Genomic DNA, 136357 nt, shown 5'->3' with positions numbered 1-136357 from the left:
GGAGACGGGTTAAAGAAGGATTTCTAAGCCTTGAAGCGACTTGAAGACGTGGATTGTGTATGTGTTCCATTCAGAAGGTGAATGGATAAGACAACATATTTTTCGCCATAAAATAATGATGAAATAATGAATATATGAATAACATTCCGCCCATGAGGCCACTGGGTCATTTGACTGCAGGAAAGGGCTACCTGTGAGTTACTTTGAAAAAGTGCTTCACTTACATCCAAACTACTTTGTGATAAACTATCAGATGTAAATCTGAAATGTCATAGACTGCAAATTGCAGGGTCACTTTGGAGTCGTGTGGGCGTAGGATCTCAATCTGAGCCAGTTTGCGACAGCGGGAAAAGAATCACGCAGCAACAGGAAGTGTGAATTACTATGTCAAATTAACAGAATGTATCATTTTGCATATTAAACTTGAAAACCATGTTTCAGGTGAGAATTAGATAGCAACAACAAAAAAGAAAGGAAATGTTTGCCTAATGTTTGCCTAATGTTTGCCTAATGTTTGCCTAATGTTTGCCTACTGTGTAGTTCCAGTAGTTAGCTACACCTCTACACTGCGAAAAAACACAACCGACATTTGAATTGAGTTCACCTACCACCAAGCTCCTGCAAAACGCAGTTCAATTACTTGCTGAACTACATCTAGTTCACTACTCCCCAACACTGTTGAGCACTTTAAGTGCTCTAAATAAATGCGTTACAAGTCAATCTCAACCAGTAGATGTCAGTCAAGTAACACGTGTGAATGTGGGCTTCATTCATGTTTCTTCTATCATTCTATCATTGCATTGATCAAAAATGAACTAAAGACATTTCATGAACACTTCAGGGGAAAAAAATGCATGTCTGGTCTTAGATACCTAAAGACCACATATGGTTGTCCACCAGAGAAGTTCTACAGGGACTCCTAGGATATAGGACCCACCGCACCGACCACCACAGATCTCTCCAACCCCTGTTGAACCCCAGAGAGGTTCAGTTTCCATGTTTTCCCCCAATCTGTCATAGTACATTTCATTAACCCCCGAGGAGCACCGGGCCCTTTCAGGGGGGTCATCTAACACCCGCAGCTCAAACAGAACCACTCTGACCTTCAACCTACTTCCCCAGCCTGCAACAAAATGAAACAGGCTCCCTGTTGTGCTGAATCCCTCATCCTCCATTTGGGGTCTCTGAACTCTCTGCCTGAGGGATGGGGAGAAGTGTGTGTGTGTGTGTGTGTGTGTGTGTGTGTGTGTGTGTGTGCTTGTGTGTGTGTGTGTGTGTGTGTGTGTGTGTGTGTGTGTGTGTGTGTGTGTGTGTGTGTGTGTGTGTGTGTGTGTGTGTGTGTGTGTGTGTGTGTGTGTGTGTGTGTGTGTGTGTGTGTGTGTGTGTGTGTGTGTGTGTGTGTGTGTGTGTGTGTGTGTGTGTGCCCGCCAACATGCTTGCAGACATGCGTATGTGAACATGTTTAACTATACTTGTGGGGACAAGAAGTGCCCATGAGAAAATTCTTGACCAACTGGGAACATTTTGTTAGTCCCCACAAGGAAAAAAAAGCTATTTCTAAGAGGTTTAGGGTTAAGGTTAGAATTTGAGGGACAGAGCTGGTCATGAGGGACAGAGTTGATCATGAGGGACAGAGCTGGTCCTGGACCAAGGTAAGGTTGCTGTCTCTCTGGGCACATGTGCATCCAACACAATCCTTAAATGCTGATTTCTCGCATAGATGAACACATTCGTTCAGGTTATAGACCATGTAACTAGGCCTAGGACCGTGTAGGCTACAGTAGTTATGGGTTTTGTGTGTGTGTGTGTGTGTGTGTGTGTGACAGATTGCGCAATCGTCCCAAATCCTCCCTGACTCTCTTGGCTTCGTTTCACAGTGAGCATACGGTGAACTGTTCCAAGTCCTATTCTCCCAGCAATTGTAATGGGAGCGTTTGCAGGCACAATAACACTAATAACATCCACATGTGACGTAAACCTGTCATTTCTATATTTATATTCCATCGTAAACGATACCTATTGTAATTTTTCAGCCGTAATGAGACGATGTTTCCCCCCCTCAGAGTTGCAGATGAGTCTGTACCCTGAGATTGCATTACTCATACGCCATGACTCACTTATTGTGAAAACACTTTTTTTGTGCCAAATAGTATGGCGTAAACATAATAGTTCCCAGTATTAGGCATCCATGTCCATGTTTGTGTCTTTGATTGCCAAGAACTTTGTTTTACATGGTATTATGCTAAACACATTTCTAAGAACGGCAGCTCTAAAAAGAGGAAGGAGGATGAAAGGTATTTTCCTGGTGACATTTTAAGCTTAAACTCAATGCTTTCTATGGCAGGAAGTGGTATCCATATCAGGAGCATGAGATGCTTTCCTGTTACAGTTTTGTTCAATCATGGCTAATGTTTCAAAAGTCTAAGCACACTTTGAAATTGACCGAGTACAACAAACAAATTCACAGTCACTTGCACCAAATGACTCTTTCTATTTGCTAAATATTCTGTCTAAGTATCTGCTTTTCAAAATGCACTTTACTTGATATGATTTTCTTGTCATTTTCTAATGATACCATTTAAAAAATATATATCGCTTTGGTGCAATTTTCACAGGTATGTGGTACATTTTCACAGGTATGTGGTACATTTTCACGGGTATGTGGTACATTTTCACAGGTATGTGGTACATTTTCACAGGTATGTGGTACATTTTCACAGGTATGTGGTACATTTTCACAGGTATGTGGTACATTTTCACAGGTATGTGGTACATTTTCACAGGTATGTGGTACATTTTCACAACTCAAAACAGATCATCAAAAAGGCAGCTTGTTTCAAAACTCTCTCAAAAGCACATTTTAAATTGACTAAAGTGCAACACACACAATCATACAGTCACCTTTTCACCAGACTTAATCAATGTTTCAGCTAGAAATACATGTTTCATATTGCAATACATCTTCATTTAAAGTAATTCCATTTTACAACGCAATGCTCACAGTACTTTTGATATGATTCTCTTCTCTTTTGTTAAAATATTGAATCTGACTGCTCTTAATTGATGACCACTTAAATGGGTTTGTTTGCTACAGATTTTGTGAACTACATAATGAAAAAGTCTGTAAAGTAGAAACCCCCCCCAAAAAGTAGGATTTATACTCAAATGTACTACTATGATGATGACTATTCTGACCTCACAGTAAAGAAATAAAACATCTGATACTGACGAGATCAGATATATGAAACGAATCAATTCAAATCCAAGTTTATTGGTTGCGTAAACAGAATAGCAGATGTTACAGCAAATGCTTGTGTTATGTGTTTCTAGCTCCTACGGAGCAATACCAATATGGAAATAATCCAGAAAGTCCAAAACAAGAAAGAACACAAAATATATAACTTGTGGATGGAAATACCCTCAAATTAAAGCTGACTGTCTGCACTTCAACCTCATAGTCACTGTATATAGTTTGATAACTGCTGAACACTGTACATTTCTATATTTTTTTTTATACCTCAAATGTATCAATTTGACATCCGTTTATGTTGGAAGATGAAACCAAATCATATATGGACGCGGCTGTAAATACTACATTATCATTCTCCATCAGCCAGTCTGCTTCAATTGGACAAAGTGGAACGAGTCACTCTCCTGTGCCACCATTTTGGAATTCTAGTGTAGTGTACAATGTGCTGATGAAATACCTGGGTTGTGTATAACAATATATTCCAAAATCATTTTTTTTGGGGGGGGGGGGCACACGGGGAGTGTGACAGAGTCAGGTTGGAGACCTGAGCCAACTCCCCGTGCTTACCGTGGCGGGCGTCGTACTGGTCAGGCACCGTGTTATGCGGTGGAGCGGGGATACCATTAAGGTATCTTTACTTTTACTCAAGTATGACAATTGGGTACTTTTTCCACCACTGTATACCACTTACTGTACATCTGAAAAATGTGTCAAGGTGATTGAATGAAACAGAAACTGGATGGCCTATAACACAGTATTCTGCACCACAATGTGGGTGTGTGGTTTAGTTTAGTTTGGTTTCATTTATTAGGATCCCCATTAGCTACTGCACACGCAGCAGCTACACTTCCTGGGGTCCACATAAAACCTACAAATACGTATCAGAGTTATACACTGTGTATACAAAATAGTAAGAACACCTGCTCTTTCCATGACAGACTGACCAGGTGAATCCAGGTGAAAGCTATGATCCCTTATTGATGTCACTTGTTAAATCCACATCAATAACTACAAATAAAGGGGAGGAGATAGGTTCAAGAAGGATTTTTAAGCCTTGAGACGATTGAGACATGCATTGTGCCTGTGTGCCATTCAGAGGGTGAATGGATAAGACAACATGGTAAGTGCCTTTGAACACGGTAGTAGGTGCCAGGCGCACCGGTTTGTGTCAAGAACTGCAACGCTGCTGGGTTTTTCCTGGCTCCACAGTTTCCCGTGTATACATGGTCCAGCACCCAAAGGACATCCAGCCAACTTGACACGACTGTGGGAAGCATTGGAGTCAACCATGGGCCAGCATCCCTGTGGAACGCTTTTGACAGCTTGTGGAGTCCATGCCCCGACATATTCTGTTCTGAGGGCAAAAGGGGGTACAACTCAATATTAGGAAGGTGCTCTTAATATTTTGTACACTCAGTGAAAGACACCAAGAGACAACAAAAATACTAATAACACACTATTCATATAGACATACTAACATTCTTATAGACAGTACAGTTACATTTCATCTTTAGAAAGAGGAGCTGTGATACAATATCAGTTTTGTAAAAGCTGCACTCGCTTTCCGCCTGAGTAACCTCTGGCGGAAGTGCATTCCACGATGACACGGCTCTATGCATAACTGAGTGGCGCATGAAATGTGTTTTTGGTTTGGGTACCGTGAAGAAACCTATGGTGGCGTCTCTGGCGGGGTATGCATGTCTGTTCGAAGCGTACACAAATAGATGATACTATTGGTTAGGCATTTTGTCAACACACAAATGTTTCTTGAGAAGAGTAAAAGAGAAGTAGTCCATTTCTCCTCAACCCTCAGCCACGAAAGACTATCGTGGATGTTGTTGATGTGTGGTGATGCCTGTGTGGGATTTTCCAAGCATTTCTCAGCATTCTATTTGAAGGGCTCACAACCACAGAACTGGGTCAGTGCAGTCCCATATCCTAACCGATAGACTGAGAAGCCTAAAAAGCCCAAAATCCCTACGTACTGTAGAACATCAATGCCATGGCACTACTTCTTCATATATGGGTCAGTGAATTAATGAGATCGATGGATGAATAGTTGGCAAACGATCAATATGTGCACGTAAATGGCCTGTAGATATTTCAATGTGTCTTGCTATACCTGAGAACAGAGTAACAGTCAAACTCAAAGAGCTGTTGGTGGATAGACGTTTTTGTTTAACTACCAATAAATAAGCAGGATTTAACTACTAAGTATAAAAACCTACTTTCTTCATTGAACCTTTCACTTGCTTGGGCACATTAGTAGAGGCTGCTTTGTAACCTGATCTGACCGTGAAACCGTAATACTGGCTGCAGAGGAAACGAGGAGGGAATCTGATGCCGTAAGAGCCTCTGAGTAGCTCTGTCCTAAATGGATTTGGGCCGGGCTGGCTGCTATAGTCCTCCTAAAGGAGAAACGCACAGACCACCACAATCTGTAGTCTATATGGATGGTAATAAAGACACGTTGAAGAATAACAGACATTTGTATACACCGGTGATGCATTTCAAACTTTGTTACATGTCTGTTTAGTGTGCTATTGCATAGTTGAGCGCTACGACAATGACACATTCTTCTTTCTTCATTTTCTTTATTTTTAATGGTTTAATGACGGCTGGCCCTCATGTGCTCAAGTAAATTGAGTTAAATTTGACTTATTTCCTCCTACTGACGTTTGTTCCCTGACCACACTATCATCTTTTAGTTTCTCTTACGAGGTCCTTGAGTTTGTTACATGGACTGGTCTGTTCCCTTTGTCCTGGTCAAAAGCTCTTATACTGTGAATAAAATGCTCCTTTGTCTCTGGTAGGTCTCCAACCGGATGTGGCATTTCCTTAGCTGTGTTCTCTGTGGTGAGTGTTGTGTAATAGCCATGTCCTCTATGGTATGTGAGTAATGCAAACTCCCCTCTTTCCTGCAGCAGGAATGCTGGCTATGCCAGACGCCAGACCCACCACCGTCTCCACACCCCACCAGGCCCCCAGCCCACCCAGCCCTGCCTACACACCATGATCATACACAACAGATGTAGCAGTGGGTAAACCCAGAGTGTCGTGGGTAAATAGGTAGGTAAAATCCTTGTGCAAAAACACTTCTCTGACTTAATATGTGGGTTTGCGCTTATCACCAAATTAAAAGGTGGTTGTTTACTTCTGTTGACTTGAGCATAGCCCCCCCCCCCTCCTCTATATCACTGATTCACAGCCACAGATCAAAGGTCAAATGCCAGCAAAGCCCTTCTCAAACAGAACATGGGGAAATAGTGAATGTGTGTTCTAGTGTTGCTTTTGAAGTAACCTTCTCCTTTTGTACGATTCTAATACTGTAATAACATTGTAAGAACACACATGCATGGACTTAGTTGCGGTATTGTTAGGTAAGTCTAGGGGGAACTGGGAATTGGGAAGTCAGAACATAGGGAAGAGAGTTTGCTTTGCTTTGCTTTGCTTTGCTGATTGAGGAATGGACAGACCAAATCTACAGATCACATTTCAGAGGTCCTGGGCCAACTATCTCAGGAATTATAATTGTCAACAAAAACAAGATAGGAAGGAAGTTATTCCTCGATACATCCAAACTAATTTTGACCAGGAATATGTATCGGAGATGGTTTGATTTTTAAAATATTAGGCGTTATGGAACATAGCTAAACTCCTTCTCCCCTCTCCCTGGTGTACAATGACTGACTACTTGCCCTACAGTACAGAAACATAATTTACTTTAAGTTAACTAAATAGAAATGACTCAAGTTAACTTAGTGAATTGAATTTAGCTGCTGAGGCCTAGAAAAGAGAACATCATGTGCCAATCAGAATTCTATTCACACCAAAAAGGCAGAGGTTTATAGAAATACTACTGTTGTGTAGTGGGGATTTACATTGTATACTACGTAGGTTCTAAATTGTATGTTCTATCAGAATCTTTCACTATGCCAGCTCTATTGTGGATCTAGTATTCTGATACAAGGAACGTTGCTACCAACACAAAGTAGGAAACACAGATTGAGTGAGTGGCTGGTTCCTATCAGAAGACAGCTGCTAATGGAATCTAAGCGGCACATGATAGTGTTGTTGTTATCTTTAAAAGGGGTGGACTAGGAGAGGAGGGGGTTTTCCACTGGCAGGGCCTTACAAGGTCAACTGTACATGTACAGTCCATGAATAACACACACACACACATATATATATATATATATACAGGAAATATATTTACATAAACATATATGGGTGATTGGATATGATGCAGACAATTACATTGATAGAAGCCACAATCTATCTGCAAGAGTAAAGATGATCTACAGGTGTCACATATATATATATATATATATATATGTCAGGTGGATGGATTATCTTGGCAAAGGAGAAATGCTCACTAACAGGGGTGTTTCAGGTTATTGTCCTGCTGGAAGGTGAATTCACCACCCAGTGTCTGGTGGAAAACAGACTGAACCAGGTTTTCCTCTAGGATTTTGCCTTTGCTTAGCTCCATTCCGTGTCTTTTTTATCCTGAAAAACTCCCCAGTCCTTAACAATTACAAGCATACCCATAACATGATGCAGCCAACACTATGCTTGAAAAGATGGAGAGTGATACTTAGTAACGTGTTGTATTGGATTTGCCCCAAACATAACACTTTGTATTCAGGACAAAAAGTGAATTGCTTTGCCACTTTTTTTGCAGTATGACTTTAGTGCCTTGTTGCAAACAAGATGCATGTTTTAGAATATTTGTATTCTGTACTGGCTTCCTTCTTTTCATGTTCATTGTAGTAACTACAATGTTGTTGATCCATCAGTTTTCTCCTATCACAGCCATTAATTAAACTCTGTGACTGTTTTAAAGTTCCCATTGGCCTCATGGTGAAATCTCTGAGCGGTTTCCTTTCTCTCCGGCAACTGAGTTAGGAAGGACGCATGTATCTTTGTAGTGACTGGGTCTATTGCTGCACCATTCAAAGTGTAATTAAGGCCAGGCACCACAGACTAATAGGGATTTTTTTTCTTCTTTACTCTCATCAGGTTGAAACTTTACCAGTTGAAAGTATACATAAATACAATATATTATTGTATTACAAGTTGTATTTATTTTAAAATAAAAATATGAAAATTAGGCAAAAAAATATGCGCTAATTTGCTTATTACAAGAATTCGTTTTTCAACACATTGCTTCAAGGCAGAATGTTTTTATTTTATTATTGTGATAAGACACTCAATGGTCAGACTTTTACAGATCAGTTGATCAAAATATTGTAATTTCAAAAACATTATTCACATGTATGACGGATGCATATTTTGCACATAAAATGACACTTAAAATCAAAACGACACAAGATATTTAAAAAAAAGCCTCTGTAAAAGTCTGACTACTAAGACCTAAGAAACTGTGTGTGGAATAATGGGAATGTACGTCCTTTGAAGACTAAGAAAAATGAATTGGCCACCGAGAACATGTCATTTTGAGAAAATGGCCAATAAAGATAGGCTAATGCAATTAAAATGTACTTTCCATAAATATGACAATTTATGTCACATTAATTAATCTCTTATTCATATATCACTTCTAAACTGACAAATAAACATAAAATATACCTTTTACAAATACATTATCACGTTTAATAAATTTGTTTCAAGCAATAGAGCACATGCTTTGAATACTGGTCTGTTGGGCAAATATGCAGTTTTGGGCAGATTCTCGTATCACTTTGCTCAATTTGTCACATACAAGGATTTTGTATGGCTGTTGAAATGTGCAGAACATTAACCAGCTATGCCTGTCCCATTGGTAAGGTCCTCTTTGAGTTGTTGCTGGTGACACTTTACTTTCTTGACTGTGTCATGGGACCTGCACCTACGCTTGGCACACTCCATTGAAGCAGCATCAGCTCTCACAACTCCTCTCTGATTGATCCAGTGTCACCAAAGTGCTATCAAGCCACAATTTGTTCATCACATTTGCTATAGCAGTGGCTCTCATTGAACGTGGCTATTGCCATACTGGCTGCTCCGTCAATGCGGCTTTTGCCCACAGAGACAGTTCTGGGGCATCGCGACCATATTACAGAGTTCAGACATTCATTTGCATTCTGGGTTTCCTCCGTGCTACATTCTTTTGAGGACGTTATCATTTGAAATCCTATGATATACAGGTGCCATTTTCGGTGCAACCTCTCTATTAAAAAAAGTATGGCCTCCAAGGTTTTTGTGACAGGGTGGATCTTCGCCATTTTCTATGGCTCGCTGGTACCAGCACCAATGCAGACGCCTATCCCGTAGTCGGAAGTGAATCCTCTCTTGTGCCAAGTGCCATCGAAGGATACATTAATGTCTATGACGGCATCCTCGTCCTCCTTCAGCAACTCTGCTATGTCTCGCTCTACATCTGCGTATGCTCTTCTAATTAGCTTTACAGCAGTCTCCATTGACTGTAGCCCTCTCTGAATCTCTGCAACTAAATTGGGGAGAAAAGTACTTATTATGTCTGTCGACATTACAGACATAACTGCAGGACTAAATATCAGCATGTTACCTGATGTAAATATTAGCATATCAGCATGTTACCCTATGTAAATATTAGCATATCAGCATGTTACCTGATGTAAATATTAGCATATCAGCATGTTCCCTATATAAATATTAGCATATCAGCATGTTACCTGATGTAAATATTAGCATATCAGCATGTATTTACTTTATGTAAAGCTAATTTCTCACTAATCACATTAGGCTACAGCCCTATGACACTGTAGGCTTACATGACTGTCCCATTGTAAAGTTATGTTTTCCTATCACTCTGTTTTGTTAACTTTGAATACATTCGCTGGGGAAAGGAAATACGTATTATTTATACACAACAAGTCACCTGACAATAATGGGACCCTCGCCCTTTTTATTTACCTGTCATGTCTCTGGTATGAGCCGAGAAGCAAGGAAGGAATCCCGAGGACTTTGCATATTTTCTTTAGAGGTGCATAACCAAGTCCAAGTTCGTGGGCTAGAAGAACCATCCTCACATTTATATCAAATGCCACATCTCCCCCGGGGCACTCCTGCAGCTTGGAGGAGGTGTAAACAGTCCTCCTAAATGCATCACCATCACCTTCATAGTCTGCACATTCTATCATGACATAATTAAAGAATCACTGGTTGGTGAAGTCTATGGTGATTGTCAGTCCAGTGTTTAGACACTTAGGGTAAATCAAATCATGTACAAGTTGGTTTATTTGAGACATATGGAATAAAAGCCACTGTTGGCTGTTTGCTTTCTGGTTGATCGCTTCTAATCGTCATCTTCGTCTCAACGGGCTGCCGCGGGCTACCTCCTTTTCCTCATCTATCTGTACTGCCACTGACTCGATCGGCGGATCAGGCACATTTATTTCTTTCATTCACTGGTTTTCTCGCATTGGCTAACTGAGATCGCCTATTTTTATTCACATACTGTAGGTATATTCTTCGAGATTTTCTCATTTTGTCTCTTGTTACGTGTATTGTTCGCGGGAGATATTTTCAAACAAGGAAGTGCTGCGTGAGGCCTTTTAACTAATCAGGTTGTCGGAAAGGGCCTTTAAATGCCAGTAACCAATCGGATGTCAGGAAATAACTCATCTTTCAACACGAAGCACTACGTCTACAAACGAAATAGCCATGTATGGACTAGTTAACGATATGCTCCGGAAAACAATCTTTTGAATGATATATGATTCAACATGGAAAGTTGTAAAAAATAGCAGTTGAGTTTTACATGAAACATGCTATCAAGAACGACATTTATGGTAGGTGTAGTTGACGGAGTTGGGATAAAATGATACAAAGATACAAATAAAGTATTTATATACATTATTGTCGATTTCTTTGTACATTTTATGAAAGTATGGAAGTTATAGTTGCAAAATATCCCAAAATCTGAAAATTGACAGGGGGAAGCAAAATCCAATTTTTTTGCCTGTGGTGCCTGGCCTTAATAACTTCACCAAAGGGATATTCCTTGTCTGCTTTTATTTATTTTTACCCATCTCCCTGGTCTTTGTGGTTGAATCTGTTTGAAATGCACTGCTCGACTGAGGGACCTTACAGATGATTGTATTTGTGGGTACACAGATAATGTAGTCATTCACAAATCATGTTAAACTCTATTATCGCACACAGAGTGAGTCCATGAACTGAGCTGCAACTTATTATATTACTTGTTAAGCAAATGTTTAGTCCTGAACTTATTTTGGCTTGCCATAACAAAGGTGTTGAAAATTTATATTGACTGATTACATCTCAGCTTTTCGTTTTTAATTCATTTGTCATAATTTCAACAAATGTAATTCCACTTTGTCATTATGGTGTATTGTGTGTAGACCTGTGACAAAAACATATCTTTTTAAATTCAGCCTGTAACACAACAAAATGTGGAAAAAGTAAAAGGGTATGAATACTTTTTGAAGGCAATGTATGTGTTAAAATGTGTATATACAGTATATATATTTGTATATATATATATATATATGTATATATATATATATATATATATATATATATATATATATATATATATATATATATATATATATATATGTGTGTTAAAATGTGTATATACACATTTTAACATACATGAATGAGACTGTCTTCAACAAAATACCACTGAATGGTACAGATAGTGTTGAATATTCAAAGATGCAGTGGTGTAAAGTAACTAAAGTAACATTGAAGTACTACTTAAGTAGTGTTTGGGGGTATCTGTACTTTACTGTATTATTTATATTTTGGACAACTTTTACTTTTACTGCACTTCATTCCTATAGAAAATATGTATTTTTTTCCTCCCATACTTTTTCCCCGAGTCGTTACATTTCAGATGCTTAGGACAGGAAAATTGTCCAATTCACGCACTCATCAAGAGAACACATGGTCATCCCTACTGCCTCTTATCTGGTGGACTCACTAAACAAATTATTTTTTGTAAATTATGTCTGTGTGTTGAAGTGTTGGAGTGTGCCCCTGGCTATTTGTGAATAAACAATTACAAGACAATTGTGCCTTCTGATTTATAGTGTTTACTTTTAATTTGATACTTAAGTATATTTAAAACCAGATACTTTTATACATTTACTCAAGTAGTATTTTACTGAGTGACTTTTACTTGAGTCTATTAAGGTACTGTAACTTTACCTTTACTCAAGTATGATAATTGGGTACTTTTTCCGCCACTGCAAAGATGCTTATTGTTGATAAATATCAGGTGAATTAGTAATGGTTTCCTCTAGCCTAGTAAATCATTCAAGGTGGTCTGAGTGCAGTGAGATCTGACATGAATATACCCTCCCATTACAGATTGGACTTTTAGAGTGCACTTTTTAGTGATCATAGATCAGTCTATATTTGGTTTCTACTCCCACCGTCCTTAGGTCTACATCATCACAGGAGCTGGAGGAAATATCCTACAATAGATCACAATTTCTAACCTATATCCTTCCTATCTCTATCCCTGTCCCTTTTTAAAAACACCCTAGACACGGCATTGTCTTGACTATTCATGTTAGTGAGGCACAAACCAATGACATGTTACAGTATTTTGCTTATCTAACAGAACTGCCTATCCTTTACATCCTGACCTGTCAATTCTCATCTCTCGCTTTAACCATTGGACTCCGGGAGGGGGAGGGAGTCAATGGGGGAGGGGGTAAAGAATGTATGGTATGTGTGGGCGTCAACAAAACGCGGGGTATGGGGAACGACACATTGATACAATGTATTCATTTGCGTATTACATGTATCTTTCATGGTAGTGACTAGTTATATGTTGATTGTCAAACATTTAAACGCGTTTTGTGTTCAGAATATTAATACTAACCGTACTCAATAAGAAGGTTATTTGATTATATCTTGAAACGCACCTCTATAGTATGCGCAATGGTTTGGTCTGTAGTAGGTGGGACTCATGAGTGGTCAGCAGGACGTCGTAGATCAATGAACTGAACTGAGTTTTGATGCCTGGGTTGGACGACACTTTGGTGGGATTAAACCATATAACCTACGCAGTGTAGCCTATGTTAGGTAGCCTACGGATGTGACAACGCGACAAGGACATTTGAATCAGGATCGAAAACGGAGTTTATTTCAAACCCGGTCGATATGCGGATTTTTTCCAAATAAACCCACTGGCTTTTAATAAACGGGTCTGCATGTAGCTGAATTTTTGTGGGGAAACAAGCTTTTTTAAAATCTCGGAATAACTGGAATAGGCTATCCAGGATGATCTTTGCAAACACTGCCAACCCGTTGAAGAGCACATATCGGAAGCAGGTAGGCCAAAAAAGCCCTGGCTGGGATGGTCCAAAACGGTGCCATAAGTCCCTTGAACGCATCCAATTCGAATGTGCGTACGGCCCAGCTGTCTTATCACCTCAGTTAACACGGTCACGAGAAGCGACAGTCGTTATTATAGTGTTATAACACCGCTCACCGACAGTCAGGTTGCAAAGTGATGTAGTGTGACTGTCCGTAGCTAGCTACACTACATTTTGGTCAAGTATGTTCTGTGCATTAGTGTCCATTTTATATTATCGGCTTTGTCCTTGAATTAGCATTACAGAATAGCCTATCTAGCAACTTTTATTGTATTAGGCCCTAATGGCTTATAACAACTATCATCCAAATAGATTCATTCCCTAAATAGGATAATATTTTTTAACATTCAGATACGAATTGCTCATTCAGAAGGTAACTGATGAAGGAACATGCCTATATGATGTATGATATAATTACGCATTAACTTACTGGAGGACAGAGGGAGAGAGAGACCCTCCGCATGGTCCAGGTAACCCAGGTTTAGATGCTGAACATTTGTTAGGCCTACTGCTATAATAACACATTGCTATAATGTTCACAAGAAGAATCACCTATACTCTGAACATACACCGTTTTATTCCCCCGGCTATTCAAATGTAGGCCTACGTTATTCTATCTCTACCTCCCCAAGTCTTGAAGGAGAAATCCATGATTTCTCCAGCATGTTTTTAATGAAAATAGGCCACGCAGCTCACACACAAATGTATGGCATTTAAATTGTAGTTCATATGTCCCATTTGTTCGATTCCTTGTAGGTTTGAATAGAATAGCAATAGAATAGAACAGAGTAATATAGAATAGAATAGTTATGATGATGCATAGCTACAGAAGGCACTGCAGGCCTACTACAGCTTAGATTCCTGGTTGGTATTGTTAGAATAGAACATGCTTTGTATAGACCGAGTACTGATACAGTAGGCCCTGCTCACCTGTGTTTTGGTTCGCCCCAGTAGGCCTTCTATGAGCGGCATACTCAGCTTCTGCCTAATGTGGGTCAGTGTGCTGGAGTGAACATGGGTGTTCATGCATCTATAATGAGCCTTTTCAGGTGTAGCTACCTATGCAGTGGTTCTGTACCACTACTCTGTAGTTCACCACTGATTCAGCCATCTAGTCCACAAGATGGAGGTGATTGCGATTTGTAGCTATATCCGCCCTGAATGATTCCAATAGGCCTAATAATCAGGTAGTCATCTAAATGAGTTGGTACTTTAGTCCTTCTTTACCACTCCACATTGTAGTTCACCACTGATTCCAACCTGGACTCAGGGGAAGAGGTAACATAGTACATGTAACTCCGGGACACCCCAATTAGTATGATATGTTACGTTTCGTATGGTATGTATTCATTTGTGGATGTCCGTCATCCATTTCATATGATATGTTCAGAATTTCCAAAACTTATGCTATGTTATGAATTCCAACTTGTGGCTAACGTTAGCTAGGTGGCTAATGTTAGCTAGGCTAAGAGTTAGGGTTAGGAGTTAGGTTAAAGAGTTATGGTTAGCTAACACCCTAACTAGTTGCAAAGTAGCAAAACATTTGTAAGTAGTTGCAAAGTTTCTAATTAGCTACAATGCACAAGTTGTCACGCAACCTTTGGGATGCTAGACGTACACGTTATACGCCCGATGCAGAAATTGCTGTGCCATTTCCTGATTGCTAAAAATCTAATAGTTAGCCTAATTTCAGTTTGTGACCAAATAAACTAGTATAGTGTAGAGAATCATTGTACCATCTAAACCTCTGTGAAGTATTTTCCATAAGCAAATATATTGTTGTTTCAGCTGTTTGAAGCTGGTGTACAAAACCGAAAGTAAAAGACACAACAACAAAACTTAAGAACGGGAAGCATAGAAAACAGATCTACTGCTTCTTAGACTTGCGTTCAAGTAGAATGATAGCTCTAGGTGAATTTGGTTGTGTTGCCCAAAAAGTGACATATTGCCACTTTAAGTAACCTTCTGTCTTATGTAACCATACCAAACGTAGCCTATACTAATTTCCGTGCTCCCGAATTTACGTTTACTAAATCAAATCACATTTTATTTGTCACATGCGCCGAATACAAAAAGTGTAGACATTACCGTGAAGTGCTTACTTACACGCCCTTAACCAACAATGCAGTTCAAGAAATAGAGTTAAGAAAATATGTACTAAATAAACTAAAGTAAAAAATAAAATAAAAAATAAAATAACAATAATGAGGCTGTATACAGGAGGTACCGGTACCAAGTCAATGTGTGGGGGTGCAGGTTAGTCGAGGTAATTTGTACATGTAGGTAGGGGTAAAGTCACTGCATAGATAATAAACAGCGAGTAGCAGCAGTGTAGAAACAAAGGGGGGGGGGTCAATGTAAATAGTCCAGGTGGCCATTTGATTAATTTTTCAGCAGTCTTACAGTATGGCTTGGGGGTAGAAGCTCTTAAGGAGCCTTTTGGATGTAGACTTTGCACTTCGGTACCGCTTGCCGTGCAGTAGCAGAGAGAACATTATGACTTATGGGTTGACTGGAGTCTTTGACAATTTTTGGGGTCTTCCTCTGACACCGTCTAGTATATAGGTCCTGGATAGCAGGAAGCTTAGCCCCAGTGATGTACTATGTTACGTCTAGTCTATGAGACCGGGCTGCTGATTCAACCATCTAGTCCACAAGATGGAGGTGATTGTGTGTCGATTCTGTCGGTAGGCTTAGTATATCTCCACCCATAAAGATATCCATAGGCATAATCATCTGTTGTTTATCTGAATTAGTTATGCAATGGCTCTTCATTCTTTGCTTTGTCAAAGATTCTAGTCCACAAGATGGAGGTGATTATGTGTGCATTCTGTGGGTAGGCTTAGGATATCGCCATCCTAAACTATATAAGTAGTCCCAGCCCTAATTCAATGTGGTGGCCATCTTAATGTAATTTAGCTCACCATTTTGTTTTGGTAAATATGTTTTCAAATGGTGGAAGGCAGAACATGTTTTTTCTTAATCCACAGATGAATTGGTCTGCCGCATGCCATTGTAGATTTTCCTGGAGTGGCTTCTGCGGGGTTGGAGCTATTTTAATGAGTAAGAGGAAGGAAATGCCTTGCAGAGGAGGGCTCTGGTTTGCCTCAGAGAATGTGTGGTAGTTTCCCACTGACACACCAGACCAGACTGTAGTACTAGGAAGGAACCGTGATGGGAGGAGTGTAGACAGCACCCCACGCAAGAATGTCACCAGGGAAATAGCCTAGTGGCAGGTAGGCTAGCGGTTAGAGCATTGGGCTAGTAACCAAAAGGTTGCTAGTTTGAATCCCTGACCTGAAAGTGTGACAAGTCTGTTATTGTTGCCTTGAGCAAGGCACTTAACCCTAGGGTAGAACCAGGGTGACGATTTGTTCCTGACCATGTGACTAGGAAAAACTCCTACCCCTATTCATCTCATTATATTTCACTGCCGACATTCTGGAGCTTGGTGAAATGGAAAAACTCCATGCTAGAAAATTCTAGAAAGAACAGTAGTGCTGAATGTCTTTTCACCAGGCATAATGGGACCCATGTCATCTAAAAAATGTAGACTTTTAAATCATCTGTCCATAGGACATTCTTCCGAGAGTCTTGATGATCATCCAGGTGCTTTTTGGCAAACTTGAATCAACTTTGGATGAGATGGGTCCAATTATCTCTGGTGAAAACCAAACACTGCATTCCACAGTAAGAACCTTATACCAACGGTCAAGCATGGTGGTTGTAGTGTGATGGTTTGGGGATGCTTTGCTGCCTCGGGACCTGGACAACTTGCCTTAATAGAAGGAACCATGAATTCTGCTCTGTATCAGAGAATTCTACAGGAGAATGTCAGCCCATCGGTCTGTGAGCTGAAGCTGAAGTGCAGCTGGGTCACGCAGCAAGACAATGATCCAAAACACACAATCAAGTCTACATGAAAATGGTTAAAAAGCAACACATATGAAGTTCAGGAATGGCCTAGTCAAAGTCCAAACCTTATCCCAAATTGAGATGTTCTAGCAGGACTTGAAACGAGCAGTTCATGCTTGAAAAACCACATATCCTTGAGTTAAAGCAGTTCCGCATGCAAGAGTGGGCCAAAATTCCTCCACATCGATGTGAGAGACAGATCGACAACTATAGGAAGTATTTGGTTGCAGTCATTGCATCTAAAGGTGGCACAACCAGTTATTGAGTGTAAGGGGCAATTACTTTTTCACACAGGGTAATTATTGGGTGTTGCACACTGCAACTTTGTTAATTAAATAAATAAAATAAATATATATATTTCTAATATTAGGTTTTTGTTGAAGATCTGATAACATTTAGTATAAAAAATGTACAAAAATAGAGAAAATCAGAAAGGGGGCACATACTTTTTCACAGCACTGTGTGTGTATATAACACGGAACAAAAAATATAAACGCAACATGTCAAGTTTTGGTCCCATATATCATGAGCTGAAATAAATGATCCCAGATATTTTCCATACGCACAAAAATCAAATTTCTCAAAAATGTTGTGCACAAATGTGTTTACATCACCACTAGTGAGCATTTCTCCTTTGCAAAGATAATCCATCGATCTGACAGCTGTGGCATATCAAGAAGCTAATTAAACAGCATGATCATTAGACCTTGTGCACCTTGTGCTGGGGACTATAAAAGGCCACTCTAAAATGTGCAATTTCGTCACACAACAACATGTTAAAAATGGCTCAAGTTCTGAGGGAGCGTGCAGTTGTCATGCTGACTGTAAGAATGTCCACCAGAGTTGTTGCCAGAGAATTGAATGTTCATTTCTCTACTATATGCCGCCTCCAACGTCGTTTTCGAGAATTTGGCAGTACGTCCAACTGGCCTCATAACCGCAGACCACGTGTAACCACGCCAGCCCAGGGCCTCCATATCCAACTTCTTCACCTACGGGATCGACTGAGACCAGCCACCCAGGCAGCTGATGAAACGGTGTGTTTTCACAATTGAAGACTTTCTGCACAAACTGTCAGAAACCGTTTCAGGGAAGCTCATCTGCATGCTCATCGTCCTCACCAGGGTCTTGACCTAAATGCAGTTTAGCGTCGTAACCGATGGCCACTGGCCCGCTGGAGAAGTGTGCTCTTCACAGATGAATAGCTGATGCACTAGCTCAACAGATTACACAATCTCACCACTACGGTCAGTTGTAGCAGGGTGCTGTCAACTACTATATATACTACTATATTTAGCTATAGACTAGCTGGGGGGTGGGGGGCACTGTTTTGCCTTGCGTGTCAGGAAGCGGAAGCTAGGTATATAGCTGAGCCTTGTTGACAGTCTGTGCTCAGTGCCGTGGGTCTTATCAGCTACCTGCGTCTCACCTTGAGTAAAAGCATGAAAAACATCATGATACTGTGTACGTTTCCTGCCAGGAATTGACTTGACTGTAGACAGTTGTGTCTTCAGGAATCTGCTGAGGCTGTTGTTTATGTGTTTTCTGGGTGTGGCACAAAGGCCACAGGAGGCCATGTTTCATATTTCCGTAGGCAAGGGACACCAGTTTGTCTCTGTGTGTGTTTGTGTGTCTGTGTACGTGAGGGGTGTGTGTGTCTGTGTGTCTGTACACGTGAGGGTGTGTGTGTGTGTCTGTGTGTGGGTGTGTCTTTGTCTGCGTGCATATATGTGTGTGTATTTGCCTGCTTACCGGTGTGTGTGTTAAGTCAGTGGCATTGTGTGTACCTGATGTCCTCTCTTGTCTCTCTCCTGTGTAAATACCATGTAACTTACAAATCTGTCTGAGTTTAAACTCGTCTCTAGTCTTTCCAGGAATTTCCATTTCTTTCCTGGTTGAGACACAAACACCCACGTTAAAGGAGGGCAACGGAGTGACCGTGTGTTTACTGTGTACCTGACCGTGTTTCTTCCTTGCAGTCGTACCCCATGGCTCCAGCCAGCCCCAGCACGGTGAGCACCAGCAGCAACAGCAGCACCACAGGATGGGACCAGCTCAGCAAAACGAACCTGTACATCCGCGGCCTGCCTCCAGCAACCACTGACCTGGACCTGGTCAAGCTCTGCCAGCCGTGAGTACTGCTCAGCACACACACACACACACACACACACACACACACACACACACACACACACACACACACACACACACACACACACACACACACACACACACACACACACACACACACACACACACAAGCACTGACTGACTTACACACATTATTATGATGAATTAGAACAGCTTGTTCCAACTATATATGCCAATAGCATATTCATGTGGCCCATGCATGAACCAAGCATAGAGGCCACTAGCTAGCATCCCTCCAACCAACTAAACCATGGGAACTGTGATACATGATACAGATACATGATACTGTATCTGTAGAGACGAGAGATTAGGGAACGTGACTGTTTTCTACAGTATTGGGATTGGTGAATGCAGCAATTGTCATGTTTTGTTGGGTTTGTCTCTGTGCGCCTCTGGCCTCTGGACCAAAAAGCATATGGAGCGAAGCATTCAACCATGTTACCCGGGGCAACAGCCGCTGTTGCTGTGTTGTTTGCTTGTGTTTTGCTCCCAACGGTGTTCAGCCTGCTCGCCGGGCACCAAGCAGAAATGAAAGAGCCTTTCATTGCAACCAGGCCTAATGTTAGCCGAGCGTTTAGTTCAACCAAAGCATGATGCACGTCCTTAAAATACCAGTTCCGCAAAACGGCTTGGCATCATTTCAACTCGGGTATTTCTGTCTGAGTTTGAGCGCAGTTTATGACGCAGGCTGTTTTTCAAGTACGGTAACACGGGCGTGTTGACATGAACAAATAGTTAGGCTATGCTAGGCATCTAGCGTTTTCTCTTTGGTCTAGCGTTAGGCTGCTCTTTGACATAATGTCGGCTGTTGTAGCAATGTTTGTTATCTCTTTATATACCTACATCCCACCACACATATTTTCCATATTATGGATGTTTGTAGCTAAGTCCCTGTGTGGGGAGTCAATTTGTTATTTTTACAGTGCCCAAAGCTTTCAGAGTTTCATACATACATTTGTATGCCACTGTGTAAATACTGCAGTGTGTGTTCGCATGGATTGCATTAACCTCTTGTCTTTAGCCTGTTGTAAGTATTGACGTCATTCAGTGACTCGGCAGAAGTGCCTTTTAGTATGCCCGTTAGTACGAGGTTTTCATTCGGGTTAAAGACACAATGTGGTTAAAAGATACAATAATGAATTGATTCTCTTAAATGAGTCCACTGAAATAACATGGTGTGCTGTGTGGTCATTAAGGCTCAATATGTTCCCTCCAAGCCTCACAACCCGGTTGCCTCACCCGGCTTACATGGCTGCCTTTTTCTCAGCGATGATGTCATGCATTCTTGTGCAAGCCTAGCGTTCTGACTCCCGGCCCTTGTTGTAGAAGTTTAGCAGTAGAGCAACACTCTGTCATATAGGGCATACAGTATTTTTTTAAACAAATTCATATATTTGAAGCTAAAATGAACCCCCCCCCCCCAGCAAGTGGTTGAAATGACGTAACTGCAACCATATCTGGTTTATTAACTGATTGTATTGTCATCATTTCAACCAGCTTTAACCACTGAGCCTTCATAACACATACTGTACCAAATAAAGAGGATGGGGTAGATTGAGATATAGTTTGACCTTTAAAACAATAATGTATGCATATTGTAGTGATAATCAATACAATTAAAGGATAAGAGAGCAACATCCTGTTATTAACATTTGATTCTTCTTGTGTTCATAGATACGGCAAGATCGTGTCGGCAAAGGCCATCCTCGATAAAACAACTAACAAATGTAAAGGTCAGTATCATGTATTCTAATATTGATCTCCTTTTCTCCAATTTATCGAAACAACTGATACATTTTACGGTTGTCAGATAGTATCACACATTGGTATGCTACTCAGCAAATGCATTTGCAATGTAATGTAAAGCAAACTAATGTCAAGTTGTACTACTGTATATGACGGTTGTTTCTTTGCTCCTCCTCCTCCTCCAGGGTATGGATTTGTGGACTTTGACAGCCCTGCAGCAGCCCAGAAGACGGTCCATGCCCTAAAGACCAGTGGGATACAAGCCCAGATGGCTAAGGTGAGAGGAACTCTGTGTTCTTCTGTTAGCAGAACAACAGACTGTCTGTCTCGTAGCACAGCAACTACTAAGTCATGTGCTCTGGTTAGGATACTCCTGGTTAGCATGTTGTGCTGTGTTATGAGTTAGCATGTTATGCTAATGTTCCATTCCACGTCTCTGTTTTGTAAATTACAACGACAGCTTATTTGCAGCAGTAGACTGTGTGTGTATGCATTTAACTGTGTGTGTGTGTGTGTGCATTTAACTGTGTGTGTGTGTGTGTGTGTGTGCATTTAACTGTGTGTGTGTGTGTGTGTGTGTGCATATGTTTGTGTGTGTGTATGTGTGTGTGTAAAGCAGAGCAGCAGAGTTAGTCACATGACCCCAGCTGACTGGCTGGCTGTTCAGGCGGTGACCCCATTCACGTTCTCAAATGAAGCCAGATGTCCTCCCTTCCCTCTCCCGCTCGCTGCCAAAAAACAGTCGGTCCACACGCACGCACAGAACAGGACGGACAGCTTTCTGCTGCTATGCAAATATTATGACTGTCTGTCTCGTAGCACAGCAACCACTAATTCATGTGCTCTGGTTAGGATACTCCCAGGTAGCATTTTATGCTGTGTTATGAGTTAGTATGTTATGCTAACGTTCCATGTCCAGTTACTGATGTTATGCTTATTAGTTTGAATACTTCTTTGGTGAAATAGGGTGGTCTTTTTTTCAGCCTCAACCTATGATTTGAACAACTCCACTTCTCCAGTGGTGGAAAAAGTGCCCAATTGTCATACTTGAGTAAAAAAATAAAGATACCTTAATAGAAAATGACTGAAGTAAAAGTGAATGTCGCCCGGTAAAATTCTACTTGAGTAAAAGTCTAAACGTATTTGGTTTAAAATATACGTAAGTGTCAAAAATAAATGGAATTGCTCAAATATACTTAAGTATTAAAAGTAAAAGCGCAAGTATAAGTCATTTCAAATTCCTTATATTAAGCATACCTGACAGCACCATTTTCTTGTTTTTTTAAATTTACAGATAGTCAGGGGCACACTCCAACATTCAGACATAATTTACAAACAAAGTTTGTCCACCAGGTTCAGAGGCAGAAAGGATGACCAGGGATGTTTTGTTGATAAGTGCGTGAATTTGACCATTTCCTGCTAAGCATTCAAAATGTACTTTTGGGTGTCAAGGAAAATGTATGGAGTAAAAAGTACAATATTTTCTTAAGGAATGTATTTTTTATATAAGTACTTTAACACCACTACTCTCCTCCCTCTCCCAGTTTCACTGGTTTCACTTTTCCAAATACATTTCTCTCTGTCAGCACATTTCTGCTATCTCTCTCTCTCTCTCTCTCAGGGACCTGTGTCTAGCTAGCTCCTGTATTTCTGCCGAGGCCAGCAGAACACAGTGTGCCTGTATGGTAGCTGCATAACTGTACTGCTTAGCTGTTGAGTTCGTAATGGTAAAGATGGGAGAACTGAACCAGGTGTTAAATCTAAAAAGGAGAGAGAGATGCGTAGAAAATAGAAAAAGAGACCAGTCGCCATTATGAGCGAATCAAGGGCCATTGAAACTCAAGTCCTTGATAACGCATTTACAGAGTTGTTGACTGAAGGCCCCACATGACCTGGACGTGACCGTCACTACGGCAACACACAACCCTAGCTAACTCATGTTCAGTTGTGGTTTTTGTTGTTGTTATGGCTTGGATATCCTGGCTTGGATATCATCACGTGTCAACGCATAATTTTGATCCGAGTGAAATGTTCATGTAATTGTCCTTCGAGTGCTATTGTGGTTTAAGTTGGTGTTGCCGTCCAAATCACCATAGATTCTTTGGAGGAAAATGATCCTGATACCCCTCTATTCATTTCTCTGTCCTTCTCTCTAAGCAGCAACAGGAGCAGGACCCCACCAACCTGTACATCTCCAACCTGCCAGTGTCTGTAGACGAGCAGGAGCTGGAGGGGCTGCTGAGGCCTTTTGGACAGGTCATCTCCACCCGCGTCCTCAGAGACTACAGCGGGGCCAGCAGAGGGGTCGGCTTCGCCAGGTGAGAACATCTCAATGCTCCGTAACAGTTTGACGGAGGGCCATGTTGGTAACTCGAAGGGTTGTGGGTTCAAATCCTGCTACTTTTTCTAATTTAGGTCCCATTGATTCATGTGTGACTTATGTCTACTATTCTCAGGATGGAGTCCAAGGAGATGTGTAACTCAGCCATAGCCCACTTCAATGGGAAGTTTATCAAGACGGCGCCTGGAACTATGGGTAAGGTCTATTTTCTCTTATTCTCTTTCATGCTTTGGCCTGCGATGCTCACTTTTTGGTTTCGCTAACGGTGAGGATGATGTGTTTTTTTCTCTCCAGCTCCCTCTGAGCCCCTGCTGTGTAAGTTTGCCGATGGTCAGAGGAAGAGGCACAGCCACAGTCCATACATCCCCAGCGGTCGCACTTGGCCCCGAGAGGGAGAGCTCAGACTTGTAAGTGCCTCTCTGTCCGTCTCATCTGTCTGGATGTCTCTGTGGGTGGACCCACAACTGCAAGTTTTCTCTCCCTGCCAGACTAATAAAGGCCATTTTAAGAATAAATGCAATGACCTCATTTCTAGTGTTGACTGACTTGCCCAGGGCCCAGTGTTAATCCTATCCTGAGAGACCAGTTCATTATAGCAGGGGTTTATTAACTTTTTCACTCGGGTCCCCCTTCCAACATTCACCCCCCTCGGCAGTTGAACACACGCACCTTGTCTATTTCTATGGGCACAAGAACTGTTCATGACTAGTGGTGTAAAGTACTTAAGTAAAAAATACTTTAAAGTACTACTTAAGTCGTTTTTTGGGGTATCTGTAGTTTACTATTATTATTTTTGACTACTTTTACTTTTACTTCACTACATTCCTAAAGAAAATAATGTACTTATTTCTCCATACATTTTCCCTGACACCCAAAAGTCCTCGTTACATTTTGAATGCTTAGCATGACAGTAAAATGGTCAAATTTGCGCACGTATCAAGAGAACATCCCTGGTCATCCCTACTGCCTCTGATCTGGCAGACTCAATAAACACACATGCTTCGTTTGAGTGTTGGAGTGTGCCCCTAGCTATCCAAAAACTATGAAAGGGTGCTGTCCGGGTTTGCTCATATAAGGAATTTGAAATGATTTATACTTTTACTTTTACTTTTGTACTTAAGTATATTTGAGCAATTACATTTACTATTGATACTAGTATATTTAAAACCAAATACTTTTGGACTTTTACTCAAGTAGTATTTTACTGGATGACTTTTACTTTTACTTGAGTCATGTTCTATGAAGGAATCTTTACTTTTACTCAAATATGACTATTGGGCATTTTTTTCCACCTCTTGTTGGCGGACTGAATTTTGCAGGTTTAAAGCTTATGTCCTGCAGTTCTACACAATTCTACTGGTGCCCCCCCTGCTGACCCCAGGGGGGGGGGGCACGCCCCACAGTTTAGGAACCACTGCATTAGTGCATAGTGCCATTACAGATCATGGTACTGATTTAATGGTTGGTATTGGGATGCTAATGTGACGGTTAGATGATAAGGATCTGGCTTTGTGTGACGGTTCTGTTTTGTCCTACCAGGGCGGGATGACTCTCACCTACGACCCCACCTCAGCTGCTATGCAGAACGGCTATTATGCCTCTCCCTACACCCTAACGGCCAATAGAATGATGGCTCAGCAAGCCATGTCTCCCTACATGTCTCCTGTCACCTCCTACCAGGTAGGCACTTCATTATCCTGGAGTTAATTCAATATAAATGATCAAAAGATGATAGTCGCTTTGGATGAGAGCGCCTGCTGAATGACTCAAATGTAAATGTTATGTAAATATGAAGAATGTGGCATGAGGTTAACCCTACCCTTTCATGTGGCAGGTACAGAATCCTTCCTGGATGGCCCACCAGCCTTACATCATGCAACACCCAGTAAGAGAAATGAAATGATGTCTTTCTTACTCCACACACACAGAGCTAGAAAATATGTGTCAGACTTCATTTTTTTTGTACCCTGGTACAAAAACACAGTGATAGAAGCTAATTCTTACTCAATTCATAGAGCTATACATGTAGACACTACAGACATACTGCCAGTAAACATTTAATTGGACGATGTATACCATGCGTGTCTCATACATACGACTAATAATATAGTTAGTCGACTATTTCCCATATACAAAATCATAGTGAAGAAAATGGTTAAATAAATATCCAGGGGCGCAACTTTGGTTTTAGAAGTGTGTGGGGGGGGGGACATATACACTACCGGTCAAATGTTTTTAGAACACCTACTCATTCAAGGGTTTTTCATTATGTTTACTTTTTTCTACATTCTAGAATAATAGTGAAGACATCAAAACTATGAAGTAACACATATGGAATCATGTAGTAACCAAAAAAGTGTTAAACAAATCAAAATATATTTTATTTTTGAAATGCTTCAAATAGCCACCCTTTGCCTTGATGACAGCTTTGCACACTCTTGGCATTCTCTCAACCAGCTTCATGAGGTAGTCACCTGGAATGCATTTCAATTAACAGGTGTGCCTTGTTAAAAGTCAGTTTCGCCCCTGTATATATCTTATTCCACTGATAGTATATGTTGAGAGGCTGACATATGACATGTTACCTCAGTTAAAAATACCCTGATTCAAAAACGGAGTGTGTTACTTTAATCAGCAAGTTCTGCTGATGCTGCAGAATAAACACCCCCAAAATCTGTGTGGGAAGAGAACAGAACAGAACAAAACAGAGCCGAGCCCAGTTCTGGGAACCGGAACATTCCCTCATATTTCAGTGAGTGCGGAACAAATCAATTGTTTTGATTATGATTTAAAGGGGAACCTCCCCTGGTGAGTTTAAGCTCTTGAGCTCTTTTCCTTTTATCATCTGGATGTGACACGGTGGATTAAGGTTGCGTCTGAATTTGCACCCTATTCCCTATATAGTGCACTATTTTTGACCAGAGCCTGAGACAAAAGCAGAGAGCTCTCTTTTCCTGTAGCTAACTGACTCTGGGGCTCTGGTCAAAAGTTGTGCACTATGTAGGAAACAGGGCAGGGGTATTCAACTCTTACCCTACTAGGTCCAGAGCCTGCTGGTTTTATGTTCTGCCTAATAATGAATTGTACCCACCTGGTCTCCCAGGTCTAGATCAGTCCCTGATTAGAGGTTGAACAATGAAAAATGGTCCAAAGTTGAGTTTGAGGGAAAAGGGTGTAATTTGGGACCGAGATACATCTGTGCCTCTCTGGCCTCTAGTTCTCTGCTCCCACTGCTGTATGGAGCCAACAGGAAATGCCTGCAGCAGATACGGTCTTATGACTGAACGATTTTCATCCTCTCAGCAGATGGTTTCAAGTAGAACAAGTGTCTGTGTCTGTTTCCCCCCATTTTGACAAGGAAATGGTACATTCCCTCAAGGCCTTTTGGCTTATACGGATGGCCTTGAGGCCTAAAAAATATGTATTTTTGGGGGGTGCTGAGCTTGTCTGATTAATCTAACCAACTTGAAGTCACAAGTTACACTTGGTTAGTGCAGAGCTGTTAGTGCTTTGTGAGATTGTTTCAGTTTCTGTTAGATTATTACAAAATAATCACGGTTTTATTTTTATTTATTTTTTATTTATTTTTACATTAAATGCACTATGCAGTATGTGGGTTGAATGCTGTAACAACACAGAATAAAACTATTATTGATGGTAGTGACTGACCATTACTGCTTATCACTTATTAACCATCATTTATTCACATTAATATAGTTTCATCAAATATTTTATTTGATGACTTTATTATTTTATTCCAAGTCATTATCTCATCTCTATAGCTGCTGCCACTGCTGTCTGACAAAATCACTATTTTAGTAGTTCTTCAAATTAAATAAGGCATACTTTTATGACTGCTGAAAACCAACTATCAAACACTTAGATCCTGCATTTTCAAGCTCACGAAGCAACTCTGTTCTATCCCTCTCGTTCTCTGTTCTCTGTCTCCATGTCTGCCCCGCACAGATCGGACAAGTTTAAACCGGGCACACAATGGATTATGGTCATTGTAGTTAATTACCATGTTTCCCTCGCTAAACTATATAGAATATTGGCCTGTTTGAAACTACAACTCCCTACTATATCGCACAATTCAGGCTTGATCTGATTTATGTCTACAGAAAATCTGCACATCAAAGTCACCAAAAATAAATGAACAAAATGGAATTAAAATAATTTAACAGATGTCGGTCAATTAGTTGTTTAAATAAAAAAATAAAAAATAATCAACATTTGTTAGACTTGTTAATGTAATTAAGTGTAACCAGTCCCTGTTCAGCTCTGTCCTGAAGCAGTGTTATGAATTAGTTATTACAGTTAAACCTAACCACAAATTCCAATCATTTTAAAGACAGATATTTTTGCCTGCAGACCTTCCATTGATCCTCAATGGATTTGAGTATGAGGATGACCTTGTATTGATTCTAGAATTATAATATTTCTCTCTCTCTCTTTCTCTCTTTCTCTCTCTCTCTCTCTCTCTCTCTCTCTCTCTCTCTCACTCTCTCTCTCTCATTCTCTTTCTCTCTCTCTGCTACAGCAGGCTGTAATGTCGCCCTCTGTGGACCACACCATGACAATGCAGCCCACCGCCGTCATGACACAGCAGATGGGCCATCTCTCATTGGGCAGCAGTGGAGCGGTGAGGGGGATTCTGGGAAGTGGGAGGTGCAATTTAGTTAGTCTCATTTTACCTGATGCAAACTCAGATCTAAAGTGCACAGAGGCTAAGGAATATTGATTTGAGATTGGGTGATTTGAGATTGGGTGAAAATGAGTTGGCTACCTTCCGAGGGGTACAGTATCCCTTAAATCCCGATTTGAGCTAATCTAATATATTGTTGTTTTTCTTGTGACAGCAGTATATTTCAGCCAACGCTGCAGTCCAGGCAGCCTATATTCCTCAGTACGCCCACATGCAGCAGACAGCCGTAAGTTCCGAGGTTCGTCCTTGCCATCTCATTGTGTTGATCTCCTCTCATTCATCCATGTCTCATCATGAGTACAGCCATTTTACATAAATTTTGACATCCCATACCATTACTTACTTGATGGTGCTAATACCAGATATTAAGATGTGAAGTTACACAGTTTTTCCCTCTTCAGGAAAATGGTTCACAGCAACAAGTGGATTCGTCCAATAATTCGTCTCCCTACAGTCAACAGAGCAAGTAACGATAAGGTATGAGTCCCTATATGAGATGGAAGTGATAGTTTTAATTGTACTGTAGCACTGCTCATAGTAGGAGTAGTGATCCCGATCCTGATTGTGTTGTGTATTGTCAGGTGACTTCTGTGAGCAGTAATGGATGCTGTGGGCGCTGACTCATGATGTCACAGTCACAGCCTCTCCTGATTGGACCAGACCAGACTTCAGTAAGAACTCTTTTGCACAGCTTCAACCAAACAACTGTGTATGATGGAACCAACAGCAATGATACTATGGTGTGTAAAACGAAGACAGAGGTGTAAAAATGGACAAAACCAACAATTATTCCCCCCCCCCCCTTCAAAACAGGAAGAAATGTTTTATTTTGATAAACGAAAAGACGTGTATTTTTTACCACGGATTCTCCAAGTGGATGCAATGGGGCAAGTAGCCTACAGCGTGATGTTAAAAGATGCATGAGATTGATTCTTTTTTTTGTGGAATCTGTTGACTTAAGGAAAAAGAGATTTCCAATGGGTTTTATAGGTAGTTTATGAGCCAAGATATATAATGAAAAAAATGTTGCTTGCAAAAAGTGTTCATTTGGTGAGGTGTTACTGGTTTTTATTTTTGGTCTTTATAAGATATTATCATTCAATTAGGCTTCTAGGGTTAATGTCTGACATGATTTTCTGTATCAGATTAAATATGTAGAATTGGCCGTTTGGCAGCTGTCAATCAATCTATGAATAGAGAACTGATAGAGAAGCTAAAGAAGCAAATGTTTTGCCAAATAGATGATGGGTTGGATAATGTGCCTTCCGCTAACATCATAACAGTCATTTTTCATAGCCTGGCAGAATCTGAACTGATTCCCTGACGTTTCACTGTTTCACTTCATGGTGATCACAGTATTCAGTCTGGTCTAACCAGGCTACATTTAAAAGAACAGCCACTCTTAATTAGAACTCCTGTCAGTCCATAGTAAGGTCTCTTTGGACTTTGACAGCGTAGGTGTCTTGTTTTGTCATATTTCACACACAGCCAAGGATGTTGACCTCCATCAAATGCTACACCTACTGATCTCATCTCCCTAATTAAGACAATATAGCCTACAATTCAAATAAAAAACACAAATAGATTTAAAAGAAATGCAAGCTTGAAATTGTGAGGTAACGTCAAGGCGGCTGGATTTTTTTCTCTGCTATTTTTTACTTCAACAGACACAGTAATATTAATAGAAAATGCCTAACTTTAATGATGAAATTACAATCTGTTTTTACTTTACGCTAAATTGACGTGGTTGTCTTTAAAGAAAATGACATTTTTTGCTCTAATGGTCATCTTGACCATGCGTGGTCATGTGTGACTGGTTTTATCTACCTCAGAGTTCTGTCTGGGCTGGTATGGCTGGGTTTGCAGGTCCAGCCCGCCTCACCAGAGAAGAACACAAAAGCGACGGACCAAATTGCACCATTTTCCTTATGTAGTGCATTACTTTTGACCCATATGCTTTTCACATAGGGCTATGTTCAAAACATAGACTTAGATAGACATCACATCATTGTATTTATCCCATTATGGCGTCTGTGAGAGCACGGGCAGCTCCATTGAAGCCATCTCCATTTTGAAGTGCATTTCTTCTACTACTTCTGAGTTGGTAAACAAACTGAAAGGGTGCCCACTGGCATCTGTGTTGTTTGAACAGGTTTCAAGATAAGGTTGGTGATATACTGTCACCTGTAGTTATGGAATATTTACTCACAATTATAATTCATTGGCTGATACCTCGTGGTGACCTGGATGGAATTATGTGATCCTTCCTTAAAGGGATACTTCGGGATTTTGGCAGTGATGCCCTTTATCTACTAGCATGCTAGCAGATACCCATAGACTTCCAGTCATTGCGCTAACACTAGTTAGCATTGGCTCGCGAAACTACCTCTAACTTCAATGATACTGGACACAGAAACATAAAAATGGTATCCACAAATTCATTTGACTCTGGAGAAGTAGATAAAGGGCCTCATTGCCAATCCTGAAGTATCCCTTTAACCCATTGGAAGTCCCACCCAGTTGACTACTTCAAAATGGGGAAAGTCCTCGATGGCGCTGCCAAGCCAATAGGCTTCTGGGCACTAGAGTCCTCTATGTATCTCTATGGGTCAAAAGCGTTGCACTCTAAAGGAAATAGGATGCGATTTGGAATGCACCCAAAGCCAAGCTCAGGAGCTGGCCAATAGCAATTTTTACAATTCTTCCTCCTACTACTCTGTCCTCAAATAAAGAAACATTCTGTTTTGTTTAGTATAGTATCATGCTGAATCTTGTTTTTGTTGTGTTTTTCCGATATGAACATTATTACAGGTAGAATATGGTTTTAGCTCCGCCTTAGTTTTGGAGTCTCTTAAAAGAAAAACCAAGTGCTGCTTGTCGAACAGATGTTCCAATAGGCTGGGGAATGAGGTGATTTTTTTATTTTTTTATATTAGAGGAATGCAAACCCACCACGTGGTAGTGTAGGCGGCTAGACTTGATCTATTCTTCCCTTGAAACACACACACACACCTTCGTTGTATGGGACTTTGTGTTGGCAGTTAATGTGGTGAGGGGGCGGGTTGCAGAAGTCTGAAAGATGGAAGTTTAAATTGCAACCATACTATTTGTAGTCTTGCATAGCTAGCGATGTCTGAACCAAGTGCAATTCTGTGTCTGGATCAATAGGCTAGTTGTACAGCAAATTCCACCAACACTTGTGTGATAATAGACTGGCTGATGACGATAAATAAAATGAAATAGTAGTAATTTATGCAGTATGATAGATTTGTTTGTTTTACATGTCCGGGTGATGATGCTGCTGTGTATCATCAGTTAGAAAAAGAAAAATACGCTAATTTTGTATTTTTGTTTCTTTGTGTATGTTACAGCCATTGTTTCACCAGATTGTTCTACCAATCTTATCCTTGTGCTTTCCTTTATAAAAACATTTGAATAAAAACCCACCATGAATCAGCCCTATGAGGTGAGTTTGTTTAGTCATTTATGTCTTACATTTCATTTTTCGATGTAGTTGCTTACTAAATCTTAACTTGAACCCCTTTCAGTTACAGCTATTGTGGCTATTGTTTTGGTTAGAACGGGATATGACAAGAAGCATGTAATTTTACATAGTACCCTCCAAGCTCATCATTTAGCTCAGGGCCCTGGGTCTGAAGCCCGCCCCGTGCAACTGGGTCCTGGACTTCCTGATGGGCCGTCCCCAGGTGGAGAAGGTAGGAAACAACACCTCCACTACGCAGATCCTCAACACAGGTGCCCCACAAGGGTGCATGCTCAGCCCCCTCCCGCACTCCCTGTTCACCCATGACTGCGTCAATTATCGAGTTTGCAGACGACACAACACGCCTGATTACCAAGAACGACAAGACAGCCTACAGTGGGGAGGCGTCGGCCCTGGCGGAGTGGTACCAGGAAAATAACCTCTCCCTCAACGTCAACAAAATGAAGGAGCTGATCGTGGACTTCAGGAGACAGCAGAGGGAGCACCCCCCTATCCACATCGACGGGACCGCAGTGGAGAAGGTGAAAAGCTTCAAATTCCTTGGGGGAAAACATCACTGACAATCTGAAATGGTCCACCCACACAGACAGGAGACTGAAGAAATTCGACTTGGCCCCTAAGAACCTCACGAATTTCTACAGATGCACTATAGAGAGCATCCTGTCGGGCTTTATCACCGTCTGGTATGGCAACTGCACCGCCCGCAACCTCGTGGCTATCCAGAGGAAGGTGCCGTTCTGCCCAACACATCACCGGGGGCACACTGCCTGCACTGCAGGACGTATACAGCACCCAATGTCACAGAAAGTCCCAAAAAATCATCAAGGACATCAATCACCTGAGCCACAGCCTGCTGACCCCGCTATCATCCAGAAGGCGAGGTCAGTACAGGTGCATTAAAGCTTGGACCGAGAGACTGAAAAACAGGTTATATCTCAAGGCCATCAGACTGTTAAATATTCATCACTCGCTGGCCTCTGCCCAGTACCCTGCCCTGAACTTAGTCACTGTCACCAGCCGGCTACCAACCGGTTACTCAACCCTGCAGCTTAGAGGCTGCTGCCCTATGTACATAGACATGGAATCACTGGTCACTTTAATAATGGAACACTGGCCACTTTAATAATGTTTACATAATGTTTTACTCATTTAATATGTAAACTCAGCAAAAAAGAAACGTCCCTTTTTCAGGACCCTGTCTTTCAAAGATAATTCGTAAAAATCCAAATAACTTCACAGATCTTCATTGTAAAGGGTTTAAACACGGTTTCCCATTCCTGTTCAATGAACCATAAACAATTAATGAACATGCACCTGTGGGGCAGTCGTTAAGACACTAACAGCTTACAGACGGTAGGCAATTAAGGTCACAGTTATGAAAACTTAGGACACTAAAGAGGCCTTTCTACTGACTCTGAAAAACACAAAAAGAAAGATGCCCATGGTCCCTGCTCATCTGCGTGAACATGCCTTAGACATGCTGCAAGGAGGCATGAGGACTGCAGATGTGGCCAGGGCAATAAATTGCAATGTCCGTACTGTGAAACGCCTAAGACAGCGCTACAGGGAGATAGGACGGACAGCTGACTGTCCTCGAAGTGACAGACCACGTGTAACACCACCTACACAGGATCGGTAAGTTCTAACATCACAGCTGCGGGACAGGTACAGGATGGCAACAAAACTGCAGTGTTACACCAGGAACGCACAATCACTCCATCAGTGCTCAGACTGTCCGCAATAGTCTGAGAGAGGCTGGACTGAGGGCTTGTAGGCCTGTTGTAATGCCGGTCCTCACCAGACATCACCGGCAACATCGTCGCCTATGGGCACAAACCCACCGTCGCTGGACCAAGACAGGACTGGCAAAAAGTGCTCTTCACTGACGAGTCGCGGTTTTGTCTCACCAGGGGTGATGGTCGGATTCACGTTTATCGTCGAAGGAATGAGCGTTACACCGAGGCCTGTACTCTGGAGCGGGATCGATTTGGAGGTGGAGGGTCCGTCATGGTCTGGGGCGGTGTGTCACAGCATCATCGGACTGAGCTTGTTGTCATTGCAGGCAATCTCAATGCTGTGCGTTACAGGGAGGAAAACCTCCTCCCTCGTGGTACCCTTCCTGCAGGCTCATACTGACATGACCCCCCAGCAAGACAATGCCACCAGCCATACTGCTCGTTCTGTGCATGATTTCCTGCAAGACAGGAATGTCAGTGTTCTGCCATGGCCAGCGAAGAGCCCGGATCTCAATCCCATTGAGCACGTCTGGGACCTGTTGGATCTGAGGGCTAGGGCATTCCCCAAAAAATGTCTTCCAAGGTGTCTTGAAGAGAAGCACTGCAGTACTTAATGCAGCTGGTGGCCAAACCAGATACTGACTGTTATTTTTGATTTTGACCCCCCCCCCTTTGTTCAGGGACACATTATTAAATTTCTGTTAGTCACATGTCTGTGGAACTTGTTCAGTTTATGTCTCAGTTGTTGAATCTTGTCATGTTCATACAAATATTTACGCATGTTAAGTTTGCTGAAAATAAACGCAGTTGACAGTGAGAGGGCGTTTCTTTTTTCGTTGAGTTTATATACTGTATTCTAGTCAATGCCACCAACATTGCTTGTCCTAATATTTCTATATTTCTATATATATATTTCTATAATTCCATTATTTTACTTTGAGATTTGTGTGTACTGTTGTGAATTGTTAGATACTACTGCACTGCATTTCGCTACACCCGCAATAATATCTGCTAAATATGTGACCAATAAAATGTTATTTGATTTACCTTAAGTACCTTCAATCAACAGCAGAGGGGGCTATGCATTCAGATCAATAAGTAGACCTAGTAGATGTCCAAAATCCTATAAATAGAATAATATTTATTTTCAGATTCCACTTTAAGTCATCGTTAGCACTGTCTTGATAAGAACTTGATGTATCAATGTACTTGCTAACCAGTGATGTATATAAACGTGAGTATACAGTATATATCCATGACGCTAACCTTGCTCTTTGTCACACTGTTTCTAGCATCCAGGGGGTTTGTTGTAATGTATCAGTGTCTTTTATGGGGCTTCTCTGTTAAAGCCTGCAGCTTACTTGAGCTGATGCCATAGACACAAAGGCACCATGTCCCATATATCTTACCAGTAAAGGGATGAAAAAAAACTGGGGTGCAAGAAACCCCCCCCATTACCACACACACATACGCCCGGACACCACCCAGCCAGACTGTAATGCCAGGCATACACCCCGCCCGGACACCACCCAGCCAGACTGTAATGCCAGGCATATGCCCCCCACGCCACGCAAGAAAATCGACCCTATGAACATAAGGAGCAAATGATGGAGGATTAGCACTCTCTCTCTCTGTCTCACCCCCCACCCCCTTCTCGCTCGCTCTCTTGCTCTCCTTTATCTCGCTCTTTCTGATGTCTAATTCTCCACAGCTGAAGGGACACATGGCGCTATTCCCTAAAGTAGGGCCAAGGTCAGATTGGGGGTGCCTGTGCAGACATCGGGGGTGCAGACATTGAGAGAGTCTGTGGCCTCTCGTGTCTTGATTCATTCACTCATTTCTGTTCAATAGGAAATGGGCTGATTGACCTTTAAAGAAATCTTTCTGGCACATATCTTTATGGGGTTACAGTATGGCCTATGGATACATTTTACAGTGGCAATGTAAAAAGTGACTAATGTGTTTTACTCTACAGTAGTAGAGGGTAACTGTACCACATGGCAAAGAGTCAGCCTGATTAGCCTGGTAGCCATTTTGAACCAGAATCGTTACCACATTGACTTCTGGGAATGATGCCTTGCCTGAATGTGCAGTTTGACTCTCATTCCTACGATGTACGCCTTGTCCACCTCCTTTCTCTCTCTCTCTCTCTCTCTCTCTCTCTCTCTCTCTCTCTCTCTCTCTTTCTCTCTCTCTCTCTCTCTCTTTCTCTCTCTCTCTCTCTCTCTCTCTCTCTCTTTCTCTCTCTCTCTCTCTCTCTCTCTCTCTCTCTCTCTCTCTCTTTCTCTCTCTCTTTCTCTCTCTCTCTCTCTCTCTTTCTCTCTCTCTCTCTCTCTCTCTCTCTCTCTCTCTCTCTCTCTCTCTCTCTCTCTCTCTCTCTCTCTTTCTCTCTCTCTCTCTCTCTCTTTCTCTCTCTCTCTCTCTCTCTCTCTCTCTCTCTCTCTCTCTCTCTCTTTCTCTCTCTCTCTCTCTCTCTCTCTCTCTCTCTCTCTCTCTCTCTCTCTCTTTCTCTCTCTCTCTCTCTCTCTTTCTCTCTCTCTCTCTCTCTCTCTTTCTCTCTCTCTCTCTCTCTCTTTCCCTCTCTCTCTCTCTCTCTCTCTCTCTCTCTCTCTCTTTCTCTCTCTCTCTCTCTCTCTTTCTCTCTCTCTCTCTCTCTCTCTCTCTCTCTCTCTCTCTCTCTCTCTCTCTCTCTCTCTCTCTCTTCTCTCTCTCTCTCTCTCTCTCTTTCTCTCTCTCTCTCTCTGTATCTTTTTTATGCACACATGCACGCACACACACACACACACACACACACACACACACACACACACACACACACACACACACACATTCCAATCATACCACCATAGGGAGAGACAACATTAATACAGTGTCACTCCTTTCATCTCTGACCTTCCTCTGCACTTGATTCAATTAACTCACTGGGCTTGATGTTCACTTCCAAACACAGGACAGCGACATAAACAACACACACGCACAGATGCCCTAAATATTTGTGCTTTACATCTTGACACAAGTTCCTCACAGGGAGCTGTAACCTACTGCCTCAACCAAGAGAGGGCAACACTGGCACATTTGGCCTGTCAGTCAATCTGCATCTCTGCTACTCTGCTACCATCCCTCTCTAATGAAGACGGCTGTTATTTGTATGTCTCAGACCCACCAGCAGTTGCTGCCATCACTCATCAGCACCCCTCCACCCTCATCAGCCTGGGAGCATGGGCAGTGGGGAGGGTGAGAGGGACAGGCAGCGTCATGCTTCATAAAGCTGTCTGTTACTGTAGGTTTATAGTTACTCCTGCCCAGGGCTGCAGTTGCAACTGGACGTTTTGAGGGCCGGCGGCAGTGGCGGCGTCTCCCTGATTCCTCTCCCCTCATTTTTCAGGCGGTGACAAGGACACAGCGCCCCTTTGACAGGACAGCATGGTACTAGAGGAGGCCCCTGTAGGTGAGTTGGTCTCATTGCAGTGCCGACCATTGTAATGTATTGTGTATTAACACGGCCTGCCCGGCACACACACACACACACACACACACACACTGATATATCTGTGATATCATATCACCCAGTACTGCGTTCAATCCGGAACAGGCATCTCATTGTAAGGAATGACTAGGAGTAATGACTAGGATTCAGTTTCTTGGGAATTCCTAAACTTGACAAAGCCAATATCATGTTCATGTCTCAACAACGGGAGTAGAGGTTGGAGTCTCGTTAGGAATGCTGGCAGGTTTTGTGTGGGAGAATCTTCCTCCCTTACAATGGGACGGATGGTGGTAATGAAACCTTGGAAAAGCAACATTGAATATGAAAATAAGCTTTTTCTATTTCTCACTGTATGGTTAGACATGACCATCTGACCCAAACATTGGCTAAGGGTTTATTGACATGCTGGTGTACACTTTTTTGGGACACAGGGCTGGTTTGGTAGGACAATTTAGTGAAATAATTCATATCTAGGCTGGTTTGGTAGGACACTTTGAATGAAATAATGATTATCTGGGCTGGTTTGGTAGGACTATTTAATGAAATAATGATTATTTGGGCTGGTTTGGTAGGACAATTTAATTAAATAATGATTATCTGGGCTGATTTGGTAGGACAATTTATTGAAATAATGAATATCTAGGCTGGTGTGGTAGGATCATTTAATGAAATAATGAATATCTAGGATGGTTACGTAGGATAATTGAATGAAAGAATGATTATCTATGTTGCTTTGGTAGGACAATTGAATTAAATAATGATTACCTAGGCTGGTTAGGTAGGACAATTTAATGAAATAATGAATATCGAGGCTGGTTTGGTAGGATAGTTGAATGAAATAATGATTATCTGGGCTGGTTAGGTAGGATCATTTCATGGAAGAATGATTATCTGGGCTGGTTAGGTAGGATAATTTAATGGAATAATGATTATCTGGGCTGGTTAGGTAGGATCATTTAATGGAATAATGTTTATCTGGGCTGGTTAGGTAGGATCATTTAATGGAAGAATGGACATCTAAGATGATAAGGTAGGACAATTAAGTAGGACAATTTAATGAATGACCTGAGTGGATTAGGTAGTACAATTAGGTTAGACAATTTAATGAATGAATGGATGTCTTAGTTGTCAGATAGCAACAGATCATATTTTAAAAGGTCACACTTGTATATGTTTTAAAGATTTTTATGGGTGGCCTGTGTACTTTCTCAGAACAGCGGTGGTAAAACAGTACAAATGTTTGTCCTCTAGTCAGATAAAGAATGGAGGGAGCTGCAAAGTGGCAGAGGACAAGTACTGTCATTCCACTGTCACTCCATCCATCAGCTGAGATGGGATGACAGTGGGAATGACTGAAGGCTGAGCGCCTCTAGGGGTGGAGGAGGACAGGATAAAGGATGAAGGTGGCAGAAGACTGGAGAGAAGAGGAGTAGACTATAGGAGAGAATATAATGGAAGAATCATTTGGAGAGTTGAGTAAATATGAGAGGAGAAGTGGAGAAGGGAGCAGAGGAGAGGGGAGAGTAACAGAGAAGGAGAGGAGGGGGTTTGGAGTAACAGATGAGGGGCTTACTGCGATTCGGAGGGGTGTGATGCTGCTTTAGTAGGATATTCCGTCTGGAACGGACAAGCTGAGAAATCCACACTGCAGCTGTCAATTGTTTACCACCTACACACACCGCCTGTTAAGACACACAATCCATGTGCTACGCACACACACATTCACACACATGCACACACCTATTCACTCACAGTTTACATACGCACACGCACGCACGCACACACACACACACATCAGTTTATGAAGATTTTTGTATTGAGCAATAGACTACTTTTCAAAAGAGCCCGAGATGTAGTTTTTCGTCCCTACTGTTAATCATTAAATCAAAATGAACCCTTGAGATATGTACATTTCTGAGGGGTTTGTTATGTTAAATATTAACATATTTGTTTTCAGTTGCAGTATCTCATCTGAGTAATTCAGGGATATTGACTTACGGTGTGGCACGTCTGGACAGTTGGTTGTCCCTATAAACAATGGTTATCACGTTGCCCTACACCCCCCTTTTATGCACACCTCCAGAATGGATCAGGTCAGATCGCTATATAGGTCAATACAACATATGAGAATGATGTTAAAGCCAATGCATGGCGCTCGCAATGCTAAAGGTTGTGAGTACGATTCCCGCTGGAGTCGCCCACATGTCAAATGTATGCACGCATGACTATAAGGAGCTTTGTATAAAAGTGTATGCTGCATGGAAAATATTATATTTATATTGTGATCACTAGGGAATCGGCCTACTGCCCTAGGGAGGGAGCTGCAAAGTGGCAGAGGACAAGTACGGTGCAACAATGGTAGAAACAAGACAATGTGTGCCACGATATAATACATCTCAAGGACAGGGCAGTGAAGACCTGATTAAACATATACTGCAACACATTGACAGACAGGCAGTCATGACCCACTGAACTATGGGTAAGTGAACTATGGGCATATTCTGGAAGTTCGAAAGTATGATGTTTTACAACCACTGGGATTTGACTTGATCAAGTGTATTCGGTCCTGTATGGCTCAGTCGGTAGAGCATGGCGCTCGCAATGCTAAAGGTTGTGAGTACGATTCCCGCTGGAGTCGCCCACATGTCAAATGTATGCACGCATGACTGCTGAATATATTTATATTGTGATATATTTTATATTTATATTGTGATCACTAGGGAATCGGCCTACTGCCCTAGGTATGTATCAGGTTGCCATTATAGGTCATAAGGCATTAATACAAGTGAATTACCCATGTATAATACGTCAATGTACACACCTTACAAATACTATGGCCTTCGTAACTGCATCAATACTCATATTCTAAGTTTCAACACTGGCCTATATATTTTGCAGTGAATCCGAGGTCCTGTCATGGCAGATTTAAAATGAAGAATGATCAGTCCTCGGGCACATTACAGGCTTCTTTAGAGAGGCAGAATGAAACATGCTATTTCCCCATTTTTGAAATATTGGTGAACGTTTGAAACACTATTTCAAAGATATTCAATTTGTGTGTACAAATAGTTATACATGGATTTGATCATTTATCCCATAACCTTCACTTCAATATTTGTTATAACAATTTAAGATTGCAGGCTAACAAATTATATTGATTTAAAAATATATATATAAATATATGTAAAAATACAAGTTCATTTCTGTTATATTTCGATTATCATATAATCTTCCATTGAAATAAAACCCAGTTCAATGTAGCTGTTGTCTCTGGCTTCTCACAGCTCACGTCCGTACACTCACTTCTCACTCACTCTCTGTAGTCCCGTTCCGTTTATGTTCTCACCTGTACGGAAGTGAACATAAAAGGCTGGGCAGGTAAGAATGTCTGAACCACGCAGGCACTCAACGTCTTTCCTGCCAGGTAAGAAAGACGGCGCATTCTCTTGTCGTTTAGCCTAGACAGTGATACCAAGAGAAGCTTACTAAGGCTGGAAATACCTGTTTGTTTTGTCAATTTTACTGTACATATGAGAGTACCAGAGAATGTTTGGTTGTTCTTTCATATGCCTATAGTAGTAACCGCGAGGACCAATGGGAACTGCTGTACTTCTGCTCCTGATTCTTCGGCATTGGATCAACAACGTGGAGGGTAAGACCAGAGACCGGATCAAATGGCTTTGATTAATTAAATAACTTCTCATTTCAAGCTTACATGTAACTGCAGCATATCCAGATTTTCCCCAAGATTATAGCAGCTTTATTTTACTTTTATAGAGGTAAATATTCCACGTCATACATGAATGCAATGTATTGATTGCATTTCAATTAGTTTATTTGATCCAGTGGTTTATATATACAAATATTTATTTTTACCCCCCCACCCACAATTATTATTGTGATTTATCATGATAACATAATCTAGCATTTGCTCTGGTTATTCATGCGCAAATTAACCAGGCGCATCACAAAGACAGAGGCACTAAACAATCACTCATATACTGATAGACAAAAGTATAACACGCCAGACAAGCAGTGCCGTGAGAAGATGTAACCCGTGCTAGACAGGGACAACCACGCTGACCACTTCTATATTCTATATTCCCCGTGTGGTGTCCATGTAGGAACATGTTCGGTTGGCAGTGCAGTGACTTGTGACGAGTGTCTCCAGCTTGGTCCCCACTGTGCATGGTGCACACAAGAGGTAGGCTATGCATCTAGGGCAGGGGAACCCAATTACATTCAGCCGTGGGCCGATTTTTACTTGAGCGGATGGTCGGGGGGCCGCATTATAGTTATAAATAATTTGTGCCCTACAAATTGACCGCAAGAATTCCAAACAGATGCAATATTTGACAAAAACAGAAGGATTTTAAACTTGAATTACATTGGGATACGATCACATATGCCTCTCTATTTATGCGTGGGAATACTAGGGAACAGAGTTCCTGAATAAAAATAACGTTGACGCCATTTTCTGCTGATTGTACAGTCTTTTATGTCCAAGAACGAAATGTATATATGTATAAAAATATATATCTATATTTTGCACAGAACTAAAATAAAATCACTGCCTATTGAGGAACGCTGATCTAGGGGATAACATTGATGCAAGTCCAGCAGGAAAACGTGTCATGAATTCATAAATGTGCAACTAGCCTAACTTGATATGGAATTCTGATGCAACATGTTGTTGATGGAGCAAACTGCAGTGCAGAGTAAAAAAATATATTGTTAAATGATTTAATGGTGGCAATATTTGCAAATGATCTTCAGAAGTTCTACCTTTCAGGTAGTACTATAGTATGAATATGACTACTGACTGACGAAACACCTCTGTGTCAGATTGGTTGTAATGTGGGAGTTAAAACCTTGTGGTGTTTTTAACCTCTCAGAATTTCACGGACTCGTTTTTAATCAGTGAGCGATGTGACACACCGTACCTCCTCCAAGAGAGAGGCTGTCCCCAGGACCAGGTGGAATTCCCAGTGACCACTTCCGAGGTCCTCCGGGACCAGCCACTCGGGAAGAAGACAGGAAATACCAACAGCACAGAGATATCACCACAGAAGATGGCCCTCAAACTCAGAACTGGTAAACCCCTATTTATACAGTTACTGATGGAGACCTGGGGGCAGTCGCTGTGTCCATTATTTATACAGCTATTGGGCACACTGCTCACACTGTGGGTACACGCTGGCGGTGATTTGAAGTTGATTTAGAAACTCTTTTTTGATGAATGAAGGATGTTTAATTTATATTTTCACACCATTTTTCACATCAAGATAATAATATCAATAGAATTTCTCACTAGCATGGTCAGACCTTGAACTGAATGGAGCCCGGAGAGAGAGAGACAGAAAACAGTTTCTTATTTTTTCTTTCAGGCAGTGAGGTGACCTTCCAGGTCAGTGTGCAGCAGACAGAAGACTACCCTGTAGACATCTACTACCTGATGGACCTCTCAGCCTCCATGATTGACGACCTGGAGATGATTAAAGACTTGGGCTCCACCCTGTCCAAGGAGATGGCAAAGCTCACCAGTAAATTCAGACTTGGATTTGGGTCCTTCGTTGAGAAACCAGTCCTCCCGTTCATTAAGATCACTCCTGGAGAGCTGGATAACCCTTGTAGGTAGGGTACAGTGTGCTTGTGAGAACTGAATTGAAAACCACATCCTCTATGGTTGAAGTACAAATGAAGAGCACTTTCTTTATATAATAATATAATATATGCCATTTAGCGGACACTTTTATCCAAAGCGACTTACGGTCATGTGTGAATATGTATGGGTGTCCCCGGGAATCAAAACCCACTACCCTGGGGTTACAAGTGCCAACTCTACCAACAAAGGACCATCTTTCTGTGGAAGAGACAGATTTTCTCACTAAAAGAGCTTAGTAAACGACACAGTGTTTTTGAGTATGTCTATAACAAGCTTACTTGTTGTTAGTAATAGTAATATCTAGTAATAATTCATTAGTTAAACGGTGATGGAAATATTTGGCCCCCAATGTCTTATCTGTAGACATGGGAAGTCATGGAAAGTTCTGTTATTTTGAATTTGTCTTAGAGGGGGAACCCCGGTCATAGATGTAATACGCTATGTTTCTCCATGGTATTCCCATGCAGGAGTGTGGATGAGAGCTGTCTGCCAACGTTTGGATACAAACACGTCCTACCCCTCACCAGCAGCACAGAGAAGTTCAACAATATCATCACCAACCAGCGTGTGTCTGCCAACATCGACCTGCCGGAGTGTGGCTTCGATGCCATTATGCAGGCTGCTGTCTGTGGGGTAAGTGAGAGGGTCTGTGGTTCAGGTTTGATTTGATTTGTCCCCAAAGATGGTAGCCATTTTTAACAGAATAGAATAGAGCCGAATAGAAAATAATACTGCAGAATAGAATCTAAAGGGAGGGAATAGAATATCTTTATTTTTCAAGGGAACTTCGGGCGTGCTTTGACAACGGACTATAGTATTATTGCGGTATAATAATCTCTCATCTCTCCCTGTTAGGACAAGATAGGCTGGAGGAACGACTCCATGCGTCTGCTGGTGTTTGTGAGCGACGCCGACTCTCACTTTGGGATGGACAGCAAGATGTCAGGCATCGTCGTCCCTAACGACGGGGAGTGCCATCTGGACAGCAACAATGAATACTCTATGGCTGCCCATCTGGTAAGGGGACAGTCACATCAGATTCATTTATTACTTCTATGACTGGGGTTGTAGTACAAGGATTCACTGTTTATGATACTATAACATGGCTTTCATTCCTGTCCATGGTAAAGGAGTGTCCCTTTACTGTAAAGACTACTGGCTCTTTGGGGCCTAGGCCGGGTCACTAAATCACTTTTTATTACTGTTGATGTGAAAAGGGCTTTAGAAATACATGTAATTGTTTCATTCATTGGGATGAAATACTATAGTCTGAGGTTTTTAAATACTGACTTTGTCCGTCCAGGAATACCCAACTCTGGGACAGCTGATGGATAAACTGGTGGACAATAATATCCTGCTGATATTCGCTGTGACGGAAAATCAGAAACACAACTACGAGGTGAGAACTTCTCCTTCTCCCTCCATTGTCCTTTTCCCAACAGCTATGTGACGTTTACCTGTCAGAAAACACCGGGTGGAAACGAGGTATGCGGCAAGCCGGTTATGGAATGGAGAAGGAAAATGTATCTCTGTGTATCGTTGGGGTTTGCATATTTGATTCGCTACCTGCTCTCAGTAGACGTGTTGGAACAAGCCCTCTCTTCTTCCTGTTTTCGGTAGAACTTTACTTCCTTATGATGTTGCTGTGACTGGTCGGCCAACCTACATGAACAGTGACAGTGTGTCTGTTGTGTGTTTTATCACAGAACTATGCAAGTTTCATACCTGGCGCCACGGTGGGGGTTCTGGAGTCAGATTCAAGGAACATCCTGGAACTGATTGTGACGGCGTATAAAGTGAGAATACGATTCTGTCACTGTGGGAGTACAGTGTGTTTGTTAGTTAGCAGGACTATTGAGACTTGCGGAGTACATGGACACAGTGACCTCTGACCTTCTCCCTCGGGTTAGATCCTTCCTTTCTGTTTATCTCTTCTCTCTCCCTCCTCTCCCCACCACCCCTCTCCCTCCTCTCTCTCATCCCCGTTCCTTCCCCCTCTCTTCCCCCTCTCTTCCCCCTCTCTTCCTCTCCTCTCTGCACCTCGGTATGCTGTCAGCAGGTCTGCACTCGCCCCTGCTGTTTGATCCTCTATCGTGGCTCGCTGTTCCTCCCTACAGTCTAATCCCTATTGGCTTCAGGCCTACAGGCAGCGTGTGTGTGTGTGTGTGTGTGTATGAGTGTGTGCACGAGGGTATGCGCGAGTGGTGTGTGTGTGTGTGTGTGCGTTGAGGGGGATGAGAGCAGACCCACAGCTTCTAATCACTTCATCAGACACTTCCTGAACAGCCTACCATAGCCAAGTCACGTCTGGCTCCTCTAGTTATGCCAAGGGGGCTTTATTCATCACCGAGCTAATGGCAAAGCACTTAGCATCTAGCATCTAGCACAATACGAAATGTACAGGACATACTTTATGTGAAAGCGATTAAGAGGTTAGCCACATTACCGATGTAGCTTATTTTTGTGATAGCTAGATATTGATTTAGTGCTCCTCCTAGTACACTGTACATGAGTACACGGTGTCTCAGCTCAAGCTGTTTCTCTCAGGCATCACACAGACCACATCTTCCCCAAAGGAACTGAAAGGTAAAAAATGTCAAGTACTCTGTCAACACTGTGCTCACTTAGAGAAAGAGTTATATTAGAGTCATATCTACCTCAATATACCCTGTGGTGATTGGCTACTAACACCTGGGATACCTGGGAGCTTGACGGAATACCTGGGAAGTTACAGGGATCATGACTCACACTGCTCAGAGAAAGGGACTTACCTATATAGTGGAAGACTAGGAATGAATAGGCCCAGCTGAGTAAACCTTAGCAGTGTTGGAACATACTGTAGACTTAAAAAGGGTGTAATAAGTCAGTGGTTGCAGAAGCTTATAATGGTTCCCTTTCTCTCTTTCACACACACACACACACACACACACACACACACACACACACACACACACACACACACACACACACACACACACACACACACACACACACACACACACACACACACACACATACACACACACGCACACACATACACACAAGCACACACGCACACACACACACACACACACACACACACACACACACACACACACACACACACACACACACACACACACACACACACCTATTACACCCCCCCCACACTAAAGAGACAGCATAATCATTGAGTGTGAGGTAAAATACAGCATTGAATAAACTACAAAAAGACTCTTACCTGAACTCTTCCCTCATGAGGTCTAGGACCTGACCATGACCCCGTTATAGGTTACCTTTGTGTTTCCAGGAGCTGCGGTCTGAGATAGAGCTGGAGGTGCTAGGAGACACAGAGGATCTACAGATCTCCTTCACAGCGATCTGTCAGGATGGGACGGTACTACCTGGACAGAAACGATGCTCCAACGTCAAAGCTGGAGACACGGTTTGTTCCCATTTTGCTCGTCAGCTGGTCAATGATATTAAAGAACAATATTCCTATATTTTCATATTGTCGTAAAACAAGTTTCCAACGGACTATACAGCCACCTCAATGCATGTATGATATAACACCCACCCTTCAATCTCTGTGATTCCCAGGTCTCCTTCAACGTGACTGTAGAACTCTCTGAGTGTCTCGACGGTCCCCAGCGTTTCCTCATCAAACCGGTGGGCTTTCAGGACCCCCTGGAGATAGACCTGGAGTCCCTGTGCTCCTGTGCCTGTCAGCAGACCCCCGAGCCCAACAGCAGCCACTGCAGCCTGGGCCGGGGATCTCTGGAGTGTGGCTCCTGTCTGTGTGATCCCGGGTACATGGGTTCCAAGTGTGAGTGTACGGAGGAGAGCGTCCAGAGCAGTAACTGCAAGGCCAGTGGCGCTTCGGAGTCCTGTAGCGGGCAAGGGGAGTGTTACTGCGGCCAGTGTGTGTGTCACCCGTCTAGTTTCGGACGCGTCTACGGGGCCTACTGCGAGTGTGACGACTTCTCGTGTGTGAGGTTCCGAGGGTTACTCTGTGGAGGTGTGTACGTACGGTCGAAACACGGACTCTCATGACGAGCGTTGTGGTTTCACCTCTTCCTCTTTTGATGAAAGCAGATAATGTACTGACATCACAATGACTCAGTAATATAACATATGACCTTCAGGATATACTGTAGTTACTTTCTTGCGTGCTAATGTGCTAATGTGTGTGTGTGTGTGTGTAGGTCACGGGGACTGTGACTGCGGCGAGTGTGTGTGTCATAGCGGCTGGATAGGGGAGTACTGTAACTGCAGCAGCAGCAGGGACACGTGTGTGTCGGAGGACGGAGCGCTGTGCAGCGGACGGGGGAAGTGTGTGTGCGGGAAGTGTGTGTGTTCCATGCCCGGAGCCTCTGGAGACACCTGTGAAAGGTGCCCTACCTGTGGAGACTCCTGTACCTCAGCTAGGTAAGAGGAACACACGTCTGTCCAGTTTCCCAGTGGGTCATATATTACAGGGCCTTCAGAAACTATTCATGCCCCTTGACTTATTCCACATTTTGTTGTGTTACAGCCTGAATTCAAAATAGATTAAATAAATACAAATTCGCACCCATCTACACACATTACCCCATAATGACAAAGTGACATGTTTTTAGACATTTCTGCAAATGTGTTAAAAATTAAATCCAGAAATATCTCATTTACATAAGTATTCACACCCTTGAGTCAATGCATGTTAGAATCACCTTTGGCAGTGATTACAGCTGTGAGTCTTTCTGGGTAAATCACTAAGCGCTTTGCACACCTGGATTACACATTATTCTTTTAAAAATTCTTCAAGCTCTGTCAAGTTGGTTGTTGATCATTGCTAGACAGCCATTTTCAAGTCTTGACATAGATTTTCAAGCCAATATAAGTAAAAACTAACTAGGCCAATCAGGAACATTCAATGTCATCTTGGTAAACAACTCCAGTGTATATTTGGCCTTGTGTCTTAAGTTATTGTCCAGCTGAAAGATGAATTTGTCTCTCAGTGTCTGTTGGAAAGCAGACTGAACCAGGTTTTCCTCTAGGATTTTTCCTGTGCTCAGCTCTATTCCGTTTAGTTTTATCCCTCAAAAAACTCCCTAGTCCTTGTCGATGCAGCCACCACCATGCTTAAAAATATCAAGACCGGTACTCAGACCGGCACTCACTTGTGTTGGATTTGCCCCAAACATAACATTTTGTATTCGGGGCATAAAGTTAATTTCTTTACCACATTTTTTAACTGTTTTACTTTAGTGCCTTGTTGCAAACAGGATGCATGTTTTGGAATAGTTGTATTTCATACAGGCTTCATTCTTTTCACTGTCATATAGGTTAGTATTATGGAGTAACACTGTCATATAGGTTAGTATTATGGAGTAACACTGTCATATAGGTTAGTATTATGGAGTAACACTGTCATAGGTTAGTATTATGGAGTAACACTGTCATATAGGTTAGTATTGTGGAGTAACACTGTCATATAGGTTAGTATTGTGGAGTAACACTGTCATATAGGTTAGTATTGTGGAGTAACACTGTCATATAGGTTAGTATTGTGGAGTAACACTGTCATATAGGTTAGTATTATGGAGTAACACTGTCATATAGGTTAGTATTGTGGAGTAACACTGTCATATAGGTTAGTATTGTGGAGTAACACTGTCATATAGGTTAGTATTATGGAGTAACACTGTCATATAGGTTAGCATTGTGGAGTAACACTGTCATGTAGGTTAGTATTGTGGAGTAACACTGTCATATAGGTTAGTATTGTGGAGTAACACTTTCATATAGGTTAGTATTATGGAGTAACACTGTCATATAGGTTAGTATTGTGGAGTAACACTGTCATATAGGTTAGTATTATGGAGTAACACTGTCATATAGGTTAGTATTGTGGAGTAACACTGTCATATAGGTTAGTATTGTGGAGTAACACTGTCATATAGGTTAGTATTGTGGAGTAACACTGTCATATAGGTTAGCATTGTGGAGTAACACTGTCATGTAGGTTAGTATTGTGGAGTAACACTGTCATATAGGTTAGTATTGTGGAGTAACACTGTCATATAGGTTAGTATTATGGAGTAACACTGTCATATAGGTTAGTATTGTGGAGTAACACTTCATATAGGTTAGTATTGTGGAGTAACACTGTCATATAGGTTAGTATTGTGGAGTAACACTGTCATATAGGTTAGTATTATGGAGTAACACTGTCATATAGGTTAGTATTGTGGAGTAACACTGTCATATAGGTTAGTATTGTGGAGTAACACTGTCATATAGGTTAGTATTGTGGAGTAACACTGTCATATAGGTTAGTATTGTGGAGTAACACTGTCATATAGGTTAGTATTGTGGAGTAACACTGTCATATAGGTTAGTATTGTGGAGTAACACTGTCATATAGGTTAGTATTGTGGAGTAACACTGTCATGCAGGTTAGTATTGTGGAGTAACACTGCCATATAGGTTAGTATTGTGGAGTAACACTGTCATGTAGGTTAGTATTGTGGAGTAACACTGTCATGTAGGTTAGTATTGTGGAGTAACACTGTCATATAGGTTAGTATTGTGGAGTAACACTGTCATGTAGGTTAGTATTGTGGAGTAACACTGTCATGTAGGTTAGTATTGTGGAGTAACACTGCCATATAGGTTAGTATTGTGGAGTAACACTGTCATTTAGGTTAGTATTGTGGAGTAACACTGTCATGTAGGTTAGTATTGTGGAGTAACACTGTCATATAGGTTAGTATTGTGGAGTAGCTATAATGTTGTTGATCCATTCTCAGTTTTTACTCCTATCACAGCCATTAAACTCTGTAACTGTTTTAAAGTCAATATTGACCTCATGGTGAAATCTCTGAGCGGTTTCCTTCCTCTAGCAACTGAGTTAGTAAGGACGCCTGTATCTTTGTAATGACTGGGTGTATTGCTACACCATCCAAATGGTAATTAATAAGGCATTGGAAAACCTCCCTGGTCTTTGTGGTTGAATCTGTGTTTGAAATTCACTGCTTGACTGAGGGACCATTCAGATAATTGTATGTGTGGGGTGCAGAGATGAGGTAGTCGTTCAAAAATCATGTTAAACACTATTATTGCACACAGAGTCCATGCAACTTATTATGTGACTTGTTGAGCACATTTTTACTCCTGAACTTCTTTAGGCTTGCCATAACAAAGGGGTTGACTTATTGCTTCATGACATTTCAGCTTTTCATCCTGAATTAAATAGTACCATGTTGTAAAAACATAATTCCAGTTTGAAATTATAGGATATTGTGTGTTGGCCAGTGACACAAAATTCAGAATGTGGAAAACCTCATGTGGTGTGAATACTTTCTGAAGGCACTGTAGGATATCTGTTTCAGGAATGGCAACAGCGACTGTAGACAGTACAGCAAACAAATACAGTACTGAAAGTGATGAGATCCCAACACTTATAGCAAATGTCTAGACCACACTAGCCCACATCCTGTGAAATCTTGTTCCTGTTCCACACTAGCCCACATCCTGTGAAATCTTGTTCCTGTTCCACACTAGCCCACATCTGTAACGGGATTCTTCTGTTGAAGGAGAGGCGGACCAAAACGCAGCGTGGTTATTATGATACATCTTTAATAAAGATGAAAATAGAACAATATACAAAAAACAAGAAACTGTGAAAAAAACGAAAACAGCCCTATCTGGTGTAACAAACACAAAGACAGGAACAATCACCCACAAACCCCAACACCAAACAGGCTACCTAAATATGGTTCCCAATCAGAGACAATGACTAACACCTGCCTCTGATTGAGAACCATATCAGGCCAAACACAGAAACAGACAAACTAGACACACAACATAGAATGCCCATTCAGATCACACCCTGACCAAACTAAACATAGAAACATACAAAGCAAACTATGGTCAGGGTGTGACAACATCCTGTGAAATCTTGTTCCTGTTCCACACTAGCCCACATCCTGTGAAACCTGGGTCATGTTCAGCAGAAACTGTTTTGAGGTCCAATAATAACCAATAATGTTTACCTTTTTATTTGACTAATTGATTCTTGCCGGTCTTTACGTTGATTAAGGGTTATTGTCTTTGTTGTCGCCTCTTTTCAGTACTGAGGGCATCAAAAGACAGCCAACACACACAGTCCATCTGACACCACCATTATGTGCTAGACTACACAGACAGACAGACAGACAGACAGAGAGAGAGAGAGAGAGAGAGAGAGAGAGACCCATATTTATGCTTATTTATTTTATCTTGTGTCCTTTAACCATTTGTACATTGTTAAAACACTGTATATATATATAATATGACATTTGGATTGTCTTTATTGTTTTGAAACTTCTGTATGTGTAATGTTTACTGTTAATTTTTATTGTTTATTTCACTTTATATATTCACTTTATATATTTATTTCACTTTGTATATTTATATATTATCTACCTCACTTGCTTTGGCAATGTTAACACATGTTTCCCATGCCAATAAAGCCCCTTGAATTGAATTGAATTGAGCGAGAGAGAGAGAGAGAGAGAGAGAGAGAGAGAGAGAGAGGAGAGAGAGGGAGAGAGAGAGAGAGAAAGGGGAGAGAGAGAGAGAGAGAAAGAGAGAGAGAGAGAGAGAGAGAGAGAGAGAGAAAGGAGAGAGAGAGAGAGGAGAGAGAGAGAGACAGAAAGGGAGAGAGAGAGAGAAAGGGGAGAGAGAGGGAGAGAGAGAGAGAGAGAGAGAGAGAAAGGGAGAGAGAGAGAGAGAGAGAGAGAGAGAGAGAGAGAGAGAGAGAGAGAGAGAGAGAGAAGAGAGAGAAAGAGAGAGGGAGAGAGAGAGAGAGAGAAAGAGAGAGAGAGGGAGAGAGAGAGAGAGAGAGAGAGAGAGAGAGAGAGAAAGAGAGAGAGAGGGAGAGAGAGCGAGAGAGAGAGAGAGAGAGAGAGAGAGAGGGAGAGAGCAACCTTGGGAACAAACTGAAATCTGGCTAAGGCTTCTTCTGTTCATTCTTTATCAGGGAACACAAATAACCCTCCTCTTAAGGCCAGCACTCAACACGTGACAGATGTTGTGTGTGTGTGTTCCTCAGAACCTGTGTGGAGTGTCATCTGCAAGCAGAAGACGAGGCCACAGAGGAGTGTGTCCAAAGGTGCAGCGTCCCTCACGTCTTCGTCAACAATTCCACAGGTTAGTTACTCCTGCCTGTCACGGGTAGCTGAATCATGACGGATAAGATTCAAACGAATTTTGTGAAGAGTGAAATGAGAACTAGCGAGAGAGAGAGAACATCAGAAACAGCATGACACACACCTCTCCAGATTGTACCACTTGTTTTAATCAAATGTGTGATTGCTAGGCTTGATGCCAGACTATGTCTGGATCCCACAATGGTACACTGTTTCCTTGCCAACCTCGATGAAGAAGTTCCTGGTGGGAACTTTCTCCTGTCTGGCCCTTTCTCCTACCTTTTTAATATGATCGCCCATGTTGTTTGCCCCGCGTGGGCAGTAAACAGACTAGCATGTAAAGTTCTCCCTTGAGTCAGAGATCTGGAGGTATGCTGGCCCGTCCTCCATCAAGTGTCTCTCCGTGCCCCTGTCTTCACTCTCTCTCTCTCTCTCTCTCTCTCTCTCTCTCTCTCTCTCTTCAACCCTCTCCATCAGAACACTGTCTGAGTCCGGTGTTCATCAGACGCTAGACAAAGGGGAACATATTATTTACCATGGGGCTATTGTGGTGCGGGTCGAAGATACAAGGGACTGACTCTTGCGGGTTTGTTCCTTTCAAGGGGAGCTTATTTTGAACCCGCTCACACTAATGCAAGCTGAGCGGTGTATCTGATCATCGCACCGGATCTTCAGGACTCAGATGTGAAATGCAATGGTGTGACACACGCACACACACATTCACACAACATAGATCTTGGCCTTTGATATGGGAATCATATTGGCAGCAGAATAGAGAGGAGGGTATCCTCTTACGTCCTCTTACAATGCAGAGGGAAGTTGATGTATGGCGTTTTTTCATTCATCCCATCTTCATAGCCGGTGTATGTGTCCACATTCCTTTTCAGAATACGATGAGAGCCGGTCCACACTGTGTACCCTAAAGAGTGAGAACAACTGCTTCATCTCTTTCAGTGTGGTGGCTGGAGACGCAGGGAGCACTGTGTATAATCTAAAGATGTACGGTAAGAGAGGTTTTTGAACGTCACATAAAAGTACGAACAGTGAGAGAATGAAGGTCGCGCATGCGAAGGAACGAGGCCAGAGGTTTAAGTGAACGTAGACCGTCATGGTGAATCGTTTTTATACAGTCCTTTGCGGAAGTAGCGAGTGCAACCGGTAAAGGGGCTTAGTGAATCTGATGGGACATACAGTAAGTCCGTTAACAGGCAGAGGTGAATATCTCAGTGGGAAACATAGGGAACGGAATGCCCAATGATCTGTTTCCATATAATTGTTTATATTTGTTATTACCTTTATTTAACCAGGCAAGTCAGTTGAGAACAAATACTTATTGACAATGACGGCCTACACCGGCCAAACCCGGGTGACACTGGGCCAATTGTGCGCCGCCCTATGGGACTCCCAATCACAGCCGGTTGTGATACAGCCTGGAATCGAACCAGGGTGTCTGCAGTGACGCCTCAAGATGCAGTGCCTTAGATTGCTGCGCCACTCTGGAGCAAATGATGAGTCTGATCACTGTAATGATCAGACTCATCATGTGACCAATATAAAATATATATTCATAACATTAGCATAAAAGTTCTCCATTTCTATCACAACCAGGGTAACGGTTACTCTAATAATCAACTAATTTATCTCGCTAATTGTGCTAACAAAACTTGCTATTACAATTACACCTCAAAAATGTGTCTCTGTAATGACTACGGACGTAACTGTGTGTGTCTCTCTCTCTCGCTCGCTCTCTCTCTCTCTCTCTCTCTCTCCATCCTTCCAGACTGTCCTGAGCCCCCCAACATAGCTATGATAGTACTGGGGGTCTCTCTGTCCATTCTCACCATCGGCCTCATCCTGCTGGGGGTGTGGAAGCTGTTGATCTCAGTCCACGACCGCAATGAGGTCGCCAAGTTTGAGGCCGAGAGGGCAAAGGCTAAATGGCAGTCGGTAAGATGGTGTCCTTGTCCTCATTTGCTCTGTCTCATGTCAGTTACTTTGAAATTCTTGTATAATTTACTGTTAAACAGTTTTTTTTCTTTCTCCACAGGGTACAAACCCTCTGTTTAGAAGCTCGACATCAACGTTCAAAAATGTAACTTATAAAAGTGCAGGGGGACCGAAAGTTGATATTCATTCAATGGATGGCTACTGATGATGACATCAGCTTGTATATGTAAAATATTTACCAGCAGTTGAGTGCACTGGAAGTCCGTTAGGGCAGTTGTGGAGATGTTTATGTTGTATAGTATCTATCTATGTGTGTGTGTGTGTGTGTGTGTGTGTGTGTGTGTGTGTGTGTGTGTGTGTGTGTGTGCGTGTGTGTGCATGCAAGTGTGTGTGATTGTATGTGTATGGTGTAAGGACAAATTGTAATCGCCACAATGTGCAACATTGTATCACTCCATAAGGTCTGGATCTTCTTCAGGGATGCTATCTCATATCAGCAGACAGACAATGGAATGTCTAGCTATGAATCATCTCTACATGAAATGACTTTGACTTTGCTGCTCTTAAAGTTGTCTTTGGTACAAACGCTCTGCTGAAACTGAACACTGGATTTTCCCATTTAGGTTGTTACAGATGTAGGATTTTAATTTGATCACCCTGTTGCAGGAGAACTTTCCTGCAATGCAGGAAATGCAAAACTTGTGGTGTATTTGAGGTTTAAAAAGGTTTCTGAAGTTTGTAATTTCCACTTTGAAATGTCAGATTTGTCCATTAATTGTAATCCACATAATAATTTACATTTCTGGTTGCTGCAGGGTTATTTTCTTGATGTAGCAAACTGGCTCAAATTAAGAACCTACATCTTTACTTTTTTTCATAGACTTTGGGTTGGGTCATAGGTAGCCTAAAACTAAGAATAAGCTGAGTAGGCTTGATACTACTGCAATAATGTTTCATGTTTTTTTTGTGTTATGAATGTTTTGCTTTGGGTTTTGAGTCGAGGCTGAGCCTTGAATTGTGTAATCTTGATTGGAATCATTTTGAGAAGAATAATTGACTAACTTTAATGTATGGCGCAAAAATAAAGTTGAACTTTTAAGTTGTTGCCACATCATCAGCTTCATGTTTTGATTTGTTATCGTTGAGTGTAAATGATGTAAGCCTATTGTTGAGTATTATTTGAAATAGACTATCAATGTTCTTCTAAAACGTGTGTAAAAACCATAAAAGCCGACCCCCGCCCAAAAATGGTCTGGATGAATTATAGGCTATGCTGCCTTTACTACCCCGCAGAGACCTTGGGCCGTGACGTCGCGATTACCCAAACTTTCGGAAAGTTTTTCAGGAGAAAAACAACCACGGAATGTTCGAACTCCTGCCTTTTTATTCAGCAACTTGTCGTCGAAATGAGAGTATATTTATCACGCTGTACAGAATCTTCAGGAGTGCTCTTGTTAATCTTTGCAATAGTCTTTATAAATAGCTGCGACTGTGTGATTGAAGACGATGTGGTGTTGGAGAAAAAATATCTTTCCGAACTCTACAGTAAGTTCAACTCAGACTGCATCGGACATCGAAATGTGTCCACTAGTAGCCTACTGTTCAGTTTTATTTCAAGAATTATAAATGATAGGTCAGTCATGCAAGTCAGGACAAGAAAGTCTACAATAAGAAAGACTCCTGTGTACGCAAGTGTGGTATACTGTATGTGCAAGACAAGATATTTGCATAGGCTTCTGTAGGCTACAGCGCTGCGCCGCTGGATGCATGGCGAGATGCATTGTATTATTCTCGGTTTCGATTATGGAAAAATACAATGAACAATATAAGAAAAGATAGTTGAATTGTTGTGTCATCTGGGAGTACTGCAAAATGGTTTCGTAAATAAGAACATTTTGCCCTTTTTATGCATGATCAATTAATGAATGGACTCATCATGTGACCATCAGGCTTCTGATGCAGATTGGAAAGGTCAGAAAGAATAAAACATCAACATTGATGCTGTTATGGGTAGAGGGACGGACAGATTAGGGTCAAGTAAAGGTAACCATGGATAGACTGTGTGCACAGTAGATCAACTGTAGGCTGTAGATGGCATGTTTCCCTGGTATAGACAGGAGAGATCTCAAATTGGGTCATGGAATTATGCCAAAGGAATGACGGGAGGACACACATTTTTATTTTATGTTAATTTAACATTTATTTAACTAGGCACACATACACAGAGAGAGAGAGAGAAACAGGCTCAGATATGTTATTTGGTTGGGCACAGAGAGTAGGCCTGTCCATGACCTAAACTCCAGTCTCCAGTCTCATTGAACTTTAAATGTTTATCGGATATGACAATCTAGCCTAGTGGTAATGTTGTTATAGTAATGTTATTATGCGTAGGCCTAATAATACAATTTTAGCAGCCTATAAAAATTCGCACTTGTTTCAGACATGTGTATAGGAGAATGACACGGATAGGCCCCTGAACAATTAACAGTTCGGAACAATACGTGCATATATTATGAAGATCATTTGTGAATTTTTTGTGCGTTTTGGTTTTCGGCACGTTTTTTTCGACTGTTCGCGCACACAAAACAGTTTCTCGAGGCATGCCGAAGTTTGGAACCGAAGTCTACGCCCCATCATCTGTCATTGGTCAACTTTAGGGATTCTTCAATAAAGTGTTAGTTGCCATTCAACAATAGATGACTCGTATTCATGGCATTTTTTTACTTGAGACATACTGCACCAAACATCATAGTTAGATTTAAAATTGCGCAACTAAGATCTCGATAAAAACATCAAAATTAATGACAGATGTGTTTTTAATTTTAAAAAAATTAATTCTGACTGTTTTGAGGAAGTGTATATTGGCTATGGCTTCTCAAGTTGGACAAACAGTACCTTTTCTCGTTTTTCAAGCAAAGGTCTTTTAAGGGAGTATGCGAACACACTCGTTCAGTCCAGCAGAACCGTGCTCAAACACCAATATTGGTGTCATAGAGAGCATAGTAAAGTTTACAGTAGAAGATGCTATTATTCTTCCCCACTACCCTACATTTCCACCCATCAATCCCTCTATTCCCAGACAAGGGTCTGTTCATCATGGAGAATACCCAGCTGAAGCGCTGCATCTCCTCCTCCTCCTCTAACCTGGTCCTGGAGAGCTGTGAGAGGCCCACCCGCCGTATGCTGTGGAAGTGGGTGTCTCGCCACCGCCTCTTCAATCTGGGTAGCAGCCTCTGTCTGGGCCTGAACATCAGCGACTCCACCCAGCCCCTGGGCACCTTCGAGTGTGACTCACCCCTCCGGACCCTGTGGTGGAGGTGCAATGGGAATACGTTGTACGGGGCGTCCCAGCTGAAGCTGTCCGTGGCTGGACGCCTGGTGGTGGTCAAGAGGGCCAGTTATCATCAGTGGCGGAGGTACTCTACACCGGGGGAGGGGCCATGTGCCTATCCTTATGAGGGTAAGTAGTCAACATTAGTGATGCGTGAGTCAGCTGTTTGTTCACCTGTCCACAATTGCTAATAACCCATTCGTAACCGCCCGACTATGTATGATACATTTGAAAATCTGAGGCTCGCAACCCGAACCCTAAGCCGCAAATATAGAAAAAACGCGCTGTACAGTCAGAGAAGGTGGAACAATTTTTTTTGACAGGCCTTTTTAGATAGGCATATGTCATTGCTTATCATTAACTTACATTTTGGTAGACTATTTTTCAGTCAAGGAACTTGTCTGTAATTAGATATGTGCAGCTTCTCTTCTGTCATTACTTGTTGCCCTAGAAGACTAAATAAACCATTGCTCATCAGAATAATGTCATACATTTATAGAATAAATGCAGCAATGTAGTTGACATCGATAAAGTTTGTTTTCTCTGTTCTCTTCTGTTTCTGCTGCTCTTGCAGAGCAAAGACATTTAGGGACCGGGGAGAAAATGCCATTTTTGACCGGTTTTAAGAAAATTCAAAGCTGTTAAAATGACCCAACATGTTTTTGATAAGATTTCAGTTAGTTTTGGATGCATATTCTATGTGGTTGAAATTCTATCAGCTTCTGTTATGCTGATAAAGATAGCACCTTTACAGACGGTTCCTAACTGCGCATTCATTCTCTCAAGATGCTGAATGAAATAAATCATATTTCTCCACTCCTGTTTACACTTGGTGTTTGGGCTGAGAATTGCCAGGGACTTCACAATATGCTATTATCAAATCATTTCCAATTTTATTTGTCACCTGCACCAAATACAACAGGTGTAGACATTACCGTGAAATGCTTACTTAAAAACCCTTAACCAACAATGCAGTTAAAGAAATAGAGTTAAGGAAATATTTACTAAATAAACTAAAGTAGAACATTTGATAAAAAGTAACACGATAAAATAACAATAACAAGGCTATATACAGGGAGTGCCGGTACCGAGTCAATGTGCGGGGGTACAGGTTAGTCGAGGTAATTTGTACATGTAGGTAGAGGTAAAGTGACTATGCATAGATAATAAACAGCGAGTAGCAGCAGTGTAAAAACAAAGTGGGGGTGTGTCAATGTAAATAGTCCGAGTGGCCATTTTATTAATTGTTCAGCAGTCTTATGGCTTGGGGGGTAGAAGCTGTTTAGGAGCCTTTTTGACCTAGACTTGGCGCTCCGGTACCGCTTACAGTCTATGAGAACAGTCTATGACTTTGGTAACTGGAGTTTTTGGGCCTTCCTCTGACACCGCCTAGTATATACTGTAGGTCCTGGATGGCAGGAAGCTTGGCCCCAGTGATGCACTGGGCCGTATGTACTACTCTCTGTAGCGCCTAGGATGCCGAGCAGTTGCCATACCAGGCGGTGATGCAACGCGTCAGGATGCTCTCGATGGTGCGGCTGTAGAATATTTTGACGATCTGGGGACCCATCGTTTGGACCATAATAGTTCGTTGGTGATGTGGACACCAAGGAACTTGAAACCCTCGACCCGCTCCACTACAGCTCAGTCGATGTTAATGGGGTCCTGTTCGGCCCTCCTTTTCCTGAAGTCCACACTCAGCTCCTTTGTCTTGCTCACATTGAGGGAGAGATTGTTGTCCTGGCACCGCACTGCCTGGTCTTTGATCTCCTCGATACGACATGTATTGCGATTCCCACGGATTTATATGTATTGCAATTCAATACCGTTCCAAAAATATTGCTTACGATACGATAAATCGTCATATAATAGTATCCCGGTACGTAACCGTATTGATCCCCCCCGTCACTATAGGTGTATCGTTTTAATGCAATAAATAATTCATTTAGCAGAAGTTAATATTATTAGGCTATGAGAAGTTCTCAACCTACAGTCAGTGTCCAGGTCAGCTGCTATCCCATTTAACCTATCTGAACAGTACAGTTCCCTAGACGCGCCATTTTGAAGTCCCCGGTCTTGTGACTCAAAGTTTGTATAGAGCCTCACCACCATCACATATATCATAGCCAGCACTGCTGTAATCCACTTTCACCACTTCACCAAAACTTCCCCAAACATTAGACCACTGTTCTGGCCCTCCTTTCCATTTCATTTGAACTCTCCATTTTCTTATCGAATGAAACTCTGACATTGTTCCAAAAAAGCATTTGGCAATCGGTGTGTTTTTGGCGCTCTACGGTTAGGCCGTAATGTTTAGGCTAGCCTACGCACTAACGCCAGATAAAACAAATACAAGACCAACCTCATTGTAGCCTATACATATGAGTTGCATAAGGATGAGACATTGATGGATTTTTAATGCATCGTTTTCTCTTTATTCAACCCGCCGGCCGTCCACCCGTCCTCCATGCACACAATATTTCATGACACTAAACCCACACGTCCTGCGGATATAACTGCGGGGGACTGCGGGGTTATGAGTCAACCCGCGCACCACTAGCATACATAGGATATTATAGTAGTGACATGCACTGACTGACCTCTTTCTACACAGACAGTTTCATTGAGACACAGTTGGTTTGATATTAATGCAGCCGTGCAAATGCTGCTCATCCCTTACATAAGAAAACGAACAGACTGACTCACTCTATAACCGGGAACATGAGCCCAAAGAAGGTGGTGGTGACAATGTTTTTCCTCTGTAGAGATCCACACACTGTTGGGTAATGCCCACGGCATGCCTTGTGCCCTGCCGTTCAAATACAACAACAAGTGGTACTCGGAGTGCACGGCAGAGGGGCGCGAGGACCACCATCGCTGGTGTGCCACCACCAGTCGATACGACCAGGATGAGAAATGGGGCTTCTGTCCCAGTCAAGGTGATGCACACTCACACACACAAGCGCGTGCACACACACACACACACACACACACACACACACACACACACACACACACACACACACACACAACAGTATTGTTGTACAGTGTGGGTTTGATCGATATTTTTCTCTCTCGATACAACACAACCATGATAATATTCAAATGTCTTTGTCTCTGCCTCCAGAGTTGAGCTGTGATACGTTCTGGGACTCAAACCAGGAGAGCCGTGCGTGTTACCAGTTCAACCTGTACACCATCCTGACGTGGAGCCAGGCCCACTCCTCCTGCCTGGCCCAGGGAGGAAGTCTACTCAGCATCACTGACCTCACTGAACAGATGTACATCAGAGGTACATAAAACTATTTTATCACTATATTTAATAGTTCTATCTAAACATTAAAAACTTTATTTGAACTTTTAGTCAGGAAAGGAGACAAGGTGGGTGGTATGGTCTGAGCTACACATACTGTATAAACTATAAACTCTTGGGTGCAGTAAAACGGACTTGTGCTCATAGTTTTTGTTATTCAGGCTGGAGAAAGTACAAGACGTTTTGACCAGAGTTAGTGGTGTTCATGCGTGTGGTTCTGTGTCTTTCAGAGCGGTTGGCTGACGTGGGGGTGATGGTGTGGATCGGACTGAACCACCTGAGTGAGAGAACAGGGTGGCAGTGGTCTGATGGAGCTCCTCTGGCCTTGGTTAACTTCACCTCAGGTAAGAGACTTGGGCTGCTCTACAAACTTTTCATTCCCACTCCAAGGCCCAGATTCCTCCTTTAAAATGTGAATGAACAGCATTAGCGTTAGTAATAAGATGTAATAGCTTCATGTAGCCCTCTGAAGTGGAGTTTCTGGCCATTTTGCTCAGGCAGGTCCAGTCCATTTGGATCTCAGCGGGGAGAATCAAGAAGTTCCTGCTGTAGCAGTGGTGGGAGCCAGAAATGTGTGTTTGAAACTAGGCCAACGTTTCTCCCTTTCTACCTGTAACTCCCCCGTTACCTGTGTTGGTCTCTCCCAGGCCTATCATCCAGCCCTCTGCAGGACAACAGGCAGTGTGGAGTGTATAACTCAGCGTCGGGGGGGCACCAGTGGCAGAGTCTGTCCTGTGAGTCTGCTCTACCCTACATCTGTAAGAAGACCCCCAATGACACCAGGAGAGCTGAGCCTCTAGGTAAGACGTCAATGGTCCTATATGTTTCATATTGTGATTCATAATCTGCACTGTAACATAAAACTGTCAATTATACAGTAATTTGGGGTATTTTCAACAGTGAAATACTCTGAAATGTTTTGCTGCAGCATACTGTAAATGATGGTGCATTGTGTGAAAGTGTTGTGGGCGGGGCATAGAATTGCTGTATTTCGAATGGTACTGTAATTCCAACCCACAGAATACAGTACCGTACCTAAGCTTTGGAGCGCCAAAAATCTTTTGGCCACTAGTTGGTGCACGGTACTGTTGTTTTTGGCTAATTAACATATTCTGAGGTGTGCCTTGTAAAAGACTATATTTGTTGCAACTGGAAGTGAGAATGCTGTAGCAGTTTAACTCCTATGTGGTTATAGTGCCCCACAGTCGGGGACAGATACAGAAGGGGACACATTACAGTCGCTGCCAGTTTGGAAGCCTTTGTTAAGGTCTCTAGAAGTGCACGCGATATAAAACACCAAATTGTAATTCATATACTGTAATGTGTAAACACTTTACCTAGCAGCCAACCTGCTTGCTACTGTAAAATGCTGTGAAATAGAAACCTCTTCCCTCAATGAATTTCATGAATTCATCCATTCATTCATTCATTCCGATTATGTTAGCGTTCACTTTTTTTTGGTTACAGTATAATATATGTTAAGGTATTGTACTGTGTGTTATTACACAGTACTTGCTCTGATACTGCATTTATGTTACAGTAGGTGTACTGTCATATGACGTACAGAATTTGACTTGCCACCGAGCTGCCTGTAAGCTACTGTCAGATTCACAGTAACCTCTTTACATTGTGGTTTATAGGCGGTGATTACATGTAGAGGCTGATCAAAAGGTCCGCTCTAGGGCCTAGGGAATTATTAACCTGCATCCCAAATAACACCCTATTCCCTATATAGTGTGCTACTTTTGACCAGGGCTCATAGGGCTCTGGTCAAAAATAGTGCATTATGTAGGGAATAGGGGGCTATTTGGGACTGATGCACAGAGTTTGGTTGTGTTTGGTCCTTGAGTCAGCTGTCTCTGTCTGGCTCAAAAGGGCTTGGTGAGCTATCCCATTTGTCATATTCTTATACACAGTCTCCAACTAGTACTTGTTAACAGTTCTGAACAGCCCTTTCTAATAGGTCAAACTCAATAACCATGAGCAACGTTTGGCTGTTTGTTTTGGTTGATACGGATGACTCAATTGTTTCTGTCTGGCTCGAGAGTCGTCTGGTGATTTATCCATCTGTAACGTTCCAAAACGATGTTCTTCCCATCAAGAACTGTTGAGTGGTACTAAAAAACCTTCTCTAACAGGTCAGCATTTGGTCACAGCTTGGATGTTTTTTTTCCTGATAGTAGTCTTGTTATTTATCCCAGTGACAGTAGAAGTTCTGAGTCACTCCCAGTGAGTGATGTCGTTTGAATGATCCTACGAATAGAATGGGAGAGGAGCTCCAGCTAGCAGCTCAACAGCTGGGTTCCACCTGGAACATGAACTCTTGACCTCGGCTTCTTCCACGCTAGGCAATAACAGGGCTATAACAGAAAACATAGGTTGGGTGCGGTTCAGTAGGCATGGCACTGGAAATGTTTTAAGATGGAGGATGAGCGTTCTTATTAGAGAAGTTCACTAGTAGTACATCTCCAGTTGAGAATGTTTCCACCTAGGACCCAACTTCCATTTACTTTCCTTCATTTATATTTCTCCAGAGTGATGAACGTCACTTGGAAGAGTGGCCATGCGAGATTACTCTTTTGTGTGTATGCATTGATATGTAGGCTACGTGTGCCTTTAAAAAAAAATGTATTTAGTTCTGTCCTTGAGCTGTTCTTGTCTATTGATGTTCTGTATTGTGTCATTCTGTATTATGTTTCATGTTTTGTGTTGGACCCCAGGAAGTGTAACGGCTGCTTTTGCAACAGCTAATGGGGATCCTAATAAAATACCAAATACTTGGACCTTTTCTCTCTTTAGCCCTAAATCGTAGAATGACAGGTGCTAATGTTTTTGTACTGAATTGGACCGTTACCTCTCGTCTCCTTTCCTCTCCGTCTCCCGCACCCAGATAACTGGCAGTACTACCGCACGGTGTGTTCCGAGGGCTGGCTGGCCCACAACCGTTACTGCTACAAAGCCCTGGCAGAGGCTGAGGCAGGGAGCTGGGAGGACTCCTCCACTGCCTGTAACTCCATAGGAGCCAACCTCACCAGCCTACACTCGCTATCTGATGTAGAACTGTTGCTGGGCCTGCTGGCTAACGGTGAGTCTGGATCTGGGGTTCTATATTCTAGTATGTGGTATATAGTGTGTTCCCTGTTCTGGGATAGTGTGGACATCATAATGGATCATGGGACGGTGTATAGTGTGTTCCCTGTTCTGGGATAGTGTGGACATCATAAAGGATCATGGGACGGTGTATAGTGTGTTCCCTGTTCTGGGATAGTGTGGACATCATAAAGGATCATGGGACGGTGTATAGTGTGTTCCCTGTTCTGGGATAGTGTGGACATCATAAAGGATCATGGGACGGTGTATAGTGTGTTCCCTGTTCTGGGATAGTGTGGACATTACATACTTATCTCATATGTATATACTGTACTCGATATCATCTACTGTATCTTGCCTATGCTGCTCTGTACCATCACTCATTCATATATCCTTATGTACATATTCTTTATCCCCTTACACTGTGTATGACAGTAGTTTTTTTTGGAATTGTTAGTTAGATTACTTGCTCGTTATTACTGCATTGTCGGAACTAGAAGCACAAGCATTTCGCTACACTCGCATTAACATCTGCTAACCATGTGTATGTGACAAATAAAATTTGATTTGATTTGATTTGACATCATAAAGGATCATGGGACGGTGTATAGTGTGTTCCCTGTTCTGGGATAGTGTGGACATCATAAAGGATCATGGGACGGTGTATAGTGTGTTCCCTGTTCTGGGATAGTGTGGACATCATAAAGGATCATGGGACGGTTGTAACGCTCGTCTGAAGAAGACGACCAAACATGTTCATGATTATTTATTCAAACTGAACACTGAAACAAAATAACAAAATGGAACAACACGAAACAACTCTGTCTGATGCAGACACAAAACTGAAAACAACTACCCACAAAACACAGGTGGGAAAAAGCTGCCTAAGTATGATTCTCAATCAGAGACAACGATAGACAGCTGCATCTGATTGAGAACCACACCAGGCCAAACTCAAAGAAATAGAAAACATAGAAATAAAGAAACTAGACTGCCCACCCTAGTCACACCCTGGCCTAACCAAAATAGAGAATAAAAACCTCTCTATGGCCAGGGCGTGACAACAGTGTATAGTGTGTTCTCTGTTCTGGGATAGTGTGGACATCATAAAGGATCATGGAAGGGTATTGTCTTTTAGGTAGTTGTTTTTTCACGTTGACAAATCAACTAAGTATGTTGTGTGTGTGTGTGTGTCTGTGTGTGTATATGTGTGTGTACATTTACATATATGTGTGTACTATAGTCTCAGGGTCTGGCTCAGAAGTGTGGATCGGCCTGATAAAGAAGCTATCGTCCTCAGCTGTGGAGTGGTCAGACGGCTCCCCAGTCGACCTCACTCTCTGGCACGTGCACCATCCTGCCCATAGCAACAGTCAGCTCTGTGCCAAGACTGACCTAACGGTACAGTCAACTGAATCCTTTTCACGGATGACTACAGTTTGCTGTTGGTTCCTCATCTTTATTTGACTGAATATAGTAAATTACTCAAATATGTGTGTGTGTTTGTCCTAGGAGGGGAACTGGCTGTTGGCACCATGCGATGAGAAGCTCCCTGCAGTGTGTAGGAGAGCAGGACTTCTGTCCCTACTCCCCACTGAAGCATGGGACGAGGGCTGTCCTGAGGTAGGCACACACACACACACACACACACACACACACACACACACACACACAAACACACACACATAGATGATCTGATAAGAAACCCTACAAGATATCAGCGCTGCATATGTCCTAGCCCTGAGCAGAAGAATGCATATCTGCCATATCCATGGAAGGTGAAATTGAAATTCAACATAGCTCTCTTATCAATCTTAACCCAACTGTTTCCAGAAGAACTTCATGGCACCATGCATGGTTGATTCCTTACGTCCTTTGTCAGACAGAGGATCCGTGGAATGCTGTGTGGTCAGAATAGTGGCGTTCCACATATCCAGACATGCATTAGCATTACAGCGAAAGTGCCTGGTTGGCTTCAGATCCCTGCTTAGGGCGAGTCTGCTCTGCATTCAGTACAATGAGCTGATTCAACAGCTAGATGACGTATTGTCTGACTGTCATGTGGTGTTGTGACCTCTGTTTACGAGGACATAAGCAGATTGACTCATAAGGGCTGTTTCCCTGCTCACCATGTCCTAAAACGGACAGGAAATCGCCCTGGAGGTGTAGTATCAATAGGCACTCAAAAATATGGGACATCACAGAATAAAGACTGTTTTCAGAGACTGTATTTGATTATATTCAGGCCACGTTGTGAAATTCACACAATCACCCGAGCTGTGTTCATTGACAACGAACGGCCTCAGTTGGAAAGGGATTTGACAACATAAAGAGAGAATCTCCTTCGTTGCGGAGGAACTGGTGTTCATTCCTTCTACACGCACGTGTCGGCAAGTGTTGGCTGCGATTGGTCATCAAGTGTGTATGGGGAGGTGGGAGTGAAATGTAGGACACTTGTCAAAACACTACTACTTCCTGTCCCTAAGACACTTCCCAAAGCCCCCTCACCAAGCCCCCTCCAGTCCTAACAGATGGTCCCAGTCATAGCCCTAACCCCCTAACCCCCCCACCCTCCATTCCCCTAACCCCAATCCTCCACGTGTGTTTGCTTGTATTAGCCACTGCCGTCTACTGCTAATTCCAAACTATGCAGGCTCTAACTGCCAAAATGTTTGGAGTGTAACCCAATCCAGTCAGCTTTGGCCCGGCTCTCCTGAGCTTGTTGCTATTCTTGTCCACCGGCCCAGACTCCTTTCAGGTGTCTGTGTGTATAGACATGGAGTAATGTGTGAGTCTGGCTCCCACCTCTAGTCGATCTCCTCCAGTATATTCAGTGCCTTGTCTTGGCTGCTCTCACTCCTGGATGGTGTCTGCGGTAGAAACATTCACGCATATAATGTTTTTGCATTTGTTTTTTTATTCATTTAATCAAACTGAGATACAGACGTAGGATCTTCATTCGATCACACGTTGGTTCCCTCGCATGTACCTGCACGGCAGGAAATGCGAACCTGTAGTGTATTCGAGGTTAAAAAAGGTTTGCAAAAGTTTGTCATTTCCACTTTAATTTCAGACTTAACTTGCCGTAACAAAAAAAAAATGGATCAACCCCTACAGACAATGTCTTTTGATTACAATCCACATAATAATTCACATTTCCTGCTGCTGTGCAGGATTATTTTCCTGCTGTAGCAAACTGCCTCAAATGAAGATCCTACATCTGTATCTCTTCCCCACAGGACTGGAAGCGGAAGGGCCGCTCTTGCTACATGGTGACGAGCCACGAGCAGAGCTATGAAGACGCTGTCAAGGGTTACTACTGCAAGGCTCCCCTGGTCACAGTGGAAAACAGGTCTGATTTCTGACTCGGACTTCTCATCTTAACCATTTCTTGCACACCTTAAATGGGAACTCCCATATTTCATAGTGACAAGAATACATTCTTATGAATGATTGTTGATTTCTCTCCATGGCAGGTTTGAGCAGGCCTTTCTGAACAGCCTGGTGAGTGAGATGGGGGCCAACGGTAGCGTCTTTTACTGGACGGCCCTACAGGACCAGGGTAACCAAGGAGAGTACAGCTGGCTGGGGGGACACAACGGATCCACCCTACCCCTGCTCTATACAAACTGGAACAGGCATCAGCCAGGTAGGGAAGGGAAACGTGGTGGGGTGGGCTGTAGCGTTCCAGGTAGAAGTTGCCCCTTAACCACAGATCCAGGGTCAGATTACCCAGCAATGTGTACTAACGGCTCTAACGGCTCTCTAATCAGTAGGGTAAGGAAACCAATCTGACCCTGGATCAGTGGATAGGGACAAACTTCAACTTACCCTGTGTCAATAAACAATAGTCTCCCGTGTAAAGACCACTGTTTTGTCGTAGTGGACTTAGTGTTTCCTCCATTCACCTCTGCTCTCCCAGACCACTCCACTGTCAACAGTCTTCCCTCTCTTCCCCACTGGCATGTGGTCTCCATCACACAGACCAGCTCCACTTAGACAGCAATGGGGCTGAGACAGAACAGACAGAACAGACAGAACAGACAGACAGCCATAGCTGTGGGTTAGTTTAGCCCCAGGTGGATGTGTCGGCTGTCTACTGTCCTTCATTCGGCCCCCCCTTCACTTCACTTCACACTGTGGCTTAGTCCCAAATGGCAACTTATTCTCTATGTAGTGCTCTACTTTAGTAGTGCACTGTGAAGGGAATAGCTGAATAGAGTACCATTTGGGATGCTGCCTATGATTAATGAGTTGAAGTGTAATTTAGGTTTTCACAATCTCAGCTTCCTTCAGTCAGTGGGAGAGCATCGTTAATCATGCTGTTGCTATGGTGAAGTGGCAGGAGGACTTTGAAGTAGAATTCCCATCATTTAGTTGATAAAATACCGTGGTGCTAACACTCTCACCAATGCCTGCTTAGCTTGGCTGTGGATCTGTTTCTCACAGCTCAGTCTCTTTCTTTCTTTCTTTCTTTCTTTCTTTCTTTCTTTCTTTCTTTCTTTCTTGGTTTGTCTCTCTCTCGCTCTCTCTCTCTTTTTCTTTCTTTCTTTCTTGGTTTGTTTGTTTGTTTGTCTCTTTCTTTCTTTCTCTCTCTCTCTCTCTCTCTCTCTCTCTCTCTCTCTCTCTCTCTCTCTCTCTCTCTCTCTCTCTCTCTCTCTCTCTCTCTCTCTCCAGTCAGTGCAGGTGGCTGTGTGGCTATGACAGGCGGCCAGGCCTTGGGTCACTGGGAAGTGAAGGACTGCAAATCCCAGAAGGCCTTGTCAGTGTGTAAACAGAGCATCAGTGGTTACCAGGAGGTCCTGTTCCCTACAGTCCATATTGACGCTTACGCCCCCTGTCCTCCAGGCTGGGAATCACACTCCGGCCTGCTCCACTGTTACAAGGTCATCTGCCTTTCCTTCTCTTCTCCCCTATCTCTTTTCCTGTATTTCTCGTGTCTTCCTCAGTTATTAACTTGTTGTGAAAAGCAATGCTTATGCTACCACTCTGAGAGAGTATGACATGATCACTGGAGTTCTCCAAAATGCCCCATTAGCTGTCACTTGAAAACCAACGCAGAAAAGGAGATGCTGTAGTCAAGGCGACATAGTGTCATTGTTGACTGTGGTCCTCAGGCGTTCCACAGCGAGAAGGTGCTGATGAAGCGGTCGTGGGAAGACGCTGACTTCTTCTGCCAGGCTCTAGGAGCTCAGCTGGCCAGCTTCCACCACTACAAGGAGCAGGTCTTCGTCAAAGGACTCCTCCACTCCATGTTTGATGGGTTAGTTAGTGTGCTTTATAGCCTACACCTCTGTTTTTCCCTTTCTATAATACTGTGTTGTCCCAGGGAATCAAGCACACACATTTTCTTCAGGAAATACCCGTACCTTTTCTAAAATACCTGTACCTCTCTCTCTCTCTCTCTCTCTCTGTGTCTGTCTCTCTGTGTCTCTCTCTCTCTCTCTCTCTCTCTCTCTCTCTCTCTCTCTGTGTGTCTGTCTCTCTGTGTCTCTCTGTCTCTCTCTCTCTCTGTGTGTGTGTGTCTGTCTCTCTGTGTCTCTGTGTCTCTCTCTCTCTGTCTCTCTCTCTCTGTGTGTGTCTGTCTCTCTGTGTCTCTCTGTCTCTCTCTCTCTCTGTCTCTCTCTCGCTGTCTCTCTGTCCCTCTGTGTCTCTGTCTCTCTCTCTCTCTCTCTCTCTGTGTCTCTGTCTCTCTGTCTCTCTCTCTCTCTGTGTGTGTGTGTCTGTCTCTCTGTGTCTCTCTGTCTCTCTCTCGCTGTCTCTCTGTCTCTCTCTGTGTCTCTCTGTCTGTCTCTCTCTCTGTGTCTCTGTCTCTCTCTCTCTCTCTACTCTTCCTCTTTTTCAGAACAGAGGGTCGTTGGTTCTGGGTGGGCCTGAATAAGAGAGACCCCCAGTCAGCAGGAGCTTGGGAGTGGTCTGACGGCACCCCCGTGGTGTCCTCCTTCGTAGAGGATAAGAACGAGGAGGATGACCGACATAGCTGTGCCGTGTACAGCGACCTGACCAACGCCCTCCTGCCACAGCCCTGCGACACCAAGCACGAGTGGATCTGCAAGGCTCCCAGAGGTAATCACTGTTATAATAACGAATGGGTTGGATTGATATAAAGCCTTTCTGCCTACAGTACATCTCTTACAGAAAAAAAACCACACGAATTTCACGTGAACCCGCGCCGTGTTCCAAAAACACATGTTTTCATGTGATCACGTGATCTCGTGTGAAGTTACCGTGACAACATGTACATTTCATGTGAATCCATATGGTTTTTCTGTAAGGGATAGTAAGGGGGGAACTCAGCGCTTCTAACATCAATGGCACTGTATATACAGTAAAGGGAAAGGGGAATACCTGGTCTGAACGCATCCAACTGAAATGTGTCTTCCGCATTTCACCCCTCTGAATCAGAGAGGTGCGGGGGGCTGCCTTTATCATGTATGGAACATTTGAAACCTCAAAGTTGCTTGTTGATGTATCCTTATTGATTTGAAAGGTTTATCAATAAGAATGTCTGTCTTATTTGTCTCGATAGGTATGGAGCTGAACAAACCCTACTGGTATAGCGACCGTAAGTAAATGTATTCGTTTTGATGTATTTTGTTATATTTGACATTTTTTATGTATTATATTGAGTTATTATGCATTCATTTACATGCTTATTTGTGATATCAATTGCAGTTGTAACTCTGAGAGGGACTGTGTGATTGTGGGCTGTGTAAACTTCCTCCGTCCTGTAGAGAACGAGCCCTGGGTGTTCTACAGAGGAGCAGAGTATCTGCTGGCCAAGCAGCCTTTTCCCTGGGAGGGAGTTAACCTGGCCTGTATGATGATGGGCGCTCACTTGCTGTCTGTCCACTCTAAAGAGGAGCTCCGATTCATCAGAGAGCGCATGGGGAAGGTCTGTACACACACACACACACACACACACACACACACACACACACACACACACAAGCCGACACGAGTTCACACACGCCAGCCGAGACATTCACACGCGAGCGCCCTCAATCCCACACGTGCCTGTACATTCACAGTTCACACACAAGTGCCCTCACACACTCTCTCTCTTACACACATGCCGACACATTCGCATGCCGACACATAAAGGGCCTTGTTTCACTACAGCTCAGCGTCTTGGATCAAACTGAAGGGCCCTCAGGTGGAGAGGCTTTTGAAGGCTGTAAAAAGGACAGAGCTGTGGATAAAACAGTAGAGGCTGGGGCCAAGGCCAAAGAGAGGGGCTGAATGAGGCCATGGCCGAGGAGAGGGGCTGAATGAGGCTGAGGAGAGGGGCTTAATGAGGCCAAGGCTGAGGAGAGGGGTTGAATGGGCTCGCGTGGCGTGAAAGAGGCTGAATGGCTGACCCTTCACTGGAGCCAGGTCAGATTGCAGGAGGACGGTAATAGGTCTTGAATGAGTGAGCTAAGCATTCCTTTTCTTCTCTTGGTTCTCTCAGCTCTCTCTGGGGTCGACTGACTGGTGGATAGGGCTGTCCACAGACCTCGTGAGGGAAGAGTTCAGGTAAGTGTTTTTTTGTAGTTTATTCAATGCTGTATTTTACCTCACACTCAATGGATTATGCTGTCTCTTTAGTGTGGGGGGCGTAATAGGAGTGTGTGTGTGTGTGTGTGTTTGCAGTTGGAGTGATAAGTCCGCTGTGGATTATCAGAATTGGGCAGAAGGAAGCTCCCATGATGCCCCAGTGAAACAGAAACAGTGTGTGACTATGTCCTCTATCTCAGGTGAGGTCACAGGCACACACACACACACACACACACACACACACACACACAACACCATGACAGACTTCTCTTTGACGTGTTGCGACCAACAGGTCAGTGGTCGGCGGGTGAGTGTGGCGGTCTCCATGCTCACGTATGTAAGCGCCGGACCGTGTCCGTGGTGGAGATTCCCAGAGAGCCTCACTACATCGGAGGCTGTCCAGAGAGATGGCTCTACTTCGGACACAAGGTTCACCTCATCTCCCGTGTTTTTATTGTGTTACTATTTCCTTTTTATTTAGCAAATATTTGTCGAACTTTCTTACTCTGAATTGTTGGGAATGGTCTCGTAGGTAAGTCTGGGTAAGTCTAGGCATGTGACCAATAACATTTGATTTGATTTGAGTTTCTCTTGGCCATCTGACCGTTGTCGTGGACATTCAGTACTGAGAGACTTTTTTTCAAACAATCAACTTGATTTAATATTGATTAATTATTGCAATATTGAGGCTGCTCGACCCCACACCCTTGAGTGTTGGACCGAGTAACCTAACCTTTACACAAATGCAGAGTACTATATATACTAACAATGCTCAGTCATGGTTGGTTCAACACCCCCTCATGCAGACCAAGGAGCATCATAAGCCACTCTGGGTTCATCCTGTCGTTATCTGCATGTGGGTTGTTGTCTTAACCCCACCCTGGCTTAGTTTCCCAGATGCAAGGGTGATTTCGAGACAATGAGGGATTGTTCTACTCCTAAGCGTTCTCTAGTAAAACACATTCTTGTCTATTAACTCATTTGTCAGCTCAAGCCATCTCCAGTGACCATACGCCCAGATTAGCTGCAGGGAACTAGAGTGGAGCCCATGAAAACACAGACACTAGTAGTCCTACTATTAGTTAAATATTAATTGTTAACCATTAATATCAAATAGATCAGTTAAATACGTCATTTTTCTTTCACACCGTACAAGGAAAATCTAGTTGGTGGAACTATACCAAAACCTTGCTAGATTTCCGCCCTTTGTTTTGTGTGTCTTCTGGTAGTGTCTCCTGCTGCACCTCCCCAACAGTTCTGAGGAGGGGAAGAGCTGGAGAGACGCCCAGTCTATCTGCTCCTCTTTCCAAGGCACGCTGGTCGCCATCCAAGACGAGATCGAGCAAGCGTACATCACCATGCTGCTCCAGGGCAGTACAGTGGGCGTTTGGATTGGTCTACGGGATGAGGACACCATGAAATGGACCAATGGGAAACCTGTCAGCTACACCAACTGGTCCCCTGTAGAACCCAAGAACCCTCTGACGGTAAGGTTAAATGAAACATCAGATATTGTCTTTGTGCTTTGGTGATGTTCTCTGTATAGTGTATTGATTAGGGGGGGGGGGTTGTTTGTGTGTGTGTCTGTGTACCTTTCTCTGTGTGTGTGTGTGTGTGTGTGTGGGCGCCCCTCCTCTGCAGGATGAGTGGCTGAGCGGGCCCCTGGGCGGGGACGATCCTCTGTGCACGGTGCTCTCCAACAACCACAACTTCCACCTGACAGGGAAGTGGTTCGACGAGAAGTGCACAGAAAGTGGATACGGCTTTGTCTGTCAGAGACCCCAAGGTAGGACTCCCCTCTGTCTTCATATGCATTCTGTTTCACTCGCTCACCCCTCATTCAGACACATTGGGGCCTATTTTCAGAGCCCAGGACTGAGATATATAACCAATCAGGTCTGTATTACCTCATTCATGAAACTGTTGTTTTTGGTTATAGCTTCCCATTTTGTGCTCTCAAAATGTCACCCCGTTGAGTCTGCTCACTGAGAGAAATCCCTTTCAGGAATTGTTGAACAATGAAATGAGTGTTTCTGTTGATTTAGGGTCGAATCCATGCCTTTGCTTCTCCCTGAAACAATCTCTCTGATCTTTTCCTCTCCCTCTCTCTTTCCCTGCAACAGACACAACTAAACCCCCATCCCACTCCTACCTCCACCCTCTCCCTGACAATATTGAGTACAAGAACCACAGATACAGGGTTGCCCGTGGCAACATGAGCTGGTACGAGGCGCTGAATATGTGCTTAGAGTCTGAGTCTGAGCTGGTGAGCGTTACCGACCCCTTCCACCAGGCTTTCCTTACTGTCCTTGTCAATAGATTGGCATTCCCCCACTGGATTGGACTGTATAGTCAAGACGTATGTATTATACTATATTGCTAAGTACTGCTACCTGCCTGTGCTGTGTGTGTGTGTGTGTGTGTCTATCTGTCTGTGTGTGTGTCTGCGTGTGAGCGTGCGTGCGTGTAGATAATGCTCGTTAACAAGCACGTCAAAGTTGGTCTGTGGCATGAATTGACCTTTGATGATGTTAGGAGTGTGTGCAGTAGATTTACGTCACGGCAAGGAAACAGCTAAGAGCACTAGCTAGAGGTCTTCTATAAACAGCATGGCCGCAATGAAGTAATGCTGTAAATACAGAAATGCCTGAGACCACGTGCATCTGACAGTCTGTTTACTCGGATGTTGTCGCTCTCTCCCTCTCCAGTCCATGTCATTCTTTCAAAGCATGGGGATTTCATCTCTGTGACTATTCACAGCATGCTTGCACCATATCATCACCAAATGTATCTGATCTCCTCCAATCAAAAGTGGGCCTACCTATGTCCCATTTGGGCACTTTCTATTCACATACACGCATTCACATTTCTACAACTCTTATGTGAATACAGTGCATTCGGAAAGTATTCAGACCCCTCCCCTTTCCCCACATTTTGTTATGTTACGGCCTTATTCTAAAATGGATTAAATAATTGTTCCTCATCAATCTACACACAATACCCCATAATGGCAAAGCGAAAACTGTTTTTTTGAATATTTTGCACATTTCTTAAAAATAAAAAGCAGAAATACTTTATTTACATAAGTATTCAGACCCTTTGCTATGAGACTCGAAATTGAGCTCAGGTGCATCTAGTTACCATTGATCATCCTCGAGATGTTTCTACAACTTGATTGGAGTCCACCTGTGGTACATTCAATTAATTGGACATGATTTGGAAAGGCACACACCTGTCTATATAAGGTCCCGCAGTTGACAGGGAATGTCAGAGCACAAATCAAGCCATGAGGTTGAAGGAATTGTCCGTAGAGCTCCGAGAGGATTGTGTCGAGGCACAGATCTGAGGAAGGGTACCAAAACATGTCTGCAGAATTGAAGGTCCCCAAGAACACAGTGGCCTTCATCATTCTTAAATGGAAGAAGTTTGGAACCACCAAGACTCTTCCTACAGCTTGCCTGGCCAAACTGAGCAATTGGGGGAGAAGGGCCTTGGCCAGGGAGGTGACCAATAACCCGATGCTCACTCTGACAGAGTTCCAGAGTTCCTCTGGAGTTCCTCTTCTGTACTGCACCAATCAGGCATTTATGGTAGAGTGGCCAGACGGAAGCCATTCCTCAGTAAAAGGCACATTACATGACAGCCCACTTGGAGTTTGCCAAAAGGCACCTAAAGGACTCTCAGATCATGAGAAACAAGATTCTCTGGTCTGATGAAATCAAGATTGAGCTCTTTAACCTGAATGCCAAGCGTCACGTCTGGAGAAAACCTGAATGAAGCATGGTGGTGGCAGCATCATGCTGTGAGGATGTTTTTCAGCGGCAGGGACTGGGAGACTAGTCAGGATCGAGGGAAAAATAAACGGAGCAAAGTACAGAGAGATCCTGAATGAAAACCTGCTCCAGAGCGCTCAGGACTTCATAGTGGGGTGAAGGTTCACCTTCCAATAGGACAACGACCCTAAGCACACAGCCAAGACAGGCTTCGGGACAAGTCTCTGAATGTCCTGGCCCAGCCAGAGCCCGGACCCGATCAAACATCTCTGGAAAGAGCTGAAAATACCTGTGCAGCCAACCTGACAAAGCTTGAGAGGATCTGCAGAAAAGAATGGGAGAAACTCCCCAAATACAGGTGTGCCAAGCTTGTAATGTCATACCCAAGAAAACTCGAGGCTGTAATCGCTGCCAAAGGTGCTTCATCAAAGTACTGAGGAAAGGGTCTGAATGCTTATGTAAATGTGATATTTCCATTTTTTATTGTGTGTAGATTGATGAGGGGGAAAAAAAACAATTTAATCCATTTTAGAATAAGGCCTTAACAAAGTCAAGGGATCTGAATACTTTCTGAACGCGCTGTATATTTGGTGTTTATATACCAATATATGTCTTACAGCTAATATCCTGTGACAAACAGAGGTATTTATCAAACGGTAACTTATCCCATCACTGCAGTTGTCCAGTGTGCTCCCCAGAGCTTTCCTCCTGGCCCACAGCCCATGCATAACTATTTTGCGTCCCAAATGACACCCTATTCACTTTATAGTGCACTACTTTTGTCCAGGACCGATAGGGCTCTGGTCAAATGTAGTGCACTATGTAGGGAACGGGGTGCCATTTGGGGCGCATTTTTGTGCTTCACTCACACGGTATGGGAGTAGTTTTCCTCAACCACCAAACCCGGCTGGGAGGAATTCTAAGCCACTCACAACATGTGGATCCAAGGATCCCATAGACTCAAGGAATGTCTTGCTCGTGAAATATGGAATGAGGACAGGAAAGGAGAGAATTGATTCACAGCGCTCTACACAATGCCAGACACATTGGTCTATAAACACCACACTATAAACACCCCCAAGCCGAACCTGCTTCCCTCTACTCTTTCTGCTCCGTTGCATGACCTGACCTACAACCCCGTCATCTCCCTTAGCAACCCGCCTTAGCAACGTAGGCTCACCCTGAGAGTGTGTGTCACCTCCTCCCTGCCTGTGACTGTACGTCCCTACAGGATGGGATCAACTACCAGTGGTCTGACGGCAGTGACACGGTCTTCACCCACTGGGTTGCGGCCGATGATGATGATTTCATCCTGGGGGACTGTGTGTACATGGACGTCACCGGGGGCTGGAGGAGGGCCGACTGTGAGATGCCGCTCCAGGGAGCCCTGTGCCATGTCCCACCACCTAGTGAGTATAGCCTGGGTTCCTAGCACATTATAAAACAGTGGCTACTAAAGCTTGCTGTGCTGTTAGTCAATCCTCAAGAGTTTCAAATGCACAATGCTGCTTTTCTAAAAAAAAAAAAAAAATCCCATAGAGAGTAATGCGTTCACCACCTACGAGGTTGTGTGTCCATCGACGTGGGTGAGGTTTGGCGCCAGCTGCTACAGCTTTGAGCCCGTGGTCCAGAGACTGACCCTGGAGGAGGCCAGAGAGCACTGCAAACACAAAGGTACAGCAACAGATGTTGCCCTCAAGTACAGATTTAGGATCAGTTTCCCCTGCCCAAATTCTAACCTTAGCACATAAGGGGAAATTGCAAAACTGTCCTTAGTTCAGCAACTTCATCCTACTGTGGTAAGTGTCCAGTACACCATGGAGCCAATTAGGTCTCATGCTAGGATGGATCAAGGATTTAATGGATCTTTCTCAATGGGAATTCCCTTGTGATGACTCCCTGTTGTGATTGTGCAAAATGTAATGTTTGGTGAGAGCTCCCCCTATAGGATCCATGTATTAGCTCCATTCCAGTAGCTAATACTGTACTTTAGCTATAGATCTGAGGGGGCAAAACATTCCCAGAGAATTGCCTTCTTCATGCTCAGTAATACACATGTAATAATGAAGGTTTGGTGGGTTTTTCCCTCTTCCAGCGAACACGTCAGAGGTCCTGACCATACAGACAGAGACGGAAAACAGGTTTGTCCTGGAACAGCTGTGGTCGTATGGCTTCCCACATCAAGCCGTCTGGCTGGGGATGTTCTTCAACACTGACAGTAAGTACATGCTTCCCCAAGTTTCCTCTCTTCAAAATGGTTTTGGCGTGCAATATAAACCAACAGCTGGCAAAAGACAGACAATGTAAGTGCTTCGGACAGAACTGGGATAAGACACAGCCTAATAGGGTTAGTAACATAATGAATTTCAACATTTTTCAAGTAGTATTTTGATACTATTTATTGACTTAGTGTTTTAGCTGGTGAGTTGGTAGAAGCACTGGGGGGAAAAAACAGCAATGACCTGGGGCAGAGTTGTAGGGTGGAAGGAGAGGGGTCGAATGAACCAATTCACAACATCTTTATTAAACATTTTATGTTTGTCCGGTCCGATTTAGCGGGCTCCATGGCATGGCTCGATGGTCCTCCTGTGGACTACTCCAACTGGAACTTCAGGGCCCCAGACCCCAGCCTGCTGACAGCAGACACCTGTGTGTCCAGCAGGGTGTCTGATGGGATGTGGCTCCTCTCTCAGTGCACTGACAGACTGGGCTTTGTCTGCAAAACTAACCCAGGTGGAGTAGAGACATTTTGGCTGCATATACACAGGCAGCCCAAGTCTGATCTTTTGCCACTGATTTGTCTTTTGACCAATCAAATCAGATCATTTGCCAATAATTGGTATTTTGACCAATCAAATCAGATCTTTTTTCCAATATTTGAAATAAATATCAGAATTGGGCTACCTGTGTAAGTGCAGCCTCTCACTAGCCTCCAACTGCCATTATGACAAAGCTTTGTGTTATGCGTTTGTACAGTGTACATGTATGTATTCTATAGATCAGTCAAGTTAAACAGATCGCCTTCTTTGCAGATATGATCCCGGAGGTAGAAGTGGCGCCACTAAATGGTAGGTATTTAATTGCGGCTATTAACAGTTATGCTGTTTTTCTCATTTGCATTCTAATAATTTGGCATCACAAGGTATCTTGGGAGCAGCCTCTACCATGACTAACAGAGCCTTCAATGTCCAGTAAACTCACCCCTTTGTGTCTCTTCCAGGGTTGCACCATGGTATCGTCCCAGCCGCAGTCCTGGTGGCCATGCTGATCTTCGCCGTGCTGGTGGCGGCGCTCTGGTTCGTCTACAAGAGGAACGTGACGCGCTTCCGCAGACTGCCGTCCCTGGGAAACGCGTACTACAGACATACTAGTTCCCAGGCCACAGACTCCGATGGAAACGTTCTCATCGCAGATCTGGAAGCTCACTCCGGAGAATAGGGCTGTGTCCGAAATGGCCCTCGTTCCCCTATATAGGTGCACGGCTTTGGTCAAAAGTAGTGCACTCTATAGGGAATACGGTGCCTTTTTCAGATGCACTATAGGACTTATTGGAGACAGCAAAATGGTGGCGTTCTCGAAAGTTTGGGTAAAGCATGGGAATGGGCCGAACTCTCTGTATGACTGTGAACATTGGTATGACTCTGTGGAGTCTGAAATGGACCACAGCAAGGGAACGTAGAGGATAATGTCAGAGCCCAATTAGCTTTATCCACTTGAATCCCACAGGAGGCGGCTGAGGGGAGAACTGCTCGTAATAATGGCAGGAAATGAGCAAATGGAATGGCATCACACACGTGGAAACCACGCGTTTGATTTATTTGATACCATTCAACTCCGGTCATTACAAAGGCGCCCGTTCTCCCCAATTCAGATGCCACCAACCTCCTGTGCTTTATACAAGTAGTTGATGAATTAGGAACCAATCGTGTGGCTGAGAGTGAGGGAGTGCATCTTCATGTGAAGTAAGTTTTGTCTACAAAGGATTAGTGCCGTTATCCCAAGTACTTTGAAAGGTGCTGTCATTCTAATGTATCCGTTTGGAAGTGGATAGATATTCTTTGCACTGTAAACTTGCTGTTTCGTTATTATGGTACAATGCCAACTGCTCCCACTAACGCTAGTGCCCACTGTATTTGTGAGTACAAGTCTTTCACACAGTGAAGACTTCGTTTTCTGTAATGCCGTGTACAGGACCCAAAACTATTTTATACTTGTTTAAGATAACAATGGCCGCGATTCAGTTGTTCTTTACAGCAAAGACAAAGTCATACTTTTGCAATACATTCTGAAGTCGTCTTCTATGTATTTTTTTTTTTATATACATTTATGAACAGAAATAAGACCCCAAATCAATTTCAAGTTGTGTTTTTGAAATCAAAAAGTGTCATTAAAGTACTGTGTTTCTTTGTCAGCACTTTATTGCACAAAACTCCATTAATGCAATACGGAAAGATGATGTTTTAGTTTAGAGGTTTTTTTTGTTTGTTTATGTGCATTCCTGTTGCGTATTTTCCTACACACAGAACACACGCTCGCACCCTCACAGTATTCCTTAAGTGGCTTATAAGTACATACATGATATTCATAAGAGGAAGGGAAGAAAAAGTAAAGAGAAAAATGCAGGCATTTATTTATGTTTTATTATTTATCGTTACGAGAAAAATATTTGTCATTCACTTCCATTTTGTTCATTTGGTCCACACATCTGTCAAAATGTAGGAGCAAAGAAACTTTTATTGATGAAACAAAAATGATGTAACAAAGTGCTGTTATGTAAATGGTAGCTCTTTGAGAATTAATCCAGTATTCTAAGTAGACTTATGTGTGGGTTGTTTATTATGAGGTACAGTCTTTGCTGTGTTACCTGTTGTAGTTGTTCTATATTGGGTACATTAGGTTATTAGATATGAAATATGTTGATGTAGGTTTTTCTGTTGTGTGGAAAGAAATACATGAAAGAGGATAACACGGATGCTTGAAAATGTTTACTGTCTCTTGTTATTTTGTATTGATAATGTTCGTAACACATGCTATGTGCCTTCAGTGTAAATAAAATGAAGCTGTATCCAAGTTGTATCTGAACTGTGTCTTGCTATACCACGTTGGCTTTGAAATGAGTCATCTGCATTGAGATGGTCTGCAGTGCACTGTGGGGGTGGTATCCGAATATTGTCTTTATCCTGTTTATTTCTACCATATTTGCTTTGAAATTAGTGATTTGCATTGAGATGCTGTGTGGTGAGGGACTAGGGCAGGGGTGACATCATGTGGATGAGGGAGAAGTGAGTAGGGTGGACTCGTGGGTCTCTCTTTAGGTTCCAAATGGCATCCTATTCCCTATTTAGTGCACTACTTTTGAAGAGGACACATAGGGCTCTGGTCAAATGTAGTGCACTATATAGGGAATAGGGTACCATTTGGGAGAAATTCTTTTGTCTGGGAATGGCATCTACAGACTGGCCTGACGGTTGTTGTTGGCTAAGAATGCAGGCTTCATGTTTGAGATGATTCACTGCATGATTTTCATTGCTGTTCTTATTTGCTTGTCTTTGAGAGAATTGACAGTGGCTTATGATAGTCGGAGACGCAGCATCAACATACTTTTCTTTGTTTATCAGTGTCTTTTGTCGTTGACTCAGCATAATACACACGTACTGTGAATTGTGTATTATATTGCAAAACAACATCAATTCAGTTGTAATTTCCAGTTCGCGGACTGGGAGTGGTCCTGTTATACATAGTTGAATATTGGCGAATCACAAGCTCGCAATCTTCCATGGGGAAAAACGCAGAACACCGTAACAGCCTAGGAAGGGGAATTGAGGATAGTCACAACCAACTGTCAGTCAACAAGTTTAAAGTAGGCTCGTGTTACTTTAAAACGCAGAATTGGGTATGCGCAAACTGTAGGCTGGCTACTGGAGACGTGTGAATCCGGATAGAGAAGACGTGGTATTATAACCATAGAGAAAATGACACTCCAAGCAACATTTTACCTATGTTTTTTCTTATTCTTTTGTGATAAAACTATTTGTTTTGTAACTTGCGCATCAACTACATATTCCGGTAAGTAGGGTGCTTTCCATTTTCATCACTAGGCATGCGCGCCCCGTTCCTGGCTAAACTCGTTGAAAGATAATCGCGTTTCCATAGGCTCAACTGCTACTTAGAGAGTCCGTGGTAGCACATTATTGTTTTGAATGGGGTTTAGGTTCAATAATGGGACTTCAAGCCCCTTTGTTCAATTTCAAAAGCAGGAAGTAACGTACGCTTGCCGTATAATCAATTTTCTCATTCCGCATCTGCTTTCAAAATGCGTAATGACCATTTTATAAAGTATATCCATCATAATTAAAATAACGACCTCTTGAAACTCCTCTAGCGTTTAAAATGTGCAGCCCTATTGAGCAGTGATGCCAATTTAGCAATTTTGTTGCTAGATTTAGCAATTTTTCAGACTACCCTGGCAACTTTTTTTTCAAGCATCACCTAGCAACAGATGTGGCTACTTTTAAAAATGTATTTGGAAATTTTAGCAACTTTTGAAAAGTGACTCAAACGCTAAAATGCATGCATTTTCCCTCTAAATGACACAAATGATTTTCTCTGTCACACACTCAGTCACAACACACGTGCCTGGCTGCAAAAGTGCGTTGTGAGTGACGTCAGCAGCAGGCGCTCAGCTCGTGCACAGGCAGCAGCAATTTCAGTAAATTGCAAATCATTGTTGGCTGACTGCAGCAGCAGTAGTACGGATTCTACGAGCAAAACCCAATGAATATAGTTGGTCACGAATGTTTGATCTTGAACATTACTTACAACATCAATCAACATGTCTCAATCAAAATTGTACAGCCAGAAGTACAGAAAAGAGTGGGAGTCTGTACCTGAACAAATGTCAAATCATAGTTTTTGACGAGATGGCCAGTCAGTTTGAATAACGTTTTTGTGTATGTCACGTAAATGACGCTGTTTTACGATATCACGCAATGACACCACAACGTCATTTAGCAACAAATCAACCTGCCTCTAGCAACTTACCCTGAAAATTAGTTGGCAACACTGCTATTGAGTATTTGGTACAATGGTGCATAGTCATTGCTACAAGGTTGCACGCAGTTGAAGTGATCAAAATGTTGCAGAATGTGTGTCCTTATTGGTGTAACTGTAAAAACAGTTTGCATGATCATATCCCCATGGTCAAGTAACTTTACTGTTCTCGCTCTCTCCCAGTAGGCCTCTCTTTAATGAGCATAGGCCACCTTATTAGACATACACAATGTTGCAGTACCAGCCTATAAATAGCTAATCTCATACTCATCATGAATATGTTCAACTCAGAGATGCAGTCTGTTTTGCTTCTGAGTTCAACTGCTAACCTATTATTGTAAAGGCACAAGGCGAGACCCAAAGGCAGACACAGGAGGCAGATGGTTAAGCTCCGATATTTATTAGAACAAAAGAGGTAGGCAAAAGGCAGGTCAGGGACAGGCGAGAGTTCATAAACCAGGTCAGAGTCCAAACAGTACCAGGCGATAGGCAGGCTCGAGGTCAGAACAGACAGAGTGGTCAGGACAGGCAAGGGTCAAAACCAGGAGGACTGGGAAAAATAGGAGCTAGAAAAACCGCTGGTTGACTTGGCAAAACAAGACGAACTGGCACAGAGAGACAGGAAACACAGGGATAAATACACTGGGGACTAATGGGGAAAACAGGTGACACCTGGAGGAGGGTGGAGACAATCACAGAGACAGGGGAAACAGATCAGGGCGTGACAATTATACAGTACACATGATATCGTTTATGGTTTTACATTTACGACAGCTACTGTCAGTTGAGTTTTTCTTCCTAGTTTGTTCAGTGAATCAGGTCAATACATTATGGAGAATTAAACCATTTAATTGTATGTTGTTTACTGTTTAATAGTTCCTTATATGGTCTTCCTTATTACACATGCACGTTCACATTGTTCTAATTGTTGAAAATAAAGGCTATTTTCAGCTCATCGAAAGTGTTTCAGAGTGAAACATCATACCCAGTTGTATTCAATTGGCCTCTAATTCAATGACATTCTTTAGTCCAGATTACAGAGTGGTTTTATCATTTCCTATTGTTGGTAGAATGTTTAATGGATTTAAGGCTGCCACATGATGGAGGATAAAAGCAATTGGCCTGCACACTGAGAATATTATCAGCAATCAATGTTGGAGACCATGAAAAGCACAGGCCCAATAGACCCCTTGTGTGTTTAGATGATGTTTTTTTGCTTATCTGACTTGTTGATTGCCTTGAAATTGAGTCTTGGTTCCCTGCCTCCACGGCAAGCTGTATTTAGAAAAAGATAACCAGCAGCTAACCTGACAATTAGATGGGACGTTGTAGATATCGAACAAGCATTCTAATGAATAGTGATACAAAAATCTATTGTAAACATACTAAAATATTTTGTTGAGTGAATTTATATCGTTGTAGTGATGTCACTATACTTACTAACACTTTTATTATGACTATAATATCACTATATTTACTCATGTTCATGATCATTTCCAGGTAACGACACCTTCACTATACAGCATGTGAGCACAGGGAAGTGCCTGGTAGCTACGTCCACGTCTGGGACTGGAATTTCCGGGATAGCAGGGGCTAAGTCTGGAGGGTCCGGGTTCAACGTGACCCTGGGGGAGTGTGACGGCTCCAGGGAGTCCCAGTGGAAGTGGGGGTCCGGCCACCGTCTCTTCCACGTGGGCACGTCCCAGTGCTTGGGTCTGGAGGAGAAGACCAAGGCCCTGTCTCTGTTCAGCTGTAGCCCCATGGAGAACACCATGCTGTTGTGGCGCTGCCTGGACGGGGCCGTCTATACGGTAGACCAGATGGGCCTCACGGTGACCGACGGGCTGGTCAGTGCCAAGCGCGACTCCTCAGATGCCTGGAGGAGGGATGAGTCGACCGATAATATCTGCCAGCGGCCGATGCGCAGTGAGTGTGTTCTGTCCTCGGAGTGTGTTCTGTCCTCTGAGTGTGTTCTGTCCTCTGAGTGTGTTCTGTCCTCTGAGTGTGTTCTGTCCTCTGAGCGGCTTATTCTCCTAATGGAATAGAATAGAGCATAATAGAATATAATAAACATAGTTTTTCCCATCTCATGTAGGCCTATCTATGCTTATTTACATGTATAAAACCTCTAGCCACATTTTACAAGAATGCGCTGAACTTAGATATACACTACCGTTCAAAAGTTTGGGGTCACTTCGAAATTTTCTTGTTTTCCTTGAAAACATATATGAAATGAGTTGCAAAATGAATAGGAAATATAGTCAAGATGTTGAGAAGGTTTTAAATAATGATTTTTAATTGAAATAATAATTGTGTCCTTCAAACTTTGCTTTTGTCAAAGAATCCTCCGTTTGCAGCAATTACAGCCTTGCAGACCTTTGGCTTCTAGTTGTCAATGTGTTGAGGTAATCTGAAGAGATTTCACCCCATGCTTCCTGAAGCACCTCCCACAAGTTGGATTGGCTTGATGGGCACTTCTTACGTACTGTACGGTCAAGCTGCTCCCACAACAGCTCAATAGGGTTGAGATCCGGTGACTGTGCTGGCCACTCCATTATAGACAGAATACCAGCTGACTGCTTCTTCCCTAAATATTTCTGCATAGTTTGGAGCTGTGCTTTGGGTCACTGTCCTGCTGTAGGAGGAAATTGTCTCCAATTAAGCGCCGTCCACGGGGGATGGCATGGCATTGCAAACCTGTACAAATCTCCCACTTTACCACCACCATAGCACCCCCAGACCATCACATTGCCTCCACCATGCTTGACAGATGTGGTCAAGCACTCCTCCAGCATCTTTTCATTTTTTTTCTGCATCTCACGAATGTTCTTTGTGATCCGAACACCTCAAACTTAGATTTGTCTGTCCATAACACTTCTTTCAAATCTTCCTCTGTCCAGTGTCTCTGTTCTTTTTCCCATCTTAATCTTTTCTTTTTATTGGCCAGTCTGAGATATGACTTTTTCTTTGCAACTCTGCCTAGAAGGCCAGCATCCCGGAGTCGCCTCTTCACTGTTGGCGTTGAGACTGGTGTTTTGCGGGTACTGTTCAATGAAGCTGCCAGTTGAGGGCTTGTGAGGCGTCTGTTTCTCAAACTGGACACTCTAATGTACTTGTCTTCTTGCTCAGTTGTGCACTGGGGCCTCCCACTCCCCTTTCTATTCTAGTCAGAGCCAGTTTGCGCTGTTCTGCGAAGGGAGTAGTACACAGCATTGTACGAGATCTTCAGTTTCTTGGCAGTTTCTCGCATGGAATAACCTTCATTTCTCAGAACAACAATAGACTGACGAGTTTCAGAAGAAAGTTCTTTATTTTTGGCCATTTTGAGTCTAATTGAACCCACAAATGTTGATGCTCCAGATACTCAACTAGTCCAAAGAAGGCCAGTTTTATTGCTTCTTTAATTAGCACAACAGTTTTCAGCTGCGCTAACATAACTGCAAAGGTGGTTTTCTAATGATCCATTAGGCTTTTAAAATAATAAACTTGGATTAGCTAACACAACGTGCCATTGTAACCCAGGAGTGATGGTTGCTGATAATGGGACTCTGTAGATATACCATTCAAAATCAGCCATTTCCAGCTCCAATAGTCATTTACAACATTAACTATGTCTACACTGTATTTCGGATCAATTTGATGTTATTTTAATGGACACATTTTTATTTTAATTTTTTCAAAAACAAGGACATTTCTAAGTGACCCCAAACTGTTGAACGGTAGTGTACCTTTACATTAATATCTTTATGAACAACATCCTGTATTACTTGGAGACAATAGATTTAGCATGGTCTGTTGTATGCTAATGCTCAGTTGTACTGTACTCTGCTTGGCCGTCAGATGTTTTATTAGTTCCGTTTGGAATTGAAGGGGAGTCTTTCCAACCAGAATTAGCATAGTCTTCCTTGTAACCGTGTTTGTTAACACGGCTAATATGACTCAGCAAGGCCTGTCATTTTAACTAAACGTAGGGTTTGGTAACGTGACAGGGGCAAAGGGATTTTGGTTTATCAAGTCGAAGCTCATTTGCTGCATTTCTACACAATTTTAAAAATTCTAAAATGCAATTTGGAGAACAGCTTAATTGACTCCGGCCTTTATCACCTTGGCTGCTGTAGCTTCATTTGGCTCAGTCGATAGGGGACTTAACTATCTATAAACACGTCATACAGCGGTTAGCTGCTACACACAAAACTCTAGTTTTGTTTCCTTTCAAGTCAAACGGCAGTTTTCTAGCTATCTACAGCCATTTTCCACCTCTGCACTGTTTTGAGAGAAAAGTTGCGCTGTTCACTGCAGCCTTTCCTCCCTCTCCGACGCGTCCTAAAACATGTTCTCTACTAGCGACAGACAGCCTGCCTCAGAGCTGTCCACATAGTTCTAATGCTAGCCCGCCAATATTGCTAAACTGCATTTGCATTTTAATCTGCATTAGAATGATTTCAGTCGCCTATTTTAAATTGTTGGTGTTGAACTAGGGTATGGTGACTGCCATACTGTGCCATACCCAATTGACGCCCCCTGCGCATCACATTAAATAAATACCCTTGACCCTGTTCCATTTGAAATCGTATCTATGGCACTGTATGCCAGTTGTTTGCCAGTGGCCTTCTGCTAAATGATACAGTTTAACATGATCTAAACTCTGGCCCTCCATTGAAAGCAGCAGCTTTTGTAGGACCTGTACACAGACCTGTCCTACATACTAAATCCAGTTGAGTTGACAGTCAAACTGTGTGAGGTCGTATCTTTAGACATGTCCAGATTGAATACTGCCTCCAATATTCCTAATAAACTCATTTGAAATGGGTGCCATGGGATTCATTCCAATTATTTTTCTTCTCTACCCAAAGTTGTCCACACCACCAATGGGACGTCGACCGGGGAGCCCTGTGAGTTTCCCTTCCACTACAACGGCAGCTGGTACCACGAGTGCCTCCCCGACGACCAATCACCTGGACTATACTGGTGTTCCACAACCTCCGACTTTGACGCTGACAAAAAGATGGGATATTGTCTAAAACATGGTACGTTTATAGACACAAATCATGATTCTGGAATCAATCTACTACTAGTCTTCTTGCACCGTTTCCCTTCACATATAATGATTACTGGAACTAGTACTAGTAGAGTACTTAAAGGAAAATATATTTTGGTATTTGTTTCATTAGTCCGTTGTTGATATAATCCCAAAATGTTTTGCATGTCAGCAATCAAATTCAGTTGTAACTTTCTGACAGCAGTCAAATTCAGTCAGCCCGATTGCTGACACACAAAACATTTTGGGATTATATCAACAACGGACTAATGAAACAAATACCAAAATATAGTTTTTGGATGGAGTTTTCTTTTAAGTACCCTACTAGTCTGGGTGGTGTTTCCCTTTAAGAGAAGGGAGTAGAAAGAGCTTTGTATCCAGATTGGGCTCGATTCTATTTCAGTTCCCGTCAGTTTAATTAAGGATGTGAAATTGGCCATAGGAGTGCAAATTATTTTACGGAATTGACTGGAATTAAGATTGACTTGACCCCAACTCTGCTCTGAACCTAGTCTCTCGAGCCAGACTGCTTACTTCCACAGTCTTTGAATGTTTCAGTCTGGCTACACGAGACTGCTCTGAATCCACAAAGCTCATTCACTTTGGCATGTTTGGTGTGATATTTTCCCGGATGAAGTCTTTTACAACGGATTACATTGTTTTCAGTGTCTGATGATGTCAATCCTCTGTGAGGCTGTGTAGGGGTTCTGACTTAATCTGAATGGCCGATTAGTTAGGGCCGATTTAAAGATTTTTTGTTTTTTTACATCATTATTTAATCTTTATTTAACTAGGCAAGTCAGTTAAGAACACATTCTTATTTTCAATGACGGCCTAGAAACGGTGGGTTAACTGCCTTGTTCAGGGGCAGAACGACAGATTTTTACCTTGTCAGCTCCGGGATTCAATCTTGCAACCTTACAGTTAACTAGTCCAACACTCTAACCACCTGATTACATTGCACTCCACGAGGAGCTTGCCTGTTACACGAACGCAGTAAGCCAAGATAAGTTGCTAGCTAGCATTAAACTTATCTTATAAATAACAATCAATCAATCATAATCACTAGTTAACTACATATGGTTGACTAGTTTATCTAGCGTGTCCTGCGTTGCATATAATCGATGCGGTGCGTATTCGTGACAAAGGACAGCCGTTGCTTATAGTGTACCTAACCATAAACATCAATGCCTTTCTTAAAATCAATACACAAAAGTATATATTTTTAAACTTGCATATTTAGCTAAAAGAAATCCAGGTTAGCAGGCAATACTACCAGGTGAAATTGTGTCACTTCTCTTGCTTTCATTGCACGCAGAGTCAGTGTATATGCAACAGTTTGGGCCGCCTAATTTGCCAGAATTTTACGTAATTATGACATAACATTGAAGGTTGTGCAATGTAACAGGAATATTTAGACTTATGGATGCCACAGGAATATTTAGACTTATGGGTGCCACAGGAATATTTAGACTTATGGATAAAGTACGGAATTTCACTGAAAGAATAATCGTCTTGTTTTCGAGATGATAGTTTCCGGTTTCGACCATATTAATGACCAAAGGCTCGAATTTATGTGTGTTATTATGTTATAATTAAGTCTATGATTTGATAGAGCAGTCTGACTGAGCGATGGTAGGCACCAGCAGGCTCGTAAGCATTCATTCAAACAGCACTTTAGTGCGTTTTGCCAGCAGCTCTTCACTGTGCTTCAAGCATTGAGCTGTTTATGACTTCAAGCCTATCAACTCCCGAGATTAGGCTGGTGTAACCGATGTGAAATGGCTTGCTAGTTAGCGGGGTGCACGCTAATAGCTTTTCAGGAATCACTCGCTCTGAGACTTGGAGTGGTTGTTCCCCTTGCTCTGCATGGGTAAATCTGCTTCAAGGGTGGCTGTTGTCGATGTGTTCCTGGTTCGAGCCCAGGTAGGAGCGAGGAGAGGGACAGAAGCTATACTGTTACACTGGCAATACTAAAGTGCCTATAAGAACATCCAATAGTCAAAGGTATATGAAATACAAATGGTATAGAGAGAAATAGTCCTATAATAACTACAACCTAAAACTTCTTACCTGGGAATATTGAAGACTCATGTTAAAAGGAACCACCAGCTTTCATATGTTCTCATGTTCTGAGCAAGGAACTTAAACATTAGCTTTCTTACATGGCACATATTGCACTTTTACTTTCTTCTCCATCACTTAGTTTTTTGCATTATTTAAACCAAATTGAACATGTTTCATTATTTATTTGAGGCTAAATTGATTTTATTGATGTATTATATTAATTTAAAATAAGTGTTCATTCAGTATTGTTGTAATTGTTATTATTACAAATACATTTTAAAAAATCGGCCTATTAATCGGTGTCGGCTTTTTTTGGTCCTCCAATAATCTGTATCGGTATCGGCGTTGAAAAATCATAATCTGTCGACCTCTAGTTCAGACACTGTTTTTATTTGGCATATGTTTGACGATAAGTTTTCCTGAAATATGGAACGATACATTTGTCTGTTGGATGCTAGTTGAGAAATGCTGTAGCAAAACAATGTGTTCAGCGGTATTGTTGGATACGCACAAAACCCCCGACATACACACACACACACATACTACCTCAATTCTGAAACCCCTCTCTGATCTCTCTCACAGAGGAAGGCTGCAAGGCCCTGTTCGATGGCCCTGAGGAGGGACCCTGTTATGAGTTTGTGTCCCAGGTCGCGGTGACATGGCAGGAAGCGCTGGACTCTTGTCGCAGCCAGGGAGCTGACCTGCTCAGCGTCTCCAGCTCAGAGGACCAAGCCTTCCCCATCTGTAAGACTGCCTTCCACTATAGTGGCTGTCTATGGCCTCATTCAAACAAAACAAACATCCCAAACCTGTATGACAGGAAGAGTAATATGAATCATGTACTGCAAAGATGCAATACTTGGTACTACTCGGCACATACTACTTACTTGGAAGTAATTGGGGCTACAGTACTTGGGACTACAACTACTTGGCACATACTACTTACTTGGAAGTAATTGGGGCTACAGTACTTGGGACTACAACTACTTGGCACAAAAATAGTATTGTAGTGTAGGAGTTTATAGTGTACTATTTGTGCCTGTACTTTCAGGATTAGACACACTGGAATTACACTCTCAATTGTTTAGAATCAAAAATAAAAATACATACATATCACGGGTCATTGTCAGTTTTCATACTATCACTTCAGTTTTGGCAGCAGCTGCGGCTTGAGCGGGCGCGCGCACCCTCAGAGAAAGAGAGCAGCCACAGCTCTTTCTCTATGACTGTTCCTTCACCACACAGGAAAGGAAAGTCTTTGTGTGCACTGCAGGATGGTGCACTTTTGCAGATGTTATTTGATCTCATTGGATTACAGAGAGGGAGATTTATACAAGGAAGCTTTTAGAGGAGAGACACTGCACAGCAAGCACAACTGTTATTGTTCAGAACCATCACCATCCATCATTATTACACTATTATCCCAGGTTAGAAGACATATAAGGAACCTATTTCCCTGACTGTTAAGAGGGGGTAAAACATAGCTATTTTTTTATTGACTAATTGCCGATATGATATACGCCCTCAAGGTCAGTAAAAATGAAGATTCCGTCATTTACTTTGTAGCTAGATTAGCTTGTCTAATCTTGTCTCGTCTCTGTTCTGTGTGGACTGAAGTGGACGTGGCCCATAACAGCAGGCCAGACAGGATGTGGATCGGCCTACACCAGCTGGACTCGTCTCAGGGCTGGCAATGGTCAGACGGCTCACCCCTCAACGACGTGCGCTGGGACAACGGTGAGGATGTTAGCATGGTACTTTGTACAACTGTGGTACAACTATGTAATAACCATGGTACAACTATGGTACATATATGGTACTATGGTACATATACATATATAGCAATGTCACAACTAGGTTACAACTATTTATAGTACAACGATATAGCCGTGGCACATATACTGTATAGTACACACATTGGTTGGTACAGGTATGCCACAATCATACCACCCTACTGCCTGGCACTCATCTCATTCTCCAGCCTGTGTCACAATGCCACCAGGGAAACACAGAGGCCAGCGTTGTGTTCTGAGCAGGCAGGCAGGGTCGTTGTGACTGGATGCAGCACTGCACAGGGACAGGCAGTGTGTGTGCTTGAGGACTGTCATGAACGAGCTTGAACAACAAGTCAACTTGCCTGAATGGGCCTCTGTATATAACCATTAGCACGTGGCCTAGTCAAAAGTAGTGCACTGTATATGGGAATATGCTGCCATTTGGAGCGACTGCTGTGTCAGAGTGGTGATGATGTCATTATCACGTTTCATGTTTCGAAGTAACAATGTTTATTACAACAACAGTAGCAAAGGTGCAGGACGACAGGCAGGGTCAGGTCAGGCAGAGGTTGGTAATCCAGAATAGTGGGGTAAAGGTACAAGACTGCAGGCAGGGTCAGGTCAGGCAGAGGTTGGTAATCCAGAATAGTGGGGTAAAGGTACAAGACGGCAGACAGGGTCAGGTCAGGCAGAGGTTGGTAATCCAGAATAGTGGGGTATAGGTACAAGACCGCAGGCAGGGTCAGGTCAGGCAGAGGTTGATAATCCAGAATAGTGGGGTAAAGGTACAAGACGGCAGGCAGGGTCAGGTCAGGCAGAGGTCGATAATCCAGAATAGTGGGGTAAAGGTACAAGACGGCAGGCAGGGTCAGGTCAGGTCAGGCAGAGGTCGATCCAGAATAGTGGGGTAAATCCAGAATAGTGGGGTAAAGGTACAAGAGGAGGCTCAGGCAGTCAGAGGGTCCAGGTAAAGGTCAGGCAGAGGTCGATAATCCAGAATAGTAGGACTGCAGTCAAAGGGTAACAGAAAGACTGCAGGCAGGGTCAGGTCAGGCAGAGGTTGGTAATCCAGAATAGTGGGGTAAAGGTACAAGACGGCAAGCAGGGTCAGGTCAGGCAGAGGTTGGTAATCCAGAATAGTGGGGTAAAGGTACAAGACGGCAGTCAGGGTCAGGTCAGGCAGAGGGGTCACTAGAAAACAGGAATTAAGACAAGACAGGAGAAAACTGGCAACAGAGAACACAGGTATAAATACACATGGGATAACGGGGAAGATGGGCGACACCTGGAGACAAGCACAAAGACAGATGAAACAGATCAGGGCGTGACAGTCACTGTCCTTCCTCAGAGCCCTTTGACCTCTCTGGGTTGTGTTTTTGTCAACCCTCAGTACCGAGGAGTTTACTACAAAGCAGTATCAATTAGCAAGCCTGCTAACTTTGATAAACAAACAGAAATAACTACTGATTTGCTGGTTCATTAGGAAAGCTAAACTAAGAGTGTGTGTGTGTGTGTGTGTGTGTGTGTGTGTGTGTGTGTGTGTGTGTAGGGATGCCACACACATCGATCCTTAGGGAGTCAGACTGTGGATTCATGAATTCGAAAAACTACTACGAGAGTGAGGTCTGCGATAAAAAACTTCCCTACATCTGTAAGAAAAACGTCAACGTCACCCAGTCGGTAGCAACAGGTGAGAGTCAACCAGTTTATCACATTAATAGGGAAGGTCTTACTCTTTTATCCTCCAACTAGATACACTGTATTTCTGTCCTCTGCCAAAGGGATTTATGTAGCACTTTTCCCAGGTGCTGAAGCACTTTACATTTGAAGGCCATCCTAGATTTGCAACTCAATTCAACTGTATTTTTCCCTCTGTTTTTTCTCTTTAGAGTGCTCTTCCAAGTGCTCAAATGTTTGATTTACATGTCAGGTCATCCTAGCCTTTTAACTCACACAATATTATTTCTAATATCTTTTGTTGATCTTGTTTTTCTCTGCAGAGCCTTTGGAGTATAAATCCACCATATGTGACAAGGGCTGGGCCCCTTGGAACATGTTCTGTTACAAGCTGGTGATGGATGAACCAAAGATGTTTGCTCAGGCCGAAAATTACTGTAAGACCATCGGAGGAGGCCTGGTCAGTCTACACAGCCTGGACAGCATGGAGATGATCAGCACTCAGTTCCATGCAGGTACACCGCACACTCAGAGAAACCAATCACGAGATGTGTTGGGCGTGTGGATCGGTCTGAACGGGACGGGGAACCCAGCCATCCTTAGCTGGGTTGACGAGACACCTGTCTCCTTCACCTACTGGGACAGGAATCATCCTATCCAACCCTCAGGACACTCTTACTGTGTCTACTACTTTGGAGTGTGTGTGTGTGTGTGTGTGTGTGTGTGTGTGTGTGTGTGTGTGTGTGTGTGTGTGTGTGTGTGTGTGTGTGTGTGTGTGTGTGTGTGTGTGTGTGTGTGTGTGTGTGTGTGTGTGTGTGTGTGTGTGTGTGTGTGTGTGTGTGTGTGTGTGTGTGATCATTATGCAAGATGGTTTACCCTACCACAGATCTTGCTTGTTTACTTCTGGATATGTTTCAACAATAACATGCATTGACAGGCTAACCATTTGCTAAGAAATAGGAAGTAGGTCCCATTGCTCACTTCATTTCATCAATATGACATTGTACTCATAGTAGACCTTAAATGTTGGGCATTTACAACCCCTAAAGGAAGTCTATGTACGGTATCTCTAGACCCATGCCTTTATCTCCTTTTTCTGTTGTCCAGTCTCATGGCTGGAGGGTTGGGAGCTGTACCCAGGAGCTGCCTTTCATGTGTCAGAAGAAAGGAGAGGTGAACGAGTCTTCTACGACAGGATGCCCTCCTGAAGGGGTAAGAATTGTTCCCCAGCCCCAACCTCCTCTTCCCAGGACACGCTGTACCTTGTTGAGCTCTTTTGATTGATTTAATTTGTTTAATTTATTCTTCTTCTTTTTTTCTGACAAACAACAAATGGCATCTAGCTGTAGGGTAACAGTTCAATGATTATTGATTTCATTTATTCGTTTTGTTTACATCTCTTCCCCTTCCTGAAGGACTGGAGGAGACATGGGAACTCGTGCTACAAAGTGGACTCTAAAGAAGTGTCGTTCAGGGACAGGTGTGACCTCACCATAAACAACAGGTACAGCCATTCCTCGTTTTCTCTTTCATTCCTCCTTCTAGCTCTGTATTGTCCAGTCACTGTAAAGTCAACGCTGTATTTCAGAGAAATTGCCTTGGAAAGGTGCCAAAACCCAACAGCATTCCACATCAACTCTCAACATTCAGTGCGGTCTCACTAATTGTCTTGTTCCCTCTTGCAAGGTCTAAAGTAGTGCACTATATAGGGAATAGGGTGCCATTTAGGACGCAAGGCTCAATCGTTCTTCAATGTGTTCTCCACAGGTTTGAGCAGGCCTTCATCAATAGACTCCTTGCAGAAGAGATCAACGTAAAGAGACAGTATTTCTGGACGGGCCTCCAGGACATAAAGACTTCAGGGGAGTACCAGTGGGTCACTCAGGATGGCTCGGGAACCAACATCACATACACCAACTGGGGCGTGTTTGAACCAGGTTAGTCCTGACTGAGAAGTATTCTGTAATTGGGTGAGGGTTTAACCTTGTTGGGGTTTCAGTGGTGAGAAATGGAGAGAAACAAGTGATTGGTGTGCATGAGTTACGTGTGTGTCTGTGTGTGTGTTACATACGTGTGTATGCGAGTTACTTACGTGTGTGTCTGTGTGTGTGTGTGTTTCAGCCCTAGCAGGGGGCTGTGCAGTGATGTCCACAGCCAAGCCTCTGGGTAACTGGGTGGTAAAGAACTGCACCATGTTTAAAGCTGGCTCCATCTGTAAGAGAGACATCGCCGCTCCACAGCCCCTAGAGCCTGAGCCTGACCCTAACCTCCCCTGTCCCGATGGATGGACATCCAGGCCTGGCATTTCCTACTGCTACAAGGTATGTGTAGGCCTGTGTGTGTTCTTGAAATGAATTGACGCAGATCCAGTTTACTTCACTCAGCAGTGTCCACTCGATGCGCCTTAGTGTCCGTGTTGGTTTAAGTTACTGTGTCGTTGCACATTGAGGTCTCATGGTGACCTGATTGCGGTATGTTAGTGTGTTATAACAACATTACCGTAGGGTCTTGGTGTGTTAGTATTGGTAACCATGGCAATGCTGTGCCAGGTGTTCCACGAGGAGAGGCTGAGTCGTAAGCGGTCCTGGGAGGAGGCAGAGAGGTTCTGTGAGGCCCTGGGGGCCCATCTGCCCAGCTTCAACCACCCACAGGAGATGAAAGCCCTGCACTATGTTATGAGAGACTCCATCAGGTAGGGGCCCTTGCGCGCGCACACGCACACACGCACACACACACACACACACACACACACACACACACACACACACACACACACACACACACACACACACACACACACACACACACACACACACGCTGCACCTACCACTTGCGCATATACTCACATGCACGCACACACACACGTCATTCTTTTCATCTCAGCGATAACACAAACTCAATCACAATAGTCAGACTGGTCTAGCCACCTCAACTAAACAATGTGAATGTATGTTTATAGTCACATTCCAACAACAGCAACTTAATGCCAGCTTTATGCAGTACACACCACACTGCCATATCGCTCATAGGTCAGAGCTTACACACCGCTCTAGTTCCCACCACTGTAACTGTCCCCAACACAGTTACCACACACATCTGTGTTTTCAAATTCACACAGGATCATCGTCTTTATGCTAATGTGAGCTGATTCCAGTCAAAAGTAACAAGTATGGTTCATACCAGGACACACCCTGTCCTGCAATGCTCTGCAGGGGGAAGGTGCATTCACTAGCAACAATATACTTAAGACACTGGAAGATTGTTTAAACACTGCCTTTTGAGCACACAAAAACTATAATAAACCCCCCCAAAAAGATGTGAGAATGATATGTTTGTTAACAGTGTTTGTGTCCTGTCTGTCCCAGTGATGACCGGTTCTTCTGGGTGGGGCTGAACAGGAGAAACCCAGCTGCTAGTTCCTGGGAGTGGAGTGACAACAGGCCTGTGAGTAGAGGACAAAAACATTGTACCTCTGTGTGTAACTCCCGTAGAGAGACTATAATAAGTAACCATTATTATGATATACATGTCGTGATTCATCCGAAGGTGTCCATGGCCATTTTCCCCCAAGAGTTCCACGAGGATGACGAGTACAACCGGGGCTGCGCAGCCTTTAAGGTGGGTTGGTTCAGATACTGGAATACAGCCTCAACACTGCAGAGCAGCTGCTGGTGGGCGGTCGTGGCAGTTGTCACTACTTAAACCCGCCCTCATTCTGTGTCCATGTCAGCTTCTTCCTACATCACATGCTCCATTTTAGAGCTCCCTCTCACTACATCTTTTGCACTGTCATTGCAATCGGTCAGGCATTATCATCAGGGCCAGGAGTTTTACTACCTATAAAAGCCACTGGCCCCAGGGTACAGAAACATGTTGGCAATGAATATCTGTCTACAGTTGTCATATTGATTTTATTTATTATTATTGATCCGTTATTTTACCAGGTAAGTTGACTGAGAACACGTTCTCATTTGCAGCAACAACCTGGGGAATAGTTACAGGGGAGAGGAGGGGGATGAATGAGCCAATTGTAGACTGGGGATTATTAGGTGACCGTGATGGTTTGAGGGCCAGATTGGGAATTTAGCCAGGACACCGGGGTTAACACCCCTACTCTTACGATAAGTGTCATGGGATCTTTTTAATGACCTCAGCAAGACAGGACACCCGTTTAACTTCCCTTCCCAAAAGACGGCAGCCTACACAGGGCAGTGTCCCCAATCACTGCCCTGGGGCATTGGGATATTTTTTAGACCAGAGGAAAGAGTGCCTCCTACTGGCCCTCCAACACCACTTCCAGCAGCATCTGGTCTCCTATCCAGGGACTGACCAGGACCAACCCTGCTTAGCTTCAGAAGCAAGCCAGCAGTGGTATGCACGGTGGTATGCTGCTGGCAATGCTGAAATGGTTTGTCGTCTTGAAACAAATGTCTCTTTCTCTCTCTTTAACCAGACACTGAAAGGAACCTTAAAGAGTTTTTTTGTCTTCCTGATGCACGAATTCCCTCCTCTGCCGTTCTACGCCACCCCATTCCACTGTGACGTCAGGCTGGAGTGGGTCTGCCAGATCCCCGCGGTAACTATATACACACACACACACTCACTGTGACGTCAGGCTGGAGTGGGTCTGCCAGATCCCCCATGGTAACCACACACACACACACTGGCCACGTGATTGTAAACGTGTCCTAGCTCCTCCTTAGTTTCAATTCAAAAGTGTCTTGTGTAGTGTCTGCTTGACCCACGTTGAACCAGTTGGCCAACATAAACAGTCCTCTTGTCCATTTTTACAAGAAACCCTAATTTAGGAGTCAGAGTTTGGGGAAATGTTTGGTGACCTTTACACGTTCAATCTTGCATTCTCATAGTTGAAAATAACTGTTTGTTTGTTCATTTTGAAATAGGAAAAACTCCCGAGAACCCAGAGTGGTACAATCCTGGTAAGTCAATAAAATTTCAATTAAATGTATTTATAAAGCCCTTTTTACATCAGCCAACAAAGTGCAATACAGAAACCCAGCCTAAAACCCCAAACAGCAAGTAATGCAGATGTAGAAACCAAGAGAGGAACCAGACTCTGAGGGGTGGCCAGTCCTCTTCTGGCTGTGCCGGGTGGAGATTATAACAGTACACGGCCAAGATGTTCAAGCGTTCATAGATGACCGTTAGGGTCAAATAATAATAATCAGTGGTTGTAGAGGGTGCAACAGGTCAGTACCTCAGGATTAAATGACAGTTGGCTTTTCATAGCCGACCATTCAGAGTTAGAGACAGCAGGTGCAGTAGAGAGAGTCGAAAATAGCAGGTCTGGGACAGGGTAGCACGTCCGGTGAACAGGTCAGGGTTCCATAGCCGCAGGAAACTGGAGCAGCAGCACGGCTAGGTAGACAGGGGACAGCAAGGAGTCATCAGGCCAGGTAGTCCTGAGGCATGGTCCTAGGGCTCAGGTCCTCCGAGAGAAGAGAAAATTAGAGGGAGCATACTTCAATTCACACAGGACACCGGATAAGACAGGAGAAATACTCCAGATATAACAGCATGACCCTAGCCCCCTGACACAAACTATTGCACCATAAATACTGGAGGCTGAGACAGGAGGGGTCGGGAGACACTGTGGCCCCGTCCGACGATGCACCCGGACAGGTCCAACCAGGCAGGATATAACCCCACCCACTTTGCCAAAGCACAGCCCCCACACCACTAGAGGGATATCTTCAACCACCAACTTACTACCCTGAGACAAGGCAGAGTATAGCCCACGAAGATCAAACCCACGGCACGAACCAGAGGGGTGCGCCAACCCGGACAGGAAGATCACGTCAATGACTCAACCCACTCAACATACGTCCCTTCTAGGGACGGCATGGAAGAGCAACAGTAATTCAGAGACTCAGCCGCCGAAATAGGGTTAGAGGCAGAGAATCCCAGTGGAGAGAGGGGAACCGGCCAGGCAGAGACAGCAAGGGTGGTTCGTCGCTCCAGTGCCTTTCCTTTCACCTTCACACCCCTGGGCCAGACTACACTCAATCAGACAGTGCCTTGCAAAAGTATTCACCCCCCTTGGCATTTTTCCTGTTTTGTTGCATTACAACCTGTAATTTAAATAGATTTTTATTTGGATTTCATGTAATGGACATACACAAAATATGTATTCACCCCCTTTGCTATGAAGCCCGTAAATAAGATCTGGTACAACCAATTACCTTCAGGAGTCACATAATTAGTTAAATAAAGTTCACCTGTGTGCAATCTAAGTGTCACATGATCTGTCAAATGATTTCAGTATATATACACCTGTTCTGAAAGGCCCCAGAGTCTGTAACCCCACTAAGCAAGGGGAACCACCAAGCAAGGGGCACCATGAAGAGCAAGGAGCTACAAACAGGTCAGGGACAAAGTTTGAACATCCCACAGAGCACCATTAAATCCATTATTAAAAAATGGAAAGAATATGGCACCACAACAAACCTGCAAAGAGAGGGCCGCCCACCAAAACTCATGGACCAGGCAAGGAGGGCATTAATCAGAGAGGCAACAAAGAGACCAAAGATAACCCTGAAGGAGCTGCAAAGCTCCACAGCGGAGATTGGAGTATCTGTCCATAGGACCACTTTAGGCCGTACACTCCACAGAGCTGGGCTTTACGGAAGAGTGGCCAGAAAAAAGCCATTGCTTAAAGAGGCATGTTGGCAGACTCCCCCAAAATATGGAAGAAGGTACTCTGGTTAGATGAGACTAAAATTTAGCTTTTTGACCATCAAGGAAAACGCTATGTCTGGCGCAAACCCAACACCTCTCATCACCCAGAGAACATCATCTCCACAGTGAAGCATGGTGGTGGCAGCGTCATGCAGTGGGGATGAGACTTGCAGCTGTAATTGCTGCAAAAGGTGGCTCTACAAAGTATTGTTTCACAATAAAAAATATTTAGCATCTTCAAAGTGGTAGGCATGTTGTGTAAATCAAATGATACAAACCCCCCCAAAATATATTTTAATTCTAGCTTGTAAGGCAACAAAATAGGAAAAAATGGGGGGGAATGAATACTCTCGCAAGCCACTGTAGAAACTACTGAAGAGATGAGTCTTCAATGAAATCGGTTGAGACCGAGTCTGCGTCTCTCACATGGGTAGGCAGACCATTCCATAAAAATGGAGCTGTATAGGAGAAAGTCCTGCCTCCAGCTGTTTGCTTAGAAATTCTAGGGACAATAAGGAGGCCTGCGTCTTTTGATCGTAGCATACGTGTAGGTATGTACGGGGGGACCAAATCGAAAAGATAGGTATGAGCAAGCCCATGTAAATGCTTTGTAGGTTAGCAGTAAAACCTTGAAATCAGCCATAGCCTTAACAGGAAGCCAGTGTAGAGAGGCTAACACTGGAGTAATATGATACAATTTTGGGGTTCTAGTCAAGATTCTAGCAGCCGTGTTTGGCACTAATTGAAGTGTATTTATTTATCCGGGTAGCCGGAAAGTAGTCATTGCAGTAGTCTAACCTAGAAGTGACAAAATAATGGATACATTTTTCTGCATAGTTTTTGGACAGAAAGTTTCTGATTTTTGCAATGTTACGTAGATGGAAAAAAGCTGGCCTTGAAACAGTTTTGATATGTTCTTCAAAAGAGAGATCAGGGTCCAGAGTAACGCCGAGGTCCTTCACAGTTTTATTTGAGATGACTGTACAACCATCAAGATTAATTGTCAGATCCAACAAAAGATGTCTTTGTTTCTTGGGACCTAGAACTAGCATCTCTGTTTTGTCCGAGTTTAAAAGTAAAAAATTTGCCGCCATCCACTTAATTTATGTATGAATCACAGGCTTCCAGGGAGGGAAATTTTGGGGTTTCACCATGTTTCATCAAAATGTACAGTTGTGTATTGTCCGCATAGCAGTGAAAGTTAACATTATGTTTCCCGAATTACATCACCAAGAGGTAAAATATATAGTGAAAACAATAGTGGTCCTAAAACGGAACCTTGAGGAACACTGAAATATACAATTGATTTGTCAGAGGACAAACCATCCACAGAGACAAACTGAAATGTTTCCGACAGATAAGCTCTAAACCAGGCCAGAACTTGTCCATGTAGACCAATTTGGGTGTCCGATCTCTCCAAAGGAATGTGGTGATCAATGGTATCAAAAGCAGCACTAAAGTCTAGGAGCCTTGGTCTGACGCCATTAAACGGTCATTTACCACCTTCCCGAGTGCAGTCTCATTGCTATGATGGGGTCTAAAACCAGACTGAAGCTTTTCGTATACATTGTTTATCTTCAGGAAGGCAGGGAGTTGCTGCGCAACAGCTTTTCCAAAACATTTTGAGAGGAATGGGAGATTCAATATAGGCTGATAGTTTTTTTATATTTTCTGGGTCAAGGTTTGGCTTTTTCAGGGGAGGCTTTATTACTGACACATTTAGTGAGTTTGGGACACATCTGGTGGATAGTGAGCCGTTTATTATGTTCAACATAAGAGGGCCAAACACAGGAAGCAGCTCTTTCAGTAGTTTGGTTGGAATAGGGTCCAGTATGCAGCTTGAAGTTTTAGAGGCCATGACTATTTTCATCAATGTGCCAAGAGATATAGTATTAAAAAACTTGAGTGTCTCCCTTGATCCTAGGTCCTGGCAGTGTTGTGCAGACTCAGGACAACTGAGCTTTGGAGAAATACGCAGATTTAAAGAGGACTCTGTAATTTGTTTTCTAATGATCATGAGTTCATGAATGTATCACTGCTGAAGTGAAAGCCATCCTCTCTTGGGGAATGCTGCATTTTAGTTAGCTTTGCGACAGTATCAAAAATACATTTTGGATTGTTCTTATTCTCCTCAATTAAGTTGGAAAAATAGGGTGATCGAGCACCAGTGAGGACTCTTCGATACTGCACGGTACTGTCTTTCCAAGCTAATCATAAGACTTCCAGTTTGGTGTAGCGCCATTTCCGTTGCAATTTTCTGGAAGCTTGCTTCAGGGCTCGGGTATTTTCTGTGTACATGGTCCTTTGCTGTTGTTCTGGGATTGATTGGCACTTTTCATACCAAAGTATGTTCATCTCTAGGAGACAGAACGCGTCTCCTTCCTGAGCGGTATGACGGCTGCGTGGTCCCGTGGTGTTTATACTTGCATACTATTGTTTGTACAGATGAACCTTCAGGTGTTTGGAAATGGTTCATCCTTGGGAGCAAGACTTGTGGAGGTCTACAATTTTTTTTCTGGGGTCTTGGTTGATTTCTTTTGATTTTCCCATGATGTCAAGCAAAGAGGCACTGAGTTTGAAGGTAGGCCTTGAAATACATCCACACGTACACCTCCAGTTGACTCAAATGATGTCAATTAGCCTATCAGAAGCTTCTAAAACCATGACATAATTTTCTGGAATTTTCCAAGCTGTTTAAAGACAGTCAACTTAGTGATCAGTGATTAGTTCATTGACTATAACTGCCTTGGAAGTGAGGTATCTAACATTAATTAGCCCTATTTTGAGATGTGAGGCATCACAATCTCTTTCAATAATGACAGGAATGGAGGAGGTCTTTATTCCAGTGAGGTTGCTAAGGCGAACACAGCCATGTTTAGTTTTGCCCAACCTAGATCGAGGCACAGACACGGTCTCAATGGGGATAGCTGAGCTGACTACACTGACTGTGCTAATGGCAGACTCCACTAAACTGGCAGGGTGGCTAACAGCCTGCTGCCTGGCCTGCACCCTATTTCATTGTGGAGCTAGTGGAGTTAGAGCCCTGTCTATGTTGGTAGATAAGATGAGAGCACTCCTCAGTAGGCCAGGCATGGTCCTGTTTGTGGGTGAGTGGTGTTGACATGTAGGTTTGGTAATATCTCTTGACTTTTTCTGATGAAATTATATACCAATGTATGATAAGCCATCAGTTAAGAAGTATGAGCTGAGTTTGTTTAATATATTGAGTACTAAAAATAGGATTTGAGAATAATAATAATATTGTTCTGTTGCAGGTGGGCACCATGAGACATCCATATTCATTGACGGTAACGAGTTCTGGTTTGTGACGGAACCAAAGCTGCCATATGAGGAGGCTAGTTTGTACTGCAACAGCAACGGCAGCAAGTTGGCAGCACCACAAAGCTCCAACGCAGCCATACAGATCCATAATAATCTGCCACAGGTACAGAATAGTGCAATTACAGTACCGCAGTGAATAAACCAGACTTACGGTGTAAATCTAGCTAGTATAAGAAACAGTTTAAAGCTGGAATCCATAATGGTGACTGCCACGTTTTGCTTTTAGTATTACAACAACAAACACAGTTCTCCCCTGGCATCATTGCACTTACAATAGAACAGTAGAATATGTACTGCCATTTTTATTTTTAGCCACAATGCTGGATGTTCCTCTCTTCCGTTTCATCAACAGAACAAAAACAATAACGTGCTGGGGGCGCTGTTTGCTCTCATGCAGATTTCAGCTTTAAGGCTTGTATATCAACCCTGACTGTGATGGATATAGAGCAGTAATGGCGTGAAAGAAGGCCACTAAACTATCCTAATAAAATGAAGAGAGAGAGAGAGGGAGAGAGAGAGGGCAGCAGGGAGTGGCTTTGTTTTGTCCTAGTGTGTTTATTTATTGATTGACTTGGGACCTGATTGGGCAGATGTCGGCAGGAAAGCAGAGCTGGTGGGTGGATGTAAGAGACACTGGACACTACTTCCCCATAAGGTGAGTCATGCAGTCACATGGCAAGTCACTCCTCACCAACCAACAACCACCCCCTGACACGGTCAGACAGCAAGAGCAACACACCTTCTAAAACACTGCCTCCAAAACATGTCTTGAGATCAAAATTCCAGTCAAATATCAGTGATGTTATTGTGTGTGTCGGTTAGAGTAAAAGTGAATGACTTTCTACTCCTGTCCTCTAGGTTACCCCTTATGCAAAACTACCGGGCTACGTTCCTGGGCAGGTGTACAACCATCAGTGACAAGAACATCTTCCCAGGTGAATGAAAATGTAACTACAGTACAAAGAGTAGTTGAAATCAAGTTGTTTCCTTTAGAATCATGTAGAAAGGATTATAATGTAGGCTGTTGGTTACTAGGACACTTCCCACTGGGCACACACTAGTTGAATCAACATTGTTCAACGTAATTTGTCAACGTATTGCGACGTGGAATCAACGTGGAAAATACATTGGATTTGAAAAAAGTAATTAACCAGTACTGTTTTCATCTGATTTCAAACAGTGTTGTAAACATTGAAATTAGGGGAAAACTTAAATAAATGTACTTAACCTGACTAATAGGTTGTTACATCAATCTAATTTCAAGACATGCTAACCTCTCACTATTACAATAACTGGGGAGGTTCGCATTTTTGGGGGGTATGATACTTGTGCATCTAACTTTCTCACTCATCATTATTCACGAGATTCATTTAGGATTATCTGTGATCATGGTAGCAACCACATTAATGTAGAAGTGTTTAGAAACCTAGTATATTCTTATTTACAATACAAGTGACTCCAAAATAACACAATACAATATTTATCATACATTTTATTGGGCACAAAATAATCTGACAAATCCAAAACAAACAGCAAATGCATCCAACCAATGTGTAGAGTCACAAGCTTGATGTTGTCATTGCATGCAATGAATATGGGACCAAATACTTAACTTTTTACTACTTTAATAAGCATAAGTGAATTTGTCTCAATACTTTGGTCCTCTAAAATAGAGGGACTATGTACAAAAAGTGCTGTAATTTTGAAACGTTTCACCCGATATGGATGGAAATACCCTCAAATTGAAGCTGACTTGAACCTCATAGTCATTGTATCATTTCAAATCCAAAGTGCTGGAGTTCAGAGAAAAAAAAGAAAAATAAATGGTGTTAAGTCTCCCAATACTTTTGGAGCTCACTGAATGTTGTTCATTATATACAATAGGCCCTATATATACTATCCCAGTAGAAGATATCCTTCAAATGTTGATATTTGGTTGCGTTCTCAATTCATTATCCAGTTTGTCTACAAATGAATGATTGATATGTTGGATTCACGTCTCCATCTCAACCAACAATCTAACTTAAAGAACACCAGTAAATTTCATTTAGTCCCATTCTTGAACTTAGATTTTTGGTTCAGATGGTGAAGTGGATCCAACATATTAACTTGTAGATTTAATTTGAATTCATATATAATAAAATATCAAAAGGTAAAAGTCATGAATATCATGAATTTGGCATCGTATTTATAGAGCTAATGGTAACTACTTCTAAACTTCTAAATGTCTAAATGTGTTGTGTTTCCAAAGCTGAGCAGGGTACATTGAGGTTGGCATCTGGATGGTCGACTCATTCTCACTGAAATGCATTACCCCTCATATACCAGTAGGAGTCACTGTTCAGGCAGAAATCGTTGGACTTCGTCTTCGCATGTTATTTGAATATACCTCTTTATTTAGGTTGAAACAATGACATTGATTCAAACATACCATTTTACTATCAACATTGAAACAAGGCCAATTAAAATATGTCTAATCAAATCTAAAATTCAACAATTTCAACCACCCAATATACTGTATATTGAATATATTATTGAAACATTCTGTACGTTTTTATGTGGAATGTAACTCAATTTCAATGTATAAATAGTTCTGATTATTATGTCAATTAGATTGATGTAACAACCTGTTAGTCAGGTTAAGTACATTTATTTATACAGAACAAAAATATAAACGCAACAATTTTAAAGATTTGACTTGAGTTACAGTTCATATTGAAATCAGTCAATTGAAATAAATTCATTAGGCCCTAATCTATGGATTTCACATTTTTGGGTATAGAAATATGCATCTGTTGGTCACAGATACTTTTTTTTTTTTTGAAGTCGGTATCTGTTGTGACACCATTTGCCTCATGCAGCACAAGACATCTCCTTTGCATAGAGTTGATCAGGCTGTTGCATGTGGCCTGTGGAATGTTTCCCACTCCTCTTCAATGACTGTACGAAGTTGCTGGATATTGTCTGGAACTGGAACACGCTGTTGTACATTTAGATCCAGAGCATCCCAAACATGCTCAATGGGTGATTTGTCTGGTGAGTATGCAGGCCATGGAAGAACTGGGACATTATAAGCTTCCAGGAATTGTGTTCAGATCCTTGCGACATGGGGTAGTGCATTATCATGCTGAAACGAGGTGATGGCGGATGATGATGAATGGCACGACAATGGGCCTCAGGATCTCGTCACCGTATCTCTTTGCGTTCAAATTGCTATCGATAAAATGCAATTGTGTCCGTTGTCCATAGCGTATTCCTCCTGCCCATACCAGAACCCCATGCCACCATGGGGAACTCTGTTCACAACACTGACATACGGCAAACTGCTCACCCACACAATGCCATACACGTGGTCTGCATTCGTGAGGCCGGTTGGACGTACTGCCAAATTCTATAAGACGACTTGGAGATGGCTTATGGTAGAGAAATTAACATTACATTCTCAGGCAACAGCTCTAGTGGACATTCCTGCCGTCAGCATGCCAATTGCACACCCCTTAAAAGTTGAGACATCTTTGGAATTGTGCTGTGTCATAAAACTACACATTTTAGAGTGGCCTTTTATTGTCCCCAGCACAAGGTGCACCTGGGAAATGATAATGCTGTTTAATCAGCTTCTTGATATGCCACACCTGTCAGGTAGATGGATTATCTTGGCAAAGGAGAAATGCTCATGAACAGGGATGTAAACAAATTTGTGCACACCATTTTAGAGAAAAAATTTTTTTTGTGCGTATGGAACATTTCTGGGATCTTCTATTTCTGCTCATGAAACATGGGACCAACACTTTACATGTTGCGTTTATATTTTTGTTCAGTGTAAGTTTTACCCTAATTTCAATGTTTATAATGCTGGTTGAAAATAGTACCGGTTTGATAACTTTATTCATTTCCAATTGGTTGACACATTACGTTGAAACAATGTTGATTCAACCAATGTGTGCCCAGTGGGTTGTTACCTTTTATGGTTCAAATGTGACCGGTCACACACACACTCACTCAGACACACTCCTGCCCCTCCAGAGTACGAGTACAGCTGTGAGCTGCGGCTGCCATTCGTGTGTGAGAGACACAACACCACGGCTATAGAGACCCACTCTGGAGAGCCTCACCCCAATGGTCTGCCCTGTGAGAGCGGCTATTTACTCTTCAGGGACAAGGTCAGTCTGTCATACACACACACACACACACTGGAGACTGTCATATAGTAACAGCTGGAATGGAACGGTATAAAACACATGGAAAACAGTTGAGATACTGTTTAATTCGTTCCATTCCAGCCATAACAATGAGCCCGTCCTCTGATTTAGTCTACATACAGGTATATTCTGTGTAAGCCAGAGTGGGTGCGGTATATGGCCAATATTCCACAAATAAGGGCTGTTCTAAAGCACGACACAACGCAGAGTGCCTGGATACAGCCCTTAGCTGTGTTATATTGGCCATGTACCACAAACCCCCGAGGTGCCTTATTGCTATTATAAACTGGTTACCAACGTAATTAGAGCAGTAAAAATACATGTTTTATCATACCCGTGGTCTGAAATACCACGACTGTCAGCCACACAGCATTCAGGGCTCAATCCACCCAGTTTCTAACAATTGTTATTGAATGTTGTCATTGCCTTTTCCAGTGCTACGTGGTGATCACGCCTCTGTACGTTACTTTTCAACACGCCAACGAGCACTGTCAGTCAATGAGAGGAACTCTACTCACTATCACAGACCAAGTTGAACAGGGTGAGTAGTGAACCTTCTAGTAGATCTCTTTTACCTGTCTCTCATGTTTGTCATTGGACAACCTTCCATTCTCCTAGACATGAGATGACCAATGATTGATGTCCCTTCGATGTCAGTCTTATCCGGCGGTTGTTGACTAGTTGCGCCTATCTGTTTGTTGTGGTCAGACTTTGTGACCTCCCTGTTGCCGGCGCAGCCCCGTAAGACGTGGATTGGCCTGAAGCTCAAACAGCAGGACCCAGAGTGGGTGGATGACTCCCCGGTCTCCTACCTCAACTTTAACCCCCTGCTTCACGGCCTACGCAGGCCTATTCTCATCAACGTGAGTTCCCACTCACTTCCCTTCTCAATTCTATACAGCATGGCCACGGGGATCAGTGGGTTGAGTTATAATTTATAATTCCATCAAACCCCAGGTAGCATGTACAGTAAACATACCTCTTTTAACATTCAACTGAAACCATAGAATATTTTTACTGTAAAAATACCAGGTATACTCCCCTCATAGGGCAGTTGGTCAGAATCAGGGGTGAAAGTAAGACAGAATAGTGGAGTACCCCATACCGGGGGCTTTATTTAGTCTTAAAGCAAGGCTTTATTTAGTCTTCCAAAACAATCATCAAGTAATGACAAGAGAAGCTGCACGTCATCTAATTATGGACAAGTGGACGAACAAGTCAGCCAAAAGTCGGAAATTCTAAGGAGAAAGATATCTTGTTTTGCACCCTGTCGTTCCACCGTCCCTGAGTAACGAGAGCAGGCAGCCTACGTCAGCCTTTTTGGAGTCATTGATTGAAAATCAGATGACAACATGACTGGTTGTGTTTATGTCATATTAGAAGGTTAAAAGTTAAGACAACAAATTTTGACTATTAGGCCCATAGAGAATGAATAGGGATTCTATATGCAATTCCATGATTAGGCCAATAGAGATCCTATTACATGAATAGGGATTCTATATGCAATTCCATGATTTGGCCCATAAAAAAATAAAAATAAACACGTTCACCAATAGGTGGTCTCCATACCGGGAAGACATACAATGTTTATTTTACTACATAAACGTTACTATGATAGACTATACTAAATACCAGTCTCTAAAAAACATGTTCCACATCTGTTTCAAAGTTCAAGGTCATCATCACCTATAACTAACTCTCTGTGTCCCTGTTGTTGTTGTGTCTGTCTGCAGTTTCATGACCCAGAGAGCATGGAGCTGTGTGTCTTCATGTTCAACGACCCCAGCTCTGCTATGATGGGCTCCTGGGACTACACCCCCTGCTCTGACCAGCAGCATGTGGCCATCTGCCAGCACTACGCAGGTACACCACCGCTACCTAGCAGCAGAGGGCGCCAAACACAACCAATTATCTGTGCTTATCTTGTCCATTTTGGTGAAAGAACGGATGACGCGTGGACCCTACAGTCAGATGGCTTGTGATAGAAAGACTCTTGATATTAAGTGTCTTTTACATACAGAAATTAAGTGTATGAAGTAGACTGATATTATTGATAGTTGTTACTTGATATTGCTACTGTTTAGCGGAGTGGAAATTGTGCATATCGAATAGGGTTTGAACTCTCGCCTAAATCCCTCTCATGTTCTCAGACAAGCCAGAGGAGCCCCAGTTCCAGTTGGAGCCGTTCCAGGTCAACAATCACACCTTTAAGCTGCTTCAGAAGAACATGACGTGGCACGAGGCTCTGGCGGAGTGCAGGAACCAGAACATGGACCTGGCCAGCGTAGCCGACACCCTGCAGCAGTCAGTCCTCACCGTGCACGTCACCCGCGCACGCAGCCCCATGTGGATCGGCCTCTTCAGCGCAGACGTAAGTGGCCATAGCTTTTCACCCTAACCCGTTGGTGTTCGCAGATCTGAAAGAAAGGGATGGGTTTAAGGCAATATGGCAAAGCAAACAACCCGTAGCCCATTGGGAGGCTAGGTGGCGCCGTCACCATGTAGAATAGGTCACACCCATCCTGTTCCTTCAGTTCTGTAATCACTGAAGGATGGTGACTGATTTCATAATGACGATTTCACACATTCTACAGTGCAGGTCAGTTAGTTCTTAATTGACTTGCCTGGTTAAATTAATAAGGAACTCAACTCAGCGTTTTGTATTTTCAGGTTGGTGTCCATTACCGCTGGACAGACCACAGTCACACGGTGTTTAGTCGCTGGTCCTCAGAGCCCACCGTTGGACACTGTGTCTTCCTGGACACGGATGGCTTCTGGAAGGCTACAGAGTGTATGGAACAGTTGGCAGGGGCTATCTGCCATGTTCCACATGGTAAGACAGCAATACAGTGGCTCAGTTGGTAAGCGCTGGGGTCTTGTAATGTAATGGTCGCAGGTTCAATTCCCACAAGGATCACATACCAAAAGTGTAAGCACTTTGGATACAATTGTCTGTTAAGTGGCATAATTAAAATGAGACCGGAGGAAAATTAACCAAGCACTCTCCTCAGACAGCAACTGTGTATTTTTTTTAATGAATGAACACTTTCAATGTTTCCAGAAGAGAATGTCACCACCCATGAGGACAACGCTGTGAACTGTCCTCACAAGAGCAGCGGACCAAACTGGATCCCCTTCAAGAACAACTGCTACACCTTCCAACTGGCATCGTCCAGATGGGAAGAGTTTGACAAGGGCCAGATACTTCAGACATGCAAGAAACTGGGTAAGGAGCAGGGACACCGTTTGGCACAGACATCAGTCAGGAACCATTTATACTGTGAAGACCTCCATAAACAAGATACATATTAGAAACATGTCTTATAGTCTCAATTAGAAATGCGAAAAGAGGGAGCTCTGCTTTGGCATCAAATATAAAGACAAAGAGTGATGCTCATTGGAGAATGGGGTACAATTTATAGCAACCAAATGAAGTTGCAGCTGTGTGAAAACATCATACTTCCAAAAATCCAAGGCATTCTCTCTTGTGGAAAAGTTTTTAAAAATCCTTCATTTTAGCAGCTATTGCAGAGCAAAACATTCAAACTCACCAACGTGTAATTGCTCACCAGTCTTCTTCAGGGTTCACAGGTGCATAGTAGTGACAGGTGAAATGAATGGCCATAAATTAAAGGGCCGTGGACAATATTAACCAATAGATAATGAGGAAATAATGCCCCCACCCACCAAAAAAAATTTAAAAATAATAATACAAGTAAATCAATCAATTATAACTATTGGCCAATACAATGTTTCACACAAATAAACAACTCAAGATTAATAAAAGATATATAGGAGCAAAATCTATTTCATTGTTTAACCTTGATAGACAGTAGCTTTGAGTATGTGCATCCAGAAAGTAAAAGACACTGAAGCTTGTAATCTCCCCTCTTGTTGATGGATACCACCTCTATGGCCATGCCTTTAAGCAATTGCGGGCTACCATGGCCAGCTTGTTGGTAATGCACGGCCGTGGGATAATTGTCATTCACTGTTTTGATGGCATATTTATGTTCTGCCAGTCTGTCTTTTAGCGTTCTTTTTTGTGCGACTAATATAAAAACAACATCACGGGCACTCCAACCTATAAACAACAAACGCAGGGATGCAATTCACAAAAGATTGGATCTGGTAAGTTATTTTCTTGTGTCATTGAACGTCTTGTTTTTTTTTTTTAAATGTTGGGGCGGTGGTTGCAGTGTCCGCACAGAAAGGTGCCAGTGGGTTGGGAAAGCCCGTTGGCTTTGACTGTGGGGGGAGTTTGTGCCTGCACCAGCTTCTCCCTTCGGGTTGGAGCGCGTCTAGATGAAAAGCATGGAAGCTCAGTGAAAACTTCACCTAATGCAGGGTCACTTTTTATGTTACTCCAATTCTGTTTGATGATATTCTTTATTTGAGATGCCTCTCTGCTGTACTGGGTAACAAAGTAGATTTGGTTGGACTTTTGGGGCCTTTGTTATTGTCTGAGCATATTTTCTCTTTTCATGGCCTCTGTGTGGAGCTGTAGCAGTTCATTTCCAGATGATCGAAACAGCAAAATTACGTCATCTGTATCTTCCGAACCACATGATTTTATCAAAAAATTGATTAAGAGGATAACAAAAACAAATCTCTCCAACCATAGTCCTTAAAAACACATTTGCGTAGTTGGGTGCAAAACGGGCGGCCATTACTGTCCATTTGACTTGTCTGTAGAGTTGGTCCTGAAAAAGAACGTTATTGTTTAGTGCTCGCTCTGTTTGAGAGAGTCTGGGGTTGCGCTTCCCTCTGGCCTGAGTTGAAGATGGTGTTTTAGAGCCTCGAGACCCTCACTGTTTACTAAACTCAGCAAAAAAAGATCATTAGTAAAAATCCAAATAACTTCACAGATCTTCATTGTAAACGGTTTAAACTCTGTTTCCCATGCTTGTTCAATGAACCATAACAATTAATGAACATGCACCATTGGAACGGTCGTTAAGACACTAACAGCTTACAGACGGTAGGCAATTAAGGTCACAGTTAGGAAAACCTAGGACACTAAAGAGGCCTTTCCACTGACTCTGAAAAACACCAAAAGAAAGATGCCCATGGTCCCTGCTCATCTGCGTGAACGTGCCTTAGGCATACTGCAAGGAGGCATGAGGCCTGCAGATGTGGCCAGGGAAATGAATTGCAATGTCCATACTGTGAGATGCCTAAGACAGTGCTACAGAGAGACAGGACTGACAGCTGATCATCCTCGCAGTGGCAGACCACGTGTAACAACACCTGCGCAGGATTGGTACATCCAAACATCACACCTGCAGGACAGGTACAGGATGGCAACAACAATTGCCCGAGTTACACCAGGAACGCACAATCCCTCCATCAGGGCTCAGACTGTCCGCAATAGGCTGAGAGAGGCTGGACTGAGGGCTTGTAGGACTGTTGTAAGGCAGGTCCTCACCAGACATCACAAACCCACCGTCGCTGGATTCCACCGTCGCTGGATTGCATTACAGGGAAGACATCCTTCTCCCTCATGTGGTACCCTTCCTGCAGGCTCATCCTGACATGACCCTCCCATTGAGCACGTCTGGGACCTGTTGGATCGGAGGGTGAGGTCTAGGGCCATTCCCCCCAAAAAATGTCTGTGAACTTGCAGGTGCCTTGGTGGAAGAGTGGGGTAACATCTCACAGCAAGAACTGGCAAATCTGGTGCAGTCCATGAGGAGGAGATGCACTGCAGTACTTAATGCAGCTGGTGGCCACACCAGATACTGACTGTTTATTTTGATTTTGAGGGACACGTTATTTTGAGGGACACATTATTCCATTTCTGTTAGTCACATGTCTGTGGAACTTGTTCAGTCTGTCTCAGTTGTTGAATCTTGTTATGTTCATATGAATATTTACACATGTTAAATTTGCTGAAAATAAACGCAGCTGACAGTGAGAGGACGTTTCTTTTTTTGCTGAGTTTATATCCCAAATGTCAGACACATTCTATGGGAAGAGAGACTGCAGATTCTTTCAAACAATTGTATTATAAGATTTGCAAAAATGAAGCAATCAACCATCCGTAAGAATAGTCCGAGTTGAAAGCTCAACGGACAGAGTTGTCTCTCAGCTTTTATTTAAAAAAGTCCGACCTCTATGTGGCTGTTAGCAGATGTGTGCAAACAGGGGTGGGGAGCATAGTGTATAAAAGGCGTTTAGCTTGTCTGTGTAGATTAAGATAGCTGATGTTGACCACCATTGTCTGTTCCTTTCTGCATGTTTCCATCGAGAGGAGATCCTACAGACAGTACAAACGGGATGTCACATACTGCGGTCGCACCCGGCTCTTATCTGTACGCCCAGAGTTATAATCAAGTCACACAAGACAACAAGCCTGCATCAGGGGAAAAAACACTACCATAAAACAATGGACAATTCTCTAAGTAAAAACAGCATAGTATGTTTAATTTTGTAATTTTCCATGACATGTTTCATACAGTATTTTCCACGGGATTACAAGTTGCAGTTCTTGACACAAACCGGCACTTACAGTAGAAGTCGGAAGTTTACATACACCTTAGCCAAATTAAAACTCAGTTTTCACAATTCCTGACATTTAATCCTAGTAAAAATTCCCTGTCTTAGGTCAGTTAGGATCACCACTTTATTTTAAGAATGTGAAATGTCAGAATAATAGTAGAGTGATTTATTTCAGCTTTTATTTCTTTCATCACATTCCCAGTGGGTCAGATGTTTACATACACTCAATTAGTATTTGGTAGCTTTCCACAAGCTTCCCACATAAGTTGGGTGAATTTTGGCCCATTCCTCCTGACAGAGCTGGTGTAACTGAGTCAGGTTTGTAGGCCTCCTTGCTCACACACGCTTTTTCAGTTCTGCTCACACATTTTCTATGGGATTGAGGTCAGGGCTTTGTGATGGCCACTCCAATACCTTGACTTTGTGTCATGCACAAAGTAATGTCCCAACCGACTTGCCAAAACTATAGTTCGTTAACAAGAAATGGGTGGAGTGGTTGAAAAACGAGTTCTAATGATTCCAACCTAAGTGTATGTAAACATCCGACTTCAACTATGCATTTATTGTCTTGCCCATTCACCCTCTGGATGGCACACATACACAATCCAATTAATTGTCAAAAAGGCTTAGAAATCCTTCTTTAACCTTTCTCCTCCTCTTCATCTATACTGATCGAAGGGATCATATAAGGGATCGTAGCTTTCACCTGGACAGTCTATGTCATGGAAAGAGCAGGTGTTCTTAATGTTTTATATACTCCTGTGTACAGCCTTTTTAACTTTTCCACAAGAGAAAGTGCCTTGGATATTTGTTTAAATATGATGTTTTTACATAGCTGCAACTTAATGTGGTCGCTATAAGTCTCAATGAGACTTTTTAGAGATTTTTTTTTTTTAAATGACATTGATGCCTGGTCAAAACAGACTTCTTCTGTGGTCTGATTTGAAGGTGTTTATTCATTAAACATACACACCGCTTATGTACGAGTAATAAAGTCTTTATGAAGTGTTATTGGTTGATGTTCTCCTCAGCTCCTGATGCAGACATCCTGACCATCAGGAACGTAGTGGAGAATGTGTTTGTGAAGGAGCAGCTCCTTCCCTTCAAAGACCTGGTGCAGTTTGTCTGGCTAGGGGTGTTCAACGATGACAACGGTGAGTGGACTGGACCGGGTTCCCCATATTCATCTCCCCAACACTCAGCATGGACAGTGTGTCCTTATGTTTGATCTGCTGTTTGGACTTTCATATTATCATTCATTGCCCTGCATTATGAGGAGACGCTGAATTGGATCCTTGTAAAATGTCTACTGTATCATCAAGTCTGAAGCTTACTCACTGATCGTTGTTCTATGATTGTGTGATAAAACATGTCATAAATGTGTAATGTCAAGAGGTTGCTCCTGTCTTTGGTAGATAACCAGATGAAGTGGTATGACGGTACCAACGTCCAGTACTCTAACTGGGTCGATGGAAGACCAAGCTTCTCAGCCAGCGATGAGTTCATGGCAGGTCTCAACACTGACGGAGTCTGGAAGATATTCACTAACAAACACCACTTCAGTTCCTTCAAGCAGAGAAGCATCGTGGCCTGCAAACTGGATAAAGGTTGGTAGACCCCATTCAGACAAACATACTTCACCCATTCACAAGGAGTACTATCATTATTTTATTTTGTTACGATGAAATCATCAATTTTGCACTTGATTGACTCTATTAAGCCGTTTTCTTCGTCCCCGAGACTCTAAGGACCAATACAATCAGTCGGCCAGGGACTTTGAGCGCTATGGCAACCTGAGCTACCACGTGATAACCAGGAAGTTGAGCTGGTTCCAGGCCCTGGAGGAGTGTGGCCGCGGCAACGGACACCTGGCCAGCGTGCATGGCACCAGGCACAACGCTCACATAGAGCTTATCGCCAAGCGAGACGGCTTCCCGCTGTGGATCGGTCTGTCCAGTCAGGATGTAAGGGAGCTCAGCCACAATGCCACTAACACGGCGGCCATTTGTATTGAGAATAACGCCATCTTTTGCAGAAATTTAGCTCAGAGCACTAAACGTCAGTTAGACACTAAATTCAACATTTTCTAAGCACCTCCAGTGTGAAGTTTGTTGAGTAATACTGCATCCCCCTCCCCTCTCTGCGCAGGCTAGTGGCTCTCAGTCTTATGAGTGGTCCGATGGGACTAAGTATCACTACAGTCAGGCGGGACTCTCTGACACTGTTGTCACGTCCAGCTCAGACCCTCAGAGTGTCTGTGTGTACATCACTCCCCATGGCACCTGGATGAGAATGGACTGCAATGCCAAGCTGGACGGAGCCATCTGCTACAACACAACCGTCACCACCCCCACTCAGAGTAAGACCCAGTCCTATTACAACAATGCCATCACCACCCCTATTAGAATTATATCACCACCCCCAGTACCTAGCCTATTAGAATTACATCCCCACTCAAGAGTAAGATCCAGTCCTACAGTCCTAGTACCTAGCCTATTAGAATTACATCCCCACTCAAGAGTAAGATCCAGTCCTACAGTCCTAGTACCTAGCCTATTAGAATTACATCCCCACTCAGAGTAAGACCCAGTCCTACAGTCATAGTACCTAGCCTATTAGTATTACATCACCACCCCCACTCAGAGTAAGACCCAGTCCTACAGGCCTAGTACCTAGCCTATTAATATTACATCACCACTCAGAGTAAGACCCAGTCCTACAGTCTTAGTACCTAGCATATTAGTATTACATCACCACTCAGAGTAAGACCCTGTCCTACAGTCTTAGTACCTAGCCTATTAGTATTACATCACCACTCAGAGTAAGACCCTGTCCTACAGTCTTAGTACCTAGCCTATTAGTATTTATTTATTATACACACAACTTGAATTCTAGTGTAAAGAAGACGTTGATGTCAGTGGGCGATCTGAGCCGAATTTGTTGCAGAGGTTTACACACCAATCTTTTAAGATCCCATAAAATAAATCTGTTAAATTTGTTTGTCTGAATCAGGATCGAACCTCGCAGCTCCCCAGGTGGCCAACAACTGCCCTCAGAACAGTGGCTCTCAGAACAGTGGCTCTAAGTGGGTTGAGCACCAGGACCACTGCTATGCTTTTGACATGACCTTCTATAACTACTCTGTGTACAGCATGGAGGATGCCAAGAGCATCTGTGAAAGGCTTGGTAAGTCACCCACTAGCTCTCCTATTTGACACGTATATATTTCTGTATTACTGTGTATAAGTTGTATTGAACATTGTATTATTGCAGCGTCTTGGGTTAGGTTGTTATGGTAAGAGAATGGTTTCCCTATAACCAACCCGATTTAAATACATTTTTTAAATATTTACTCTAAACCGGTAGTTTGGTTCCTGGATGCTGATTATCTGACAGCTATGGTATATCAGATATTGTAAACTGAGTGGTTTGAGCCCTGAATGCTGATTGGCTGACAGCCATGGTATATCAGTCCTCATACCACGGGTATGACAAAAAAATACTTTTCACTGTTCGAGCGGCAGGTAGCCTACGAGGTTAGAGCGTTGGGCCAGTAACTGAAAGGTTTCTGGTTTGAATACCAGAGCTGACAGGGTAAAATAAATATGAAATCAAATCTGTCGCTGTACCCTTGTGCAAGGTACTTAACCCTAATTGTTTCAGTAGTGTTGTACAATGGCAACCCTGGTCAGGAGGAGTTGGGATATGCAAAAAAAACAAAATTTCCATTACAGACTTGTGTGTAACAGGACAAATATAAGCGCCCTCCAAATGATTATTCAAATTACGTTGGTAACCAGTTTATAATAGCAATAAGGCACCTCGGGGTTTGTGGTATATAGCTAATATACGACGGCTTTGGGCTTTGTCCAGGTACTCTGCGTTGTGTCTCGCTTAAGAACAGCCCTTAACCATGGTATATTGGCCATATACCACACCCCCTCGGGCCTTATTGGTTAATTAGTACACCACGATCAGATCAGGTGGTTTCTTACTTACAGTACAGTACATGTATGCCTTCTTTTTGCCTTTGATTGACAGATGCACAGCTGCTGACCATAATGACCAAAGAGGAGAATGACTTTGTCTCTGGCTACATGGCAGACAACCCTCTCATCACCAGTAGGGTGTGGCTCGGCATGGACCTGGACAAACAAGGTAAAGTGACCTGACCCGTACAATAGGATAGGCTTGTTACTTATTACTATATGCGGATGTTATTAGACATGATATTTATATTGGACAGTAGTCTCCATCTTACGAAGTTCTGTGTGCACTTCATTTGGAAAGTCAGGCACTTTAAAATACATAAAGATCCTACATGCCAATACAGTACATTATACTCAAATAAAGTTGTCTATTTTAACTCAGCATCGAATCAGTAATGCTTCTGTGTTTCCTCTGTCTTCCAGGTCAGCCAGTGGGCTGGGTGGACGGTTCCTCTCTGGCCTTCTCTAACTGGGAGACCAACGGTTCTGCTAGTGGGGTGAAGACAGCGACCCAGCAGAACCCCTGTGCTGTCATGGTGTCTGCCGACGGAGGCATCTGGAGCAGAGTCAGCTGCAAGGACAGCCACAGCCGCATCGTCTGCAAAGTACCCACACGTGAGTACAATAGTGCAATGTTTTTTTACTACGTGGATAGCAGCATGCTCTGGTGACTGCTCCAAGCTAATGCATGTAACAAGAGTTGATTTATATATAGCTCATAGATTTCCCCGGCTTCACTATGGTTATTATATATTTGTAAACATTGATGTGCTTGAAACAGGGACTTTCTTGGCCAGTTTGGAGATGTGTTTCTGACTGGCTGTGTTGTCTCCAGGGTCAGGGAGCGCCCCGGTGGTGCTGGTCTTCTTCCTGGTCGTCCTCACCTCTCTCCTGGCGGCAATCGGCTTCGTCGTTTATAAGAAGAGCAGGGCCAGATTCAACTCCACCGTGCGCTACAGGAGAACCATTGATGATGCTGACAGCACTAGTATTATGGATGCAGAGTGAGACTTGTCTTGACTTCATCTATGCAGTTTAAAGAAGCAGTTATGTGCCTACAGTATGGAAATATTATGCAGCAAACTGAAACCTGGCTTCCGTTTCATTTAATTTATTTGTATAAATTTCCAAGCAGTTTTTTTTTGTATTTTCTGCAATATTGTAAATATTGGCAAAAGGATTGTGAAAGTCCCCAAACTAGCGTTTGTTTTGTTGAACTTTGTGATTTTAAAGAAAGAGCTGCCACATTGAACAGTTGCTGCAGGGTTGGACTTTGTGATTTTAAAGAAAGAGCTGCCACATTGAACAGTTGCTGCAGGGTTGAACTTTGTGATTTTAAAGAAAGAGCTGCCACATTGAACAGTTGCTGCAGGGTTGGACTTTGTGATTTTAAAGAAAGAGCTGCCACATTGAACAGTTGCTGCAGGGTTGGACTTTGTGATTTTAAAGAAAGAGCTGCCACATTGAACAGTTGCTGCAGGGTTGAACTTTGTGATTTTAAAGAAAGAGCTGCCACATTGAACAGTTGCTGCAGGGTTGGACTTTGGGTTGACAAAAAAGGCACTGGATACGTGATGCTTGTTGTCAGGGTATTTTTCCTTCTCGGAAGCACTGTTTTTCTGTTTTCACTCTGACTATTTTGTGATGGAGGAAGACGTGCTTTTCTCTGATGGTCATCGAACGAAAGAAGAAACAACTGCATCATGGCACTGTTATTAATAGAACTATAATCTTTATTAGCTCGGCATAGTTTCTTACAATTATTTACAGTCTAATACAAGTAGTCGAGCTAATGCAGTCCAACAGACGTCCTTAGAGAATTTGGATAGTGGCATGCATTCTCATTTGCCATTTCAACTACAAGCAATTCATCCCAACTGTAAATGCCATTGATGCATTGGTTTCTGTTTTGTCATTATGACTAACCTCCCTCTCCTATGCACTCAAACTCCTCAGAACATTTGCACTTTAAATTGAAATGGTTGTGTGAATAATGCCTTTCGCAGTTGTTTCAAAGGTCGCTACTGGCTGAGGCCTCAAACTGCACACACAGCTGCTGTAAATGCTTTGTAAATATACAAAATGTATTTTATTTTTACATTTTATTTTGGAGAATCTTAACCAAAGATTTTTTTTTTTTAAATTCTTGTGAATGTTAATAACCTGGACATTCCTCTAGACTTTATTTGGATCTGCCTTACAACAATGCTTGTTAACTAGGATTTCCATTCTCAAATGTTCCAACATTCATATTTACATTGGTCCCAAGCAGACCATCCACTCTGGTCAAATATGGTCATGGTCTTCCAATAAAAAAGGTTTGTCTTTAAGGGCTGGATCATGTCATTTTTGTTGTTGAGGAAATGAAGATGTCAGACTTGGGTATCACTGTGACCTACCACAACTTGCATGAGCTTCGTTGAGGGAAGCAGAGAGGACAAGGAATTGAGGAAGGAATAATTGAGAAAGCCCTGGGATTTGGCTCAGGAGTTCCCCTAATTTAGACTGGGATTCAATCTAAGGCGCTTACAAAGCTACTGTACAACCTGGATTGAATCCCTGCCTCAAATCAAGGATCGCGTTCCCCTGCCACAACTGTGTAGTCGGGCACCAGGCTGCTAGAGGATGTGGTTAGCTGATATGTAAAAACCCTAGCCAGGCATGTGTCCACATCTGAGCAGAGGAACACGACCTTGTGACGAGGGAAGTTGACAGACTGAAGTAATGTGATTGGTTGGATGAAAGCTCAGTGGGAAGAGCTTGTGACATGCCACTGGGCAGAGTTCAGATGCCTGTATAATAAAATGTAAAAAGGCTCACGGTTGGTAGGGCGTTACACGCAGATCGCGACCTGCAAAGTTACTTGTTCAAATCCCAATTGGGACTTTGTTTCCAACCGTACATTATAAACTAAATACATTTCTAACCTAACTTTGAACAGCTTCAAATCTGTTCCTCACCCCTAGTGCAGTGGGATAGGGACCATAGGTTCAAATCTTGCCGATAACATTTGCTCAACTACCTGGTCCAGGAAACAAATGCACTTTAATGAAACGAGACGACGCCACTAGCACGTCATGCAAATTACGTTTACAGGAGGAATCCCAACCTGTATAAAGTGGTAATAACGAATTTAGCTAGTTGTGCCAGACATTTTATAAAGACTACTAGTGGATGCTTTTAGCCTTTGAGAAAAAAAAAAACTTAATCCTGAAGGGGGTGAGGAAATTAAACTCTTCTCAGTAGGGTACACCTAAGTATCTTCGGTCGGAGGAGGCTACCAAGGAGCAAATTCCTCCGTTAAACTATTAAGGAATTGCCACTACATATGGCGACCGGTTTCTGGGTCATGGAGAAGAGCATGGCGTTTACCTCAATTGAGAAGCTCCCCGTGTCCTTTTAACTAGAGAGGTTTTTGAGCAACAGTTGTTGAAATGGCCTACATTAACCCTGCTTCCTATATTAACTTGTGTCCTTGTTCAGTTTTGTTCAATGAAATGTTGCCTGCAAACAGCTGTACATTCAAAACTTTATTGCATTAATTAAATGAAAACAAGTTTTAGGGGCAAGCAAAATAGCATTTTCATACTACAGACAAAAACAGAACAAACTCAATTATTCAGCTGTGAAAAGTAAAGCTGTCACTTTCTTTCACACAATTTTTTCAAAGGGGATAATTTGCCACTTCTTGATAGATTCTCCTCTAAACACACCCCTTCTCCCAACCCGCTAAACTAACGAACCAGTGGTGTTTAGGATTCCATTTCTTCTTTTTTTTTTTACACAATATCTCACCACGGTGGACAGATCTGCTTTTTTAGAGCAGTAACATTTAAAGCACTCGTGGTATAACAGTTCAAAAGGATAGCTTGCATTTTAACGGAGTAAAGCGCACTCAAATCTGGAGACCTAAAGGAAAGGCCAAATTAACAAGTGGGATTTAAAGCATTTCCTCACCTCGGTTCACTTCAACGTCAGTCTGCATATCTATGACATCATTACCTCTACGTCAGGAGTGACTTCCCGTCTACTTGGCATTGGCTTCAAAAATCCCACAAGCCATTGCACTCAGTAAAATCACGAGGTGAAACAGAGCAACAGAATGGGTTGCTACTGGAAGGTAACTCGTTCAACTCTTGTCGCCCCCCCCGATCAATTGTACTCCTCTTCCAGGTCTTCATCGAGGTCACAGAAATCGATTGACGGCCGGGTATCAACCACCTCCTCTTCATCCGACTCCCCATAAGAGCCTGCAGCAGAGGGAACAATTATCAGTCAAACCAGGGACTAGTTTATTAGTAGTCCATTTCATTATTTTTGAATAAACAGTTGCAAAATGTATCTTTTAGTTTAGAATGGTGTTCAAAAGTAAAATATTAAGACCGTTTAAATTGCCAGTGATGAATACTGCAGTGCACACCATGATATCAACACAACTAATAACCTCCACTGAGATGACCTTGTGCATAGTTACCTGAAGGGGAATTATTCACAGCACTGTTGCTGGGCAACAAAAAAAAAAACTATTAAAAAAGTGTTCAGAGCTCTCATCGTGCTACGTGTAGAAACGCATATGGGCCTTTAACATCAGAGAAGGTCAATATAATCAAATACTTACCCATCGGGTTCATTAACAGTGACTAACAGCCCCGTATCAAGTCACTAAAACATGTGCACACACAGCATTGGGGAGAAATTATTCAAGAACGTACTTTCAAGATTGTCCATGTGTTCATGAAGGGTCCTCGCCAGGTTGAAAAACTGAGCGAGAGAGGGGGAAATGGTTTTTGGGGTTTTTTTTAAACACTGAATCCTACTACATTTGAATTAAGTATTTTTTTCCCCACAATAGTTAGTGAATTATGAGGCCAAAGAAAAACATTGGGCTTAACATTCAAAATGACTTCTCTGCGCCCAGTGCAAATGAATGACGTTTAGAATTTGTTGTGCATGGTGGTGCCGGGTGTAGGCGTGAGTTCTTACCCCGGCGTCGTTGGCAGCTCCGAGCACATCAGAGAACCTCTGCTCACACAGGTGTAGCAACACCACCAGGTAAAGGCCACAGCTGATGAACTCGTACTCAGACTGGACAGAAAGGGAAAGAAAGGAAGTGGTCACTTAAAACTGCAGATATGCGTTAAACTCAAGTTAGGACTGGGTCCCAGGCAGGTAAACCTTAAAGTTAACATATTACGGAACAGTTGGTTTTAAGTGTCCCGTTCCGGTATTCTACAGTTGAATGAGCAGCACAGGAGTGATTTCCTGCCACACGTTTCCCCATTCACAGTTAGATAATGGACGACTAGGAGACGTCTGGGGTTAACTGAACGTCCCCTCACCCGCTCATGTGTCCTGTGTAGCTCGTTGATGTCAAAGTTCTCAATGTTCAGATGCAGCTTTTCTTTGCACAGCTCACACGTGGTGATGGCATCCAGATTAGTGCCTGGACAAGAGGGGGAAAGACAGTAAACAAATGTGCAATCACCGCATAATACACCGAGGGGCAGAAAATCATTTGTTAAGGTCAGAGAGAGAGAGAGAGAAAGTATTCTTACCAGAGCTGATTTTGGAACGCAGCCACTTCTTGATGCAGTCCTGGTGAACATACTGCAGGCTGCCTGTGCAGCGGCAGGGCTCGATCAGAGGGTTGGAGGGAGACTCCAAACCCATTTGGCAAATACGACACAGGTCCCCTTCCTCCTCGTCAGAGTCCTCCAACAGCAGGCTACAGGGGAGAGCGAGAAAGAGGTTTATTTACAGTGATCAACCATTCAAATCGAAGGAAAATAATTAAAAAGTGTCGGTCCTGCCAAAGAGGCATTTGAATGACAAGACGAGTACGGCCACAATAAAGACGATGGACAACACAGGGACAGTGCCATGTACAACAGGGGGATGGGACACCACAAGCATGCAGGTTCAGCCCACTCCCCAGCAAGCTCAGAGAAGGACAACCTCCCCACCTCTCCTGGATCTTCCTCAGTCTCTCAGGGTCTCTGGAAGAGGTGGGTTTCTCCTGGCCCTCCGGTTGGCTCCTGGCAGCGCCCGTCATGTCCACGGCGATCATGACGTTGTCGTGGACACGGAACAGTGGGCTGCTCATGAACCGCGCCAAACGCTGACTACTCCCCGCCATGTCTCTCAACTCCTCCTGTAGGGCAGCACTAGCACCCATCGCCCCCGAGGCTGCCGCCGCCGCAGCCACTGCTCCTTCGTCGTCCTCCTCCTCGTCTTCGTCCGCCTTGGCCTCGGGGGTGTCTCTACTCCTGAGGGGGAACTGGGTACCACGGTAATCCTCATCGGCACCGGACGCCAGGCGAGCGCTTTCGTCCCGTCCTTCTCTTCTACGGCGGGAGAAGAGAGGAGTGCAGCGGGTCCGGATGGAAGACGACAGCCAGGAGGAACCTGAAGTACTACTTCCAACACCACCACTGGTGCTGCCCCCTCTCCAGGCCTCCAGGCCAGGCTGGGGCTCCGGGACACGCTGGGTCTGGCCCTCCTGGACCGGGGATAGGCCCTGTCTGCGACGCCTCAGGAAGGCAAAGGCCTGGGCCGCGTCAGAGCCTCTGGGAACGGGCTCCACGCTTACGGGTCGGACACTCTCCTCGCTGGTAGCCACGGGTGCGTGGCTGGGGCCTTCTCCTCCAGAGACAGGGCTGTCCTCGGTCGAGTCGAAGGAACGGGAGGCGGAGCCAGAGCTGGAGCCACTGGAGTCCTGGCTGGAGCGCCGAGAGAAGAGGCGGGAGAGGAGGCGGCGGGTGGAGCGACGTCCATCGGATGCCTCGCCACCCTCCGGGGTTGTCCTGGGGGTGGAGGTTGGCGCGGAGGGAGGGGGGCTGGAGTCCCGGGCCTCCCGTCTTGCTGAGGGGGTTGTGTACCAAGAGGGGCGAGAGGTAACGGAGACTCCTTGAGCGGGCTCTCGGCTCTCAGTGGGCTCCTTGGCGGTGCGGAGGGTGGAGGTGGTGAGGGTGGAGGTGGTCAGGGAGCGGCCGGTGGCCCGGGAGGTGGAGGTGGTGGAGTCCCGGGCCAGTGGGGAGCGCTGGTAGGTGGAAGAGAGGTGGCGGCTGAGGGAGCTGCTCTCCCTGCTAGAGGAAGAGGAGTAGAGGGTCTCCTTGGGCCGGGCCCCCTGGGCATAGGTGGAGGTCACACGGTCTGGCCGGTCTAAAACACAAACATGTCCACATTAGCGATTGCATGCGTGTCAGTATTATGTTTGCGTGCGAGTATGTAAATGTTTCAGTTTTATGACTGAATGCGTGCGTAAATGTGCCAATAGGTTTGTAAGTCAATGCACACAAATGAGTCACTGTGTGATTACATACAAAGGGATGAGGTGAGTCCGGAGCTTCTATAGCTGGTGTTATCAGCCACACTGGACAGACTCCTCGCCTCGCTCCTCTTCTCCAGCTCCCTTCTGGACCACAGGGGCTCTGAGGAGGAAGAGGAGGAGGAAGAAGAAGAAGAGGAGGACGACCTGGACAGAGGCCGGTACGACTTCCACGACGACAAATCTAAACACAAGGTGCCAGTTTGTTATTCACCTGCATGTTTGAAAAGTTAAGTTGGTTAAACCACGAAGGATTTAGAAATCATTAACATGTTTCATCAATGTGGTAAAGTTAACTGAAGATGATAATAATATTACATCACTCAAAGCAATGGCGATGATTGTTTGCATGATTATCACAAGACCTGCGCTCATCAAGTGTATGGAAACTAACAGCAGTATATTTAAAGGAAAAGTTCACACTTAAAAAAAACATTTGCCAGGTATTTTCATACATTAAAAAGGGCTCAAGGAAAGAGACTGAAAACATTTGTAACTCTTGAGCTCTCCTTTGAACCAGGGGTCAGATACCTGAGTCTCTGTTGAGGACACTGCTGGAGTAGGAGGAGCCAGTCACAGAGGGGCTTGTTGTATATGCAGCTCTGTTGATATAAGACAGTTTGGCCCGTTTGGTATCCCCATCATCAGTTGGGTTGCTGAGAAGTCCTGAGTACGTCCCCAGTCTTGTCTCTGAATCCGTCTGATAAAACAACCCACAGAATGCCATCACATGAATCAAAACGGACTTGAACCTTGGCAATACGCATCAGTAATATCACTATCAAAACCTAAAAGTAAAACGGTTTAATGCTGAAGTAACATAATTTAAAAATCCCCATCAAAATCCATCTAAGACAGCACGGGCTGTGTCTCAAGCCACCACATCCGCCTGGGTCGCCCTGACGCATCTGCGGTGGTAGGTGGCAGAGCTACAGCAGTGTTGGCCAGACCATGAGACATCCCGAAAAAAAAAAAGCAGGGGGGGACGACAGTCTTCTCACGAAACGTAGCGTCTAAACTATGACCAAGGTGGAAAGGGGAGGCTCTCAAACACGATGGTGTTCTCAGTGTCGCTCTACGACCCCCACAAGTGTCACAGGACTCATGAAGGTAAGGGGTTAAATATAGGTCAAAATAAACAATTATTTACCAAGCTCTTAACATTTATAAAAATGTTTTATTCAACTTGTTTCTATGGGCTATAATAGTAAAGGCCAAATTCTATATTTTATTCAAACATTTTTTTTTATTGATAGCTAAAGGGGTCCTAAAATGTGAAATCAAATAGCTAAATGATCCACAATATGACCATGTTAAAACAATTCCGTATGTTAGCTTAGTGACCCAATGAACAAGATCCCGTTCTATCGTGAGTTTACCGGTTTGCTGCGGCTGCTCAGTGAGGACTCGGCCCAGGAGCGATCGTAGGAGACAGAGGAGGTGGTCAGAGGGGATTTCCAGCTGGAGTGGCGGCTGTCAGAACTACTGTAGTCCCTGGTCGAGCTGAGGAACCGAGAGCTCTGAGACACAAGGGCCATGAAAACACATGGGGTTAGCGCAAGTCAATACATGGAGCAATGTAAGGTAGCTGACACATGGTACAAATCCAAGATCACCAAACAGGAGAAGAGTTTCCCCTAGGATTTTTTTCAGCAGCGATGGCAAAGTTAGCGTTGTAGCGGGTGCGCCAATGGCAAGACCAACAATTCTAAAGGCCCTCAGACAATTTAGCTGTAAAAGCTAAATATAAGTAACTTCCTGTAATTCTACACATTTCGCCACGATTTTTGCCGTGTAGTAGAGCGACTCAAACAAAATCAATAGGGGCCTCTATTTGAAGTGGCGGTAACAATTTAGCAGCGGAGGCCAAAACTACTAAATGAATGTCGAGGAAACACTGCATTTGTCTAAATATTCTTGTTCCAATTACTCCTACATTCTTGCATGCTAGCTAGGTAATGCCATTTATCTTTTCATTACATCAAATGCATTCATTTTACTCAAAGGTGTTTGCAAACGTGTCAACTAAGTCAGTTTATTGTGCATGAGCCGGGCCCAGGATTCTTCTGGAAGAGTAGTTAAATAGACAGACAGCCCAGTAGTAACTTTATCTAATGGCACAGTCCTTGACAGGACAGGCGGGCTGAAAATCACACTGGCAGGAATCTAGGCTGGCCTATAAAAAGCCCCAGCTAAAGTACACAGATACCTTCTCTGAACACGGCTAACTCGCCAAATAGAGAAGAGGACTGGAACCAAGAGGGAGAGTAACAGACGGTCCCTTAGACAAGAGTCAGATGGCAGCAAAGAAAGCCTGGTTTCTCATTGAAATCCAGACCTAAAGGTCACATATTTTAGGAATACAAAGTGACATTTAGGGTCAGCAAATGTATGTGATCTGCCACTTTCTCCCTCTAATACGGTGTTCTGTACCTGGTGGTCGAGGTCAGGTTTAAGGGGTGTGGCCCTGGTGAAGCGATCACTGTTCAGGACACTGGATCTTCCATAGAGCCTGCTGGATCCCAGGGAACCCAGGGAGGAGGGGGAAGAGGATGAAGAATAAGATGACGTGGTGCTGGCCACCGTAAAGGGCAGCCGGCGAGGCTTGGAATCCATCACTGATTGGCTGTGGAAAGATATTAGAAAACAAAATGTTAGAGAACACATGCAATCAAACATTGTACAAAGTGGAATACAGTAAGCCTAGACATAGTCCAGTGTTATTTAATAGACAAGTACTAGACTGATGTAGGCTACAGCTGGGGATCCCAAACTTTTTCCACTCAGGCCCCCCTTCCAGCATTGAACATCTTGCGTGCACCATGCCTTGTCTAATGTATATTCATGTGATATGAGTGACAAACATTACAACCTAGCTAAAACAATGTTAGCTGACATGGGTTAGTTGATCGGCACATTTCTGACAAGCTATAAATAACTCTAGGGTATTTGTATTTATTATGGCTCCCCATTAGCCATTGGCTCTTCCTGGGTTCCAGCAAAATTAAGGTAGTTCTACTTTTTTTCTCCCCAATTTCAATCATCTCTTCGCTGCAACTCCAACGGGCTCGGGAGGCGAAGGTCGAGTCATGTCCCCGCCAAACCGCATTTCTTAACACACGCCTGCTTAAGCCGGAAGCACTAGTGTCGGAAACGCAGTTCACCTGACGACAGAGGTCAGCCTGTAGGCGCCCGGCCCGCCACAAGGAGTCGCTAGTGCACGATTAGCCAAGTCAAGCCCCCCGACCAAACCCTCCCCTAACCCGGACGATGCTGGGCCAATTGTGTACCGACCTACGGGACTCCAGAGCACGGCCGGTTGTGATACTGCCTGGGATCGATTCCGGGTCTGTAGTGACGCCTCTAGCACTGCCTTAGACGACATTGCCACGCGGGAGTCAGCAGTTATTCATTTTTTTTAAAACATTACAATACATTCACAAACAGATTTCACAACTATTAAGTGCATGCAATGGCAGGAGGAAAACTGATTATACCCAATTTCAAAATTGCACCTTGTGCATTCTACCATTAAGAGTAAGTTGAAAACCGCACTGAGTTCATTCAAATAAATGTGGAAACCATTGGTATCCAGTACTCCATATCAGTACTCATTCAATATACATAACTCAGAGCTCAATGTCCTGACCAAACCCTACTTTTGTTATTGCTAAAACCTTTTGTGCCTGTTCCACCCAACCCTTAGGCTAGACTAAACATGATTTAACGACAAGATAAGACGAGATAGACCTCGCTGCGTTTTGAAACTGCAATCGTAAAGACCAGACTGAAGAGTCAGGGAATCTCCCAATCTGATAAAACCCCAACAGTCAGGAAAAGGGGTTGGCTGGTCGCTGAGACAGCCGAAGTGTGACAGTGTACAAACTGTCCAGAAGCTTCTTGGCACCTAACCCCCACACCTGTCCTTGGATCACAATCACTGTTTGTTGCATCCCAAATGGCACCCTAGTAGGTGCACTACATAAGCATTAGGGTGCCATTTGGTACACACCGTCACAGCCATTTGATGGTGACATTTCCTGAGGAAAGAGAGCGCAGCAGGGGGGCTGTGCAGGTCAGGCCTTGCATCACACACGAGATCATCACTGCAAGATAATTTATTAAAAAGGTGCATTCCTCTGTTTTACATGGATCACAGCACCCCTATGGTGATAGGAGAACCAGAAAGAAAAAAACATGTCCATCTCCTTACAAAGCCCCGCCCACCACCCTGCTCAACCTTTTGAGAACCTTTCCTAAAAAGTAAACTTAACTAAATGTTTATTTCACCTAGGCTATCACTTTTGGTAGCCTACAGCTGTGGCTTGGAAATACTATTGTCATTAATTGTATTTTTTTAATAGTTATGCTCCTAATTTAGCCCACAGCGAGTGTGTCTTCTCTCAATCACACTCATGATGTATGGGTGGTGCTAAACTTAGCCATCAGGAATGAAAAGTGTACACAAGAGGAAAGTTGTTTTGATAACAGGTCAAACTCTGTTTTGCTTGTATTTAAGATGTGGAGGCCTGCCTAGGTAAGACTGATGAAATCTGTACACAAAATGCCAAAACTTCCTTCTCTACTGTTAATATTTAATTGCACAATAGTAACACGTTCAGTCAGGCTCTGCAAAACTGGAAGAGTGAATTTTTTTATTCGGCCACAGAAGTTAATTTCAGTTTTTTTCTGAAACGTTTTGTTTTGAGGATACGGTTTGGCTGTTCATCCTGATTCAGACAAGGCCATGGAAGCATGAGCTATTTTTTCCTCTACCCGTCTAGGCCAGTTATCTACCAGATTTTCTGCAAATAAAACTATAGTTAGAGAAAGGACAAGTCTTACTAACGCAACAGTTGAGCAAAACGGTGACACTTTAGCACCTCAGTCATGAATTGCAAACTAGCCAACAATAGCTTCATGGCTAACGTTAGGTTGGTGGCTACTGTAACTAAAAGGCTACCCAAATGCCCGAACCGACTTCTCAAAATGTCTGACAGTTTCCAAGAAAATAGTTCCCTTTTCTTTTGCTCACCAGATGTCGAAGGAGCTTGTCAGCTAGCTACCTAATGTTAGCAATACCCATGGCCATGGAAGAAACATGCATGATCTCAAAGCTACACTGTCTGGGGCTAGCTAGTCAAGCTAGCCTCCCAAACTTGTTGTTGGCACGGCTTCGAAGTTAAAAATGGATGAAGAAAAACAGCTTGCTAGCTAACGTTGCCTACTAGGCTAAATAGATAGTTAACGTTAGCCCACGACCACAAAGCATGCTAGGGCTACAGCTGCTAACTACCATCCTAGTACTAGAAACCACTCGCAACTTCTAGAATAGAAACGACTCGATTGAGGACATGACAGTCATATCCACAAATAGGACAATTACCGTGAATGCGCTGAGATAATCTTGATGGTTTAGCTAGCGAACGGTAGGCCTATTTTTTTATGCTGCTGTTGTTGATCATCCGTCCTGACATAACGTTGGGAAGCTAGCTAATCCATTTCTTCTATCAAAGGAATCAATTTAATCGTTGCCAAATTAAAATGTAAAACAATGTCGCAGGCTATAGCTAGAAACATCACGGATAAGGTGCAAAAGCAGCACACTCTCACCTTTGCTTCGCTGCATTCAATGATGACGGCGTCTGTGTGTTGATTAAGAGAAGGTCATGTGATTTACAATGCAATCAGACACCCCAGACAAGTACGTACAACTCAGGATGGTGAAGGACAATGTACTCCATCCAATAGAATATCAAACACTGTACTTGTCCTGCCCCCTTTTTAATTGACGTTGTGAATTTGGATTGAAAGTACAGTATGATTGTGATAGTAATGAATTGATATGTTTTTTAATTTAAAAAAAATAAAATTATTTAACCAGGTATGCTAGTTGAGAACAAGTTCTCATTTGCAACTGCGACCTGGCCAAGATAAAGCATAGCAGTGTGAACAGACAACACAGAGTTACACATGGAGTAAACAATTAACAAGTCAATAACACAGTAGAAAAAAAGAGTCTATTTACATTGTGTGCAAAAGGCACGAGGAGGTAGGTGAATAATTACAATTTTGCAGATTAACACTGGAGTGATAAATGATCAGATGGTCATGTACATGTAGAGATATTGGTGTGCAAAAGAGCAGAAAAGTAAATAAATATAAACAGTATGGGGATGAGGTAGGTACAATTGAGTGGGCTATTTACCGATAGACTATGTACAGCTGCAGCGATCGATTAGCTGCTCAGATAGCAGATGTTTGAAGTTGGTGAGGGAGATAAAAGTCTCCAACTTCAGTGATTTTTGCAATTCGTTCCAGTCACAGGCAGCAGAGAACTGTAACGAAAGGCGGCCAAATGAGGTGTTGGCTTTAGGGATGATCAGTGAGATACACTTGCTGGAGTGCGTGCTACGGGTGGGTGTTGCCATCGTGACCAGTGAACTGAGATAAGGCGGAGCTTTACCTAGCATGGACTTGTAGATGACCTGGAGCCAGTGGGTCTGGCGACGAATATGTAGCAAGGGCCAGCCGACTAGAGCATACAGGTGCAGGCAACGAACGGTTGAATAGCATGCATTTGGTTTTACGAGCATTTAAAAGCAGTTGGAGGCCACGGAAGGAGTGTTGTATGGCATTGAAGCTCGTTTGGAGGTTAGACAGCACAGTGTCCAAGGACGGGCCGGAAGTATACAGAATGGTGTCGTCTGCATAGAGGTGGATCAGGGAATCGCCCGCAGCAAGAGCAACATCATTGATATATACAGAGAAAAGAGTCGGCCCGAGAATTGAACCCTGTGGCACCCCCATAGAGACTGCCAGAGGACCGGACAGCATGCCCTCCGATTTGACACACTGAACTCTGTCTGCAAAGTAGTTGCTGAACCAGGCAAGGCAGTCATTAGAAAAACCGAGGCTACTGAGTCTACCGATAAGAATATGGTGATTGACAGAGTCGAAAGCCTTGGCAAGGTCGATGAAGACGGCTGCACAGTACTGTCTTTTATCGATGGCGGTTATGATATCGTTGATGATGTTGGGGAGTTAAGGTTGAAAGGATGGTTGTGATTGAAAGGATGGTTGTGATAATGAATTGATGATGATGATGATGTTGGTGAGTTACAATTTAAATTAAGATTATGATAATACACTGAACAAGAATAAAAAACTTTACCAATGTAAAGTGTTGGTCCCATGTTTCATGAGCAGAAATAAAATATCACAGAAATGTTCCATACCACAGAAAGCTTATTCTTCTAAAATGGTGTGCAGAAATTTGTTTACATCCCTGTTAGTGAGCATTTCGACTTGGCCAAGATAATCCATCCACCTGACAGGTGTGGCCTTTCAAGAAGCTGATTAAACAGCATGATCATTACGCAGGTGCACCTTGTGCTGGGGACAATAAAAGGCCACTCTAAAATGTGCAGTTTGCCACAGATGTATCAAGTTTTGAGGGAGGGTACAATTAGCATGCTGACTGCAAGAATTTCCACCAGAGCTGATGCCAATGAATTGAATGTTAATTTGTCTACCATAAGCAGCCTCCAAAGTCATTTTAGAGAACTTGGCAGTATGTCCAACCGTCCTCACAACCGCAGACCGCGTGTATAGTGTTGTGTTGCCGAGCGTTTTGCTGATGTCAACGTTGTGAACAGAGTGCACCATAGTGGGGTTATGGTATGGGCAGGCATAAGCTACAGACAATGAACACAATTGCATTTTATCAATGGCAATTTGAATGCACAGAGATACCGTGACGAGATCCTGAGGCCCACTGTCGTGCCATTCATCCGCTGCCATCACCTCCTGTTTCAGCATGATAATGCACGGCCCCATGTCACAAGGATTCCTGGAAGCTGAAAGGTCCAAGTTCTTCCATGTCCTGAAAACTCACAAGACATGTCACCCAATGAGCATGTTTAGGATGCTCTGGATCCACGTGTACAACAGCGTGTTCTAGTTCCTGCAAATATTGGCAGGTAGCCTAGTGGTTCGAGTGTTGGGCCAGTAGCTGAAAGGTTGCTAGATCAAATCCCTGAGCTGACAAGGTAAAATTCTGTCGTTCTGCCCCTGAACAAGGCAGTTAACCCACTGTTTCTAGGCCGTCATTGCAAATAAGAAATTGTTCTTAACTGACTTGCCTAGTTAAATAAATACAAATCCAGCAACTTTGCACAGCCATTGGAAGTGGCGTGGGACAACTTTCCACAGGCCAGAATCAGCAACTCTTTGTGAAGGAGATGTGTCACACTGCATGAGACAAATGGTGGTCACACCAGATGCGGACTTCTTTTCTGATCCACGCCCCTATCTTTTATAAAGTGCCTGTGACCAACGGATGTGTATCTGTATTCCCAGTCATGTGACATCCAAAGATTAGGACCTCATGAATTTATTTTCAATTGAATTATTTCCTTATTGTGAACTGCAACTCAGTCACATTTTGAAATTGTTGCATGCTGTGTTTATATTTTTGTTCAGTATAAGTACATATGTCACTATTATCTGGTTAAAACAGTTTTGCAGTGGTCAGTAGCCTCAACAGCATACCCTATATGTGAAGATGGCTATTTTCTGTCCTCCTCTTAAGTTCGAACAGAGAGAATGAGAAACCTTATAATACACATCTATATTTTATTATACAGTATATGATATAATAAACTACCTTATATAAACGATCTTTGGTTCAAACTGTAATATATATCATTCAGAATACATGTCTCAAACCCAGCCGGGTCTGGAACAAGAAAAAAAAAGTCCCCAAAAACAGATTTTTATTTTTCAAAAACTTTACATCCATCCTCCTCAACTTCACAAGTCTAAAGCAGCCACTGACGATGATGACGATGAGGACGATTATTATGAAGGAGTCTATATGGATACATACTGAAATAAATGTTATAATAGTTGCTCATTTGCCATTGATGATTCAGGCAGTGATTGCTACTACATCTCATGTCTCGCTAATTGAATAATTGGGGCGCCAGGTAGCCTAGCGGTTAAGTGTCCCTGAGATGGCAAGGTGGACAAATCTGCCGTTATACCCTTGAGCAAGGCGGGTAACCCCCAACAACTGCTCCCTGGGTGCCGATTATGTGGCCCCCAGCACCTCTCTGACTCAGAGGAGTTGGGTTAAATGTGAAACACACATTTTGGTTGAATGCATTCAGTTTTGCAACTGACTACGTATCCCCCTTTCCCTAAATACTACGAAATGTAGGCCTAATGATTAATGCCCTCATGATGTACAGTAGGTGATGTACATCGTTCATAAAATACTGAGGATTAGACTATTATTTTATGCTGACAATCAGAAATTGTTTTGACAACCTAAAAAAAACTTGTAGTAGATGGACTGCTATTGAAATAGAATCCATAAAACGGTTTCGTCTTCGAGGTTCTATGGATTCTATTTATATAACTACTAGCGCCATCTTTGCCCACAGACACTCATGAGCTGTTCATAGTGATATACACTAGGGGGAGCATCATCTGACATTTGAATCCAACCACGTTGTAAAACAGATTGTACTCTTCTATTATTTGGACGTTACAGGCATGTTTGTTTTGTCACCAAGGTAATTAATGCATTTGCCAACAGCTCTAATGAGCTTTATTTGAGTAATTGTTATAAAAGGTCTTGTAGACCTTCTAATGGAAAGAAGTCAAGGAAAAAATAAATCACAAGGTCAATACAGTACCTTTTTTTAATTCATTTGCATTTTGCACAAAATGGTGCAATTAATTTAATGAATTGTTAATTAGAGTAAGCCTCAGAATATTCCATTAATTGTGACAATTTTAGATAATTCTCTCATTCTGAGATCTGTATTATTTTCCACATAAAATAAATACATCTCAATGTCAAGATTTATTTTTTGTTTTAAGAAAGGCCTACAGAGGATAAACCACGATGAGCTAAACAAGCTGGCTTGTGAACTGGAGGGCATGTGAAAGATAATGTTGGAGGTCAGAGGTCAGGTGTTGAATGGAGGAGTGAACACGGTTAACGTATTGCTTTACAACAGATGCATATGTAGAAGCCAAGGTCAACAAGATGCTCGACCGATACACCCCCATCCACAGAGTGAGACATTGTTATTAACTCCACGGGCCGATGGCGTGGCGATCAGATCAGGTGTAAATACAACACACAAGGCTAATAGTGTGAGGTGAAGGAGAGAGTGGTGCCTCAGATTAATGGCTGACAAAAAAGGACATGTGACCTAGTGTCCTGATGAAGTGCAAGGCTCGATGAAATGAGTGGCTTTGGGGTGAGTCTCAATTGTATTTCCTCGATTTCTCACATCCTCCCACTTCGTCTCCTTCTCAAAGCACAAGGTTCCTCCCCTCTGATCTTTATCATTCCAATACATTTTGAGAAGGAGGCAAGGAGAGAGGACGCGAGGAACTAAGGAAAAATAATTGAGATTCACCCCGTCTACCGTTGCAGTTGGTCTCAGCCCTTACTCTTCCATTCATGTAATCATGTGCTCTCCCCCGATGTTGCTCATTGGACAACAAAATAACATTCCTTGGAGCCATTTTTCATTCATGTTTACTTTGAAAGGGGAGGAGATTTTTTTCAATTTTCTGTTGGGGTTATCAGCAAGTCTTTCAGCATAGGAATCTTTTAGTTTATAGGTATGTAGGCAAGAAATATAATGTGAAGCCATATTACATGAAACTTGATCCACAATCCTTCAGAGATACTGAGCTGTCACTCTCAATTTCTACCTCATTGAAGAGGGTAGAAGTCTAATAGCAGGCCAAATGTCAACTTTTCAACCAAGAGAGATAAGGAGAAGGGAATAGGGCTACATTTATGTTGCTTTGTCAGTTCTAATCCTGCATAATCAATCAACCTTGTACAACCAATGGCCAAAGTCTCACCAGACAAATGCGGTGATGAGCTGTTAGTTTGGTGCAATCTGCCACAAACTGTTACTGAGTTACAGAATGGTGCGCTATAGAAACACAAGCTATATTATCAGTCTTAACGAGTGCTAGAGAGCCCTTAGACACAGACTAGCTCCAAGAATGTCTGGACTTCTCCAGCGGTGTAATCACAAAGGAATGCCCTGAGACATTTCTGCTTTTCCTCCACCACAGCCTTTCTTTCCCACGGCTGCTCCAGGTCTTGAGAATCTCTTGGCCCGCTACTCTCACTGACTCTGTTCACTGGAGGGACACACATGAATATGTCACAAAGGGATACTGTATTAGAGAAGAGCACTATTACACGACCTCAGTGTGAACGGGGATCACAAAAGGGTTTGAACATGCCTCAAGTCCGAATCACCTGAACTGGAAGCATTAGCCCCGATGACGGAATGTTATACGTGATCCAAATAGGACATGTTGTTTCAATGTTGTTATAACGTTAGGGACCTTTTAATTGGAAGGAATTACACAGAGAGGGATTGATTGAGAATCAATGACTTTATGCTCCATTGATAATAATCTACACATTTTTTAAAAACAAATGAAAGCCACGAGAAAACAAATGGGATGAGATATCTTGTTGTCAAATGAATCCTTTGCGACGGCAAATCATTACAATTACAAAGACAATACACTTAAAACACTAATAAAGGAGACCGCTGTAAGGTTGAAGTAAAGCCACACTGACAGCTGGGGGAGGTCCTTTCATTTCAACTTCCATTAGACGCTTTTAATAAATCAAGCAGTCAATCACACTACATTA

At 43.1% G+C, this 136357-nt stretch overlaps 5 protein-coding genes across 17 annotated transcripts; 4 read left to right on the top strand and 1 right to left on the bottom strand.

Moving 5' to 3' along the window:
• Nucleotides 1-13007: 13007 nt before the first annotated feature.
• LOC112266507 (RNA-binding motif, single-stranded-interacting protein 1) lies at nt 13008-31907 on the top strand. 9 transcript variants are annotated; one of them, XM_042297008.1, is made up of 13 exons: nt 13008-13543; nt 19482-19633; nt 21328-21386; nt 21585-21676; nt 23557-23717; nt 23856-23935; nt 24035-24147; nt 25280-25420; nt 25575-25625; nt 28281-28382; nt 28600-28683; nt 28832-28922; nt 29027-31907. In XM_042297008.1, the coding sequence occupies exons 1-12, from the start codon at nt 13493-13495 to the stop codon at nt 28913-28915; spliced, it is 1170 nt and encodes a 389-aa protein (XP_042152942.1). In that variant the 5' UTR covers nt 13008-13492; the 3' UTR covers nt 28916-28922; nt 29027-31907. The 9 variants fall into 9 exon arrangements, with proteins under 9 accessions (XP_042152942.1, XP_042152944.1, XP_042152945.1 ...); XM_042297010.1 differs by having other exon boundaries at nt 13009-13543; nt 28603-28683; XM_042297011.1 differs by having other exon boundaries at nt 13010-13543; nt 23560-23717; nt 28603-28683.
• A 5083-nt stretch (nt 31908-36990) lies between these two features.
• Nucleotides 36991-55051, top strand: LOC112266506 (integrin, beta 6). 3 transcript variants are annotated; one of them, XM_024444025.2, is made up of 16 exons: nt 36991-37134; nt 40750-40825; nt 41298-41377; nt 42069-42267; nt 42561-42807; nt 43306-43471; nt 43694-43855; nt 44142-44237; nt 44545-44634; nt 46128-46262; nt 46418-46835; nt 47023-47245; nt 51894-51991; nt 52878-52994; nt 53771-53937; nt 54038-55051. In XM_024444025.2, the coding sequence occupies exons 2-16, from the start codon at nt 40768-40770 to the stop codon at nt 54140-54142; spliced, it is 2361 nt and encodes a 786-aa protein (XP_024299793.2). In that variant the 5' UTR covers nt 36991-37134; nt 40750-40767; the 3' UTR covers nt 54143-55051. The 3 variants fall into 3 exon arrangements, with proteins under 3 accessions (XP_024299793.2, XP_024299791.2, XP_024299792.2); XM_024444023.2 differs by lacking the exon at nt 36991-37134 and adding an exon at nt 40478-40597; XM_024444024.2 differs by lacking the exon at nt 36991-37134 and having other exon boundaries at nt 40604-40825.
• A 165-nt stretch (nt 55052-55216) lies between these two features.
• On the top strand, nt 55217-80053 carry LOC112267720 (secretory phospholipase A2 receptor). Its single transcript, XM_042297007.1, has 28 exons — nt 55217-55482; nt 57017-57397; nt 60034-60207; nt 60396-60560; nt 60812-60925; nt 61229-61381; nt 63472-63666; nt 64915-65072; nt 65184-65294; nt 66911-67023; nt 67148-67320; nt 68349-68557; nt 68789-68934; nt 69517-69737; nt 70201-70236; nt 70406-70566; nt 71125-71189; nt 71307-71410; nt 71503-71639; nt 72440-72697; nt 72852-72996; nt 73334-73569; nt 76215-76392; nt 76523-76657; nt 77079-77201; nt 77540-77716; nt 78016-78051; nt 78204-80053. Exons 1-28 carry the CDS (start codon nt 55344-55346, stop codon nt 78419-78421), a joined length of 4461 nt encoding a protein of 1486 aa, XP_042152941.1. The 5' UTR covers nt 55217-55343; the 3' UTR covers nt 78422-80053.
• Nucleotides 80054-80806: 753 nt separating this feature from the next.
• Nucleotides 80807-119650, top strand: LOC112266505 (lymphocyte antigen 75-like). The gene is made up of 34 exons (XM_042297006.1): nt 80807-81049; nt 83534-83959; nt 86887-87060; nt 89721-89882; nt 90756-90875; nt 92463-92603; nt 92914-93288; nt 93696-93802; nt 94006-94094; nt 94358-94527; nt 94712-94911; nt 95140-95282; nt 95956-96034; nt 96137-96208; nt 97044-97165; nt 97493-97530; nt 102565-102734; nt 103222-103286; nt 103490-103566; nt 106655-106791; nt 107266-107371; nt 107539-107693; nt 108564-108693; nt 108981-109201; nt 109501-109663; nt 109892-110056; nt 114363-114485; nt 114747-114938; nt 115072-115295; nt 115480-115690; nt 116344-116517; nt 117373-117489; nt 117744-117935; nt 118156-119650. Exons 1-34 carry the CDS (start codon nt 80956-80958, stop codon nt 118326-118328), a joined length of 5307 nt encoding a protein of 1768 aa, XP_042152940.1. The 5' UTR covers nt 80807-80955; the 3' UTR covers nt 118329-119650.
• Nucleotides 119651-120837: 1187 nt separating this feature from the next.
• On the bottom strand, nt 120838-130378 carry LOC112266504 (E3 ubiquitin-protein ligase MARCHF7). 3 transcript variants are annotated; one of them, XM_024444021.2, is made up of 11 exons: nt 130261-130378; nt 127081-127273; nt 126027-126167; nt 125179-125347; nt 124643-124831; nt 123284-124481; nt 122876-123045; nt 122660-122763; nt 122304-122405; nt 122033-122081; nt 120838-121570 (listed from the first exon to the last, which is right to left on the bottom strand). In XM_024444021.2, exons 2-11 carry the CDS (start codon nt 127261-127263, stop codon nt 121473-121475), a joined length of 2403 nt encoding a protein of 800 aa, XP_024299789.1. In that variant the 5' UTR covers nt 127264-127273; nt 130261-130378; the 3' UTR covers nt 120838-121472. The 3 variants fall into 3 exon arrangements, with proteins under 3 accessions (XP_024299789.1, XP_024299787.1, XP_024299788.1); XM_024444019.2 differs by lacking the exon at nt 122033-122081; XM_024444020.2 differs by lacking the exons at nt 122033-122081; nt 130261-130378 and adding an exon at nt 130034-130250.
• Between the last annotated feature and the right edge of the window lie 5979 nt (nt 130379-136357).

This window comes from Oncorhynchus tshawytscha, linkage group LG14 (assembly GCF_018296145.1).
Source record: "Oncorhynchus tshawytscha isolate Ot180627B linkage group LG14, Otsh_v2.0, whole genome shotgun sequence".
NCBI classification, from domain to species: Eukaryota; Metazoa; Chordata; class Actinopteri; order Salmoniformes; family Salmonidae; genus Oncorhynchus; species Oncorhynchus tshawytscha.
The sequence above is the reverse complement of the archived record's forward strand: the minus strand, read 5'-3'. Positions and strand labels throughout refer to the sequence as shown.

Excerpts from the sequence above, each read along its gene's own strand:
- LOC112266507 (XM_042297008.1), top strand. The coding sequence starts at position 13,493 with ATGATCTTTGCAAACACTGCCAACCCGTTGAAGAGCACATATCGGAAG. Across the intron at positions 21,387-21,584 it reads AACAACTAACAAATGTAAAG|GGTATGGATTTGTGGACTTT; the intron begins GTCAGTATCATG and ends CTCCTCCTCCAG. Across the intron at positions 21,677-23,556 it reads TACAAGCCCAGATGGCTAAG|CAGCAACAGGAGCAGGACCC; the intron begins GTGAGAGGAACT and ends CTTCTCTCTAAG.
- LOC112266506 (XM_024444025.2), top strand. The coding sequence starts at position 40,768 with ATGGGAACTGCTGTACTTCTGCTCCTGATTCTTCGGCATTGGATCAAC. Across the intron at positions 42,808-43,305 it reads GAGCTGGATAACCCTTGTAG|GAGTGTGGATGAGAGCTGTC; the intron begins GTAGGGTACAGT and ends ATTCCCATGCAG. Across the intron at positions 51,992-52,877 it reads CTTCGTCAACAATTCCACAG|AATACGATGAGAGCCGGTCC; the intron begins GTTAGTTACTCC and ends ATTCCTTTTCAG.
- LOC112267720 (XM_042297007.1), top strand. The coding sequence starts at position 55,344 with ATGAGAGTATATTTATCACGCTGTACAGAATCTTCAGGAGTGCTCTTG. Across the intron at positions 73,570-76,214 it reads TTGGACTGTATAGTCAAGAC|GATGGGATCAACTACCAGTG; the intron begins GTATGTATTATA and ends ACGTCCCTACAG. Across the intron at positions 77,202-77,539 it reads GATGTTCTTCAACACTGACA|CGGGCTCCATGGCATGGCTC; the intron begins GTAAGTACATGC and ends GGTCCGATTTAG.
- LOC112266505 (XM_042297006.1), top strand. The coding sequence starts at position 80,956 with ATGACACTCCAAGCAACATTTTACCTATGTTTTTTCTTATTCTTTTGT. Across the intron at positions 90,876-92,462 it reads CGACGTGCGCTGGGACAACG|GGATGCCACACACATCGATC; the intron begins GTGAGGATGTTA and ends GTGTGTGTGTAG. Across the intron at positions 92,604-92,913 it reads CACCCAGTCGGTAGCAACAG|AGCCTTTGGAGTATAAATCC; the intron begins GTGAGAGTCAAC and ends TTTTCTCTGCAG.
- LOC112266504 (XM_024444019.2), bottom strand. The coding sequence starts at position 127,263 with ATGGATTCCAAGCCTCGCCGGCTGCCCTTTACGGTGGCCAGCACCACG. Across the intron at positions 124,832-125,178 it reads TGTCCTCAACAGAGACTCAG|ATTTGTCGTCGTGGAAGTCG; the intron begins GTATCTGACCCC and ends CCTTGTGTTTAG. Across the intron at positions 124,482-124,642 it reads CGGACTCACCTCATCCCTTT|ACCGGCCAGACCGTGTGACC; the intron begins GTATGTAATCAC and ends TTTGTGTTTTAG.